Source organism: Moschus berezovskii, chromosome 18, assembly GCF_049115385.1.
Source record: "Moschus berezovskii isolate FMDL1 chromosome 18, NW_MosBer_1.0, whole genome shotgun sequence".
NCBI lineage: Eukaryota > Metazoa > Chordata > Mammalia > Artiodactyla > Moschidae > Moschus > Moschus berezovskii.
Window position 1 is genome coordinate 10,910,693 of NC_142477.1, and position 144,179 is coordinate 11,054,871.

At 46.5% G+C, this 144,179-nt stretch overlaps 1 long non-coding RNA gene across 1 annotated transcript; it reads left to right on the forward strand.

Moving 5' to 3' along the window:
- The first annotated feature begins 7,448 nt into the window (after positions 1-7,448).
- LOC129553379 (uncharacterized) lies at positions 7,449-93,120 on the forward strand. Its single transcript, XR_008685440.2, has 3 exons — positions 7,449-7,708; positions 45,393-45,518; positions 91,599-93,120. It is a non-coding gene; the product is annotated as an uncharacterized LOC129553379 (long non-coding RNA).
- Positions 93,121-144,179: the final 51,059 nt, after the last annotated feature.

The following is a 144,179-nucleotide window of genomic DNA, read 5'->3' on the forward strand; positions in this document are numbered from 1 at the left end:
ACCGCGTGGCCATCACCTGTGTCTTCCCCGTGCCTCGGCCAGAGGCGGCAGCCACGTCTGGCCAGCGCTGGGGTCTCTGCTCGCTGGAGAGGATGCTGCGGTCTGCTCTGTGAGCTTGCAGACCAGGGCCTCTCTCTGCCTCACCACCTGCCCTCCTGCTTCTCCGTGGCCACATTTATGGGATTTGGTGCCTTGGGACTTCTCTGGCCACTTTGGACTGTCCCTCCTGCTAGCATGACACTGACTCCCCCACTGAGGCAGGCTCTTTGGGACCAACTCTGGCCCTCCCTGCACGGGCATCTGCCCAGGAGCCTCATGTATCTGGGAGCTTGAGGGGCTCCTTGAGGCACAGGGAGCTGGCCGAGGGGCAGGGCTGTGTCTGCCCAGAGGAAGGGGACCTCCTGGTCATCACAGAGGTGCCTGCTGTGTGAACCAGCAGACATGGGGTGCCAGGCACAGCCGCGTGGCATTGGATGGTGAACTGTGACCCGGATTCCAGGCTGCCTCCCCAGCTCTGGTGGAGCTACAGCTTTGCGGGTACAGGAGGTGGGGGGCTTGGGGCAGCTGGGGGCTCTTAGAGCTTTTCCTCAGGGTTTACCAGTCCCAGGAGACATGCCTGCAGTTGCTGTGTTGCCGAGGTTGTGACTGGAGGGACCCATGAAGAGAGAAGAAGGTCCAGCCCGTGCCAGTGGCCAAGGTCATGAAGACTGCTGGTGAGATGGGCCAGTGCACCCGTGGGCCCAGGGGACCCGGGGAGCACATATCGGCTTCATGGCGAGGCCCAAGGTCTTTCCCTTTGCTGAGAACTCACTGCCTTGTCCACCTGCAAACTACTGAATCTTGAAGACCCACTGGATATCAGCTCCTCGATGAGAGGACAGTCCCCTTCATGACTCACAGAGTGAATGACTTTGAGAAGAAATACACACTCTTTCCACCTTCCTGGGCCAGCATGGTGCAGTGATGAAAAGGCGAGGTTGATAAAACTGAGGGAACCGTGTGTGTGTGTCTGCATGTGTGTGTGTCTGTGTGTCTGTGTCTCTGTGTGTGTGTGTCTGTGTGTGTGTGTGTATCTGTGTGCATGCATATGTGTGTTTACTTGCACATACACAGGAAAATACATCCTTAGACGTAATGTGGAGGTGGCCAAGCAATCCCCTGGGGGTTGAGCATGGGGACGGTTGATTTTATCCTCTCATAATTACATTTTTTCACCTGAAACAATTTCCAGTTAAATTTCCATTAGTCGAGGTACTGAGTGAAACCCACCTGACCTGGAAAATGATGGGAACGCGTTTATAATCATTCCCACATAACCTTTTCATCCTGAGTTAACCTTTTCCTCTTGACATAAATGTGGAAATTCGGGCTCTTGACCTACTGATTTAAGGAGATTACAGAAGGGCCGCCTGGGAGAGCAAGTGGATCATTTAGCTCCCCTCAGCCACGGAGACGATGGTCCGTATCTGGGGTCTCAGACCTCTGAGAAGAGGCAACTTGGCCCACCCACAGCCCTGCTTGTGGCCCAGAGGACATGGGGTCAGTCTTCCCGGGGACTCCTAATGCACCAGGCACAGCTCTGAGCGCTGGGCATGTCGGGTTATTCAGTGCCCGGCAGGATCCTAGGACGTGGGTGCTGGGGTTGCATAGGCAGGGGAGGAGTGGACCCCCAGACCTCTGGCTGGCGGTGTGCCGGGCCAGATGCCAGCTCCATGGCCCCCTGGAATGCCCACCCCTCTGGCAGCATAGCAGTGGCCCCGGGGCAGGAGAGGGAGCCCGCCAGCCCAAGCTGGGGCTCCATCAGCCTTGAAGGTGGCGAAGGCTGGTGGCCCAGATGAATAAGGCCACGTGCCTGGTAATTCACCAGAGGCCGTGCTGGGGTCCCAGGGCCGTCCTGACAGAATGCCGCAGGCTGGGAGGGCTAAGACAGCAGATATGGATCTTTTCACATTCCGGAGCCAGAAGCCTGAAATCAAGGTGGCAGCAGGCCCTCCCTTTCCCTGGAGGCTCTAGGGGAGGGATCTGTCCTGCCTCTACCCGCTTCTCACGGTGGCTGGCGATTCTTGGCTCTTCTTGCCTTGTGGAAACATCACCTTGTCTTAACATGGCCTTCGTTCCTTGGTTTGTGTCCACATCTCCCTCCTCTTGTTAGGACACTAGCTTTCAGTTCAGTTCAGTCGTGTCCGACTCCTTGCGACTCCATGAATCACAAGCATATCAGGCCTCCCTGTCCATCACCAACTCCCGGACTTCACTCAAATCCACCTCCATTGAGTCGGTGATGCCATCCAGCCATCTCATTCTCTGTCATCCCCTTCTCCTCCTGCCCCAAATCCCTCCCAGGATCAGAGTCTTTTCCAGTGAGTCAACTTTTTGCATGAGGTGCCTTCAGTTCAGTTCAGTTCAGTTCAGTCGCTCAGTCATGTCCAACTCTCTGCGACCCCATGAATCACAGCACGCCAGGCCTCCCTGTCCATCACCAACTCCTGGAGGTCACTCAAACTCATGTCCATCGAGTCGGTGATGCCATCCAGCCATCTCATTCTCCGCCGTCCCCTTCTCCTCCTGCCCCTCACCTTTCCTAGCATCAGAGTCTTTTCCAGTGAGTCAACTTGTCACGTGAGGTGGCCAAAGTATTGAAGTTTCAGCTTTAGCATCAGTCCTTCCAATGGACACCCTTCAGTTCAGTTCAGTTCAGTCGCTCAGTCGTGTCTGACTCTCTGCGACCCCATGAATCACAGCACGCCAGGCCTCCCTGTCCATCACCAACTCCCGGAGTACACTCAAACTCATGTCCACAGAGTCAGTGATGCCATCCAGCCATCTCATTCTCCGTAGTCCCCTTCTCCTCCCGCCCCCAACCTTTCCCAGCATCAGAGTCTTTTCCAGTGAGTCAACTTGTCTCATGAGGTGGCCAAAGTATTGCAGTTTCAGCTTTAGCATCAGTCCTTCCAATGAACACCCAGGACCGATCTCCTTTAGGATGGACTGGTTGGATCCCCTTGCAGTATAAGGGACTCTCAAGAGTCTTCTCCAACACCACAGTTCAAAAGCATCGATTCTTCGGCGATCAGCCTTCTTCACAGTCCAACTCTCACATCCATACATGACCACGGGAAAAACCATTGCCTTGACTAGACGGACCTTGGTTGGCAAAGTAATGTCTCTGCTTTTTAATATACTATCAAGGTTGGTCATAACTTTCCTTCCAAGGAGCAAGCGTCTTTTAATTTCATGGCTGCAATCAGCATCTGCAGTGATTTTGGAGCCCAAAAAAACAAAGTCTGACACTGTTTCCACTGTTTTTCCATCTATTTCCCATGAACTTATGGGATCAGATGCCATGATCTTTGTTTTCTGAATGTTGAGCTTCAAACCAACCTTTTCACTCTCCTCTTTTACTTTCATCAAGAGGCTTTTGAGTTCCTCTTCACTTTCTGCCATAAGGGTAGTGTCATCTGCATATCTGAGGTTATTGATATTTCTCCCAGCAATCTTGATTCCAGCTTGTGCTTCTTCCAGCCCAGCGTTCCTCATGATGTACTCTGCATATAAGTTAAATAAGCAAGGTGACAATATACAACCTTGACGTACACCTTTTCCTATTTGGAACCAGTCTGTTGTTCCAAGTCCAGTTCTAACTGTTGCTTCCTGACCTGCATACAGGTTTCTCAAGAGGCAGGTCAGGTGGTCTGGGATTCCCAACTCTTTCAGAATGTTCCACAGTTTATTGTGATCCACACAGTCAAAGGCTTTGGCATAGTCAATGAAGCAGAAATAGATGTTTTTCTGAAACTCTCTTGCTTTCTCCATGATCCAGCGGATGTTGGCAATTTGATCTCTGGTGCCTCTGCCTTTTCTAAAACCTGCTTGAACATCTGGGAGTTCACGGTTCACATATTGCTGAAGCCTGGCTTGGAGAATTTTGAGCATCACTTTACTAGCGTGTGAGATGAGGGCAATTGTCCGGTAGTTTGAGCATTCTTTGGCATTGCCTTTCTTTGGGATTGGAATGAAGACTGACCTCTTCCAGTCCTGTGGCCACTGCTGAGTTTTCCAAATCTGCTGGCATATTGAGTGCAGCACTTTCACAGCATCATCTTTCCAGATTTGAAATAGCTCAACTGGAATTCCATCACCTCCACTAGCCTTGTTAGTAGTGATGCTTTCTAAGGCCCACTTGACTTCACAATTCAAGATGTATGGCTCTAGGTCAGTGATCATGTTATCGTGACTATCTTGGTCGTGAAGATCTTTTTTGTACAGTTCTTCTGTGTATTCTTGCCACCTCTTCTTAATATCTTCTGCTTCTGTTAGGTCCATACCATTTCTGTCCTTTATCGAGCCCATCTTTGCATGAAATGTTCCCTTGGAATCTCTAATTTTCTTGAAGAGGTCTCTTGTTTTTCCTATTCTGTTGTTTTCCTCTATTTCTTTGCATTGATCACTGAGGAAGTCTTTCTTATCTCTCCTTGCTATTCTTTGGAACTCTGCATTCAGATGCTTATATCTTTCCTTTTCTCCTTTGCTTTTCGCCTCTCTTCTTTTCACAGCTATTTGTAAGGCCTCCTCAGACAGCCATTTCGCTCTTTTGCATTTCTTTTCCATGGGGATGGTCTTGGTCCCTGTCTCCTGTACAATGTCATGAACCTCCATCCAGAGTTCATCAGGCACTCTATCAATCAGATCTAGTCCCTTAAATCTATTTCTCACTTCCACTGTATAATCATAAGGGATTTGATTGAGGTCATATCTGAATGGTCTAGTGGTTTTCCCTACTTTCTTCAATTTAAGTCTGAACTTTGCAATAAGGAGTTCATGATCTGAGCCACAGTCAGCTCCTGGTCTTGTTTTCGCTAACTGTATACAGCTTCTCCATCTTTGGTTGCAAAGAATATAATCAATCTGATTTTGGTGTTGACCATCTGGTGATGTCCATGTGTAGAGTCTTCTCTTGTGTTGTTGGAAGAGGGTGTTTGCTATGACCAGTGTGCTCTCTTGGCAAAACTCTATTAGCCTTTGCCCTGCTTCATTCCGTGCTCCAAGGCCAAATTTGCCAGTTACTCCACGTGTTTCTTGACTTCCTACTTTTGCATTCCAGTCCCCTATAATGAAAAGGACATCTTTTTTGAGTGTTAGTTCTAAAAGGTCTTGTAGGTCTTCATAGAACCTTCTTCAGCATTACTGGTTGGGGCATAGGCCTGGATTACTGTAATATTGAATGGTTTGCCTTGGAAACGAACAGAAATCATCCTGTCATTTTTAAGATTGCATCCAAGTACTGCATTTCGGACTCTTTTGTTGACCATGATGGCTACTCCATTTCTTCTAAGGGATTCCTGCCCACAGTAGTAGATATAATGGTCATCCGAGTTAAATTCACCCATTCCAGTCCATTTTAATTCGCTGACTCCTAGAATGTCTATGTTCACTCTTGTCATCTCCTGTTTGACCACTTCCAATTTGCCTTGATTCATGGACCTAACATTCCAGGTTCCTATGCAATATTGCTCTTTACAGCACCAGACCTTGCTTCTATCACTGGTCACATCCACAACTGGGTATTGGTTTTGCTTTTGCTCCATCCCTTCATTCCTTCTAGAGTTACTTCTCCACTGAGCTCCAGTAGCATACTGGGCACCTACCGACCTGGGGAAATCCTCATTCATTATCCTATCATTTTGCCCTTTGTTACTGTTCATGGGGTTCTCAAGGCAAGCATACTGAAGTGGTTTGCCATTCCCTTCTCCAGTGGACCACATTCGGCTGTGGTCCATGTGATCAGATCGGCTAGTTTCCTGTGATTATGATTTCAGTCTGTCCGCCCTCTGGTGCCCCCTAGCAATACCTACTGTCTTATTTGGGTTTCTCTTACCTTGGTCGTGGAAAAATCTTCACAGCCGCTCCAGCAAAGTGCAGCCGCTGTACCTTACCTTGGGTGAGGGGTATCTCCTCAAGGCCGCCCCTGCTGACCTTGAACGCGGAGTAGCTCCTCTCGGCCCTCCTGCGCCCGCACAGCCACCGCCTGTTGGATGTGGGGTAGCGCCTCACGGCCGCGCCTCTTTGCGTGGTTCGTTGTGCCGGGGCCGGCGTCTTTCGCGTCACGTCTGCGACACCCTTAGGATCTGTTTAATTTGCCTAATGACATCTGCAAAAATGCTGTTTCCAGTGATCGTCCTGTCCTGATGTTCCTGGCAGACGTGGGTTTCTGGAGAACCCTGTGCCACCCCCCATCCTTGCCAGACTGGCCGCCCGGCCGGAGCAGCACGGCTTACTCTGAGCCTTAGATGCAGGCGTTTGTTCCTCACAGCGTGGAGCCCAGGCGTCCAAGATTGGGCTCCTGCTGAAGGCTGCATTCCCGGAGGGCACACGGCTGTCCTCTCGCTGTGCCCTCATGGGGCCCATGGAGGGAGACCTTTGTCTTCCTCTTTCTGGGGCAGGGGGGAGTTCATCATGAGGGCTCCACGCTCATTGGACCCTGAAGCCCCGTCTCCACCCCTGGAGGAGGAAATGGCAACCCACTCCAGTGTTCTTGCCTGGAGAATCCTGGGGACAGGGGAGCCAGGAGAGCTACAGTCTATGGGGTCACAAACAGTTGGACACGACTGGGCACACACACCTACATACCACACGCCATCACTCTGGGGATTGGGTTCCTCCTGTGGGTCGTGGGGGTGCAGACCTGCAAACTCTGCCCCTCAGAGGAGGTGAGGAGGGCTTCTTAGTGGGTGTAGTCGTGGTGCCGGTTTCTGAGATGTGGCCTCCTTGATCGCAGAGAGAGGACCGTTCAGTGGTGGGCTGATGGAAAGGAGGGCTTGGAGGGTGGTGGTGTCGCAAGGGGTAACAGGGATCACCTGTTCAGTCCCCCAGGCCACTGTGATGCCAAGGCTCTGATGTGTGGTCCACCTCATCGGGCACTGGACCACGGGTCAGCTCAGGCACTGCTCTCCTGCTCCTGTGGATTTCCAGGGTTCCCAGCTTCTGAGAAGGGATCATGGTGGGGGTAGAGTCAAGCCCCTTAATTGGCCTGCGTGGAAGCTGGGGTGTGAGTGCGGACATTTGGGGCTCTCGTGCGTGGCCCTTTTCCACCTTCCCCCGTGGCACTGGGATCAGGATAGGAGCTGCCTCGTCCTCCTCACCATCCCATCCTCTCCTGGCGGTGGGGTCCTGGCCTGGGGCCTTACCCTTCCCATCTGAGAAATGGGGATAAAATAGCATCCACCCGACAGTGTCGAGGTGAGGACGGCAAGGTGATTCCGTCCAGACAGTGTCCACTGCAGCTGTTCCTGTTGTTATTCCTCCCCTACTATGTCCACATGCTGTCCATCTGCGAACGTCCTGTTTCTATAAATGGAACCATGCAACATGTCCCCTTCTGTGCCTGGCTTATTTCCCTGAGTGTCATGTAACACTGCTTCATTCTTTGCTATGGCCAGATAATACTGGATTGTGTGGGAATGCCACCCGCTGTTTACCCCATCACTGGTGGGTAAATCTGGGCTTTGTCCCTACTTTTAGTCACTCTCAGTAATGCTGCTGTGAACATTTGTGTGCTGGGTTTTGTGTTAGCACACGGTTCATTTCTCTCTGGTGTATAGCCAGGGCTGGCGTTTCTGGATCATGCGGCGATTCCATGGACAATTTATGGAGGAGCTGCCAAGCTGTTTCCCGAAGTGGCCTCACCATTTCACACACCCACCAGCCATAAGTGAGTGTTCCGCTTCTTCCACATCCTCACCAACAATTGTTATTATCTGAATTTTTTAAATTGAAGTATAGCTGGCTTACAATGTTGTGTTAGTTAGGACAGGAAAGTGACTCAGTTATACACAGACATGTCCACATGGATTCTTTTCCATCATGGTTTATTACGGGATATTCAACATAGATCTCTGTGCTCTGCAGTAGGACCTTGCCATTTATCCTTCCTATATATACCAGCTTGTATCTGCTCATCCCAAACTCCCAGTCCAACCGTCCTCCCCACCTGCCATCTGCCCTGCAACCACAAGTCTGTTCTCTAAGTTTCTGTTTTGTAGATGAGTTCATTTGTGTCGTATTTTAGAGTCTATGTATAAATGATATCACACGGTATTTGTCTTTCTCTTTCTGACTTGCTTTGGCTGATTATGATAATTTCTAGGCCAGTCCATATTGCTGCAGTTGGTATTATCCCATTCTCTTTCATGGCCAAGTAGTGTTCCCCTGTGTTTATATAACATATATTCTTTATCTGTGCATCTCTGGATGGACACTTAGGTTGTTTCCACACATTGGCAATTGTAAATAGTGCTGCTTGAACATTGAGGTGCATGTATCTTTTCAGATAAGAGTTTCGGCAGATACATGCCCAGGAGTGGGGTTGCTGGACCACACTGTAACTATATTTTCATTTTTAAAAATAACTTCCATACTGTTCTCCATAGTGAGTGGCTGCACCAGTTTCCATTCGCACCAACAGTGTTCGCTTTTCCCCTCACCCTCTCCACCATTTATTATCTGTAGACAGTTTGATGATGGCTGCTTGCTGCTCCTGTGCCGCCCAACTGCCTCTAGCTGATATTGACTATGCGAAAGCCTTTGACTGTGTGGATCACAATAAACTGTGGAACATTCTGAAAGAGATGGGAATACCAGACCATCTGACCTGCCTCTTGAGAAACCTGTATGCAGGTCAGGAAGCAACAGTTAGAACTGGACATGGAACAACGGACTGGTTCCAAATAGGAAAAGAGTATGTCAAGGTTGTATATTGTCACCCTGCTTATTTAACTTATATGCAGAGTACATCATGAGAAACACTGGGCTGGAAGAAGCACAAGCTGGAGTCAAGATTGCTGGGAGAAATATCAATAACCTCAGATATGCAGATGATACTGCCCTTATGGCAGAAAGTGAAGAGGAACTAAAAATCCTCTTGATGAAAGTGAAAGAGGAGAGTGAAAAGGTTGGCTTAAAGCTCAACATTCAGAAAACTAAGATCATGGCATCCAGTCCTATCACTTCATGGCAAATAGATGGGGAAACAGTGGAAACAGTGGCTGACTTTATTTTGGGGGGCTCCAAAATCACTGCAGATGGTGATTGCATGAAATTAAAAGACATTTACTCCTTGGAAGGAAAGTTATGACCAACCTAGACAACATATTAAAAAGCAGAGACATTACTTTGTCAACAAAGGTCTGTCTAGTCAAGGCTATAGTTTTTCCAGTAGTTATGTATGGATGTGAAATTTGGACTGTAAAGAAAGCTGAGCACCGAAGAACTGATGCTTTTGAACTGTGGTGCTGGAGAAGACTCTTGAGAGTCCCTTGTACTGCAAGGAGATCCAACCAGTCCATTCTAAAGGAGATCAATCCTGGGTGTTCATTGGAAGGACTGATGCTAAAGCTGAAACTGCAATACTTTGGCCACCTCATGAGACGAGTTGACTCACTGGAAAAGACTCTGATGCTGGGAAAGGTTGGGGGCGGGAGGAGAAGGGGACGATGGAGAATGAGATGGCTGGATGGCATCACTGACTCTGTGGACATGAGTTTGAGTGTACTCCGCGAGTTGGTGCTGGACAGGGAGGCCTGGCGTGCTGTGGTTCATGGGGTCGCGGAGAGTCGGACACGACTGAGTGACTGAACTGAATTGAAGTCTGGAGCTTTATGCAACGTTTCCTGACTCTTCTGCGTGAGAGACTTTGTTTTATTGTGTTTCACTTTATTGCGTTTCACAGACACTGTGTCTTTTTGTTCCCTTTTGTTTTGCTTTTTACAAATTGAAGGTTTGTGGCAACCCTGCACTGAACAAGTCCATTGATCCCAGTTTCCAGTAGCACTGTTATTTTTTTAAACCTGTTATCCGTGGGGTCATAAAGAGTCAAACATGACTTAGTGACTAGACAACAACAGAGCCAATTAACAATGTTGTGATAATTTCAGGTGGACAGCAAACTGTCTCAGCCATTGGAATGGAGAATGTGTCCATTCTCCCCCAAACTTCCCTCCCATCCAGGCTGCTACATAACATTGAGCTGAGTTCCCTGTGCTATACTGGATGTGGTTGTTTATCATTTTAAATATAGCGGTGTGGACATGTCCATCTCAAACTCACCAACTGTCCCTTACCCCATTCTACCTTCTAAGACCAGTGGCATTATCTTTAATTAAGGTACGTGCATTGCCTTTTTAGACTTGATGCTGTTTCCCACTTAAGAGAGGACAGGGGAGCCTGGCTTCATAATAGACCACAGTACAGTGTGAACGAAACTTTTATACGCGCTGGGAAACCAGCTCATTTTTGTGCTTCATTTTCTGGTCATATTCACTTTATTGCCGTGATTTGGGACTGACCCTCTCATGTGTCTGGGGTCTGCCTGCAATTAGAACATTCGCAGACTCTTGGCAAGCCAAGTGAAGCAGGTTGGCTTATCACCCACCATGCTTGTTCTTGGGTTTTCATGAGAAATCTTATTGATTTGAGCCATCAGTTCACAGGGTTGCAGGTGAAAGAAGATGGTTAAGATAATCTCTCACCACCCCTGGCAAAGTGAGTTCAGTCCACAAGGGATCAATGGCAGAATGCATTGTCTCATGGGGGGAGGACGATCCATCGTCACCATACGACGTGCAATCATTTACCATGAGAAGATTTTCCAAGGAAGCCCACCAGTCAGGTTCCTGGGGCCTTGCCCAGCTAGGACTCCTGCTGGTGGTGGAACAGGTATTATATAAAGAGGTGATTCCCTAGACAAAAGTCGGGGGTGCGTGTGTGCTAAGTCGCTTCAATCATATCTGACTTTGCAACCCTATGGACTGAAGTCCTCCAGGCTCCTCTGTCCATGGGGCTCTCCAGGCAAGAATAGTGAAGTGGGTTCCCATTTCCTTCTCCTGGGAATCTTTCCAACCCATGAGCTGAACTGCGTCTCTTGTGTCTCCTGCATTGGTAGGTGGGTTCTTCACCACTAGCGCCACCTGGGAAGCCCAAACGTAAGATGTGTGTGTGCACGAAGCCACTTCAGCCATGTGCCTCTCTATGTGATGCCATGGACTGCAGCCCGCCAGGCTCCTCTGTCCATGGGATTCTCCAGGCAAGAGTACTGGAGTGAGTTGCCATGTCCTTCTCCACTGAACATAAGACATCCCTCACTATGTACCAGCGCGTTCCTGCCCTCAGAGTAGGTTCGATCAACACACACCAGTTGTTTTCAACAGGGATGATTGTCCCTCCCAGGGGCAATTGGCCATGTTGGGAGGTATTTTTGGTTGTTACAGTTGGGGGGCTGCTCCTGGCATCTCATTCATGGAGGCCAGGAATGCTGCTAAACACCCTACAACATACAGGATAGGCCTTCACCACAGAATAATCAGCCCCCCACCCCCAGATTGCAGCCACACCCAAGTTCAAAAGCCCCAGTGTAGAGTGACTACCTGGATCTCCACAGTCATAGGCCAGGTGTGAACGTGACACATCAGTCAGAGTGCAGTTCAGCAAGTGCAGTGGCCCTGAGCGTGGCTGGTGGGCTCTAGAGAGTCAGTCCAGTTCGTTCATCCCTAACTTCCTTTGAGGAGCAATGTTGTCTGTGATGTGTTCACCATCTGTCAGGAGAGCTGGTACCACTGATACATCCTGTACCCAGGGCTCGCACGCCTGTGTGGAGGGAGGCGGCCCCACAGAGGAGGGAGCACCCCATGGCTGGGGTGGGGGAACTGGCCTCTTGAGCAGTGTTTGGAATTTTATTCATTCATTTAATGCAAATGTTGGTCTTCCCTGGTAGCGCAGCTGATAAAGAATCCGCCTGCAATACGGGAGACCCTGGTTCCATCCCTGGGTTGGGAAGAGCCCCTGCAGGAGGAAATGGCAACCCACTCCAGTGTTCTGGCCTGGAGAATTCCATGGACAGAGGAGCCTGGCGGGCTACAGTCCACGGGGTCACAGAGTCAGACAGACTGAGCGACTTTCACTTATTCTTATTCACACACTTAGAAAATACAGAACAATATAAAGGTTATTGAAACCTCCTAGAATTCTGGCATGTGTTGATAACCCCTGGTAACCATGGGTGTATCTTAGGGAATGGCTCAGGGAACTAGGGCCCATTGGCCACATCCAGCCTGATGCTTGTTTGTATGAATAAAGCTTTATTGGGATGCAGCCGCACTTTTTCACTTACATACTGTCCAGGGCTGTTTTCACACTGCAGTGGTGGCGCTGAGTGGATGTGACAGGCACTCCACACCCGACAAAGCTTAAGTTATTTACTATGTTACTCTTTATTGGAAAAAAAGAGTGTGGTGACCCCTGCTTAGGGCAGCCTTTATCCTGGGGGTGTGTGTGGGTTCACGTGTGACAGACACATTGAGTTGGAGACTCAGCGCGGGTCTGAGTAAGGAGACTCGAGGAACTCGTTCTGAGATTTCTTGGGACATCTGAGCTGAGTTTTGGCCATGCCACGGATGTGAGGGAGGCACCCGGGAGAGAGCTGGGGTGGGGTATTCCCAGGGGGAGTGAGGAGAGTGGTCCGGGGGGACGGAGGGTCTTGGTAATGGAGGAAGCTGGGGGCGTGAATGAGGATGGAGTTTCAGGGTGAAAGGGAAAGGCCAGCGGTGGGCTCGGGGTCTGCAGGTAGTGAGCTTCTCTTGTTCAGGGGAGAGGATGAGAGGAAGGAGACAGAAGCCCCGGCCCCCAGGAAGAGAGGCTCCGCAGCAGTGACAAATGCTGCAGAGAAGGGCACGGAGCTGGGGTGCAGGGGCGGCGGCAGTGGAAACCAGCAGGTGCTTAGTGAGCTGTGTGCTCACAGGTGCCACCCAGAAACGCCTGCAGGGTGGGGCTGCAGAGCCGGGCGCAGAGACGGGAGACGGTGGGGAGGAGCCAGCAGGTACCGGAAGACCATAGGTGTTCTGTGGAATCAAAGTGTGTGCTCAGTGGACAAAAACCCGCCCGGAAAAGATTCTGTCCATTAGCCTAAATTCATTTTGATGATACAAGCCCCTGATATGGTTGCATTCATTATGGGAAGGTTCCTTTTCCATTATCTTAATATCCATCTGAGTGTAGTCTTATCAGTAATTTATAGGCCTGTTTTTGGATCAAGATGCTGCTTCAAATATGTAAAAAAATTCAACGGTGAAATTTTTTCAAGGGTGAAAGGGAAAGACCAGCGGTGGGCTAGGGGTCTCCAGGTAGTGAGCTGTTCTTGTTTGGGGAAGAGTAACAGAGAATACCGAGGGGTATTCTTCAGTGATTTACATATAAATTCTATTACATCAATGTGCATATAGACAAACTCTGTATTTTTAATTGCATAATCACTTCATGGGAAATAGATGGAAAAACAGTGGAAACAGTGTCAGACTTGATTTTTTTGGACTCCAAAATCACTGCAGATGCTGATTGCAGCCATGAAATTAAAAGACGCTTACTCCTTGGAAGGAAAGTTATGACCAACCTTGATAGTATATTAAAAAGCAGAGACATTACTTTGCCAACCAAGGTCCATCTAGTCAAGGCAATGGTTTTTCCCGTGGTCATGTATGGATGTGAGAGTTGGACTGTGAAGAAAGCTGATCACCGAAGAATCGATGCTTTTGAACTGTGGTGTTGGAGAAGACTCTTGAGAGTCCCTTATACTGCAAGGAGATCCAACCAGTCCATTCTAAAGGAGATCAATCCTGGATGTTCATTGGAGGGACTGATGCTAAAGCTGAAACTGCAATACTTTGGCCACCTCATGCGACGAGTTGACTCACTGGAAAAGACTCTGATGCTGGGAAAGGATGGGGGCGGGAGGAGAAGGGGACGATGGAGAATGAGATGGCTGGATGGCATCACCGACTCTCTGGACATGAGTTTGAGTGTACTCCGGGAGTTGGTGATGGACAGGGAGGCCTGACGTGCTGTGATTCATGGGGTCGCGGAGAGACAGACACGACTGAGCGACTGAACTGAACTGAACTGAACTGAAGAAATCACACACCCTAGGGAGAGAAAATCATTTTACAGAGTCAGTAGTTGCAGCCCAGTTTTGTGTGAATCTGTATTTTAGCATGAAGTTTGACAAAAGAAATGCATATCTTAAGAATTTTAGGTAGTAAATGCTTAATTTTAAAAAGGCGTCAGAAATAACTTAGTTTAGAATTTAATGAAAATTTCCCTCCATTTAAATAAACTGTAACTGAAGGCCAGTATTTTGGATGCCTTATAATTTAGGATCAGCTAATAAGGCAGCGGTGGTGGGGGACTTCCCAGGTGGCTCAGTGATAAAGAAGCCACCTGCAAAGCAAGAGACCCGGATTCAATCCCTGGGTCAGGAAGATCCCCTGGAGGAGGAAATGGCAACCCACTTCAGTATTCTCACCTGGAAAATCCCATGGACAGAAGGGTCTGGTGGGCTACAGACCACGGGGTTGCAAATGAGTTGGACACAACTTAGTGACTAAACAATAGCAGTGAGGTATCTGTGTGACTTTTAACTGTTGCATTTTATTTTTTTTAGCTCAAGGGTTAAAGGGATGGCTGCGTGCATACTGAATCCCTTCACCTGTGTCTGACTCTCTACGGGCCCATGGAATGTAGCCCTCCAGGCTCCTCTGTCCGTGGGATTCTCTGGGCAAGAGTACTGGAGTGGGCCGCCATGCCCTCCTCCAGGGGACCTTCCCCACCCAGGAACTGAACCTGTGTCTCCTGTGGCTCCTGCATTGCAGGTGGTTTCTTTATCACTGAGCCATCAAGGAAGCCGTTAAAGGGACCATGGTTGTTTATTTTTAACCCTCAGGGCCACCAGGCCAAGTGGAGTGGTTTTGGGGTGACTCTGAGAGGAGGGCGGTGTGAGGGGTCACTGTCTCGACCTGTGGGAAGGACACAGTGGGGGTGGGAGGCGGGAAGCTTTAGAGAAGATCCTCAAGCAGGTGAACGCCCATGATTTCACCAGCAAGAGCCCGTGTTTCCATTCATCATGCAGCCAAGAGGCTTTGGTTTTTCTAATGACCACCCCCAGTATGGGGTTTGCTGTGGCTGGACTGGGAGAATCACGGGAGCCCTTACTCCCTGAGGTCATCAAGATGGGGTCTGCAAAGAGATGGCCGAGAGGCAAAGATACACTGTCTCATGCACCTCTTGTTTTCCAGGGAGTGAGGATGAGCCGGAAGGTGCTGGGTAGCTCCTCCAGGCCCTGTTGCTCCTGGCTCCACGAAAGGGCTGGTGAGGATGCTGGGGCCCCTCCTAGGGGTGGTGTCGCTGGAGGAATTGGGGTGCTTGCAGGACCCAAGGAGCAAGGAGGCTCTGCGGGGACTCCCAACCCAGAGCCCAGATTCACAGCGGTCTCACAGGAGAGCCCCCAAAACCCTCCAGGGTGAGGACCCTGAGCCAGTCCAGGGATGACCTTGTGCAGCTACCCCTGGCCCCAGAATCTCTCCAGGTTGGGTGTGATGGGAAATCTCGGAGACGTGCCCTGCGGGGGCAACACCTGTCCTTCCATCCTGGGAGCAGTGAAAACGGCCCAGAGGCTGCCTGACAGCTTATTTTTGGCTGGCGTCGGATATCCGGGTGCGAATCTCCAGTCTGGGAATGCCGGGTGTCGGCTTCCACAGCACAGCTGACTTGGCGCCTCGCCTCTGCCATCTCCACGAAATTTATCCGGAATTTCCTGCTGGGCCAGATCCACTCCGACTTTGAACTTTTAAGAAAACAGCTCCTGGGGTTATGTAATCGGTGTGCTCTGGACGTGAGACGGGGTCGGGGGGGGACGCGGCAGGAAACCGTGGGAGCAGAGCAGAGGGGTTTGCTCCTTCTCCAGGCCCAGTGGGACTGGCATGGGGTTCCCCACCCCACCCTCCCTACTTGGGGAGTCTGGAGGCAGGGCCTTCAAATGGGTGGGGCTCTTCCACTTCCAACTACAATCACCCCAACAAAACACCTGCCCTGGGCCCATTGCTCCTGGGCCCTGCAAGGGGCCAGCAGGTGGATCGGAAACGAACCTAAGTTAAGGCTGTAAGAATGTGACCCATCCATGTTCAACCCTGACTCATCACACTCACCGGGGGACCCTGTGAAGCGACTGCTGCAGGGCCCCATTGCCGGAGATCAGGACTGAATTGGGTGGGGCTGAGCCTGGGGGTCAATGCATCAAAGCTCTCTTGGCGATTCTGCGGTCCAGCCAGGGTGGAGCCCCACGGATCCAAGGCCTTTCTTTCCCAGATGCCCTTCACTGATCCACGCCTCGGAGCCTCTGCTTCAATCTGCAAACCAAGAATCTTGGCTCCTGTGATCTGCTGGATCTGCTGGATCTGCTGTGAGTGACTGGAAGTCTCTCAGTTGTGTCTAACTCTGACCCCAAGGACTGTAGCCCGCCAGGCTCCTTTGTCCATGAGATTCTCCAGGCAAGAACACTGGAGTGGGTTGCCATGCCCTCCTCCAGGGGATCTTCCTGACCCAGGAATCGAACCCAGGTCTCTTGCGTTGCATGCGGATTGTTTACCATCTGAGCCACTAGGGCAGCCCCTGGGCTCTGCCAGCCCGTGTTTTATAACCCTGATGTTCAAGTGCTGTGGGAATCCTAGCAGTGCTCGAGGCCACAAGGCTTCCCCGAATGGCACCGTGATCTTGGCCATGCTGTCTCTGCCTCCACCCTCCTCTGCCTGCAGGGGAGTGCCTAAACTCCCAGGGAGCTCCTTTACGCACTGACTCTTATTTCCCTTGTCATCCAGCATTCAGCCCGTGAATCTTCTCACACCTACCAGGTCCATGTCCCTGTCCACTGGCCAGAACAAAACACGAGCTCTGCCAGCCCCTGGAATTCCTTCCCAGGCTTCCCTTCATTCACTACCCCCTCTGTCTGTCCTGATCTCTGTCACCTTAGATGAGCTTTGCCTGCTCTTAAACGTGACCTGGATGGCACCCTACAGTAGGTTTTAACCATATGGCTTCTTTCGCTTAACTGTGTCTTTGAAGTTCATCCACGTTGTTGTAGCTGTCAGTCATTAATCTTTATCATCACTATGTGCTGCGGACTGAGCGTATGTGTCTATTGCACAACCTAAAAGTTGAGAGTTATGTTTTATTCAGTGGACATTCTTAGAACTTCAAGCCCAGGAGGCAGCCTCTCAACTAACCCTGAGAATACTGCTCTGAAGAGGTGAAGGGGGAGCCAGGATATATAAGAGTTTTTGCAACAAAGAGCAGGTCCTTGGAATGGCAAGCGAATATTGTTAATTAAAGAAAATCAACATCTCAAGGGATTTAGGACTCTTCTTTGGACGGAAAGATGCAAGAGTCTGGGCTCACCGAAGTCATTTTTCTGATATGTTACCTGAGGCCAGGATCCTGTGCTTTCTCTTCCAGTCTCCAAGGGGGCAGAGGTGGCTGCAATCTGACGGCTGTTAGTGGGCCGGCATTCCTTGTTTCTATCCTGAATCCCCACAGGGCTCACCGTGGGGGAGGCTGCAATCGCTGATGGCTGAGACAGCCTTTGTCTACTGAAATGGCAGGTCATATTTGTGTCCTTCCAAAATTCATATGTTGGAGCCTAAATTCCCCGCAGGGTGGTGTGAAGAGGTAGGGCCTCTGGGGATGATTAGGTGGTAAGGGTGGAGCCCTCACGAATGGGGTTAGTGCCCTCGTAAGGAGATGAGGGGCCAGAGCTATCACTCTCTCCACCATGTGAGGACACAGGGACAGTCAGCCATCTGCCAACCAGGACGTGGGCTCTCACCAGACATCGGACCTGTTGGCATCTAGATCTTGGACGTCTAGCCCCCAGAACTATGAGAAGCCTCCCAGTGTGTAAGCCCCCTAGTCTACAGAGTTCTGTTATTAGCCTGAACTGACAAACACATTAAATGGCCACCCACTCCAGTGATCTTGCCTGGAGAATCCCAGGGAAAGGGGAGCCTGGTGGGCTACCGTCTATGGGGTCACACAGAGTTGGACACGACTGAAGTGACTTAGCGGCAGCAGACAAACACATTATGCCATATTGCATTGTCTGACTCTCTTCCCAGGAGGCAGTAGTGGTAAAGAATCTGCCTGCCAATACAGGACTTTCAAGAGACGAGAGTTTGATCTCTGGGTGGGGAAGATCCCCTGGAGGAGGGCATGGCAACCCACTCCAGTCTTCTTGCCTGGAGAATCCCATGGACAGAGGAGCTGTCAGCTACAGCTACAGTCCTCAGGATTGCGAAGAGTTGGGCATGACTGAACACACACACATTGTCAGCCTAGCCTTTGTCTTGATGTGCATTTGGGTTGTTTTCAGTTTGCGGCTATTTTAAAGCTGTTGGAACATTCTTGTATTCGTCTCTACCTTTTAGCAGATAGTATCACCTTGGATTTGTTTCATTTAAACTTGAAAAGCTGGTCTGGACATTTAGGAAGGTTCTATAGGAAATGAACACACAAGAAACCTGTTTGATTTTGATGCAAATTGCAGAATGAAGAATAATCATCACATTCAGATTTGACACAGCTGCTTGGCTTTAAAGATGTGCTTGGCCACAGTTTTATTACCTAAAAAGTCGACGAATGGAGTTTGTATTGATCAAGGAGTAACTATACCATTGCTACGACTCCTTCCTACCCCTCCTGACCTGGGGATGAATGGGCTGGAGCCTGAAGTGACGGGTGAGATGGGGCGAAAGTGGAAGATAAATCGCACCACTGGAATGCACATGGACGCGGACGTGTGTCCCTCAGTGTCAGAGGCAACCGCACCGCTCCGACTGTGCCTCCTGCCCAAGCTAAATCTTGCCTTTTGGAAAATAACATGAGGGTTTGAAGACGAATTTTGAAGACCTTAGAGTTAAAGCTAATGACTCTATTTTTTAGAAATCTTCCCAGCTTATGGCTGCATTGGGTAAAGTGGAGAGACTTTTGCTGTATAATCCTCAGTCACTTGTTGAAAACAGGAAGAGTGAGGAAACCCGGTTAGACGCAAGAGTGGAGCTTTCTTTGCTTTGGCCCCATTGCCAACTGCTGTGGGTAACACTGGGCGTAGTGTTCCTTTTTTTGTTTATTTCAATTGAAGTATGGTTGATCTACAATATTTTAGGTGTTGAGCAAAGTTATTCAGTTACATTTGTGTGTACATGATGTACAGATATATAATGTACGTGTGTGTGTGCATGCTCTTTGCAACTCCCATGGACTGTAGCCCGCCAGGCTCCTCTGTCCATGGGACTCTCCAGGCAAGAACACTGGAGTGGGCTGCCATGTCCTCCTCCAGGGGATCCTCCCGACCCAGGGATTGAACCCACGTCTCCTGCAGTTCCTGCATTGCAGGCGGGGTCTTTACTGCTGAGCTACCAGGGAAGCCCATGTATAATGTACATAATATATAATATATATATATATATATATGCATTCTTTTTCAAGTTCTTTTCCATTAGAAGCTATTACAAGATATTGGGTGGGTTCCCTGTGCTATAAAGTATAGGTCCTCGTTGGTTATTTGTTTTACAAATTGGAGTATGTATAGTTTAATTCCAAACCCCTAATTTACCTTGTTTCCCCTTTGGTAACTAAAGGTTTGTTTTTTACATTTGTGAGTCTATTTCTGTTTTATAAGTAAGTTCATTTGTATCCTTGTTTAAGATTCCACACATAAGTGATATCATACAGTATTTGTCTCTGCCTGACTTACTTTGCTTGGTATAATCATCTCTAGGGCCATCCATGTTGCTGCAAATGGTATTATTTCATTCTTTTTATGGCTGAGTAATATTTCATCATATACAGAGCATGCCTTTGTTACCCATTCCTCTGTGGATGGACATTTAGGTTGCTTCCATGTCTTGGCTATTGATGACCTCAATAATACTTCAATCAGGATTCAGTAATCAATAATCTTTCCCTTTTCATTGAAATTTAAATCATCCAGTTGCCCACATGTTGATCTGAGTGGTGACTTTTCCAGTCCAGAGGGTGTTAAGCTGTATTCCCTCAGGGTCAAGTTCATTGATACGCACCCAGGGACCAGTATCCGGTCATCCCACATGGCCTCCCATGGGGCTTGGCCCTGCTGCTGCCCGAGCTGCTGCATTTATAACGAGGTTCCCTGCGTTTTGTTTTCTCTGTAGAATCCCCTTTATCGGGTTTTGGTGTCACGTTGGCCTCTTAAAATGAATTGAGGACACTCCCACTGTTGCCTGTGTCTGGAACAGCTGTAGCATTGGGATCCTTCTTGTTTTCAGATAATAATGTAGAGGCTCCTTCCCTCAGACACCCGCACAGCTCCCTCTGTCCCCTCATCTAGTGAGTGGATGGGTGTCCGTGTGCAAACAGTCCTGGAAGGCTGAGACTCTGGAGCCTCCAGCGTCCATGCCCCTCCCTCCATGATGTCTGCTTTCCTTCTAAGCTTTACAGCCACCTGCCGTGGGGTGCATCCATCCCTTTCTACCTTGTCTCCCATGAGTGTACTATAAATGATACAAGACTAGGGATTTTATTTTGTTTATTGCTCTGTCTCTAGTGTCTAGAATAGAAGTGGCCTATGGCAGGAGCTGGAGAAGGAAATGGCAACCCACTCCAGTATTCTTGCCTGGAGAATCCCATGGATGGAGGAACTGGTGGGCTACCATCCATGGGATTGCAAAGAGTCGGACATGACTGAGTAAGTGTCTTTTCTTTTCTTTTTTATGGCAGGAGTTAATAAATACTCGTTTGAGTGAATGAACTTAGCTGCAAAACCATCAAGCTCTAGTCACTTGTTTTTTAGTGATAGAACTTTCATGGATTATTTAAGTATTTTAATTCTTTCTGAGTAATTTTTTTTTTTTTTGACCAGCTCTGCTAAAACAAAGTAATAAAAAATTATTTCTGCTTACTGCTGCAGAGTATATGAAAACTAAAGCAATTTTAGCCTCACTCACCTAAAGTACATATTCCTTTTCAGATTTAGACAATTGTCTACTTCTTTGGGTAACAATCACTCTAAATAGATTATTAAAGAAAAATATGACAAGATATAATCAACAAGGAAAGCATAGTATGTAACCACCTTCAAGTACTGGATTATTACTTATATTATTTATTGGTATTTTGTCCAGTTCTATTATGAAGCTTCCCCAGCTATAGCATTTCCATAGGGAATTTATTCCATGAGCTAATAATTTACACCATCAGGGACTTTTTCTTGAAATTCAGCTTAAATTTTCCCATTCTTAATTTAATCTCTTTACTCCTAGTTATACCCTGCTGTATCCAGATAAATAATTACGCTCTTTCCCCAGAGACTCCTATTATGTACCCTTCTAGTTGTCACTTCGGAGAAGGCAATGGCAAGCCACTCCAGTACTCTGGCCTGAAAATCCCATGGACGGAGGAGCCTGGGGGGCTGCAGTCCGTGGGGTCGCTAAGGGTCAGACACGACTGAGCGACTTCACTTTCACTTTTCACTTTCGCACATTGGAGAAGGAAATGGCAACCCACTCCAGTGTTCTTGCCTGGAGAATCCCAGGGATGGGGGAGCCTGGTGGGCTTCTGTCTATGGGGTCGCACAGAGTCGGACACGACTGAAATGACTCAGCAGCAGCAGCAGCAGCAGTGTCACTTAACCAGGCTGTTCATATTTAGCTCCTTTAATCTGTCCTCATAAGTCAATTCTCCAATGTTTTTCACCCTCTTTGTCTTCAGTGGCCCAGGCAACCCTGGGTGGACAGCCAGTCAGTTCACCTGATAGACCTTATGATCCCATAGGACAAGGGATGAAATCCAACCTACGAGCCCTCGCTTCCAATTAGGTTCTTGTGCCAAAGATTTGACCTAAGGTGCACAGAGACCATTCATTGGCCCAGTAATCCCAAATGCTGGCAGGACACTCAGGCAGCGTGGACGAGAAGCAGGCTCGATGAACTGAAAGAGAATAAAGAAACACGCTTGCCGTTTGTGACCGGATCCCGCTGGATGGAGACCACGGCCCTGTTGCCCGTTGGCAGTCCCAGAGCCTGGGCAGGAAACCACGGCGGAGGAGCTACTCAGACCCTATTCCTGCACACGCTGTGTGGGTTGCTCCTGCCACTGAGGGAGATTTTCAGCTGTTGGACACCGCTGACCTGCGTGAGTGCCTCTTCTAGTCCCCATTTCCTTGCTCATCCGACAGAGTTGATAATACCTCCTGGAGAAACGAGACCGTGAATGTAACTGATGAAGTGCAGAGGACTGTGCGAAGGCGCGTTAGTGTCGAGTAAGAAATATCTAGAATACCGTCAAAGCAGGTGGGAGAGGACGTCAGTTACCAAAATCTAGTCAGGTTTCGAGCTGTGCCAGGGTTTCCCAGGTGGCAAAGTGGTAAAGAATCCGCCTGCTAATGCAAAGACATGCGAGTTGGATTCCTGGGCTGGGAGGTTCTCTTGGAGTAGGAAATGGCAACCTGCTTCAGCGTTCTTGCCTGGAAAGTTCCAGGGACAGAGGAGCCTGGAGGGCTATAGTCCAGGGGGCCGCCAAAGTCAGACACAGCTGAGCGACTGAGCACGCACAGGGCTGAGAGTGAGGGAGTCAGAGCGCGGAGGGCTGAACTCAAGCTTCTCAAAGGCAAGGCACCCACCGTCCGCCAGAACCGAGGAATCAGAGGTGCTCCACCCTCCCCCAGGGGTAGGTGAGTTTGATCCGTCGTGATTTGACAGATGTCTTGATGGAGAGGATGGTTATGTGTGTGGTGCCTTCCAGGCTCTAATTTTGTCCCTCTTGAATGTCAGAACTCTTGCTGATTTTTCTGTTTCCCAGCAGTAGATTTTTGCCAGCGGCGGAACCTGGATTCTCAGCCTCTAGCGATAACTCAGATTGGACAGGTAGCTATAGTTCCTGCTGTCAATTCGCCATAAGCTTTCATCTTCTGTGTGTTTTCTTTTTAAGTGCTTTCCCATAGAAGATCTTTGATCCTAAACCCCTCGAGACTGTGTTGGAAATTTTACTCTTTCTTTCAAAATCTTTCCACCTAGCTCTTTAAGTTCTACTCCCCTGACCACTTGGAGAAGGCAATGGCAACCCACTCCAGTGATCTTACCTGGAAAATCTCATGGATGGGGGAGCCTGGTAGGCTATAGTCCATGGGGTTGCTAAGAGTCAGACATAACTGAGCGACTTCACTTTCACTTTTCACTTTCCTGCTTTGGAGAAGGAAATGGCAACCCACTCTAGTTGCCATTCTTGCCTGGAGAATTCCAGGGATGGGGGAGCGTGGTGGGCTGCCGTCTATGGGGTCGCACAGAGTTGGACACGACTGAAGCGACTTAGCAGCAGCAGCAGCCCCTGACCACTTAGCCCAAAAGGTGAGCAAATGTCTCATGGATGAAATCATCCATGAATTTCCAGTCCCTTGCCCTCCACCACCTTTAAGAGCTTTTCTGTTTCTCTCTCCCCAGCCATATCCTCTATGTGGCCAAAGTCTGATCATCAGGCTTTTATCAAGAACTGGAAGATGCCTCTAGGGAAAAATGGGTATCAATCACCTACTTTTCTCTCGGGAATTTTAGTTCATTTAGTCCTCATTAATTCCACAGCTCTCTAATGCTTTAAGTGGATCTTCCCTGGTGGCTCAGTTTGTTGTGATCCATAGTCAGAGGCTTTGGTGTAGTCAATAATGCAGAAGTAGATGTTTTTCTGGAACTCTCTTGCTTTTTCGATGATCCAACAGATGTTGGCCATTTGATCTCTGGTTCCTCTGCCGTACTCACGGTATTAAGCCTTTCAACCCATGAACAGGATATGTTTTGCATATACTTAGATCTTTAATTTCTGTCCACAGTGTTTTGTAGTTCTCAATGTTCAGTCCTTCTGCTCCTGTTTTTAAGTTTATTCCTAAATATCTTCTTTTTGATGCTATTAAATTAGCTAGAAGAATTGACTAGAAGAATTGTTTTCTTAATTTCACTTTTTATTGTTTGTGACCAGTATATAGAAATACAGTTGATTTTGTATGTATTGGTCTTGTGTCCATGACCTTGTTAAACTCACTTATGAGATCTAATAGTTTTCTGTTTTGTTAGATTTCTTGGAATTGCCTGAACAAAAGATCAACTTGTCTTGAGAATAAAGACAGTTTTCCTTTTTTCCCAATATGACTGCATTTAATTTTTTTTCCCTTGCCTTTCAGGACTAGCGAGAATATCCAGAGCAATATTGAAGGCAAATGGTGAAAGCAGACCTTGTTGCCTCATTCTTGAGCTTATGGGAGAAGCATTCAATCTTTCACAATCAAGCATCTGTATCTACCATGTTAACTGTAGGCTTCTGTAGGCTCTCCTTACCAAGTTGAGGAAGTTTCTTTATGTTCCTAGTTTTTAGAGTTTGTACCATGGATGGTGTTGAATGTTTTCTAATATTCTTTTTTCTCAGCATGAATTGAGATGACCATGTTTTTGTCCTTTGTTCTCTTAATAAGGTTTGTTATTAACACATGAAGTGATTTTGAAATGGTAGACTATTCTTGCATTCATGAAATAAGCCCCACTTGGTCATAGGATATGATTCCTTTTCTGTGCTGCTGTATTTCGTTTGTAACTTTTTTGTTAAGGAGTTTTATATCTATCATTTTCTTTCAGTTTAAGATATTTTCATTTTCCTCCATGATTGTTTTTCTTTGGCCTACTGGAGACCTAGTATTTGTCATTTAATTTATAAAAATTTGGGGACTTCCCACATTTTTTTCTGTGTTAATTTATAATTTCATTGTGTTTAGAGAAAAAGTTTTGTATATTTTCAATCTTTTAAAATTACTGAAATTAATTCATTGCCTAGATTGTGGTCTATCCTTGAAGTGAAATCATATGTTTTTCAGAAGGATATGCATTCTGCTTTCTATTTATTCTATTCTATCCTATATTATTAATGGTAAGTCAGGTTGGTTGATGGTGCTATTCAGTTCTATGATTTGCTGAATTTTTGTTAAAAATTTTTTTTTCTTATCAATTGCTGAAAGAAGAGTTGAAGTCTCCAATTATACCTGTAGAATTGTCTGTTTTTCCTTTCAGCTGTGACAGTTCTTGCTCCAGCGCTTTTGGGGCTTTGTTGTTAGTTGCTGCATCTTTCTAATGAACTGACCTCTTTTTGAAGCATCCTTCTTTGGTTCCTCTAATATATCTCATCTTAAAGTCCATTTTGCCTCATATTACCATAACCTCTCAAGCTCTTTTATGGTTATTGTTTTCATGGCACATATATGATCCTCTTTTTCCTTTTGATCTGCATCTTTAAGTCTAACTGGTGCCTCTTGTGGACAGTACAGAGTTGGACCCAGCTCGTCATTCTGATCATCTCTGCCTTTTGAGTGGAGGGTTTGGTCCACTGATGTGACTGCAATTATGTTTAATATTTGGATCCTTTTTTTCTTTTCATTTCTTTTCTTTGCCCTTGCTGCCTTCTTGGCTCCAGAAGTGCCAGGGGCTAGCCCTCTTTGCTGGGAATCTAGGTGGTCCCTCACAGCTGTCTGGCTTGAATGGGCCCGAGGGGATACAGCCACTTCCCCAGCAGGAGGCAGCCTCTGATGAAAGGACTCTCCCCTAGTTTTCCTGCCTCTGGAGGTGCTGGGAACCTGACTCATTTTTCCATCTCTCTGTGTTCTTCCCACGACATTGGGCCAAAGTTAACCTCGTTCATATTTACATCCCCCCTTACTTCCGCCTCTCCTCTAGCCCTTGCCAACGTTCCCCTGCCCGGGCTGGATACATTGGTAGATCCCACACTCAGGAATCACCAGGCAGGAAGTGGAATTCAGTTTTTATTTCCAAATACATACCCACTCTCCCGAGTAGTGTGTGTGTTTGTGCGCGCGCGTGTGTGCGTGTGTGCACGCGCGTGTGTGCATGACTACAGAAGCTGCAAGAAAGAAGGAAATGAGAACTCATTTCACGTCTCACGTAAACCCCCGGAGACAAAACTTCATGCTCCTCCATTATACTTCCATTTGCTCACTGTTTGGGAGGCTTCCCTGGTGGCTCAGACGGTAAAGAATCCACCTGCAATGCAGGAGACCTGGGTTCTGTCCCTGGGTCAAGAAGGTCCCCTGGAGAAGGGAATGGCTACCCACTCCAGTATTCTTGCCTGGAGAATTCCGTGGACAGAGGCTGGAGTCCACAGGGCCTCACAGAATCGAACACGACCGAGCGACTGACTTTCACTTGACACCAGCCAGCTCTGGACATGAGCAGTTTTCTTCTGAGCCACCCTCCCAGACTGTGCTTTCCGCATTCACCCATCACCTTCCTTCCATCCTCTGCCCTGCTTTGCTGGCTCCCCACTGGAATATCTCGACAGCACGGATTCTCACGTGGTTTCACGGCAGCTTTTGTTTAGTGGCACCGATTAGCTCCAAAAGTTACATGGAAAAGCATCTCTGATGGACAGTTACATAAGATCACGGGTCACCGGTTCTGGAAGCGATTCAAAATCCCCAGAAATGTATTAGAGTTCAACCACTGCAGTGAAGCCGAGATCGGAGCCCCCGTGTTTATGAGGGAACAGCAGATTTTCTGAGGAAGTGTCACTGGGAGGCACTGTTCCTCCACTGAGCCTGGAAGTGGCTGAGCCACCCGACTCGGCTTTCGCTCCTCTGTTCGTGGTCTGTTAGACTGTTTGCGGATCATGAAGCACTGTTGCATTTCCCATCGGCTGGATTGTCACTGCCTGTTACTTTTCCTCCTGGTTGCCCCTGGCTTCACATGTCCAGAATGATGTCTTTATCTGAGAAGTGGTACCAAGCATCAGTTTTCTAGGACTCGGTTTCGAAGGAAGCTGCATTTCCTTCTCCATTTCTGTATTTATTCGAATAACACAGAAGTTTGCAAGTGATTAAGTTTGCATTTTCTCATGGGTCGGGGTACAAGTGGGTTGAAATTCTGGGTTAGATCCACTTGTCCCTCAAAAATATCAAGCTCGAAAAATTTTGAAATATGTAGCAGAGATATTTACTGTTCTGCGATTATCCTTATGATATCCACATTTTCCAGCCCCTTGGGGCTAGTGGGTCCATGAGACAAGGTCTGGGCAATGGACCAGATTTATAAAGGATCACTTCTAGACCTTTAGGCCACTTGAGGGAGGGGGTATGAGCCTACACTTCTCTTCACTGATGCATTGAACTGGAAACCATGGTACCCAGATGGTGTAGCTCTAAGAAGCAATTTGCCTGGATCTCAGAGTTACTGTTCAGAAGTAAGAGTCCATAGAAAGTGGCCAAAATCACAGAAGGTTTTGTGAGGGAGGCAAACGAATCTTTGCATATAAAGTCCATGAGATTTCCAGGGTAGCTTATTATGGCAGGATAACCTACTCAATTCTGGCTAACATATGAAACATTTGAATGTTAGAAAATAAGACACTTTCTGCAATAACTAATAAATAAAATAGTGCATAAACAAAAGGGGTGATCAGTGACTTAATAACTGTTTACAAAGTTGAATCCTGGTGCTTAGGGAATGTAATTTATGAAGTTCCTGGGAAGGAGTTTCCTAGGGGAGAATCGAGGGCTAGCAGTTATTGATGCTGTTTGATTTCATTTCAAATGTCTAACCTATTTGAAAATTTCTAACATGTTAGAAAAGTGTCTAACGATTTTCTAATTTTTTTACCTCAGTGCAGATTCCAAGCACAATTAGAGTCATTTTCATATTTTCATTCATCAGTAGAGATGAAAGGGAAAATTATTCTCCCTAGAGTATGAAAGTGTGATAAAATGATTGCCTTAGGTGGAAACACCTTGGGTTTAAGCAGTAACAGAAGAGGAAACAAAATCCCTGTCTAATTTTCTGTTCCAGTCACAATTCTTGATGCTTCTAAAGATCCCGTTTCTGTTCCGTCACTCAGTCGTGTCCGACTCTTTGCGACCCAGTGGACTGTAGCCTACCAGGCTTCTCCATCCATGGGATTCTCCAGGAAAGAATACTGGAGTGGGTTACCGTTTCCTTCTCCAGGGGATCTTCCCGACCCAGGGATCAAACCCGGGTCTCCCGCATTGGAGGCAGACGCTTTAACCTCTGAGCCACCAGGGAAGCCCTCTAAAGATCCCAGAGATGTTGAATTGACTTAAAGTTAGACAGTTCTCCTTAATTAACAGCCTCGAGAGGGCGCCATCACCCTAGTACAGCTTAGTTGTTGAGCATCTCAGGATAGGTGAGGGTGACTACAGAACTGGTCTGTTTGAATAGAAAGAACGTGAATATCTTAGGTTGTTGTCATTTTTATAGTCTGGAAATAGTTTTTTTACATAGAAGTTTTAAGCATTAAAGTTAGAGAATACAGTTTAAATTCTTCTCTAATGCTGGTGATGGACAGGGAGGCCTGGCGTGCTGTGATTCATGGGGTCGCGGAGAGTCTGGCACGACTGAGCGACTGAACTGAACTGAACTGAACTGAATGTAAGATATTTCCTGTCCCAATGAAACCCCAAAGTATTTGCAAAAGTACATATCAAAACACAAATCAGGGAATGACTGTATGATTTAGAACATAATTTGCATCAGAATTTCTTTGAGTGGTAACCTTCATACTGCATTTGATAAATTTATAATAACTTTTTTGTATCAACATTTTAGAAGTAGATTTATTTAAGGTGAAGCGTATGCTCATAGCACAAACCTGATTCACTGTAAGTTTTCTGAACTCAGCAGACTCTCCAAAGTCATAATATAATAGGAACTAATTGCTGGGTGACTTCCCAGAGGCAGTTTTTGTTAATGCAACTTTGGAAAATTTTCTTGCTCATTATGCAAGTATTGTATTAGTCACTCAGTCATGTCTGACTCTTTGCGACCCCATGGACCATAGCCCACCAGGCTCCTTTGTCCATGGAATTTTCCAGGCAAGAATACTGGAATAGGTAGCCAGTCCCTTCTCCAGTGGATCTTCTTGACTCAGGGATGGAACCCAGGTCTTCTGCATTACAGGCAGATTCGTTACCATTTGAGCCACCAGGGAATCCCTTATGCAAACATTGTAGGTGCTCTAGGTAAAGGTTGCCAAATATTCATGTACTATAAAAGTATTTTGAAAAGTTCCTTCAAAACATCTTTAGATTAACTAGGATACATGCACCTGTATGATGTACATGTGTGCTTATTTCAAAACAAGTTTGCTTCTTTCAAACTGTCCTGTGCTGTGCTTAGTTGCTCAGTCGTGTCCTACTCTTTGCGACCCCATGGACTGCAGCTCGCCGGACTCCTCTGTCCATGGAGTTCTCCAGGCAAGAATACTGGAGTGGGTTGCCATGCCCTCCTCCAGGGGATCTTCACAGTCCAGGGATCGAACCCAGGTCTCCCTCACTGCAGGCGGATTCTTTACTGTCTGAGCCATCAGTGGGGAACATTAAAACTGTGTTCCTGGGGTAAGAGCTCTCCTTTAGAAAGTTTTTAAGAGGCTGAGAACTACAGAGGTGAAGCGTTATCTATTCACCTGGGTTCTAGAGGTGCAGGATTATTACTTCGAGTTATCGTTTTCATCTCCTTGGGGCATCTCGTTAGGATTCAGACTGTTCTGTGCCCTGAGGGAAACATGAAGCAGGATGTGCTGGAAAGGTTCAAATCATATCAAGCCTGAGGGTGTTTGGAAATGGAACACAGCCTCGGGCTTCCCCCAGCTTCTGCTTCAACCCTGTTATCAGCCAGGGAGCTGACCGCCCAGCTGCGCCTGCTCTGCCCTGTGAGACGGAGACGTGCAGGTGCCGTGCTCAGTGCGCGGGTGCCCCGAGACCAGCTTTAGGAGGGATGTCTCGGGGTTTGCTGTTGTGGTACACAGATAGTGCCCCAAAGGAGGGTGTGGATATAGTGACCAGGTCTGTTAGGCGGGATTTGAGTGAAGCGGTTGGGCGACGGAGACAGCGTGGCACCTTGAGAGGTAAGGGGTCTGAAGAAATGGCTGCTGGGCAGAGAAGACGAGCCTACGCTCTCTCAAACGTGTGTGGCTTAGCCTCCTGACGGTGGGAAACACAGGGTCTGGACCTCAGCAGCTGCCTAAGCCAGAGACACAGGGCGAGGACCAAGTGCATTGTGCCGCGATGAGAGCATCTTGGAGAAGGTGATGGGAACCCTCCAGTGCTCTCGCCTGGAAAACCCCATGGACGGAGGAGCCTGGTAGGCTGCAGTCCGTGGGCTCGCAAAGAGTCAGACATGACTGAGTGATTTCACTTTCACTTTTCACTTTCATGCATTGGAGAAGGAAATGGCAACCCACTCTAGTGTTCTTGCCTGGAGAATCCCAGGGACGGCGGAGTCTGGTGGGCTGCCGTCTATGGGGCCGCACAGAGTCGGACATGACTGGAGTGACTTAGCAGGAGCAGCAGCAGCAGGAGAGCATCTTGACGTTTGCAGGTAGGGTGCTGAAAAGATGCCGAGGTTTCAAAGGTCCTGTGACTAGAAAACGTTTGAAAAGTAACTGAGGTTGGATGATCTACCCTGATTTTAGGACTTACTACTCCCCTGGTGGCTCAGACAGTAAAGTGTCTGCCTACAATGCGGGAGACCCGGGTTCAATCCTTGGGTGGGGAAGATCTCCTGGAGAAGGAAATGGCACCCACTCCAGTACTCTTGCCTGGAGAAACCATAGCTGGAGGAGCCTAGTAGGCTACAGTCCATGGAGTTGCAAAGAGTCGGACACGACTCAGCGACTTCATTTTCACTTTCACCCTAGTTTGGTGTCCAGGAAATAATGAGCTGTTAGTATTTAGCAAGAAAGATGAAAGCACAGTTACAGAATTTCAGCCACTTTTTCCTTTGTAGTTGAACAACAATAATAAAGGTTTTCCCAGGTGGTGCTAGTGGTAAAGAACCCATCTGCCAATGCAGGGCACGTAAGAGTCACTGGTTTGATCCCTACGGCTCAGAGGGTAAAGCATCTGCCTGCAATGCGGGAAACCTGGGTTCAATCTCTGGGTGGGGAAGATCCCCTGGAGAAGGAAATGGCAACCCACCCCAGTATTCTCGCCTGGAAAACCCTATGGATGGAGAAGCCTGGTGGGCTACAGTCCATGGAGTTGCAAAGAGTCGGACACGGCTCAGAGACTTCACTTTCGCTTTTCTTTTCACGAAGATCCCCTGAAGGAGGAAATGGCAACTCACTCTAGTATTCTTGTCTGGAGAATATCAAGGGCAGCGGAGCCTGGCGACTACAGTCCATGGGGTGGCGAAGAGTCAGACATAGCAGGGCGGCTTTCACTTAACTTCTTCACGGCATGGACAACACAAGAGTGAACTTTGATTCAAACCTGGGACTTTGGGTGATTATGAGATGTGAGGTGGGTCCATCAGTTGGAACAAATGTGCCTTCTGGTGGGGATGTTGAGCATGCGGAAGCTCAACATCCCCACATCAATGTGTGGGGATGAGGGGAGGCAATAGAAACTCACTGCCCTCCCTACCTGGTTTGGTGTTCTAAAACAAAAAGTTTACTAAAGTATAAATGCATGTAAAAATTCTCTGTATAATTAAAAAAAACTATACAGAGGCTTTATAATAAAGCATAGACATTCATTTGCACCCTTAGATGAGGCCTCGCCCCAAGCATGTGGAATCTTCCTAAGTATGGGATTGAACCCGTGTCCCCCTGCATTGGCAGGCAGATTCCTATTCACTGCACCACCAGGGATGTCCTGCTTTTGCATATTTCTCATTAGAGGCATATCTAGGGTTTTTTTTTTCCCTATTGTTACTGTGACTAGGATCTTTTCTCCCCTATTAGACTTTCTAATTGCTTGTGACAGTACATAGAAAATTGTCCTGGGGGTAATTCATGCTAGTTGCTGTAATAAATACCCCAACATTTCAGTGATTTAGCACCAGAAAGTTCTACTTTTTGCTGATGAGCAATCTGATACGAATCGGGTCACCTTCATCCAAGCAGTGTTCAGCGTGCCAAGGCCTTTCCATTCCAGTCATGCAAGGCTGGGGATTTCTGGACTCTGTTTCCTACGATTGCTGTGAGGACACCAGCCCCTCCTCTTCTGAACTCATCTCTTTCTTGTAATTGCTTTCCAAGTGAAGCTATTGCGAGGATTCTCCATTAACACTCTCCGTTCATCTTCATCTTCAGAACGACAAAATCCTCTGGCTTGTGACCTGACTTCCAAAAAATAAAAGCAAGAATTTACCAAGTGTCTTGCCGCGAGATAGCGCTGACTCATCATCTAGTCTTGAATATCAGCTTTCTTACCACTCGCCATCCAGTTACTAAAACAGTGCTGTGTATTTTAGATTTTACTGCGTTTTTGAATTTCAAGAATCCTCTTTCAAGGTACTTGTTTTCCATCAGGATAATTAGAGTGAGCTGACGTAACGAACAATCTAAAAAGCGGAGTGGCTTCCTCCCTGCATCTGTTTCTTTCTCATGTCATAGGTGTAATGAATTTGGTCTGTTTTGAAACATGTTTTTGGGGCAAGGGCAAAGGGAGAGAATCCTATCTTGTTCAGTCTGCCACCTTGATCTGCTACTTTCCTGTGAATTGGTTTTTTATCACATTTGAAATGTGATGCCCAGCGAAAAGCTCCATGCCTCTGGCCCCTCCAGCTTTTGAGTCCTTGGACATTGTTTATCAGGTAGGAAGTACATCAGCTGTTCCAACCTTACTTACCTGCTGTGAGCTGGAACAACTCTACCCGCATGCTGGTGCCCTCAGCTTTGTGTTCCCGGCTTGAATGGGAAACCCAGGAAGACCTGAAATGATAGTTTAGGTTCCCTATTCCTATTCCAGTCCCTCACCAGCCGCACTGCCCCAGTTGGAAGGACTGGCAGTGGTTTAGTTGCTCAGTCTTGTCCGAGTTTTGTTACCCCATGGACTGTAGCCCGCCAGGCTCCTCTGCCCATGGGATTCTCCAGGCAAGAATACTGGAGTGGGTAGCCATTTGCTTCTCCAGGGGATCTTCCTGACCCAGGGATTGAACCTGGGTCTCCTGCATTGCAGGCAGATTCTTTACCAATGGAGCGATGAGGGAAGGACTAGATTCTTATTTCCTTTGCCTCCCAATTGTGTTCTGCTATGTGATAGGCTGACCCCGGCCCACTTGCTTTTTAAAAAATGTATTTATTTTTAACTGGAGGATAACTGGTTTACAGTGTTGTTTGGGTTTCTGCCATACACCAACATGAATCAGCTGCAGGTACACACACGTTCCGTCCTTCTTGAACCTCCCTCCCCACCACCCCAATCCAGCCCATGAAATCTGCCAGCTTTTCCCACTGGGGCTGGGTGATGGCCTTGCCTCCCTGATGAATGCGGGCCTGACCCCTGGTACCTGTCACCCCCTGGGCGTCCCGTGCTCCTGGAGCTCCTCCAAACTCTCCCCATTTGTCCCCTCGCCCTTCAGGCTGCTGACTCCCGTCCATCAGAGACAAATAGTTGTCCAGTGCATATTGGCTGTGGTTCTTTCTTTCCCTCATGGGATGGCATCTCTTTAGAGGGGCTGGCTGCTCCCTCGGGTCAATTCTTCGTGCTTGACTTTCCTTGATCATGAATGCCCCACCCCCAGCCTTGAATGACGTGAGGGGTCCTGGCCTCTGTGTCCCCTCTGAACCGATAATCATTCAGGATGCCAGTGCGTGCATGCGTGAGAAGTCACTTCAGTCATGTTCAACTCTTTGTGACCCCATGGACTGCAGCTCGCCAGACTCCTCTGTCCATGGGATTCTCCAGGTAAGAATACTGGAGTGGGTTGCCATGCCCTCCTCCAGGGGACCTTCCCAACCCAGCGATTGAACCTGCGTCTGTTACATCTCCTGCAATGGCAGGTGGGTTCTTGACCACTAGTGCCACTTGGGAAGCCAGGACATCAGAGCTCTTGGGAAGAATTCACAGAGGAGGAAGGAGACAGGTGAAGTCACTCCTTTCCATGAACACTTCAGCTCAAATTAGTTTTGTCACGTGAGTGATGCGAAGTCATAAACCGGTGCTGATGAAATCTGGGCACACAGCGAAGCCTCTTTCATGCAGGATTCACCTTTGCATACGGCTGAAGGTTACTCCTGCTGACACACTGGGAGGGGGTTCGGTGATGGGCTCTGAAACTAACCAGAAACAAAGTAACCAGTGGGGAGGCCACGGGGAAGGGGTGGAGCCCAAAGAGAACAGGTGGGGGAGGACCCCAGAGCCCACCAGAGGGAAGTCGGCTGCTCCTGAATTTCAATTCCAAAGTTCCTTAGAGGAGGAGGAGGACGAAGTGCTGTCTGTAAACACACCCCCTTTGTAGGGACTTTTGGTGAGAGACGTGCCCACAGTTGGGCCACTGTCATGTCAAGGCCTCAAACATAGTCAAACACAACTGCATTTGATAGAGTCTCTATGGGGCTCCCTGGACTCTTTATCATAAGCAGACACACCACGACATTAGCGCCCCCTAAATGATGACTCCATCTGATTTTCCTGGGCTGAACTGGAAACCTGAGACTGGATCTGCTGGTAACTGCTCCTGTGTATGTGGGTGTTCTTATCTACCTATCACTCACGAGAGCCTCCGGCCACTACATCCTTGTCCATGAGATGAATTGTGCGAATGTGGACTCTTGGAGGTTATGGTAGGAATTGTTCCCGTCTCGTGCAATTCAGAGCCCTAGGAGTTTGCAGTGACACAAACAACACACTCTATGGAAAACAGTGTATAAAAACACATGTGGGACTTCCCTGGTGCTCTGGGGGTTAAGAATCCACCTACCAATGCAGGAGACGTGGGTTCAATCCCTGGATTGGGAAGATCTCACAGGCTGCAACTAATCCTGAGTGCGGCCACTACTGTGGCGGAGCGCCCTGGAGCCCCTGCTTGGCAGCAGGAGAAGCCACCATCATAGCTAGAGCAAGCCCACGCACAGAGCAAGCCCACTCACAGCAACAAAGAGCCAGCACAGCCAAAACAAGTAAAGTCATTAATTTTTAAAAAATCACAGGCACACTATATTTTTATGTAAATCAGCGTGAAGATAAAGATCTTGTCTTGTCATATGTGGTTCCTCCAGAGGATGTTTTGAAATAAGGAAAGCAGAAGATCATATTCTTTTAGAAGAGTGATGTCAATAATTCAAATTGAAAGAAAAATCAAAACAACCCTCTAGATACTGGGCTTGAAAAATATATAACAAGTCCAAGGAACATTTTTGTGTTTTTTAAAAATTTTGCATTTGACCATGGCTCTTCCTGAGGTTTCGTGAATATATACCTGGATGGAAGAGATTAAACATCTGAAATACTCCTAGAACAGGTGAGGATATAGGAAGGAAGTCCCGTTTAGCCCATGTTTTTTTCTTTCTCAGAAAAATTTATAGTTTAATATTTCCCTTTCTGGCTTCCACTGGAAATCAGTGTTCCTGAGAAGTTAAGTTAGTGTGGTTCATGAGTTTGCTTGAATGTCTTTTTTGGAAATTAGTACTGTGCAGTGTTCCCAACTCAAACCTGCGTCTCTTGAGTCTACCCTTCAGTTCTTCAGCGTATGGAATTGTTGGCAAAGATGGATAAAGGAAAATTCAGAATCAGGTTAAGAAGGAACAAATCAGGGGTCAGAAGACTTTTGCATAAGGGGCCAGAAAGTCAGTATTTTTCATTTTTTGAAGCTGATGATCTTTTTTCTTCTCAACTTGGCTGCTGTTACTCTAGACAGTGGGAAGAATCCTTTTATAATGTATTCATACATGAAATCATCACATTCTGTACTTTAAATATTTTATAGTTTTATTTGTCAATTAAAAAGAACTTTAAAGCCCCTACAGACAAGAAGTAAAAGATTGGATATGGCTGTGTGCTAATGAAACCTTATTTTTAGGTTTCAATTTCATGTAATTTTCACATGCCCTGAAATATTAATTGTTGTTTGACTCTTAAAATCCTTTTAAAATGTAAGAACTATTCTCAGCTCATGAAGTGAAAGCGTTAGTTGCTCAGTCATGTCTGACTCTTTGCGGCCCCATGGACTGTCATCAGGTTCCTCTGTTCATGAGATTTTCCAGGCAAGAATACTGGAATGGGTTGTCATTCCTTTCTCCGGGGGATCTTAAAACAGATGATGGACTGGATTATTTGCTGACTTCTGTAAAAAATCACACCCTGAACCTGGCTTACCTTTAACATTCCCACAAACACATTTATTATTATGTTTCAATTCTTAAAATAATCTTTGTTGAAGTGTAGTTTGCATACAGTAAAATCACCAATTGTATACTTTGATAAGTTTTTTTTTTTTTAATTGCTTTACAGTGTTGTTACTTGAGCAGCATCTAACTGGGTTTAATGTTCTAGGCTCATATTTTCTTTCCCTCATTACTTTACAAACATTCCCTCCATTCTCCTTTGATATCAAATATTGCTATGGAGAATAAAGTTAGCCACATTAAAAAGATATCCTTAGTGCAGATCCACTTTTCCCAGAGATTCCGCTGCTTGTTCTTGACGTGGCAGTAGCTTAGCTCATGTCTCAGTTATCTCTCGCTGTGTAACAAGTCACCCCAAACTTAGCACAGGGTGCTCTCGTCTCACAGTTCGTGTGGTCAGGCGCGTGGGCAGGGTGCAGGTGGCTACGTGTTTCGTGTGGTCCCAGAGGCTGAGGTCCTGGCACGGACCCAGGGTCTGTGGTCATCCGAAGGCTCCGCTGGGGACGGACCAGCTGCCACGCTCACTTGGAGGCTGTTGGCAGCATCTGGACCCTTGTTGGGTTGAGGGTCTCGGACCCTCGCATGCGGACGGTTGGCTGGAGTCTGCTCCCTGTTCTGTGCCCCGTGGTCCTCTTCCGCACGGCAGCTTGCTTCATTAAGGCTTGCAGGCTGCAGTGAAACAGAGGAGGCTACGGAGAAAGCAATCTGTGTCTTTTATAAGCTGATCACAGAGGGGTAGTAAGTCACACCCTGTGTGCCTTGAGAGTTCTAAATGTGCATCGTCACAAATGAAAGCAAATTCCTCTTTTTAGGGACACTTTTACTTTGGATTAGCGACCCGCGTCTCCGTCTTTAAGCTTTGAGGACTTAATCGGAACAACCTGGGCTGTTTACTCGGATCATGCAACCCAGGCAAGCAAAGAACGTATACCTGATGGTCAGACGGCATGTTTTGGCAGCAGCCACGATTAGCGCAGCTAATAACGGAGTAGATCTCACTGTGGTTCTGGGACTATCTGGGGTGCTTTCCAGCATCAGTTCAGTGAACCATTACGACCAAAGCGTGAGGAAGGCCCTGACTCTGTTGCTGTGGGGCTGGGAGGTTCACTGACCTGCTCAAGGTCACACGGTCCGAGTGGTGGTCCCTCTCCCTGCTCAGGTGGGCAGGTGCCAAGCTGTGCTGACCCACAGCTTTACAGAGGAGGACACGCTCCTGCAACAGATCAACCTGGAAAAGGAGACCAGGAAGATGACAACCTGAGGAGGGCGCCTGTTGCTGCAGCAAAGAGTAACCCGTGACTGATTCAGAGCGGAATTTTGCTTTTTGTAAAATGATCGATCAGCACTCCAAAGGGGACACGACTCAGCAACAACAAAAGCAACAACTCCAAATGGGACTGCACAGCGTTTTTCTTCTCATCTAAGCAGACAACTAGTCCGTCTGGTCAAAGCTATGGTTTTCCATTAGTTGTGTATGGATGTGAGAGTTGGACTATAAAGCTGAGTGCTGAAGAATTGATGCTTTTGAACTGTGGTGCTGGAGAAGACTCTTGAGAGTCCCTTGGACAACAAGGAGATGCAACCAGTCCATCCTAAAGGAGATCAGTCCTGGGTGTTCATTGGAAGGACTGATGCTAAAGCTGAAACTCAAATACTTTGGCCACCTCATGTGAAGAGCTGACTCATTTGAAAAGACCCTGATGCTGGACAAGATTGAGGGCAGGAGGAGAAGGGGACGACAGAGCATGAGATAGTTGGATGGCATCACAAACTCGATGGACATGGATTTGGGTGGACCCCGAGAGTTGGTGATGGACAGGGAGGCCTGGCGTGCTGTGGTCCATGGGGTCGCAAAGAGTCAGACATGACTGAGCGACTGAACTGAGCTGAAGCAGATAGCACACAAACCTGGGAGGAGCAGCTGGCCCACAATGTTTAAGAAATTCTACTCATGGGTCTTTCTTTGAGTTATATTTTTATGTCACCCAGACATGAATGTCATTGTTTGATGACCCCTTTTTTTCTTTTTCTTTCTGTACCTTTTTTTTTTTTCTTTTTCTGACCAGTGTTTCTGCAGTACAAACTTTGGAAGTAAATGCAGGTTTGCAGAGTTAATCTTAGTCAGAATCTTTATTTTGAGCTGGTGGCCAGGGTAGCTCCCTCTCCCCACTGGGAGAGAACCAGAGTGAATCTTCTTCGTTGAGGCATGATAGTGGAAACACTTGTGGTTTGTAGAGTCTTTTATGACACAAGCCAGTGAATCTCTCGGTTACCTGAGATAGAGAGGGAATGGTAAAATCACCATCCTGGGAACAAACGAAGTGGATCATAATACTTGAAAGTTATTTAACTTTTACTGCATGAACAGGGATGTACGTGTCTACACGTTTATATTTTGTGGAGGCTCTGTCCTCTCGTTTCTACTAGAATAGAACTTTATTTCTAATTGCCGTATAATTTGACATGTAACACTGTGTTAGCTTCAGGTGTGGAACACAGTGATTTGATACCTGTTTACTGTGAAATGATCACCCCAATAAGCCTAGTTAACATCTGTCTTCACACATCTGTGTGTTAGTCACTTAGTCATGTCAGACTCTTTGCAACCCTGTAGACTGTAGCCCTCCAGGCTCCCCTGTCTATGGGATTCTCCAGGCAAGCATACAGGAGTGGGTAGCCATTCCCTTCTCCAGGGGACCTTCCTGACCCAGGGAGTGAACCCGGGTCTCCTGCATTGTAGGTGGATCCTTTATTGCCTGAGCCACAAAGTTTTACAGTGAGAACTTGTAGGATCTACTCTGTCAGCAGTGTTCCGACATGCCACAGTCACCAGGGTGCACATCCCACCCACATCCCACCCCCGGGACTTATTTCTCTTATAACAGGAAATTTGGATCTTCTGACCACTATCATCCATGTTGCACACCCCCTAAGCCCCACTCTGGCAACCACCAGTCTCTCTGTGTATCTATGAAGCTGAGATCTTTGTTTAGATGCCACTATGCTGCTGCTGCTGCTAAGTCACTTCAGTCGTGTCCAACTCTGTACGACCCCATAGACGGCAGCCCAGCAGGCTCCCCCGTCCCTGGGATTCTCCAGGCAAAACACTGGAGTGGGTTGCCATTTCCTTCTCCAATGCATGAAAGTAAAGTCGTTCAGTCGTGTCTGACTCTTCGCGATCCCATGGACTGCAGCCTACCTGGCTCCTCTGTCCATGGGATTTTCCAGGCAAGAGTACTGGAGTGGGTTGCCATTGCCTTCTCCAGATTCCATTATAAATGAGGTCATGTGCTACTTGTCTTTAGCTGTCTGACTTATTGGGTTGGCCAAAAAGTTTGCTCAGGTTTTGGCCAACCCAATATTTCCCTTATCACAGTGCCCTCAGTTTCATCCACGTTTCAAATGGTAAGATGCACTTCCTTTTTTATGGCTGAATAAGACTCTGTTGTACGTACTGCATCTTCTGCACCCACTCGTCCACTGATGGACATTCAGATTGCTTCTGTACCTCAGCTGTTGTAATTAATGCTGCAGTGAGCATGACATGATGGATGGGGTGTAGTGGATTAGAATAGATTCATAAGGCTCGTGTAGATCAAGCATTATTATGGATCCGTGATAGTCACGATTATTTTAATTTGTATCCTAATGACTGTATTAGTTAAACACTTACATAGGACTGACTTTTTGTTGTTCAGTCACTAAGTCATGTATGACTCTTTGCAACCCCATGGCCTGCAACATGCTAAGCTTCCCTGTCCTTCACCATCTCCCGGAGTTTGTTCAAACTCATGTCTATCAAGTCAGTGATGTCATCCAACAATCCCATCCTCTGTCGTCCCCGTTTCTTCCTGCCTTCAATCTTTCCCAGCATCAGTGACCCCACAAGAGACTGAGGCAGACTTGCCTGTGAGCACTGGGAGTCTCCTGTGGAGGCGTGGATTGACAGTGGCCCTCCGAGGGCTCAGGGGTACTAGCAGCAGCAGTCCCGGGAGGCATGGTGTGTTGGCCTAAGTCCTCTTGGTGGAGCTCGCCATTAGGCCTACCATGGAGTGTACTATATGGTAGCCCTGCCATGGAGGTGCAGACTCCAGGACAGGGCTGCCTCAGGCCAAACTACAGGGAGGGAGCACAGCCCCACCTGTCAGCAGAAAACTGGATTAAAGATTTACTCACTGGAACAAGACCTGGTTTTCCCCACAGCCAGTCCTTCCGATCAGGAAGCTTCCACAAGCCCTCTCATTTTCAGATAGAAGGTGCAAGAACTGCAATCCCATGGCTTCCAGAACAAAAACCAGAATCAACAAGGTATCAGGATCTATTCTGGCACCTTACATAACTTAGTCCCCACAAAGCCCCTTCTGGTCGGTATGATTCCTTCCCTCCCCATTTTACAGATGAGGAAGTGGAGGCTCAGAAGGAGTGAAGAACCAGCTTCGGCTCCCATAGCCGCACCTGGCAGAGCAGCTGCTGCGAGACCAGCAGTTCCTGGCCCCTCAGGGCGTCAGGCATTGGTGACCCAGCAGGAAACAGGGGGCATGGATGGCGCTCTGTGCAACTGCTGGCTGGCTGGTTGGCTGGCGTGACTGAGCCCAATCCCATCGGAGGATGGAGCCACTGGGGCTGGGTTCATGGCGGGGCAGGGGGGGTTGAAGGTTTCACAACAGTGAGCAGAAGGGTGTCCTCGGGCCTGACTCCCCTGCCTGCCTGAGGTGGGCATATTTCCCGCAGCACATGGGGTAACCAGGCAGCCCCGAGGGCCCTGGCAGGACTCACCCAGACCTTGGCATCCCACGCGGGTATAGGTGCCCATCCTCCCTGGGCCTGGACAGACGAGGTAGGAAGCCAGCCCTCTGCCTGGGGGGCTGGGGTAGAGCAGGAGACCCCTCCCCGACTCTCAGGAGCTGGGCCCGCTCACCCCGTCTCAGACCCCCGTCTGCCAACCGACTCTGGAGCTGAGGCATCTGGCTGGTGCCCGTCAGGCATGTTCTCTCCACCGGCTACAGTTACCTTAAAAATACGTGTACATTAAGTCTCCACTCGATTACTGGAAATCCACACATGCTTTAAAGGGTTGGAAACACTCTGGGAAGTCTCCAAAGGCAGCTTCGGGACCATCAACCCAGAAGGAGAAACAGCTAAAGTCACTTGGGGGTGCTTCCACGCCTCCCCCCACCCCCAGGCTCCCTGTGGTTGCAGCCAGGCTTCCCATCAGAAGGGAGTTGTTGCTGTCTTTCAGTCACTCAGTCGTGCCCGACTCTGCGACCCCGTGGACCGCAGCACACCAGGCCTCCCTGTCCATCACCAACTCCCAGAGTCCACCCAAGTTCGTGTCCATCGAGTCGGTGATGCCATCCAAGCATCTCATCCTCTGCCACCCTCTTCTCCTTCTGCCCTGGATCTTCCCCGGCAGGAAGGGACGACCCACTGCTCATCTGTGGGACGGGGCTGTGAGCCTTGCAGGCGATTCTCTGATCCTGGTGAGCAGAGTGTGTTTGCATGAAAATGCAGTAATTAAACATAACAGGAAAGCCTTTCTATTTATAGATGGTTTTATAGGCGCTCCTCTAAAAAAAATCCCGAATTTGGCTCTAGTGATTTGGCAGTGGTTCTTCTGGGTCCTACGAGGGTTTTATTTTTAGTGGTGCAGAAGGGTTTCTGAAGGCATTCAGCTGTAATAACAGAAGAGGGCCATAGGCAGGCTTTGCAAAACACCAGGCTCCTCGGTTGGAAGAGGACGGCTGACAGTAAAAAGCAGGTTAGCATTAGTGAAGGTGCTCATTCTCTGGGACGACTTTGCTTATCGATTTCACGTTATGTGATATAAGACACTTTTCATATACTGAGTGCTTTGTCGCTGCTTACACCCATCCCTGTGAGAGACTGGAGGAAAATTTTGTCTGATGTTTATGTAAAGATGGGGAACCTGATCCTTGATGGGCCAGGGTAGAAGTCAAAGCTCTCTTTTTTCCCTTTTTCTTAAGTTGGAGGATAATTGCTTTACAATGCTGTGGTGATTCTTGCCATACAACAACATGAATCCACCATAAATATACATATATCCCGTCCATCTTGAACCTCCCAGTCCCCTCACCCCACCCCATCCCAGCCCTTTAGGTTGTCACAGAGCGGGGGTTGAGCTCCCTGTGTTATGCAGCAGGCTCCCGCTGTCTGTCCATTTCACACACGGTAAGGACTGTTTCAAAGCTACTCTTTCAGTTTGTCCCTCCGCCCCCTCGCCCCTGTGTCCACAAGTCTGTTTTCTGTCTGCATCTCGATTCCTGCCCTGCAAATAGGTTCATTAGTACCATTTCTCTAGATTCCGTACACGTGCTAATATATGTTTGTCTTTCTCTTTCTGACTTACTTCACTCTGTATGATAGCTTCTAGGTTCATCCACCTCACCAGAACGGACTCGGATCCATCCCTCTTTAGGACTGAGTGCTGCTCCCTTGTATATATGCGCCACATCTGTTTATCCATTCATCCGTCTGTGGACAGCTAGGGTGCTTCCGTGTCCTGGCTACTGTAAATAGTGCTGCAGGGAACACTGGGCTACCTGTGTCTTTTTGAATTATGGTTTCCTCAGAGTATGTTGGGTTTGATCCCTGAGTTAGGAAGATCCCCTGGAGAAGGGAAGGGCTACCCACTCCAGTATTCTGGCCTGGAGTATTCCATGGACCGTACAGTCCATGGGTTGCAAAGAGTTGGACACAATTGCACGGCTTTCACTTTCGGGGTATATACCTAATAGTGGGATTGCTGGGTCATGTGGTAGTTTTATTCCTAGTTTTTTTAAGAAATGGAATCAAAGCTGTCTGGAGGCTTGGTGTTACAATCTGCTCACCATAGGATGCCGCAGGGTCATTACAACTGGCTGAATAAGAAACTCTGGGTCCTGGCAGCTATTGCTCCTCATTGCCTAGAATCTCCTGAATTTCAGAGGATTCTTGGCCATTTCATGTACCAGATAAGACCAGGGTTAGTTTTGGTTTGATGTTTGTTGGTGATGATCCCTGCAATTAAATCAGAGTAGCAACCTTTCCTTCCTTAGAGCTGTGTTGGTGTATATGCTGAATAAATTAATGTCCCCATTTAAGGAAATTCACTTGGCATCAACGATTTCTTTTTATGCAACTAGACAAATAGAGTGTGGGAAGAGGGCTAAAAAGAGAAGAATTTTGTATCAAAGATTTTTTTTTCTTTGAAAAAGCACAAGATAAGACACTGGTCACTGTTGTTTAGTATGGAGTGGTGAAAAACAAAAAAAATGACCCAAAGATGGTGCCTGAAGTGTAGACTAGAGTCATGTGCTGGACTCTCTCAAGTGGCCCAGGGCTCATTTAACTTGTGACGACGAGATGGATACAGGAGAGGAGAAGAAAGGCTGCTCATTGTCAGGCGCTTGGTTTTGAGAAAGATGCTGCCCACAGCTCGAGGGAGAGCTTTGGAAACATTTGCTCTTACCTTCTCTCCTCTTATGAGAATACTTCAGCAAAGATGCTTCCCCAAATTGCCTTTTTGTCCTTTGTCTGAGTATCAGTCAGTTGTACTCCAGAGACACAGAATCAATGGTGTGACTTTTATTAAGAAATTTGGCCGCACGAGTGTGGATTTCCCGGAGAATCAGGAGAGTGTGGCGGTTCATCTGTTCACGTCCACAGGTCATCTGCTGGCGAAATTCCCTCCTTGCTGGGGTGAGGTCAGTCTTTGTTCTAGTCAGGCCTTCAATCAGATGAGATCCTCCTACATTATGGATGGCAATCTGCTTTTACTCAATGTCCCCTGATTTAAATGTGAATTTCATCCAAAAAACACTCTCAGAGAAATATCCAGAATCATGTTTGACCAACTATCTGGGCACCTTGGGTCAGAAAAGTTGACGGGTAAAATGAATCATCATATCCTTGCTTGGAAGCACAGAGCAACTTCAGGAACTCCACAGTAGGGAGCCTGCTCTCCGGGTGTCTATGGGCCCCTGTGTTTCCTAGACCCTCGCAGTTCAGCAAGCATCTCTTCCATGCAAAGCAGTCAGCATCAGGGCTCCTCCCCAGTCACTGTTTCCTTGCCTTGGCGATCGGGAGGTTATGTGCGAAGAAAGCAGAATTACGTGACTGAAGCTCCTGGAGTCTTCTGCCTACATGCTGCTGCTGCTAAATCACTGCAGTCATGTCCGACTCTGTGCGACCCCACAGACGGCAGCGTGCCCGATCCCTGGGTTTCTCCAGGCAAGAACACTGGAGTGGGTTGCCATTTCCTTCTCCAATGCATGAAAGGAAAAGTGATAGTGAAGTCGCTCAGTCGTGCCCGACTCTTTGCGACCCCATGGACTGCAGCCTACCAGGCTGCACCATCCATGGGATTTTTCAGGCGAGAGTACTGGAGTGGGTTGCCATTGCCTCCTCCTTCTGCCTACGTGAGTGAGAAATAAATTCTTGTTGTGCTAAGCCACTGAGATTTCAAGGCACAGCTATTCCATTCTGACCTCGGCTGTGGGTCTGTGTCTAAGGGTGCCTCTGTGTGTCTCTGCGTGTGTTTGTGGCAAGTTGATTAGAAGACCTGTGTGCTAGAGCTCAGCCAGCACCACCCCATACATTGATGCTCACACTGGTGAAAGCCTGTTTTTCACATCTTCCTTCGCTGATTCTGACCAGTTTCTAGAGCTCGTCTCTCCAGGTCAGTTCTTTCCCAGGCTGAATGCAACGAGTATTGTTCCTGGCTCATCTGGGACTGTTCTCACTGTCTCTGGAGGCCAGCAACACCCACCCTGAAGGTCTTTCTTGCTTTCAGTTCAGTTCAGTGACTCAGTCGTGTCAGACTCTTTGTGATCTAATGGACTGCAGCACGCCAAGCCTCCCTGTCCATTGCCAACTCCCAGAGCTTACTCAAACTCATGTCCATCGAGTTGGTGATACCATCCAAACATCTCATCCTCTGTCGTCCCCTTCTCCTCCCACCTTCAATCTTGCCCAGCATCAGGGTCTTTTCAATGAGTCAGTTCTTTCCATCAGGTGGCCAAAGTTTTGGAGTCTCAGCTTCTGCATCAGTCCTTCCAATGAATATTCAGGACTGATTTCCTTTAGGATGACTAGTTGGATCTCCTTGCAGCCCAAGGGATGCTCAAGAGTCTTCTCCAATACCACAGTTCAAAAGCATCAATTCTTCAGCACTCAGCTGAAGTCCAACTCTCACATCCATACATGAAAAACCCATAGGTTTGACTAGACAGACCTTGGTTGGCAAAGTAATGTCTCTGTTTTTTAATACGCTGTCTAAGCTGGTCATAACTTTTCTTTCAAGGAGCAAACGTCTTTTAATTTCATGGCTGCTATTAATTTAGTGGTCTTTTAATTTCTTGCTTTAGCTTGCCTGGAATTCCTTCCTTGGAGAATCCTCATCCTAACCCTCATGACCTGTGGGACTGGAAGTCACCCCACCTCCATGATAACCTGGAAAAATAAAATGACAGCATCCACAGCGTTCACTCTGGGTAGGTGTTCTATCAAAACCAGACTCATTGAAGCCTCTCTCTAACTCCCTGGAATTGGATGGGCGGGGGTAGCCCTTAATCTACCCGGGCATGTAGGCTGGGCTGTCAGAGTAATCTTCCCACCTGCTTGGATGTTGTTTCATTGCAAACAAAGAGACCAACATGCCGAATGGAAGGGAGATAGCAGAGTGTGAGGCGGAAGGGATGGGAAATATGTCCTGACAACATGGTTTTACTCTCTGGATTCATTGGAAATTCACCATAGTTTTCCCACTTAGCTGAGCAGATGTGGCCCTTCTGTGGCTTTGGCTAGTTGATCTTGGGTTTCTGTCACTTGCCAGAAGTCCTGATATTTATGTCCACATTCCAGGACCATCAGCATATAACTTTTCCTACCAATAGTTGCTGTCAAGGTCAGCTGCCAAGAGTCAGGAAAAGATGAAGCCAATTCTGAACAGAAGCTTTAAGCATTGAGAAGAGGAAAATTGACTTTTTACTTTTTTTTTCCTAATTGGCTGTTCCTCCCTTTTAATGAGTCGTTTGTTTGTCAATGTTACTTCATTTCCTTTATTCTATTTGTGTTAGTCGCTCAGTCATGTGAATCTTTGCCACCCCAAGGACTGTACCCCGCCAGGCTCCTCTGTCCAAGGGATTCTCCAGGCAAGAGTGCTGGAGTGGGTTGACCATTCCCTTCTCCAGGGGATCTTCCCAACCCAGGGATTGAACCTGGGTCTCCTGCATTGCAGGTGGATTCTTTACCATCTGAGCTACCAAGCAGAGGGTATTTAATCTGCACCTCTTGGCCTCTGCACTGATCATAACTGCCAGGTATTGAGTACAGGTGATGTGTGCGTGCCTATGAGTCTTTGTTAAGCAAAGACCTGACAGAAGACACTTCAGCATGTTATTTCAGTTTGAACCTGATTTCCCACATTTGTACAAAAGATAGTCTTCAGAGACTGTCTTTCAGGATCCCTTGAGGTAGACGGAGCTGCTTCCACGTCATCAAGTGATGAAGATGCTATGGGGTGCAGCCTGCTAGAAGATTTTCTTCAAAGGTCTGTTGTGAAATCTCCTTTACGAATTGCTGGAGCCCCAGAGGCACTGTTTCCCCTAAGCATCCTCCTCTGTAGCTAACATTTTACATGTGATAGCACACTAGACCGAAACATCCATTTCCTGGGACTCAGACGTAAAAGCATGATGACACTGGTGCCGATAAGTGAGACCAAAGACACTCTGGCCACGAGCAAGTCTCTGCATGATGGGCTGAGAAGAACCAAGCAAAACGTCATGTAAAGAAATCTAAAGGATCGAGTTATTCCTTCCTTCTGAAAAGGGTACTGTTGAATGCACTTTTATTGCAAAATTCTGAAACACCGAGGTTAGCTGTTTCTTAGATTTCTAAATGCTTTGTGTGATTTCATCCGTTTGTGATTTGAAGAGAAATTTGACCACTTGACATTGGTGTTGGTACCCCTGTCTGTCTTGACTGTACCCTATGTCTTGTCTCTAAATTACTGAAAACCTTCTTGGCATCTGGAATGTCTCATATTGTTCCCTGGGTGGCTCTTTGCCTCAGTTGCAGAACAAGGGAAGCTTCTAGACACATGAAACATGAACTCCTTAGCTCCACATGGAATCACACCATTCTCAGAGTTGAAAGTGACTTTCAAGAATAGTTTTACAACCATTCCCTTATTCACAGGTGACACAGGGACACTCAGAGAATGGAAGCCATTTGCTGAAGGTCTCCATGCTTCTGGGGGCAGAGGATGCAAAGGGGAAGGGACACTGGGGAGAAGGGGGCAGATGTGCAGAGCAGTGTTTACAACGTGTCTGGGACAGTGTGGTCCACAGCCAGGCTGTCTGTGCTGGGGCTCAGCTGAGGACTGCAAGGCGGCAGGCTGTCCTCCTCCAGCGAACGCTTTGCCATCTTATCAGGATGGCTGAACTGCTCAGGATGCAGAGCTCAGTGTCATTCACATGTCACTGCAACCTCATTGAAAGGACTGATGCTAAAGCTGAAACTCCAAAACTTTGGCCACCTCATGCGACGAGTTGACTCACTGGAAAAGAGTCTGATGCTGGGAGGGATTGGGGGTGGGAGGAGACGGGGACAACAGAGAATGAGGTGGCTGTGACAAACTCTGTGGACATGAGTTTGAGTGAACTCTGGGAGTGGGTGATGGACAGGGAGGCCTGGCGTGCTGTGATTCATGGGGTCGCAAAGAGTGGGACACAACTGAGCGACTGAACTGAACTGAACTGAAATGTCCATTGACAGAAGAATGGACGAGAAGATGTGGTATATGTGCACAGCGGAATACTACTCAGTCATGAAAAATAACGAAGTAGTGCCGTTTGCTGTGACATGGATGGATCTAGGGACTGTCACACCGCGGGAAGTATGAAAAAGACAAATATCATATAACACCACTTACGTGGGGAATTGAGAGAAGCAGAAGTAGAGTCAAGATGGAGAGAACAAAAGAGTGGGCGCCAGGGCGGGAGTGGGCAGCAGCATGAACTCGGACACTGGGACTGACATATACACACTGCCATGCATAAAATAGGTGACTAATGAGAGCCTACTCAGCGCTCTGTGGCAAACTGAAGGGGAAGGAGTCTTAGAAAAAGAGGGGAGATATGTGTATACATAACTGATTCACTTGGCTGTACTGCAGAAGCTAACGCAACACTGTAGATCAGCTATATTCCAATAACAATTTTTAAAAACTCCTAAGAATGTCACTGCAAATTGCTTTTCCAGGCCGAATACAAGCAACCTTTAGCATCTACAATTTTGAATTATCTGTGCTTCTCTTCACCAGCATTAGCAGAGATAATTGAAAATTGGCAACACTTAAATTCACATTTAAAAAAAGACAGCTCAGAAAGCTTGTTAATGTCTTAAGACCACAAGGGTGCCATTTATTCCTTCCCAGAGGAGTCCTCCAGGCTGCTGCAATCCAAGGAGGATCTCTGGTCTCCCAGATGACCCAAGCGATGTCACTCATCTTGTTTTGGATGTCTGCTCATGACCCAGGCCCCTTCTGTGGTAAGGAGATGAGGGCCTCTGGGACTCATTGGAGTGACCAGCAGCATCGACTCAGTCCTAGAAGCTCCAGTGGCCACCAGCGCTGGTGGCCAGGGGTAAAAGGGGCCCTCGCCAAAGTCTGTAAAGTCTGTCTATGATTTCAGTACAGTTCAGCTTGGTAGGTGGTGCTAGTGGTAAAGAACCCGCCTGCCAATTCAGGAGACAGGAGACATCAGTTCAATCCCTGGGTCAGGAAGATCCCCAGGAGTAGGAAATGGCAACCCACTCCAGTATTCTTGCCTGGAGAATCCCATGAACAGAGAAGCCTGGTGGGCTACAGTCCCTGGGGCCGCAAAGAGTTTGGCATGACTGAAGCGACTTTGCATGCATGCAGCTTGGTAGAGTCAGGCTGGCTCAGGGTGGATTGAGAGAAAAGTGTTTTGACTTTCCTGCCTAATGAAGATTCGTCATGTGTTAAGACTCTTAATCACTGAAGCTAAGAACCACTATTAATTAGAGCTGATAAAAGCATAAGAAATATTTAATCCTCTTGTTCTGGGAGCTGGGGATTTTCACAGCCTGACATCTGCGCTCCTAAAGCTACTAGTCTTACTAGGTTTAGCGTGGCTGCAGTTGGCAATGATTAAATGCACTGCCTGTGGTCCCACTGAGCTATGTCCTACCCTGAAAGATCCTCAGGGTGGGGGGTAGTTTTATGACTGTCACTGGCTTAAAATGAACACAGACACTCCAGCAAAATGACTGTTCAGAAAGACTTTACTGAAAATTGGTCCCCGAGTGTTCATTTCTCTTAGGAATAAGGGGTTAGGATTAGCAGCAAACACAAGAGCTCAGCTTTTAGATACTTTATTAAATCTGTTCTCTGCTGGTCGATTTTAGTTTTCCTCCCTTTTAAATAATTGCCTTTAAAAAATATCATACCATACTATCAACTTTTGAAAAATAATTTTCATTATGAAATCACTTGGTTTTTGAAGGTAGATTTTCTTTTTTTTTTTTCATAAAGAAGGCTTAATAAACATGCTTGTGAACCTCAACTATGTTTCTTGGGTGAATGTGTAGCTAAACCTGCATCTTTAATCCTCAAGTAAGCATTTGTATGACTTGCATTCAGTGTGTATTCTTAAAGCTGGGGAAAGTCAGTTGAGCTGGTTGCTGGTGAAGGGATTCAGAGCATGTTCATACTCACAGGGGCTTGGGTGAAGGCAGTGAGTGAGGGCGGGTGATGAGGGATTTCACTAAACGTGTCTGGAAGCACATTCTTCAGTGACATTGGCTGTGACCTTGGGCTGTCGATCGTTGATGCAGCAAAAGTTGATGTGAACAGTCCCCGAGGCTGAATCCTCCAAGCACGTTTGGGCCAAGACTTGGGGTCTCTCACTTCAACCCCTTTCCATTGTTATAATGCCCCGTCAGCCAGGCTTCAGAAAAAGAAAGCTGTTTCCCTCATTCTCTTTCCAAGCTGCCTGTAGCCTTGGTGACCAAGATTGTCATATAAAAGTCTACGAAAAGCTTTTTCACTGAAACCCAGGTACTACGATTTTTCGTGGAACCCTTATAAATGGTGGCTCTTTTATTTTATGCCTTTCACCAAGAGGCTTGAGCGGAGTGGGAGAGCCCTACCATGCCCAGTGAGTGCCCTGGGGGCCTTTCTGCAGATTCACTTTTCTTTCACTCTGGCTCTTTGGGGTCCCGAGTCAGTCATGGCAAGACAGAGGCATGTTTATTAACAACGAAGACATCCCGTTAGGATGGGCTCACGTTTTAGTCAGCTGGGTGAGGTTCCCGCGTGACGTCATTAACTGAATTTTGCTCTTGCTGTTGTTCAGTCACTCGTCATGTCCAGCTCTTTGTGACTCCTGGACTGCAGCTCACCAGGCTCCCCCTGTCCTTCACCATCTCCCGGAGATGCTCAAACTCAGGTCCATCGAGTCAGTGATGCCATCCACCCATCTCATCCTCTGTCATCCCCTTCTCCTCCTGCCTTCAGTCTTTCCCAGCATCAGGGTTTTTTTCCAGTGAGTCAGTTCTTTGCATCAAGTGGACAAAGTATTGGAGCTTCAGCTTCAGCATCAGTCCTTCTAATGAATATTCAGGGCTGACTTCCTTTAGGATGGACTGGTTGGATCTCCTTGCAGTCCAAGGGACTCTCAAGAGTCTTCTCCAGCACCACAATACGAAAGCATAAATTCTTTGGCACCCAGCCATCCTTACGGTCCAACTCTCACATCCATACATGACTACTGGAAAAACCATAGCTTTGATTTTATGGACCTTTGTCAGCAAAGTAATGTCTCAGCTTTTTAATATGCTGTCCAGGTTTGTCATAGCCTTCCTTCTTAAACTATATTTAAGGGAATGTCTTTCCACAGTGCCCTGGATGGGGTGGTAGCTAAGGAGGAGAATATGGTTCTAACTTATCAAGGTAATTCAGAAGCTCCCAGGTTTTTTTTTTTCCTAAAGTTTATCTTCCTCCAGGATTTGTTGTTGAGTTTTGTTTTTATTTTTTTTAAGTTTATTGAGAAAATTTGTGTCTAAACCTGTATCTTTAACCCTCAAGTAAGCACTTGCGTGTGTCAGGTATACAGATTTTGCCTATCAAAAGCCATTTCTCCCTGCTGTCTCTTACTCCTCCTCTGCTAATAAAACCCCAGTCTGATACGGGTGAAGACCCTCGCTCCACGGGAGGGCTGGTCCCAGGAGAAGGACCATGAATGGCCTGAGCTAGCATTGTCACCCCACTCCTCTTTGGCAGTGACTGTGGGCGTGAGGCCCGGTCCTGGCCCGTGGACTTGCATCAGTCATCATCCCTGCTCGATAGCTCACCCCACACCGTGGTGGCATGAGTGACCATGGACGTTATTCTTACAGTTTCCGTGGAGAGGGAATTTGAGAGTGGCTTGCTTGTGGGGTGGGGAGGTGAGCATGGTGGGGGATCTGACTGGGGACCTCTTGAGAGCTTTCTGTCGCGATGTTGACCGGGGCTGAGGTTCCCTGAGGACTTGCCTGGGGCTGTAGGATCTCAAGTTGGTGCTGGCTGCTGGCTGGAGGCTTCCGTTCCCTGCCCCTGGGCTTCTTCTACAGGGTCTTTAGGACATGGCGCCTGGCTTCCCCCAGGGCAGGCAGGCTGAGTCAGGGAGGGGAGAGGTGGGGAGGGGGGAGACAGAGGGAGGGGAGAGAGAGCGACGTGGCCCGTTTTGCGGCCTCGCTTTGTAGGCCCATAGCCACACTGTACTGCTCTGTGTCGCTTTGTAACAAATTCCCCTAATTTAGCAGCTTAAGAAAACACACTTTGTCATCTCGCAGCTTCTCTGGGTCAGGACTCAGCCGGACTCGGTTTCAGCTGAGGCTTGATGGGGAAGGATGTTCCAAGTTCAGTCAACAAGCCCGAGCTCCTCATCGGTGGTCGGCTCTGGGCGGCCCCTCTCCCTTACCCTGTGGGCCCCCATAGTAAGGTCACTTTATCAAAGTCTTGGGAGAGGGTCCAGTGAGGTCTCCTCGCCAGACAGAAGCCCAAATCCTATGTAACAAAAGCACAGAGGTGACCTTCTTCACCTTTGTCGTGTTCTGTTGGTTAGAAGCAAGGCGGGGAGGGGACTACAGAGGGGCATGAAAGTCAGGAGGTGGGATTGTGGGCACCTTGGGGGCCCGTGGGGAGGCTGCCTCCACAGCCCTCCTGCTGTGCCTTCTACTCTACGCACGTAGTGCGTGCTGAGTTGCTCAGTTGTGTCCAACACTCTGCACTCCTATAGACTGTAGCCCGCCAGGGTCCAATGTCCGTGGAATTCTCCAGGCAAGAACACTGGAGTGGGTTGCCATTCCCTTCTCCAGGAGATCTTCCCCCCCCAGGGACCAAACCCGGGTCTCTTAAATCAGCTGCACAGGCAGGTGGATTCTTTACCACCAGCACCACACGGGAAGTCCCACGGTTTTCATGCAGCGTGAGCCACTAAGTCTGGCCTGCTTTCAAGGGAGGGGATGAGGCTTCACATTTCAAGGGGAGACAGTCAGATAATTGATGGGCACATTTTCAAGCCCTTGCTTGCTTGACAGATGCAGCATATGTGCTTGGCTCTTCTCCTTCAGCCTTTTTCTTAGCTGTGGAACTGATTGCAGCCGGAGCTGCAGCCGCTATGCAGTATCCACAGGACTGCAAGCAGGGGAGGAAGGGCCAAGAACTGCGGGTGGGGAAATAAGGTAGGAAGGGCCACAGTAATATTGACAGCGTCGGGAACATCAGAACCCACAGAGCAAACCGGTGGCCTCTGGATTTCTTATCGTGAGGATAATGAAAGTTTTTGAAAAATTATCTTTTATTCTGAAATGGTCTAGGACTCACAAGGGACTTCCCTGATGGCTCAGATGGTAAAGAATCTGCCTGCAATGCAGGAGACCTGAGTTCAATCCCTGGAGAAGGGCATGGCAACCCACTCCAGTATTCTTGCCTGGAGAATTCCATGGACAGAGGAGCCTGGTGGGCTACAGTCCTTAGGCTCACAAAGAATTGGACACAACTGAGTGACTAACACACACGGGACTCAAAGAGATTGCAAAGATAGTGCAGAAATCTCCAGCTATCCTTTGTTTGATCTTACATAACCACGGGCCCTCACAGGAAACCGACCCTGGCACAACGCCATCACCTCAACTACAACCTAACTCAGCTTTCACCGTAAATTTCTATTTTTGAACAGCACGGTTGATTGAACTCGTCTCTAGTTTGCAGCCTAAAGCATTCATAGCTGATGCATGATGAAACTGTAAGTATATAAACACACGGATGGACTGTTTTTGATCTTTTGATTGACTGGTCGGCGGACAGACACTGGGGAATGCTGTTTCAAGGATTTGATGGGAGTTTCTGCCTGACCAGCAGAGCACAGAAAGGAGTTGTTTTGAAGGTTATCACAGATCATAGGATATGTAATATGTACATCCTGGAAGAGGATGTTTCTAAGCTACTACTCTTAGAAATCTCTCCTGTGAGTTAATTAGGGTTCACCTTCACTCCTGCCTTCTTTGGTGCAATGTAAACAATTGTCTCCAAATAACCCTGTTTGAGCCTCTGCCCTGGAGGGAGTTCAGGCTCTCTCGATTCTGCATGCATGCAGGTGTGGGTCCTGCTAAATTCAGCTTCCGTTTCCCACATGCAGCAGGGCCTGGCATAGGGTAGGCACTCAGTAAGAGTGCATTAAGCGAACCAGTGAATCAGTGATGGGATTTCAATGCAAAGTGGCCTCACCTTCGGGTGATGGGGGTACGTGGGCGGGTGAGAAGACAGGTCTCACCCTGATGTCACCAGTGTGATATCATCTAATAAAACTCACTCCTAAGACTCTAGACTTTCCCTGTGGCTGATTAATTGCCTATTTTACTTCCCAAGGTGGAGCGGCCGTGCTGGGGTGGGGGGTTGTGTACCTGTCTGTGTTGGCCATGGGCTGCCTACTAATTGTCTTTGTGGGGGTTCTGAGAGGCACTGGGGGGATACCCCCTAACCCATGTCTCCCACCCAAGTATGACTGATGCTTCACCTTCCACTACTAAGGGTCATGCCACAAACCATGAAAGTGGGTTCGAGACTGGTTTAGTTTTAGGCCCTTTCAGAGCAGCAATGAGAAACTGGGAGCCACTCTTCTGGAAAGTGACGCTGAAATAGATCTCATGGGAATGAGGCTGCCTCTGTGGAGGAGGACCTGGAGCTGGAGCAGAGTGGGGAGAACCCTGTACTGGGAGGCCTGGGGTCACGGGGCCCTCGGGGTGGAGGCGTGAAGGCGGGTGAGCACGGGAGAGAGATGGCGCCGGTGCCAGGGCTGGGGCTCTTGAAACTGCACGTCTCTCCATTTGGCCTGAGTCAGCCCGAATGGCATCTGTAGTTCGAGCCATGGTTTGGGTCTTTTCCTTGGAGCATCCACTTTTGGCTGCATCAGTTAGTGATGAGTCAGCGGAACTCACCCACATCACCTGAAGGTGAGGCCACTTCGCATTGAAATCCCACCAAAGTGATGGTGGCTTTGTAATAGGGAACAACAAATATGACTCCATATTGCATCTGTTTCTTTTACTTTAACCTTTGTATTCTGCTTTTGCTAGAAGTTAAGAATGTTGCCTATCACTCAAAATATACAGAACAGCCCATTCTTAAGGCTTCAACCTTTAAAGATATAACACTTTCCCATTTGTATAGAGATAAAAAATTTCAGAACAGAGAGTGACATTTGTCTTGTTGGAGGTTTATAGGAGCAATGTGACTCCATCTCGGTGGACAGTTATGAGAGCAAAGGATTCCAGCACCAAACGTTTGCAACCACCAGCCACAGCCCTCTCCTTCTAGTCTGAAAGAAGTCTGAATTCTAACTCAGGTAGGACGGTTCTTTAGTCTATCATCTCAAACTGCTGGCTTTCCAAATAAACTCGCTGCTCCTCGCCCCAGCAGTATGGACTTGGACTCAGTAACAGCTTGAGCAAAATTCATGTCCACTTCATAAGTAAATGATGCTTTAAGATATTGGGGATCTGGACCCCTGAACATGGTCTTCATTATCAGGAGCCAGGATGTGGCATCAGCTGTGACATCCATAGTCAGACCTGAATGCTGGAGGAAGTGGTTGGAAAAGGTGCCCAGTGGAGCACCAACTCTGCTAAGGAATGCTACTGGGAGCATCTCAACATTTCACCTACATCCCATTGGACAAATTGTAGTCACATGATCACACATATCTTCAGGGGGCTGGAAAATGCAGCTTTTTTTCTGCATAGCCCATGCCTGACTCTATTTCTGCAGAAAAGAGGAGAAAACAGATTTGAAGGAGGGCCACCAGTGGCCTCTGCCTGAAGCATCACTTACACACCCGAGAGCATATTCTCCCAAACTGTCAACCACAGTCATTCAAATTCAGGGGTAAGAATACATTTTGCTAAAGTGCAAGCGCACACTCCTGTGGCCCAAGATTTTTCTCTCAGTCAGTTCAGTTCAGTTGCTCAGTCGTGTCCGACTCTTTGTGACCCCATGGACTGCAGCACACAGGCTTCGCTGACCATCACCAACTCCTGGAGCTTGCTCAAACTCATGTCCATTGAGTCGGTGATGCCATCCAACTGTCTCATCCTCTGTCGTCCACTTCTCCGCCCGCCTTCAATCTTTCCCAGCATCAGGGTCTTCTCCAGTGAGTCAGTTCTTTGCATCAGATGGCCAGATTATTGGAGTTTTATTCCGCAGACAGGAGGGACTGGGAGGACGGCAGTGATCTTTACCTCCCAGGCAAGTGGAGAGGTTTCATGAAGCTGGAAGGAGGAAACCAGGCATTTGTCTGGTGCCATAAGCTGCGTATTGACGTGCTTTCTGGGACAACTGCTGACATGGGGGTTTCCTCTGGGGACCAATGGCTGCCATTATTTTCAGCACTAGCAATGTCCTCTATTTGTGTTTTTAAAACAATGTCAGATCATTATTTTAAAGCCTTTTGAAGGTCTAGTTTCTCATTGCATAGGGCTCATTGTCACTTTTTTCGCAGGAAGTCTGGTCTCCTGGCCCTTCCCTTTCTCCCCTGCAGGGTCCCTTCTGTGGATGCTCTGGCTATCTCCACACAGTGTCCCCTCAAATATGTATTCCCCTTTCCAGGTCACCTGGGGACCAAGGTGGGTGGGTGGGGACCCTTCAATAGCACTGCCGCCTCAACTGGTGATCTCGTGGAAAGGGGACAAGTGACCACGGCTCTGTGACTCAGAACTGGCCGTCTCTGAGTGTGTTACAGTCACCGATGCGGGCCAAGCTGGAAAGAAACTCCCATCTGCATTTCCCTTCATTCACAGAGCCAGCTCCAGGCCCCCAGACTGAGCAGTCATCCAAAATTAGATGCCGCAGCAGCTCTCATTTGTTAGTTAAAAATAGCTGTTCTGCATCCTTCGCGCAATCACCCAGGGGCTGTTTTCAGCTAATGTTTATGATCGAGAAAGACGTTTGCTAATTCACTGCTTATTCAGGAGAATAGCGCTTCTTTCTTGTCCTCCCGCAAATAGACAACCCAGGACTCTGGTCGCAATTCACTTGCATTTTCTTTGGATTGGCAGGGCTGTTTTGTTACAGGAGAATGGCTAGTGAGGAGAGAGGCGAGCAGGGCATCCATCTAAGATGATTCTATAAAAGAGGCAATTAGAGTGGGCTCCACTGGAAGACGGCATATGGTGCCGGGAAATTTTGATGCAGAGGAAATGCCCACATCTTTCATTTACATGGCGGTGAGCCCAAAGCAGTGGCCACCCTGAGGATTTTCAGTCCCCGCCTGAGTGTACGTGTTTGCCCGTCCTCTCTGAGGTAGAGCTTAGTGGGGTAGCCCTTGCCTTTCAGATACAAGGCCCCCTTTATTCTTGTTCTGAGTCAGCCCTGCTGGGGAACCACCTCCTGCTTCGGATGGCTCCTGTCTCAACTCTGTCCTGTGCTTCCTCTCCCTTTTCTTATCCTTGTAAGGTCGGGCCTCAGTGGCCATTGTTGGACTTCTCCTCCCCCTCTTAATAGACTCTGACTATTGTGCTCTATTCTCTCATTCCCTCCCCCACTGCTGGAGTGTCCTGGAGGTATCGGTTCCTGGCAGAGATCAACCCTCTCCTAACCTCCCCGTCCTAACCTCCTGTCCAGAAACAGCATTCTGCCCAGAAACAGCAAGAACTATTCCACTGTGTCAGCACAACCTTGAACAGAACGGGCAACCAACCCAGTCTTGCCCCCGACTAACTGACCTGTGAGGGACCACCACTCCAAATCTTGCCTAAAGTTATGTAAGTTGCCTCTGGCCTTTGTTTGGCGCAGACTTCCCCAACCTCGCTCTGCAAGGTCCGGGAATCCGGCCCAGGGGCACCTGGCCATTAAAGCTGTTACATTATCTATTTGGCGTGTGGGTTCTTTTATTTAACATCATTGGGCTGTTTCGACCTTACAATCCTTCCCTAAGTCCTGCTCCCCCTGAGTCCGGTTGATGGGGGAGAGTCCAGATGGTGGGTAAGGGGGGGCCTTACCTGGGCATTGGGGTCTTTCTCCCTCTGCCAATAAAGCAACATGAAGCTCTTCTAGGGGAAATACCAGTCTTAGGAATTTTAAAAGTTCAATTTGCTAAGAACAGAGTCTGAAGACATTTATCTTGAAGGTAGTGTTAGACCTGAGCTTTAAAAGCCCCCCACCCCACCCCTGCACAGGGAATGTCGTCTTTAAAACCCAGCTCTGGATCTGAGGATCAGCTGGGAAGTGGAGCTGTTCAGCGAGGCAAGCTGCTACCTGTCCTGAAACAGTGGGACCAACAGAGGAGCATGAGGGCCATGACTCCAAGCGCAGGTTTCCACAAAATATCTAGACTCATGGGACCTACCTCTCACTTTCCATTCAGCGACCGGATGTTTTTACTGATTTAAGATAGAATCAGAGGTCGAAAAGCGACTCATGTGTGCTCAGTCGCTTCAGTTGCAGCCCCACGGACTGTCGCCCGCCAGGCTCCTCTGTCCATGGGACTTCCTAAGCCGAGGACTGCAGTGGGTTGCCATTCCCTTCTCCAGTGCATCTTCTCGACCCAGAGATCGAACCAGCCTCTCTGGCATTGCAAGTGGATTCTTTACCCACCAAACCACCTGCTGAATCACGGAAAAGCTAACATACGTTTAAAAGGACAGAGTTTAAAAGGACAAACTCAGTAATGTGAATTTTTTTTGGACCTTAAGAAGGTGTTAGGGGAGAAATGTGTTCTCCTCTGGGGAGCAAATATATGGATTCTGAGCCCTTGAGGGCCTGGTTGGGAGGGAGTCATACCCTGCTGATCAGTGATACTGCCTTTTGGACTCTTGCCAGGACTTGGGTAGCAGCAGGGAGTCTGGGTGAAGGAGCAGAAGTCTAGCAATGGAGAGCACGGATGTTAGAATAGGAGCTACAGCCTGGCGGGGCTTGGGGCCTGTGACCTGTGACCTGTGACCTGTGCTGTCTCGAAGGCTCCACGCAGAGCCCACCCTCAGATTATTCTCTGCCGACATGGTTTGAAATTCTTCTTTTTTTTTTTTTTTAATTCTGCACTGCTTTTATTTTATGAGAAAGCTCATTTCAAGTCTCCATGAAAACTCAGCTGAATACAAAGGCTTAGTGAAGCCTGGTGTCCCGTTTATAAAAGCACGGCCACCGTCCTGCAGCCTTAAAACTGCAGGAAGGGACAGACTCTGGCGTCCACTGGCAGATGTCCATCAGCCACTAGAGCGTCAGTCTCTGCAGCAGGTCATTTTTGGTAAGGAAATTACTTCCGCAAACTCTCCGTCTCCAGGTTTTGGCTCAGGCCTCACATTTCCAGTATCGTCTCCACGGACAGTCTGGGCCACGATGCGGGCAGTACAGTTGACACACCTGGATTCATAGAGACAGCTGCGGGACGTTCACAAGGTCGTATGTGTAGCTGGCTTCTTCCTTGAGCTCCCGAAGAGCTCCCGAACTGCCTCTGGGCTTTCTCTGCCACTGATGAGATCGGGGGGTGGGGGATTCTAGGCAGTAGCCCCTGCTGGTGGTCAGCACTGCTCCACCAGAACCAGGCACTCAGGGTGAAGGGTTCTTGCGGCAAGGGGAGACAGTTTCTCAACTTCTTGTTTTAATTGGTGGATCTCTGTAATTTGTTATGTCTTTTTTAAAGCTTGACCCATTTTCCTTCTAAATTAACTCCTCTGAAATAAGGGCACTTTGAGAAGGGGCGTCCTTAGTGGCTCAGTGGTAAAGAATCTGCCTGCCAATGCAGGGGACATGAGTTCAATCCCTGGGTTGGGAAGATCCCCTGGAAAAGGGAATGGCAACCCACTCCAGTATTCTTGACTGGGAAATCCCATGGATGGAGGAGCCTGGTGGGTTACCCTCCACGGGGTCCCAAAGAGTCAGAAACGACTTAACAACTAAACAACAAACAACCACAAACATCTGGAGAAGAATTTGTTGCTTTGTGTTCCGTTTACACTTTGCAGTCCTCAGGCAAGAAGTTCACATCGCAGGTCGGGGGGATGGGACGTGCACGCCTTCAGGAAAGGGGAGGAAAGGGGAAAGTCCGGGTCCCAGGCAGCGGGGTCATGGGCAGCTGGGTCTGGGTTGCTGCCTGGCCTGAAGCACTTCACACATTTTGAATGAGGAGCCGGCTGGTCCTGGCTGGAGGGATGGTCAGAAGGGAAGCAGAGAGGAAGGGGGAGCAGAGGCAAACGTTAGTGGAGGTGAGGGAAACAATGTACAAGACAGAAAATCGTATGTTTTCTAGAACTTGGGAGAGAGGAAGGGGCAGAGAGAGTGAACACCGGACTCGGTGTTTTTGGATCATACAGAAAAAAAAAACACCTCCTGTTACGTGGCTTCCAAGATACTTGCACAAGAGATGCTTGTGCTCACCTGTGCCCAACTGTTTGTGACCCCGTGGACCATAGCCCGCCAGGCTCCTCTGTCCATGGGATTCTCCAGGCCAGAATCCTGGAGTGGGTCAATATTCCCTTCTCCAGGGGATCTTCTGACCCAGGGATTGAACCCTGGTCTCTTGAGTCTCCTGCACTGGCAAGAGGATTCTTTACGACTAGCACCACCTGGGAAACCCCAAGAGATGCTTGAGTGAGTGAGTCAAAGTCTCTCGGTCGTGTCCGACTCTTTGAGACGCCATGGTCTATACAGTCCATGCAGTTCTCCAGGCCAGAATACTGGAGTGGGTGGCCTTTTCCTCCTCCAGGGGATCTTCCCAACCCAGGGATCGAACCCAGGTCTCCCGCATTGCAAAAATCTTCCATCCAGGTGTATCATGGCTGCCTTCAGTTGCAATGTCTTGAAGTAAAACAAACATGAGTGCAGAGTGGTCTCTCTTTATTTTTGGTCAAAGCCAATTAGGAAATACCCTTCTTTAAATCAAACCCGCTTTTTATTTTTGGAAAGATTTGGTTCCCCAGTGAAAGGGGGAGGAAGGGCCACATGGTTCCTGCGTTACGTTTAATTCAGGAGCTTTCCAGTTTTCAGCTGTTCCTGCAAAGGCGTTTCAATCGCTTTTCCCTTTTCTTCTCTGAAGGGAGGTTTATGGTTCTCTGATGTACCTGAAGGTCAAGGGAAGGTTTGCGAGCTGCGGCACAGCATGGATTACAGAGTCCCTGAAGTAACGGTGGGGTCAGAAGGGGGCCGTGGAGCACACGCTCGGAGGCTGCATCCGCAGGCCCGTAACTGCCGACTCACCTCTCCCGTGGGCAGCGGGAAGTCTCCCCCTCTGCCTGCTCGTTAGTCCCGAGGCCAAGTCTTTTCCATATTCATCACGGAGCTGCACCCATCAGGCTGTGAAACTCGGAGCCTCCCTGAGCTGTGACTCACCGCCGGTGAGAATTACTCCGCAGACAGGAGGGGCTGGGAGGATGGGAGTGATCTTTATCTCCCCTGCAGGCGGAAGCAATGATCCAGGAACCTGGGCACGGGCAGGAAGCTGGCTCACCCCGTGGTTAGCAGCCCTGCTGGTTGTGCGGCCTGGTGAGGTCTCCGGGGTTTACGGTCCTGGGGGAGAGGAGACACGGACATCAGCCGGCAGGCCATCAATCAACGGATGGGAGGCAGCCGGGGCGCTGTGGGGCTTAAGGGTGGAGGTGGTGTGTGCGTGTGTGAGGTTGTTGCTCAGTTGTGTCCAATTCTTTGCAGTCCCATGGACTGCAGCACACCAGACCTCGCTGTGCATCACCACCTCCTGGGGCTTGCTCAAACTCATGGCCATTGAGTTGGTGATGCCATCCAACCATCTCATCCTCTGTCGTCCCCTTCTCCTCCTGCCTTCATTCTTTCCCAGCATCAGGGTCTTTTCTGATGAGTCATCTCTTTGCATCAGGTGGCCAAAGTATTGGAATTTCAGCTTCAGCATCAGTACTTCCAATGAATATTCGGTACTGATTTCCTTCAGGATGGACCAGTTTGATCTTCTTGAAGTCCCAGGGACTCTCAAGAGTCTTCTCCAACACCATAGTTCAAAAACATCAATTCTTTAGTGCTCAGCTTTCTTTATGGTCCAACTCTCACATCCATACATGACTACTGGAAAAACCACAGCTTTGACTAGACGGACCTTTGTCAGCAAAGTAATGTCTCTGCTTTTTAATATGCTATCTAGGTTGGTCATAACTTTTCTTCCAAGGAGCAAGTTTCTTTTAATTTCAAGACTTCAGTCACCTGCTGCAGTGATTTTGGATCCCCCCCAAAATAAAGTCTGTCACTGTTTCCATTGTTTCCCCATCTATTTGCCATGAAGTGATGGGACAGGATGCCATGATCTTAGTTTTCTGAATGTTAAGTCTTAAGAAAACTTTTTCACTCTCCTCTTTTACTTTCATCAAGAGGCTCTTTAGTTCTTCTTCACTTTCTGCCATAAGGATGTGTCATCTGTGTATCTGAGGTTATTGGTATTTCTCCCGGCAAACTTGATTCCAGCTTGTGCTTCATCCAGCCCAGCATTTCTCATGATGCACTCTGTATATAAGTTAAATAAGCAGGTGACAATATACAGCCTTGATGTATTCCGATTTGGAACCAGTCTGTTGTTCCATGTCCAGTTCTAACTGTTGCTTCTTGGCCTGAATACAGATTCAGGAGTCAGGTAAGGTGGTCTGTTATTCCCATCTCTTTGAAGACCAGGAAACTGATCTTTTTTTTAAGTTATTGACACACGCACATGGCTAAACTGCTTTGAGCTATTTTAGATTAAAAAATACGTAAGTTCGGAGGTAACAAGTTATTCTCTTACCTCAAATCATCTATTGAAAACACAGAATCAAGGATCATAACCAAGTGATTTTTCAGCAGTTCCCCAAATTGTGAGCCACGTGAAACTCCCATGCCCAGCTTTAAGCCAGGTGAAAAAGAATATTACTCAGCCATTGAAAAGAGTGAAATAATGCCATTTGCAGCACGATGGGTGGATCTGGCATACTGAGGGAAGCATGCCAGACAGAGAAGGAGTAATATGGTATGATGTCCCCGTATGTGGGTCTGAAAGAAAGGATATGAATGGACTTTCTTACAAAACAGAGAGAGAGACAGACAGAGAACGAGCTATAGTCAGCAGAGGAGTGGACAGGGAAACAGTTTGGGATGGACACGCACACCAGCTGTATTTAAAATGGATAACCAATAAGGGTCTACTGACAGCACAGGGAACTCTGTTCAATGCTATGGGGCAGCCTGGATGACAGGAGAGTTTGGGGGAGAATGGATCCGTGTATACGTATGGCTGAATCCCTTCTCTGTTCACTTAAAACTATCACAGTATCGTTTATCAACTATACCCTGACAGAAAATAAAAAGTTTATAATAAAAAAAAGAGAAAATGAGTGTCAGAAGGGGCTATGTCTGGTCTGTGTCCATCTTAATTTAGACTCCGAAATCCTGCAGGAGGGGCCCTGATGGGCTTTTCCTAGTGCGGGCTTGCCTTGAATTCAGAGCTGCCCCCAAAGGAGAGGAGCCTTTTCTTCTGCAGTGCTGCCCACCCACATCCTCTTGGGTGGAGCGCCTCATCCCTGGTTGCAGATAGCCTTCTTCTCTTGTGCCTTCCAATGGCAGAGGGTGAGAGAGAGAGCTCACCTCTGTTGCGTCTGTTTTTATAAGGGCACTAATTCCATTCATGGGGGCCCCACCCTCATGATCCAATCACTTCCCAAAGGTCCCACCTCCAGTTATGATCACACTGGGGATTAGGCTTCAACACTTGAATGCAGGGGACACAAACACTCAGCCCATAGCAATTACAAAACCAGAAGTTTTCCTGACCTGCAAACACATACAGTAACCTCCCCACCCCCACCCTGCACCCAGTGAATGGCCCAGTATTTCTTCCAAAGATAAATCCTGCGGCTTCTTTAAAATGATAGGAAAAGATTCAAGCAACTTTGAAGAAGAGCACTTTCTTCACTTTATTCTCTCACACTAATGTTCTTCAAGGTCTCACTGAGTAAGACCTCAGTTCAGTTCAGTTCAGTTCAGTCGCTCAGTCGTGTCCGACTCTCCGCGACCCCATGAATCACAGCACGCCAGGCCTCCCTGTCCATCACCAACTCCTGGAGTTCACTCAAACTCATGTCCACAGAGTCGGTGATGCCATCCAGCCATCTCATTCTCTGCCGTTCCCATCTCCTCCCGCCCCCAACCTTTCCCAGCATCAGAGTCTTTTCCAGTGAGTCAACTCTTCGCATGAGGTGGCCAAAGTATTGCAGTTTCAGCTTTAACATCAGTCCTTCCAATGAACACCCAGGATTGATCTCCTTTAGAATGGACTGGTTGGATCTCCTTGCAGTACAAGGGACTCTCAAGAGTCTTCTCCAACACCACAGTTCAAAAGCATCAGTTCTTCAGTGATCAGCTTTCTTCACAGTCCAACTCTCACATCCATACATGACCATGGGAAAAACCATAGCCTTGACTAGATGGACCTTTGTTGGCAAAGTAATATCTCTGCTTTTTAATATACTATCAAGGTTGGTCATAACTTTCCTTCCAAGGAGAAGGCATCTTTTAATTTTATGGCTGCATGTCCTCTTTTCTGACCCTCACCCCAGCCCAGAGGACTACCCCTTTTTCTAACTCTTACAGACCCTGCCAAACTCCCCTCTCTCCATCTTTTTTTCTATGCTCCCAAGTGTTTTGCCTGAAGTTCCCTTGCAACAACAATCAGATGAATGCCCCTTACTCTTGCTAATGTTTGGGAAAAAGCAATTTCCAGGAGACCCTCAAATGCCTTAAAATCTGGGATGTTTTGCTTAGCCCAGAGGGAATATAAGCCATTAAACCCTTCATCTTTTCTCACCAGTTCCATTTTTAACAGCAAACATTTAATTTGTGCTTTCCCTCTTTTCTGAGCAGAGTCTGTGCATGGCTCAATCACACGATGTCAGCCTGAATACCCTGAAGGGGGTGCCAGCTCTTTCCACTTATGTGACGTGTTTTTATTAGTTTGTTGATATGCCATCTGGTAGAAATTGCTGCTGACGATAGGATAAGGCATCCGAGGTGAGCAGCAACTGCGAGCAGGACAGCAGCAGCAGGGAGAGGGTTGCCAGGCTGTGCCAGCCCCAGCGTTTGGTCTTTTGGGGCTTGTGTTCCGTTTGTGTCAAGAAGCTGATAAGAACTCCCTTCCCCTACCTGGTCAAGACTCAGAGAACTTCAGGAGGGGTGGTCACCTATAGAGACAGAACCACTTAGGAAAGATGAATCCATCACATTACGGGGCTCCCCAAGAAAGAAACGGGGAGCCTGCAGTTGGCATCCTGGTCACAGAGCTGGTGGTGCCTGAATATGTCAATGGGGAGATAAGTACCCTCCCCTCTTTGGACTTCCTTCTCTGCCTGTCCTCCAGCTGGCACTGGCCATCGAGATTGGAAATCTGGACTAGCAGAACCCAGGTTCTTGTTGGGGGTGAGCTGTGGCTGCGGGGCTCGATCCATCGTGTTGGTACACAGAGGCAAGGTGCAGTGGGCAGGAGGAGGAGTCATGGGTGACCTCAGGTGCCGGGGTTGTGATGACAGTGCCCAGCTGACCACCAGAGCCTGTCCAGAGCTACTGAGCTAGAGCGGGACTCCTATAATGATGCTGTGATGGCATCAAATGCTTCTCTAAGGGCCAACTACATATCTTCTGAGCATTTTATATATTCTCACCCGCTTTTATATATTCTTTATATATTTTAGGATCATTCTCAGTGATCCTAAGAGGCAAGTGTGCTTCTAATCCCTTTTGCAGATGAGGGAGCCAAGGAGCTTAGCCAAGGGCAGGTTACATGCCTTGTCCAGGGTGCAGGTTGGCAGGTGGCAGAGCCGACAGTGACCAGGGGTTCCGCGGTCTCTCCTGTGACACTCCTGACAGAGGCCTGCTCTGGATCCCTTCAAGGCATGTTTGTGACGTTTCTTCGGGTTTGGCCTGATGACTGGCTGGGACTCTGAATTCACAGATGATGCCAGGAAGCCTGCCGTTTGGCTGATTATTCCTGTGCTCTTAAAGGTCTGAGGGTGAACAGGCTCTCTGCTCCTGGTTGAGTGCCTGGTGAAAGAGACAGGAGAGATGTTGGAGCGGATGGCCTCTGTCTCAGGTGGGACGTGAGGCTCACCATGCCATGTGTGTTTTAACCTCACTTCCGCGGAACGCTCCTAATATAAAAACACCCCATAAGCAGAGAGCTCACGGTAATGGAAGAGTGACACATGAGCCTCGCAGTCAGGGTGCATGGAGCCCTGCAGGCCTGGCACGCAACCGCTCTGTGCCCCAGTTTTCTCCTCTGTGAAATGGGTACAACAGTAATTTCGACCCCAAAACTTTGCTATGTGGATTAAAAGAGTTAACATTTATAGCGCCCATAGGGGAGAGTCAGGCCCAAAGTTAATGTTTCATGTGTGCTGAATCACTTCAGTCGTGTCGGACTCTTTGTGACCCCATGGACTGTAGCCCACCACGTTTCTCTGTCCATGGGATTCTCCAGGTAAGAATACTGGAGTGGATTGCCATGCCCTCCTCCAGGGGATCTTCCTGACCCAGGGATTGAACCCACGTCTCTGATGATTCCTGCATTGGCAGGCGGGTTCTTTGCCACTAGTGCCACCTGGGAAGCCCTGAATACTCTATAATGTTTGCTAAATAAATAAAAATTGCTGCACAATTCCACCGCTAGATTTGAGACAATTCTGGCTTTTTTAAATCCAGTGATTAAATTTGTTTATGTTAGAAGTCTATTGTTCAGACAAGTTAATTATCAAGTTACCCCTGGAGCCTCAAAGATATAAAAATTGTACAGGTGAGTGGGACACACAAGCATCATGTTTTCCTGTATCAGTCCCTGTACCACTTCGCTTCCGCTGGCGCCCTCCAGATCTGTGTTCCTGGAGTGCCCAGGCTGCCTCCAACCCCATGGCTGCCACCACAGATCTCAGCTCTTTTGTGCTGCTTATTTAACTTATATGCAGACTACATCATGAGGAACGCTGGGCTGGAAGAAGCATAAGTTGGAATCAAGATTGCTGTGAGAAATATCAATAACCTCAGATATGCAGATGACACCACCCTTATGGCAGAAAGTGAAGAGGAACTCAAAGGCCTCTTGATCAAAGTGAAAGAGGAGAGTGAAAAGGTTGGCTTGAAGCTCAACATTCAGAAAACTAAGATCATGGCATCTGGTCCCATCACTTCATGGGAAATAGATGGAAAAACAGTGGAAACAGTGTCAGACTTTACTTTTTGTGGCTCCAAAATCATTGTGGATGCTGACTGCAGCCATGAAATTAAAAGACGCTTACTCCTTGGAAGGAAAGTTTTGACCAACCTAGATAGCATATTAAAAAGCAGAGACATTACTTTGCCAACCAAGGTCCGTCTAGTCAAGGCTATGGTTTTTCCCGTGGTCATGTATGGATGTGAGAGTTGGACTGTGAAGAAAGCTGATCACCGAAGAATTGATGCTTTTGAACTGTGGTGTTGGAGAAGACTCTTGAGAGTCCCTTGGACTGCAAGGAGATCCAACCAGTCCATTCTAAAAGAGATCAATCCTGGGTGTTCATTGGAAGGACTGATGCTAAAGCTGAAACTCCAATACTTTGGCCACCTCATGTGATGAGTGACTCACTAGAAAAGACTCTGATGCTGGGAGGGATTGCGGGCAGGAGGAGAAGGGGACGACAGAGAATGAGATGGCTGGATGGCATCACCAACTCGATGGACATGAGTCTGAGTGAACTCTGGGAGTGGGTGATGGACAGGGAGGCCTGGCGTGCTGTTATTCATGGGGTCGGAAAAAGTCGGATACGACTGAGCGACTGAACTGAACTGAACTGAACCCTCGCCTCAGCCCCACCCCTCACGTCCTAACTTTGGAGTGACCCTGAACCCTGGAAGCATCCTGGAGGAGGGACCTGGTGTCACCACAGCTGGCTGGAGGGGACCAGGGACACATCGTGGAACACAGGGGCCTGTGTTCCCAGGGATGCGCCTGATCAAGACAGATAGGGGAGGGGAGGAGCCTGGGGAAACCTCCTCTGTTTCCGACCACCGCTCTGCCCAGCCCGTCCACGGAGGCCCCAGGTGGCTGCTCCTCTGCAGAGTGGCAGGCCCAGCCCCATCCTGCCCTATCCTGCGTGGGCTTCCCCCCTCTCCTGGCCTCTCTCCCCTTTCCCTCACTCTCATCACCTGTGCCTGGGCCTGCAACTCCCCCAGTCCAGGAATCTTTCAGCCTGGACTTGCTGTGTCCTAAAACCCTCCACAGTCAGAATATTCTTTTCGCTTCTCTATTCTTGGGGTTAGAAGTTAGGCATGTCAGCTGTGCTGCTTCATCAGACTCGCTCCCTTGCTGGAAGAGTATTTATTTTCTCATCATTCATCCTTCAAGGCACAGGTCAGATACTGCCACCTCCACAAAGCCTTGCCTCCTGGGTTCTTTTCCTTTTGTGTCCTGCATCCACAGAGCTTGCACGGGAATTGCCCACCCAGGAGTTTGCTCCTAAGACCTGCTTAAAGACAGGGGGTGTCCATGGTACAGTGTCTTTTAGGTGCTGTGTGCTTAGAGAATGCTGAATGGAATGGGACTCCATCTCTGAAGATGACACTTTTGCAAATTTTTCAGTGTAGATTTTATTTTTCATTTTGACTAAAAATGCAGTTTAGATGTTGATTAAAACCAGTTGGATGAATGATCCTCATTAACTGTGTTATCCCTGGAAAGGTTTCTGAGGAAGAGAAAGACAAATAATAGTTTGTTACTAAATAACATATTATGTTTATTTTTTAAAGCTAATATATCTTTTGCTCCTTGGAAGAAAAGCTATGACCAACCTAGACAGCTTATTAAAACGCAGAGACATTACTTTGCCAACAAAGGTATGTCTAGTAAAAGCTATGGTTTTTCCAGTGGTCATGTATGGATGTGAGAGTTGGACCATAAAGAAGGCTGAGCTTCGAAGAATTAATGCTTTTGAACTGTGGTGTTGGAGAAGAACTTTGAGAGTTCCTTGGACTACAAGGAGATCCAACCAGTCCATCCTAAAGGACAATCCTGAATATTCATTGGAAGGACTGATGCTGAAGCTGAAACTCCAATCCTTTGGCTACCTGATGTGAAGAGTTTTTCATTAGAAAAGACCCTGATGCTGGGAAAGATTGAAGGCAGGAGGAGAAGGGGACAACAGAAGATGAGATGGTTGGATGGCGACACAATGGACATGAGTTTGGGCAAGCTCTCGGAGATGGCGATGGACAGGGAAGCCTTGCATGCTGCAGTCCATGGGGTCGCAATGAGTCAGACACGACTGAGTGACTGAACAGTAACAATCTTTGCTCTTCGATACAGTTATGCCACTTTGTTAAAAAAGTCTTGAATGTAATGTTCTTGAAATGAATCTTTATTCAGCATAACAGTGTTGATGAAGAAAAGTCCCAAAGGGAATATCCATGAATATATATTCTGGTTCAGCCTTCTTCGTCACCATTTATATGTATTTAAAGTACCCATTGTAAGTGTGATGACCCACAAATCACCATGGTGTGCAAAGATAAATAGCAGTTTATCCTGTAATTTCTTTATGTTGAGAAAGTTTCCTTCAGTCTTATCAGCTACATCTGTGGCTACAAGTTTTACTGGAGCATTTATGGCTTATTTCCTGTTTGACTACATCCTGGCACTGGCTGGGAGGGCTGTGAGTGTTTTTTAACAGGACGTCAGGTGCTTTTCTCTGGAGCAAAGGCCGAAGTTCTCCCTGCCTCTCGTTTGTCCACAAGATGTGTCGCCTGTCTGCCCCTGAAACAAGCAGAGGGCAAGCAAGTGGTTGCTCTTTGCAGAAAAGATAGGAGAGGAAGTATTTCAAGCTGTTTAAAAAAACTGGAGTTCAACCGGTTGCAATTTTGTGCTAGTTTTAGGTGTACAGCAAACTGTTTCAGATCTCTCTCTCTGTGTATATATATACACACACGTGTGTGTGTGTTCTCAAGCTTTCTGATTCTCCAGCTTGTTATCTTTGTTTTAAAAATACATTCATTTTTTTCAGCTGATAGTAAATGCAAGTTGCATGACAGGCCTGTTTTTCAATTTTCTATCCTTTGGGCAATATTCAGCCTATTATAACTAAATTGGTTACTTACTACACACACTGTTCTGAAGTTGCTTTAATATATATCTCACAATATATCTAGGAGCTTCTTCTACCTAAGTTCTGTCTAAGTATGGAGCTGCCACATTCTCTTTTAGATCTGCCTAAGTCTCTTAGCAGGAATGTACCCACATTTATTTAATAGTTGCACCCTGAAGAACATTTGGGTTTTGAACCGTCTGTTCATACAAACAAGTGTTCCCATTAAAGTCCATGTGGATAAAGCATCTCATGTGAGTGTGAGCATTTCTGTAGGTTGTATTCTAAAAACAGCCTGCGGAGTCAAAGTTGATGTGTACCTCAAGTGCTGCCAAGTCATCCTTGGAAAAGATTATACCAGTTTGTTCTTCACCAACAAAGTACAACAGTGCCTGCTTCCCCATGAGCTCACCAGCACAGTGTACTACCAAACGGTTAGGTTTCTGTGAATCAAGCATGTATAAAATTGTATGTCTGCCAAGTTTTTAATTTGTGGCCCTCTTTTTTTTTGTATTAAATTTTCTTTATTTTTTAACATTAAAATTAGTTGATTTATGGTATTATATGACTTCAGGTGTACAGCATAGTGATGCTATATTTTTATAGATTAAATTCCATTTACAGTTATTATAAAATGTTGGTTATACCTCCTGTGCTGTATGTTATATGCTTGTATCTTATTTTTAAAAAAATTTATTAATTTTTTGATGGAAGGATATTTGCTTTACAGAACTGTGTTGTTTTCTGTCAAACCCCAACGTGAGTCAGCCATAGGTGTGCATACACCCCTCCCTCTGGACCCTCCCTCCCATTCGTGGGCCTCTTGAAGCAAGGTTTGTTCACTTGTTTGTTCATTCTGTCAGTATTAATTGAGTGCTTACTGTGTGCAGGTACCTTGCTATTCACTAGTTATGTAGCCTGGAACAGAATGAACCCCAAATGCCACCTGATTCTCAGGGAGTGGATGTTTTAGTTAGAGCAGACAGGCAGAGGAAAATGTCAGGTGGGAATAAGTTCTATGAAGTCAAAGAAACCAAGGAAGGGATCTGAAGCATGTGGGGTTCAGGGTTGCGGTGTTAAATGGGGACAGTGGTGGGCATTAGTGCAAAGCCCTGATGGGGGTGAAGAAGAGAGCCACGTGGGCTTCCAGGGAGGAGTCCCAGGAAGATGGCATGGCAGGCGTAAAAGTTTGGAGCCATGCTTGGCACCCACGCTGCTTATCAGTTGCTGCATAACCAACCCTAACCAAGCAGAGTGTCACTTGGTTATGCTGGGGACTCTGTGGGTCGGGAACTTGACGGCCACGGTGGGGATGCCCCCCTTGCTCCTTGGTGCTAGGGCCTCACCTGGAAGGCGAGCTAGGTCTAACCTGGGGTCAGAAGCTGTGATCACACGGAGGCCTCTTTGTTCACATGTTGGCCCCGGGGCTGGGATGGTTTGAAGGGCGGGGTCAGCTGGGACTGTCACACAGAGGCTCCATTTCGCTCCTCCTGGACAGTAGGGCTTCTTCCAGCTTGGTGAGCAGTTTCTGAATGAGGGCATTCTGAGAACAAATGTTCCAAGAGCACGAAGTGGAAGCTGAAGGGCTTTTTATAACCTAAACTCAGAATTCACAGTCTTTTGATCAAAACAGACACACTCCCAGGGGAGGTGCATGAACGCAACCTCTTCAGGGTAGAAATGAAGTCACATTACTGGGAAATGTGTCAGCAATGGTTCTTCAGAGAAACAGAAGCAATGGGATCTCTCTCTCATCATCTATCTCCCTAGCTGTCTGTCTATCTATTTCTGGATCTATTTACCTACCTATATCTTTTATTTATCTCCCTATACATGCCTTTATAGATATATAGAGTAAGAGGAGGGGAAAGAGATATGTTTTTTTAAAGAATTGGCTCATACATTTGTGGGGGCTAAGTCCAAAATCTTGCAGGGTAGGCTGGTAGCCCAAACACTCAGGAAGGAGTTGGTGTCCCAGCTCAAGTCTGAAAGCATCAATTCTCTCTTCCTCTGGGGATCCCAATCTTTATTTTACGGTATTAAACTGATTGGATGAGCCCCTGCACCCCCACCATGGGCATTCCCTGGTGGCTCAGACAGTATAAGTGTCTGCCTACAATGCGGGAGACCTGGGTTCGATCCCTGGGTTGGGAAGAGGCCGTGGAGAAGGAAATGGCAACCCACACGAGTACTCTTGCCTGGAGAATCCCATGGACGGAGGAGACTGGGGGGCTACAGTCCATGGGGTCGCAAAGAGTCGGACACGACTGAGCGACTTCACTTCTGTGTAACATGGCTTGGCCAAGTTGACAGAAAAAATTAATCATCACAGGCAACACCGATGCTGCCATCTTTGGGAAGCTCTTCCACATCAGGCTGGAGAAGAAGGAGGCCATGGTGCTGGAGTGGGAGGGGGGGGCAGTGAGTCAGGAAAGGAGGGTAGAGAGGTTGCAGGGGACCAGATGCCTGGGCTCCGGGCCATGGGCTGCAGGCTGTGACCTGAGGTGGGAAACCGACATAGGGTTACATTCCAAAGGGGCCACTCTGCCTGCCCTGTGGAGAATGGCGTAGAGAACAAGTATGAAAGCAGAGCGCTCAGTGAGGAACCACGAGGCTCCAAGCAAAGGCGATGGTGCTGAGGAGTGGGTAAGATGCTGGGTCTTCTCAGGAGGCAGAGCCAGTGGGAGGCATTGGTGTTGTTCAGTCGATCAGTCGTGTCCAGCTCTTTACGACCCCGTGGATTGCAGCACACCAGGCTTCCCTGTCTTTCAAGGGTTTGCTTGGATAGCTACCCTGACCCTACGTGAGGTCAGAGTTCGCTCAAGCTCATGTCCATTGATGATGCCATCTCATTGTCTGTCGCCCCTTCTGACAGATTCTTTATTGTCTGAACCACCAGGGAAGCCCTAATAGGAAGCATCAACATGTCAGATATGGGGGCGTGGGAGAGAAAGACTCAGGATGACTCCACGTTTTGGAAAGTACAGGTTGGAGAATTTTTTCATGCATTAGAGCCATTTACATTTCTTATTCCTTAATCTCTCTTACTGCAGACTGTGCCCGTTTTTTCCTATTGCACTGTTGGCCTCTTTCTTAAAGATTTATTGGAACTTATTATGTGTTAAGAAAATAAACTCTTATATATAAAGTTAGTTGCAAATATTTCTTTTAGCTCTCCATTTGTTGTATAACTTTTTTTTTTTTTTTTTTACTGCTGGAATGATTATTTTTTGCTTTTAGTAGTGTGTTAATCTGTTTTTTATGTCTCCTGGGTTGAAGACCTCTTATTTTTATATGGGATTCAACAAGATATGAGGTCATTTTCTTTGCATAAAAAACATTTTCCTTTTCCAGTGGAACTGGAAAAACATTGTGTAAGCCAGGGTTTAGGAGTAATAAAGATTTGTAATTTATAACTTTATAAACACAGTTTAAATCACTATGTTTACCATTTCATCTGAAGCACCATAAACAGAACTACTCTATGTTAAAGTAGCCTGAATTGAATTCTGATTCCTAGCTTCACTCTTTACTATTGCTTTTGACAGTGATTTTGGCAAATAATCGAAGTAGGCTGAAGAGAGTCTGAATGATAGAGAAAATAATGTAGAAAAGTTTGGTTAGTTCTTGAATAATTAGGTTGAAACAGATTTAATCCATTCATGTTGTGATTCTTAACATTCTAATCTCTTGCTTCCATAATAATTTGATTAAACTGTAGTGGATTATACTTGACTTAAAACAGTCAATGGTGAGTATTGATGAATTCAGCTTTATAGACAAATAAAGCATCAGTTTGGGAAAGTGTACTTTTCAAGAACACATATTGTACAGTTTTTCACCTTTGCAGAACTAAGCATTATTTCCTTATTAATTGCTGATTTCTCTCTGGTCTTGAATTGCAGAAAAACATGTCTTCACTTTTTCTGTTTGATAAGAATTAAGGTCATGAGTTTGAGTGAACTCCAGGAGTTGGTGATGGACAGGGAAGCCTGGCATACTGTGATTCATGGGGTCACAAAGAGTCGGACACGACTGAGCGACTGAACTGAACTGAAGGTCAACTTTTATTCTCCATATGTTAAGTTCAGGACATTTATGAATAGCATTTAAGGCACATGGTAAGGAATCTTAGAGGCTGGGAAATGGCTACCGCATCTCATTAGTGGTGTTTAAATTCAACAATATGACTTAGCGTGTGATGAATAACAAGCATGTCCTTATCTGTCCACATTCTTCGTAATAACAGTACTCATCACTTGATTCACTCTCTATCTTAGTGGTTTGCAGAGTGAGTGGACTGTTTCTGCTTCTTCAGCCTGAGGGCCAGCCGTGCAGCTGCTCACAAATCAGTCCTCTTTCCACCTGGACGACCATGCGTGGGAAGACTGGCTTCCCAAGAGCATGACTTCCATCTTGCTCTCTCTGGCTCGTCTTGTCTCTTTCTTTGAGGAAAACAGCTGCCACGTTGGAAGAGCCTGGGTGGCAGGGACCTGAGTGTAGCTTGTGATCCACAGCCCAGGAGGAAACGAATCCTTCCAGCAATCACGTGAGTGGGGGAAATCCTTCCCCAGCTGAGCCTTGAGAGGTCCATAGCCTGTGAGAGACCTTGATGGAGGAGACTCAGCTTACCTGCACCTGGATTCCCAACTCATGAAAACTGAAAGGCAATACATGTTTGTGATGTTGCTAAGTTTGGGGGAAATTTGTTATGCAGTGATAGCTAACTGACACACCTCCACCACCCAATAAACAGCTCATGCATCCTTCCGCTGAGTTACTTTGTGTGCTCTCTGGAGCACAGGCTGGTTCTGGCCTCCTTTGGGGAGCCTCCTGTCTGACTCTTGCTTAGGTATATCTCTCTGTGCTCTCCGGGTGTCTGGCTGAGAGCTTTGGTGCCCTCATCACAGAGGTGTTGCCCTTGTCTGTTCCCAGGGCCAAGGGCTTGAAGAATGGAGTCTTGTCCCTATTGTTATTTATTCTTCCTCCTTCCAAACTGATGAGGATGATGTGTCACCAAGGTTTTTAGGAGACAGGAGAACATGGAAAAGTTGTGAAGGCTGTGACTCAAGGACCTATGGGAAGTAATGGGAAAGACCCTGCAGAAATACCAGTGGTTGGTTGTCAGAAGGGCTTCCCCGATGTCTCAGTGGTAAAGAACACACCTGCCAATGTAGGAGATGTAGGTTCCATCCCTGGTCTGGGAAGATCCCCTGGAGAAAGAAATGGCAACCCACTCCAGTATTCTTACCTGGAGAGTCCCTGGAACTGGTGGGCTATATAGTCTGTGAGGTCAGACATGACTTAGTGACTGAACAACAACAGGAAAAGTTGTAAGGTGTCTAAATTTCTGTGTTTGTCTCCCAAACCCCCAACAATGCCAGTTCTGTGTCCATCATCCCACATGCCACCTTCCAGCCACAATGGCCACCCTGCGCCTGTGACGTGTGCTCCTGGCCCACAGCTGCTGCTGATTTATTAGGGCCAGACAGTGGTGCCAGTGAGGTTCTCCCAAGAGGGAATTTGCAATTTTGGACGGAAAGGCTCAGGGAATTGGAAGCCCTGGGGCTGAGTCAGGGCATGATGTTGATGCGGGGCACGTCTTCCTCTGTATTCTGTCTGGAATATGGAGCGGCTCTAATGAAGTCTACGGAGAGCAGTTTCTCAGGACTTGGATACGAGAATATGCCAGAGACATTCTTGATGGACAAGGCCAGCCAAGAATATGCACGGGATCTAAGCTTTGTGGGAAATTCTGCTCTTGAGCACAGCGATGCTAGAATGCAGTTATTCCATTTGACACTGTCATCCATCTACAGCCTGGTTCCTGCTCTCGGAGATCTTCTCAACCTCTTGGATACTGTCTGGCTGTTTCTCTAGGGTGCATGGAGGTGAACACCCACTTGTATATGTGTGAGCATGTCTGTTGCACATGCAGAGGTGAGTCAGAATGTGTGTTCATGCCTGGGTCTATGTATGTATGAGTGGTGTGCACACGTATGAGTGTGTGTGCGTGAGTGTGTGTGTCTGCTCTCTGCTCCACTGGAACTGGGAAGGACTAAGTTCATCACCCTTTCAAAGCTTTTGGCGTTTATACAGGCTCTAGCACAAGGGGCTTGATTTTTTTAAGGCTTAATTTTGTCCTGTGGAAAAAGGAAAAAGTAGAACCAGGCTGACAGAGGATGAGATGGTTGGATGGCATCACAGACTTGATGGACACGAATTTGAGCAAACTCTGGGAGATGGTGAAGGACAGGGAAGCCTGGCGTGCTGCAGTCCATGGGGTCACAGAGAGTCAGACATGGAATGAGTGACGGAACAGCAAAGAACCAAGCTGCAGGTGCGTTACTGGTGCGGACGTGCGGCTGGGCCCAAGACAGCAGCAGACCTCCCTGGCTGGCCTTGTTCCCTGTTGCCGGGAGCACTGACCTTCACAGCAGGGCTGACAGGATGCCTGGGGCTGCTCCAACGCAGGCGTTGCTGTTTTCAGGCTGGAGGCCACGCCGAGCTCTCGCCTGTGCGGGGCTGACCCACTTCTGCGGAGGGATCACCAGGTGGGCCTGCGCTGGCTGTTTCCTCTCCTGCGGCTTCTTACTCTTGCCCGGCACAGGGGAGGGCTGTGCTGTTTTCGATCCCCGTGGTCATTGAAGTTAGCCTGTGTGTGTGCGTGCGTGCGCGTGCAGACGTACTACTGCTCTTTTGTTTTCGTGTTGGAGCTTTGCCAGGTACCCCTGTGTAGCCCGTGGGGTCTGGGGGGCAGGGGAGGGCGGCCTTCTGTTCCGCCACAGGGTCATGACCGCTGCCCCTCGCCTCCCATCCTGGAGGTGAAGCCGCAGTCGGCCAGGCACCCGGGAGGGGGACTGTCCCCTTGGGCAGGCTGTGCGTGGGGTAGAGCCTGGAACGGCCCTACAGTGGAAGGCTGGCCGGGACCAGAGGGGTCACGCCCCCAGCCCTCCCATCCCCCACCGCCCATTCCCGCGTCCTCCCCAGCAACCCCCCAGCACTAGGCTGTGCTGGAAGATGGAGATGGGTTTGGTGGCTTTGGAGAAGGTCACCAGCATCTCCTTGGCTGATGAGACGGATCGGATGAAGATCAGGCTGGGAGAGACGTGGTCTACGTGTGGCTGTCGGATTGATCAGCCGAGTGTCGCCACAGCTTTACCGCGATGGCCTATCTGAAAGACCACCCGATGTCATTCAGCAGGAGAAGGCCAGCACACTGTGCATCCACGGCATTCTACTCGGAAACTGGCCGGCACAGACTGCAGCCCATCCAGTTTCAGTTCCTGCCCGTGAGCTTATTTTGCGTCTTATTTACATCATAATTTGAAATAAAAAAAATTTTTTTTCGTTACCAGTTTTGAGGAAGAAGTAAAGGAAGTTAGAAAGCTCCCTTTTGGTCTTTTCAAGTCACCTGTTGGGATTCCCTGGTGGCTCAGCTGGTAAAGAAGCCACCTGCAATGCAGGAGACTTGGGTTCAATCCCTGGGTTGGGAAGATCCCCTGGAGAAGGGACAGGCTACCCACTCCAGTATTCTGGCCTGGAGAATCCCATGGACTGTATTGTCCACGGGGTGGCAAAGAGTCCCACACAACTGAGCGACTTTCACTTTCAAGTCACCCGTCGGTCACAGCGATTTGGGCAAACGTAGGTGAAGTCGGACAGAACAGGTTCTGCTTCTTTGTCCCTGTTCCCTGATGCCTAATATAGAGTGCCTGCAGTATGTTCCTTGGATGGACCACAGAATGTCATCTTTAAAATCACCTAGTTTGTCTACGTCAACGGGGCCTCTAGACAGGGTTGTATGGAATAGTCTGATTTGATGGTTAAAATGCTGGATTAATGGCTTCTCAGGTGGCACTAGTGGTAACGAATCTGCCTACCAGTGCATGCGACTGAAGAGGAGTGGTCTCCATCCCTGGGCGGGGAAGACCCCTGTAGAAGGGAACAGCTACCCACTCCAGTACCCTTGCCTGGAGACTCCCATGGGCAGAGGGGCCTGGTGGTCTACAGTCCACGGGGTCGCAGAGAGCTGGACATGACTGAGGTGACTGAACATGCTAGATTAGGATGTGATTTGTATGACTAGGATTTTTTTTGATGTGGACCATTTTTAAAGTCTTTATTGAATTTGTTGCAATATTGTTTCTTTATATATATATATATATGTAGTTTTTAGTTGCAAGGAATGTGGGATCTTGGCTTCCTGACTAGTTATCCACCCTATGCCACCTACATTGGAAAGTGAAGTGTTAACCACTGGACCACCGGGGAAGTCCCAGGTGTGACTGGATTCACCCAGAGAGGCAGGAACTGAAACTCCTGGGCCACAAAGGAGACCCTTATGCAGTGGTCCCAACCCCTCAAGTGCCCCTTTGGTGGGTCCTCAGAGGACCAGGATGGGGGGCGGTGTCTGGGCGGGGACGTTGAGGAAATCCAGCCCCAGAGGCACGGAGACCAGCCCTGAGGCAGAGCGGGGCTTGGAGCCTGGGGAACTCAGCCTGGGTTTTCTCACAGAAGCCGCTGTGCACAAAGGACGCACGCAGGGACCCGCCAGCCTGTGCAGGCCGCGCTCTGCTCTGAGACGGCTTCTTGTGCTGAAAATGTGAGCCGTCTGGGGCCATGTCTCTCCTGTCACACACCCAGATCCTCTCTGCAGCTCCCTGGGTCCATCTGGGTGCAAGAGAGGTTCCCCTGCCCCGACCCGTGTCTCCCTCCCCCCTCCCTCCCTGCCCCGCTTTCTTCCTATTGTTGGAATCATGCTGCTGATTTTTAGAAATCTATCCTCCTTCCTAAACTCTTCTACTATTTTTTTTACGTTTTTTATTTTTATTTTTTGGATGTGGACCATTTTTAAAGTCTTTATTGAATCTGTTGCAATACTGTTTCCGTTTAATGTTTTGGTTTTTTGACCGCAAGGCTTGTGGGATGGAACCTGCAACCCCTGCTAGAGAAAGTGTTAACCACTGGACGGCCAGGGAAGTCGCCCCATACCCCTCTTTGATTAAACTTTCTAACTCCCCGATAATCACACCACTCTACAAGGTCCTCCTCAGGCATTCTGCCCACCTACCCTTTCTTGGAAGCAGGGAAGCCCAGCTGTTTTTTCTCTCGTTATGTGTTTTTTTGTCCAAGACCGTCTCCTCCCGCTGTCTCTCTGCAGGTCCCTCTCTGATTCCCCCAGAGCCTCTCTCTGCAGCTGAGATTCACCCATCATGTGTTAGGGAGACCGCCATCTCTGTTGACCCGGGGACTGTTTAATTTCCCTTGGTTCAATCATTCAAATTTTTTAAAAAAAGTTAAAATGGATGTTCTGACTCTTGGGCTGATGGAGGGCTGGACGGTCATTGCCAGGAAGCCTTTGGTTCTTGAGCCTTTGATTCCTGTGAGCTGGGCTCATGGGTGTAATGATAGCACCTCTCCGTCAGGGAGTAAGGAGGTACTGGGGTTTCCATCACAGATGAGGTGGCTCCGGTGACATTTGTCACCAAAACTGCTTGTCTCTTTCACTGGGGACCTGGGGACAGCCAGGAGGTGGTGAGGGTCAGAGAAACGGGTCAGACATGAGGCAGGATGAGAGGAGAATAAAGTTTATTAGCATGGGAGATGCTGTTAGAACAGCAGGCCGGCTAAAAGGAGAGCTGACCCCCTTCTCCGGCTAGTAGCTGATTTTTATAGCCTGGAGACAGAGGAAGTTCCCGCTGGAATGGTGGTGTTAGTTGACTGGTTAAGATGCTATAGGGTGGGTAATAGGGTTGTTGAAGGAAGGGGGATCCCTTCCAGGCCCCAAGAGTGGGCTCTGGTCAAACACTCGGGAATGAATTGTCCGAGGAGACACACGAGCTGACGAAGCAGGAGACTCTGTTGGGAAGGGGCTCCCGGGGGTGAGTAGCAGGGTAAAGGAACCCAGAAGGCTAGTTCTGCCACGGGGCTCGCAGTCTCGGGTTTTATGATGATGAGGTTAGTTTCTGGGTTGTCTCTGGCCAGTCACTTTGACAGAGTCCTTCCTGGCGGCACACACATTGCTCAGCCAAGATGGATTTCAATGAGAAGGTTTCTGGGAGGTGATCAGACACGCGGTGTTTCCTTTTGACCTTTCCCAAACTCTTCTGGTTGGTGATGGCTTATTAGTTCTGTGCTCCTTGCCAGGACTTCCTGTTGTAAAATAACTCACACAAATCGTTACTATGGTGCCTGGCCAGGGTGGGCAGTTTCGGTCAGTGTGTTTCCCTGAACAGGGTGGGTATTTGACCTAACATGGGGGTCAGGGAACCGGCCAGTTTAGATCTGGAGGCTCATGGTGACAGTTGCTATGGGGCTTGGACAGTTCCAGATTTTTTGTCCTGTGACCTAGGCTCCACAGCTGTGACCTTAGAATAGGGCTCCACAGCGGATGTATAACATTATATAAATTACAGGTGTGTAATACAGGGCTTCACAATTTTTAAAGATTACATTTCATTTATAGTTCTAAAATATTTGCTGCATTTCCTACATTGTACAATATATCCTTGCAGCTTATTTTATACCCAATATTTGTATTTAATCCCCTAGCCCAATATTGCCCCTTTCCCCTTCCCTCTCCTTATTGGTAACTCTAAATCTGTTCTCCATATCTGTGAGTCTGAGCTTTTGTTGTTATATTTACCAGTTTGCTGTATCTTTTTAGGTCAGTTTTCAGTCGCTCAGTCATGTCCGACTCTTTGTGACCCCATGGACTACAGCACATCAGGCTTCTCTGTCCTTCACCATCTCCTGGAGCTTGCTCAAACTCATGTCCACTGAATTGGTGGTGCCATCCAACCATCTTGTCCTCTTTTGTCCCCTTCTCCTCTTGCCTTCAATCTTTCCCAGCATCAGTCTTTTCCAAGCAGTCAGCTCTTCTTATCAGGTGGCCAAAATATTGTCCGAAGTAAGGTAATGGTCAAAATTCTCCAACCAAGGTTCAACAGTATGTGAACCGAGAACTTCCAGATGTTCAAGCTGGATTTAGAAAAGGCAGAGGAACCAGATATCAAATTGCCAACATCCGTGGGATAATAGAGAAAGCAAGGGAATTTCAGAAAAACATGTACTTCTCCTTCATTGACTATGCCAAAGACTTTGATTGTGTGGATCACAGCAAACTGTGGAAAAGTCTTAAAGAGATGGGAATACCAGACCATTTTACATACCTCTTGAAAAACCTATATGTAAGTCAAGAAGTAACAGTTAGAACCAGACATGGAGCAATTGACTGATTCAAAGTTGTGAAAGGAGTATATAAAGGCTCTATATTGTCACCCAACTTATTTAACTTATATGCAGAGTACATTATGTGAAATACTGGGCTGGATGAAGCACAAACTGGAATCAAGTTTGAGGGGAGAAATATCAATAGTCTCAGATATGCAGATAGCATCACCCTATGGCTGAAAGTGAAGAGGAACTAAAGAGCTTCTTGATGAAGGTGAAGGAGGAGAGTGAAAAAGTTGGCTTAAAAGTCAGCATTCAAAAAGCAAAGATCATGGTATCTGGTCCCATCACTTCATGGCAAATAGATGGGGAAACAATGGAAACAGTGACAGACTTTATTTCCTTGGGCTCCAAAATCACTGTTGGATGGTGATTGTAACCATGAAATTAAAAGACACTTGCTCCTTGAAAGAAAAACTATGGCAAACCTAAACAGCACATTAAACAGCAGGGACATTACTTTGCCAACAAAGGTCCATCTAGTCAAAGCTGTGGTTTTTCCAGCAGTCACGTATGGATGTGAGAGTTGGACCATAAAGAAGGCTGAGTGCCGGAGAATTGATACTTAGAACTGTGTATCTAGAGAAGACTCTCAAGAGTCCCTTGGACTGCAAGGACATCAAACCACTGAAGGAAATCAACCCTGAATATTCAGTGGAAGGACTGCTGCTGAAGTTGAAGCACCAATACTTTGTTGTATCTCTTAGATTCCACATATAGGGGATGTCATACAGTATGTCTCCATCTGATTTATTTCATTTAGCCTAACGTCCTGTAAGAACATATATGTTACTGCAGATGAGTACTATTCCCCCATATATATGCATTTATAATCCAGGGGGCCGACAGGATCCGCTCACGTGCACACACACACATATGCACAGCACATCTTCAATCATCCCTCTGTTGATGGACACAGGTTGTTTCCATGTCTTGGCGAGTGTGAATAGTGCTGCTATGAACTATGTGTTAGGGTGCACGTATCTTTTCAAATTAGCGTTTTTGTTTTTGGATATATATCCAGGAGTGGAATTGCTGAAATTGACTTTCTAAATGTACAAACTGCACAGAGGTTTTCAGAACAAGGAGCAAAAATGGTGCCTACAATGCAGTCCTGGACTTCCCTCTGCTGCTTTTCCTGAGAGGTGAGTCTATGCAGGTGGTAGTGGCACTTTTCGTCCTGGAGCCCAGCCCCCAGCCATCGGCCCGGTGAGTCCTGCCCTTGAATGGTACCCTGGGGTCCATGCTGTTGTCTGTTATCCTGTCTCTGCCCTGTTCTCAGCTGCTAAGCACTCAAGGTCAAAGACTTCCTTTCTAAGCTGCTTGGGAGGTCCAGTTAGCTTAGATTCTGTTACATTTCCCAGTCATCTTCAACTCTTCTGTCAGGCAGCTGCCTCACGTTAGTTGAAACCTGTTAAGCTCTCAGTGTGATGCTGGAACTTTCCATGCCATCATTATTTAATCCCCAGAACCTTCATGTATCCCCAGCAGTTTTGTTTTTTTAAGGTAAGCAGGAGGCTGAGACTGCCTGGTGGGAGGCAGAAGTGGATGCGGTGACACGGGTTCCTCAGCAGATTGGGGCAGGGTCTCACTGTCCCCTTGGCCAGCCTGCCTGCCTCATTCAATGACCACCCCCGCCAGGCCCCCTCCCCGCTCCTTCTGATGGAGGTTCAGTTCCCTGTACATGCAACTGTCACCTGCTTTAATTTGGCCTGAACGGTGATGTTGGAGGAGACTCTTGAGAGTCCCTTGGATTGCAAGGAGATCCAACCAGTCCATCCTGAAGGAGATCAGTCCTGAATATGCATTGGAAGGACTGATGCGGAAGCTGAAACTCCAATCCTTTGGCCACCTGATGCGAAGAACTGACTCATTAGAGAAGACCCTGATGCTGGGAAAGATTGAAGGTGGGAGGAGAAGGGGACGACAGAGGATGAGATGGTTGGATGGCATCACCAGCTCAATGAACATGAGTTTGAGTAAACTCCGGGAGTTGGTGATGGACAGGGAGGCCTGGTGTGCTGCAGTCCATGGGGTCGCACTACTGAGCGACTAAACTGAACTGAATTATCTCCTGGTTCCCATTGTCAAAGAAGGGAGAAAAAAAAGGACTGAATTTTAAAACTTGTCTGGAGGAAGCTGGTCTATTTTGTAATAGAGTGAAATTCTTGTGAAATATTTACATTATAAAATAGTACCGATGTGAGTTAGGAAAATTCTGTTTCTTCACGGGAAATTTAGCTATCTGGATGGATATTTGCTTTGCTATTGCTGTTAAGTTGTTAAGTCATGTCCAACTCTTTGCAACTCCATGGACTGCAGCACACCAGGCTTCCCTGTTCTCCACTATCTCCTGGAGTTTGCTCAAATTCAAGTCAATTGAGTCCATGATGCCATCCACCATCTCATTCTGTCACCCTCCTCTCCCCTGCCCTCAATCTTTCCCAGCATCTGAGTGGTTTCCAGTGATTTGGCTCTTCCTATCAGGTGGCCAAAGGACTGGACCTTCTGTTTCAGCATCAGTCCTTCCAATGAATATTCAGGACTGATTTCCTTTAGGATGGACTGGGTGGATCTCCTTGCAGTCCAAGGGACTCTCAAGAGTCTTTTCTAACACCACAGTTCAAAAGCATCAATTCTTCAGTGCTCAGCCTTCTTTATGGTCCAACTCTTACGTCCATACATGACAACTGGGAAAACCATAGCTTTGACCATACGGAATTTTGTTGGCAAAGTGATGTCTCTTCTTTTTAATACGATGTCTTGGTTTGCTTTCCTTCCAAGGAGCAAACATTTTCAATTTATTGGCTGCAGTAACCATTCATAATGATTTTGGAACCCCCCAAAATAAAGTCTGTCACTGTTTCCCTATCTGTTTGCCATGAAGTGATGGGACCAGATGCCATGATCTTAGTTTTTTGAATGTTGAGTTTTAAGCCAGCTTTTTCACTCTCCTCTTTCACTTTCATCAGGAGGCTCTTTACTTTCTGCAGTAAGGGTGGTATCATCTGTTTATCTGTATTTCTCCAGGCAACCTTGATTCCAGCTTGTGCTTCATCCAGCCCGGCATTTTGCAGATGTCCTCTGCACATCAGTTAAGTAAGAGGGTGACAATATACAGCCTTGACATACTCCTTTCCTGATTTGGAGCTAGTCCATTGTTCTGTGTCCAGTTCTAACTATTGCTTCTTGATCTGCATACAGATTTCTCAGGAGGCAGGTCAGGTGAGTCTGGTATTCCCAACTCTTGAAGAATTTTCCAGATTGTTGTGATCCACACAGTCAAAAGCTTTTGCATAGTCGATGAAGGAGGAGCAAGGTGTTTTTTCCGGAATTCCCTTGCTTTTTCTATGATCCAGTGAATGTTGGCAATTTGATCTCTGGTTCCTCTGCATTTTCTAAATCCACAAGAGTTGGGTTGGGGAGCTGCCATTTCTGCTTGGTGCAAATGTCCATATTCCTGAACAAGGCAGTCAGTAATCTCTTTTCAATGATCTGCCTTGTTCTGGTACCGAGGGTGAAACATGTGGCGTGTTCTTTGAGAGTCTGCTTTCAAATCCATTTCCATGTTTGCTGCGGGGAGAGGAGTTTTTCCCAGATGTCACTGTGTGGTTTCTGATGCAGTTGGCAGTTTTGGCCTCTGGTTTCCTCACATCGTCCACATCATACGATTCGGGAGGCAGGTCAGTGGTTTTCAATACTTTCTTGTCTGTGCCTGTGTGCTCAGTCATGTCCTACTCTTTGTGACCCTGTGGACTGTAGCTCACCAGGCTCCTCTGTCCACGGGATTTCCCAGGCAAGAACACTGGAGTGGGTGGCCATTTCCTCCTCCAGGGCATCTTCCTGGTCCAGGGATCAAACACGGGTCTATAGCATTGCCTGGCAGATTCTTTACCCCTAAGCCACCTGGGAAGCCCCTATTGGTTTCCTACAGCTGCTCTAACAAATGACTAGACACCTCATGTCTTAACACACATTTTTAAAAATATCTAGTTCTGTAGGTTAGAGGTCTGATACCGTTCTCACTGGGCTAGGATCCAGGTGTTGGCAGGACTTCATTTGTTTCTGTAAAATCCTTGCCTTTTCTAGCTTCTAGAGTCTGCTCATATGCCTAGGGTCATGACCATTTATCCATAAAGTGAGCAACTTGGAGCTGAGTCTTTCTAGTCTTGCCATCTCTGTGGTTCTCTCTTCTGATCTCCTGTACTTTTGATCCTTGTGATTACATTGGACCCACCTGCATAACCCCTCATGGTTGTGTCCATCTCAAAGTCAACTGATTAGCAGCCTTAATTCCATCTGCAACCTAATTCACTTTGCCGGGTACCCTAACGTATTCACACGTTCCGGGATTAGGGTGTGGACGTCTTGGGGGTGCCATTATCGTTTTGACATGTGCTGTGCTTCCTGCAGTTGTGAAACATGGCAGCCCTGCTGAAGTTGGGAGGCAGTATCTTGATTATGGGTCCCATGATATCCTGTAGAGGATTTCCCATTTGACTTTTGAAGTGGAACAATTATTTGGTGCTGTCGAGTGCCACCAACTCTAGTGCTCCAAGCAGCTGCACAGAGATCCCTGGCTGCATTGTGACTTGCTTGCGAGTGGAATGTGTGTAAGAGGCTTCATCATGGACCCAAGCATGATAGTTTGCAGTCCTAGGCAGTGGGCAGGGATGCAGAATTCAAACACAGAGAGGACAGGAAGAGCTGCCAGCAGCGATGTCACACATGACCCTGGAAGGCTCTGCCCCACACTCAGATCCATCTCTCTCTGGCCTCAGTATTCTTTCTCCCCGCTAGAGCCTTCTTCACTGAATGACTGTCTGCACGCTGGACAAGGTGTCTCCTCTCTTCCCTCTGGACTTGCTTCTGCATGAAAAGTCTTTCCCTCCGCTCCACCTGGCGTGCTCCATTTGACTCCCGGGACTCCTCACTGGCTTCCCTACCTCCAAAAGCCTCCTAACTTTCCAGGCTAGATTAGGGCCTCGTAACCTGCCTTTCCCAGTTTCACTACTCTCTGCACACTTTCGGGGGAAAATATTTTATTCTTATTTTGCCACTTCCAGCAGATTGTAAGCCCTGTGAATTCAGAAGGTTTATTCTCAGCTACTTGGATGGGATCAAGCCTGTTCTATATGCTCAGCGAATATTTGTTGAGTAAATGAATGGATATATGTTTGGGTGACTTGTTTCTGAGTGTCTCTTCATTATTGAGTTCATGTCACGAAATCTTGCAACATTATGCTCTCATATTTTGAAACAGGCTTAGAAAAATCACACACACTCAAAACACATTTATAGAATGAGTTTTTTCTATCCATCTTTTGAAATCACCCTTGCTTCCTTGAATAGCTAAGTGAATAGACTATTGTTTTCCTTGCATTTTGGATCAACTTGATTTATTTTCTTTCAACAACATCAATATTGGATGGTGATTACACAGCAGCTTTGGTCTTTTCTTTTTTTTTTTGGTTTGTGCTTCAGGCACAAAGCAATATATTTTACCTGTAAACAATGAGCTCAAAACAGATTCTTTATTGCAATCCCCAGGCTAATTCAAATATCACCCAATTCTGATTTAGTGTACTTGGGGACCTGAGTGTGGGTTATTTTATTATACTGAAAAGGGAAGTGAGTAAACTTCCTTAATCTAATCCCAGACAGTTATGAGTCACATCAGCTTTGATGGACCAAACTCTGAAATTTGTTCATGTCCAAAGAAGGACTTAAGGAATGTAAAATAAAAATGCCATAACAAATACATGGACTTTGAACAAAAAATCTGAGCGACATTAGCAATTTATTAGTTTACATAAAGCAAAAAATTTAAATTTGTATTTGCCAGATATAAAAGAGCTACATTATATCCCAGATTTTTTTTTTTACACTTTATTCATTCAACCACATTTTTGTAGCGCTGGCTTTCTGTGAGGCGCAAACACCAAATGGTGTGCTGTCCTGTCTCCTGTGCTCTTACCGTAACGCCCTGTGAATTCCCCACTGCGAACTCCCTCTTACGGCAATGAACAATAAACGCAATTTGCTTAGCTACAGATGTATCCCTGATGGCTGCTGGCTGGAAGATACTGACAGCACTTAACAGAAACCCCCAAATAATAGTGCTTCAAACCAAAAAGGTTTGTTTTATAGTACAAGTTGGGTGGAGGGTAGTCCGGTCTGACGTGACAGTGTCTGCAAGTCCTCAGGTCCAGTCTCCTCCTGCTTGATCACTCTTGGCATGTGGCTTCTATCACTGTGTACAACTCCTGATCTAAGAGGCTGCTGGAACTCCAGCCATCACATCTGCATCCTATAGTGCAGGAATGGAAATTGGGAGAAGAGGAAAAAGGGTGCCATTCCTACTCATTTGAATCCCTTTTAAGAAGACTTCTAAGAAGTCTTCCACACAATTTCAGATATTTCAAGGATTGTGGTATAGTCACATGACCACACATTGTTGCAAGGGTGGATGGGAAGTTTTTTTTTTTTTTTTAGCACACTGCTATACTAAATAGAGTCAGGATCCTGTTACCAAGAAACAAGGGAGAAAGAGACGTTAGGGGGACAATAGCCTCTCTACCACAAAGTGTTTCTGCTTTTTTATTGTCAAATCACTTTGTCTGATTTAAAGTGTTTCCAATTGCTCCTCCGGACTGAATGTCCCCAGTTCATAAACAGCTCCTCCAGGAGCTGTGTGGTTTGGAGTAGAGAATATAAGACGTCCTTTTCCCCTCAAATGACCCAGCCCCATCCAGGCTTAGCTCCAGCAGCCCTGAGACCAGTTCCTGAGCCCAGCAGACCTTTTCAGGGTCCTGCAAGTGAGAGTCTGTTGCTGAAAACTGGAGGTTTTGTGGCTCCCATCCTTCTGGACCGAGGGGATTGGGGGTGCCCTGTGATGCAGGCTGCCCCGGGCCAGGGTGTCTCCCCTGTGCGGAGGGGCAGCTGGGTTTGTACACAGAGGAGAACCCCAGTCTCTGGCCCCATGCGTATGCAGAGCCCGTTAGCAATCGCTCAGTGTGGTCCCCGGGCCATTAAGGTTGAGAAACGACAATTAGTGTGGAAGCAAATTAGAACAGCAGCCACGATGTTGATTGGGAAGCAAATGAAAAAGCTCAAAAGGAAAACATTTTTTCTGAGTGTCTCAAAGAATGCCACGCTTTAATTCTTTGTCCTCCTGGCACCAGGGGCAGTGACAGCTTATTGGCAGACACCCGAGGGCCATGTGCGGTGAAACAGAAACCTCCAGTGTCACGGGGAGCAGATGTATGCCCCGGGAGGCGGTTCTGATGCAAGGGAGGCGGTGGATATTCAGACCCAAATTCTTGAGGCAGGTGCCTCAGATGTTGCCTGATCCAGGGGTGTTGGACCTTCAGGCCTTTCTGGAGAGAGCATCTGTGGAGAGGGAGCAGGTTTGAGTCTGGAGCTGGTTTGATGGGAGACACGGGGCTGCACGCATCATACTCCACCCAGTCCCAGCTCCTGGCTCAGGTGTGTGATGCACAGGCATTAAATTTTAATTGACTTTTAGAAATTTATATCCATACCATAACCTTCTTTCAAACTGTGGTGCTGCAGGAGTCTTGAGAATCCCTTGGATTGCAAGGAGATCAAACCAGTCCATCCTAAAGGAAATCAACCCCGGATATTCATTGGAAGGATTGATGCTGAAGCTCCAATTCTTTAGCCACCTGATGAGAAGACCCGACTTACTGGAAAAGACCCTGATGCTGGGAAGGACTAAGGGCAGGAGGAGAAGGGGACGACAGAGGATGAGAAGGCTGGATGGCATCACCGACTCGATGGACATGAGTTTGGGTGGACTCTGAGAGATGGTGATGGACAGGGAGGCCTGGCGTGCTGCCATCCATGGGGTCGCAAAGAGTCGGACACGACCGAGTACTGAACGACAAACCTTCTGGTTAAGGTTATAAACAACTATTTGTCAAATGGGCTGTGTTTTCAGAAGGGCATGATTTTGGATGCAGTGTGAGAAAGGGCCATCCCGCCGAAGGGGCCTGTCCTGCAGCAGGCGTTCCAGCTCATCAGTGTCCTCCTGTTGTATGTCCGGTTGCTGCTCACAGACGAGAGTGTCGGCCTTGCTGGGCACGTTAGGTTTGCTTCTCTGTGCTCATGCTCACAGGGCCAGAGGGGAGAAGGGTGCTGTGGGCACACTTCCAGCTGGCATGGGAACCTGAGCATTGAAGAGGGAGCAGCTCACGCCTCGTCAGGGAACCCCAGATGGATACATCCTGGGGTTGTTGTCCCTGAGGCTCTAACACCTTTAATGAGCCACTTGGAGATGCTCAGAGCTTTGGTGACTGTTTTTGTAGTCTTGAAAGCGAAGTCGCTTAGTCATGTCTGACTTTTTGCGACCCCATGGATGGTAGCCTACAAGGCTCCGCCGTCCATGGGATTTTCCAGGCAAGAATACTGGAGTGGGCTGCCATTTCCTTCTCCAGGGGATCTTCCCAACCCAGGGATCGAACTCGGGTCTCCTGCATTGCAGACAGACGCTTTACCGTCTGAGCCACCAGGGAAGCCTTGAGTTCTGTTAAAAACTGGAAGGAAAATGCTTCCCGTGTCCTGAAAATGTAAACAAGATGGTATGCTTTAGGACTGGAGGAAAGATAGCAAATTGAAACTGTTTGGGCTTTTAAAGGCAGTCCACGCAGAATGTGTGAATGTGCATTGCGTGGTATCTTTATGTGCATTGTATCAGCTCTCTATGCCGTATGACAGAGCACAGGGCTTCAGCTCACAAGTCTGGGCAGACTTCACTGGGGTCTATGCTTAGCATCTCACAAGTTGAAATATGGAATGACCCCACAAGACTCTTGTCTGGGGGACTGGGGGAAAGAAGACCTTTCCAGGCTCTCTCAGGTGTTGGCTGAATTCAGTTCCTTTTGGTTGTAGGACTAAAATCCCCGTTTCCTTGTTTGATAGTTTCCAGGTTACAACATCTACACTCCTGGGCTCCCCTCACTTTCTCTCTGGTCTTTGCACGCAGCTCTGGTTTTAAAACAACTTTAATAAATTTAAAATATTCATAGAAAATCTGACATGCAATAAGACCAGCAGATCAGGAGGTACTTGCCATTGAAAAGAAAGTTTGCTTCTCACGGTTCCCGTGGGGAGGGGGCACGCCACAGGACAAGCGTGATCAGGCGCCTTTATTGTGGCTTCCAAGGGGAGAGAGAGGATAGGCAGACTTAGGACTGGCTGGTTTGAATAACTTCGGGGCTCTGGGGTGTGGGGCTGTCTCTAGCTCCCTGGTAGCTGACTTTGGGGTGATTTGGGTAGGCGGTGGGGACAGAGAGTGGGATAACCTGGTGGAAAGGGTGACTGAGGTATGCTGAAGCTGAGATGTATAGCTTGTGATGGAAAGTTTGGGGCAAGCCTTAACAACCAGCAATTTAAAAAGGTCCTTTCCTCTTTCATTACCAACTATCTTCACATGCCTTTTACAGAAGCTTCCCTGCTCCATCACTGCTGTTGGTCCTTTTGGCGAGAGGCTGTGTTTGGAAAGCACCAAGTATGTCTGAATGGCAGACTTTAAGTTTTTAATCTTTAGCAGGAGTTTTGTCTCATTAGCATTTAAGCAGCATTTACAGGTCACTTCAAGCTTCAAACCGTTACTTATGCTACAATCTATCTAACACAGAAGGACAGACCACCACAACTTTAATTGATTAGTTTAGCCTGTTTCACAATTTAATATGGAAACTCTTCCTCACCAAAGGCTCTTTGAGACAGATATACCATGTTTGGGCTTCCCTGGTGGCTCAGATGGTAAAGAATCTGAGTGCAATGCAGGAGACCCCAGTTTGATCCTGAGTCGGAAGGATCCCCTGGAGAAGGGAGTGGCAACTCACTCCAGTATTCTTGTCTGGATAATTCCATGGACACAGGAGCCTGGCCAGCTACAGTCCATGGGGTTGCAAAGAGTTGAACACACACACACACACCATGCTCACTGGAGGTAGGCAGTGTATAACTTACAGAAGGTACCTCTTGCTTACCCCTCCATGGATCTCAGATGTAAATTTAGCAATTTCTTCCCTACCATATACAATTTTTATGTTACTCTAAATTATTTTAGTTTGAGTCTTAAGAGATTAACATCCTTTCCTTTCCTGCTTGAACTAGGAACCAGATGAGAATATAGCCAAGCCCCTTGGGGATAAAACATTATTATCAATAACTTTTTTTTTAAAATTAAAATGTAACTATGTCTATGATAAAGTGGACTTTCTCCCACACTCCTCTTTCTACTTACCCACTCATCTGCTAAGTCCTTCCTAGCAGAAAGCCCCTTACAAGGTGGTGGAGAACAGTCCAGATTGCGTGGTTGTGTGGACAAAGGAGAGAAAAGAGGCTTCTTGGCTATGTCCTGTCCCTTCTCTCAAGTTCCCCACTGACAGAAGCCATTCGGTCCCCACCCTGGGGTGGAGTGAGTGAGGAGCTGCCCTCTCACTGAGTGCCCTCTCTATGCAGACACACGCTCAAGGGTTGAAGGGTCCTTGTGACAGTCTTCAGGAGGGGATGTATGGGCCAGCCAGTTATTGGTGTGTTTTTCAGAATACAGATTCAGAAGCCTCCGTCTGTAAGCACAACTTTCACTAAAAGCTGGCTTCATCTTGTCTGTGGGTCGTCTAAAGTCTTAGCATTTTCTCTTTCTCATTTTTCTATAGGCTCTGTGGATATATGTCATTCCCTACTGGGAACATCAACACCCTTTGTCAACAAAGATCTGTCTAGTCAAGGCTATGGTTTTTCCTGTGGTCATGTATGGATGTGAGAGTCGGACTATAAAGAAAGCTGAGCACCGAAGAATTGATGCTTTTGAACTGTGGTGCTGGAGAAGACTCTTGAGAGTCTCTTGGACTGCAAGGAGATCCAACCAGTCCATCCTAAGTGAGATCAGTCCTGAATGTTCATTGGAGGGACTGATATTGAAGCTGAAACTCCAATACTTTGGCCACCTGATGTGAAAAGCTGACTCATTGGAAAAGACCCTGATGCTGGGAAAGATTGAGGGCAGGAGGAGAAGGGGACGACAGAGGATGAGATGGCTGGATGGCATCACCGACTCAACAGACATGAGTTTGGGTGGACTCTGGGAGTTGGTGATGGACAGGGAGACCTGGTGTGCTGCAGTCCGTGGGGTTGCAGAGTCAGACACGACTGAGAGACTGAACTGAGCATCAACACACGGGAGAGTGTAATAGTCAGCTTTTGCTGTGATAATGCTGTGTATCAAACAAGCCTAAACATCAGTGGCTTCTAAGCGCAAAGACTTCTCCTGCTTGAGGACGCCTGGGTTGGGTGGTGTCGGGAGGGCTGGAGCGCACTCGCCTGCTCTAGTCTGTTGGGCCCGGGTCTTCTCCATATGTCTTCTCATCCTGGACTAGAGGCCTCTGGGGACAGGGGACCGATGGCAGGAGCTGAGCCAAGGACGAGGTGGCGTCTGAAGCAGCCACTTGCATCAGTCTGTTCATATTCCATCAACCAAAGTGACTCGTGTGTACAGATCCGAAGCCACGGAGAGGGGAAGGGGATGAGTATTGACTGAAGGACAATACAGTCTGCCAGACTGAAGACAGAGCTGTGGCAGGTGAAAAGGGAGGTCAGTGAGGACCGTGTTTAGACAGAGCTGTGGCAGGCGAAAAGGGAGGTCAGCGGGGACCGTGTTTAGTGACCACTTCCGTGTTTGGGTGTCTCCTCTCTTGCTTTGAAGTCAGAGGGAACTGGATTTGAATCCTGCAGAACTGTGAGTTGTCTACAGGTGATCCTTGAGCTGTGATGGAGAGAAAGAACCAGGACAAAAGGCCACGTCAGGGAGCAGGGGAGGAAGACGCCCCGTGAGGGGAGCAGGACATGGGCATGTGTTTGGGATGGTGAAGGTCCAACGACTCAAGAAGAAAAGCCTAAAGGAGTTGGCAGGGAAGAGGGGGCGTTTGCATATGCATTTATTTATTCAGAGAGAAGGGGACGACAGAGGATGAGATGGTTGGATGGCATCACCGACTCGATGGACATGGGTTTGAGCAAACTCCAGGGGTTGGTGATGGACAGGGAAGCCTCGCGTGCTGCAGTCCACGGGGTTGCAAAGAGCTGGACATGACTGAGTGACTGAACTGAACTGAGCTTTTTTAATGGCTTATGCAAAGATCCCAGAAGAGAGGAAGAAACTGCGTGCAGAGGAAAGAGAGTCTGCGAACAGGTCTGTGGTCACGTGAAGATGCCATGGTGAGTGCACACAGGGCTGTCCGCACGCCCTGGGGTCCTCTTTCTCCTGACCAGGGACGAGGATGTGGTTGGGGAGGGAAGAAGCAGAAGGTCCATCCGAATGAAGCTGGCAGGGAACTAGTCTGGGCGAGGAGCTGCATGGGGAATAGAGTGATGGTGGGTGTGTTGTGGCAGGTAATGGAGAGGGGAGCGTGTGGGACACATGAAAGGAATGGTGTGCCTGAGATGGGAAGCAAGCTTTCCGTGCGACCCTGGTCTCCATCTGCATGCATCTTTCCCATCAGTGCTCCTGCTGTGCTAGATGCGGCGAGGACGCGCCGGGCCCAGCAGGGTCCGTGAGCAGAGGGTTAATGTGTTGGTTTCGAGCAGTCTTGGCAATGAAACCTCTGGTCCAGGTGGGTGGGGAGGGAACTGAGCCCGGATGTGATTCATCCCAGGGAACAGGAGGCTGGCAGGAGTGGCTGTGAAGGGGAGGCTTTTGAAGGCCCCCACTGACTCTATTATCAAAGCCCCCAGTGTGGAAAGCCATCCATGTATCCGCCTCTTACCCTCTCTCAGCTTCTCCTGATTTACTTCTCTTCAGGACCAGCTATATAACTTGCAATGCCTGATGCAAAATTAAGAAGCAGGGCAACTTATTAAAAATGAAAAACGTAAAGGCAACGACAGCAGAACAAACCAGGTATGCAGTCCTTCTAAGCAGCAGACCTGGTGTGCAGCACAGGTCACGTGCCCGGGGAGCCCATCCTGGTCCCCGCTGTGTCCCTCTCGGTCTGATCGCAGCCCACAAACCGCCCACAAGTGAGTTCTTGCTCCCCTCCCTCTGCACATGCTGCGTCCTACTTCCGAGGTCCTTCCTGGCCAGCTTCTATTCTAGAGTCAAAAGCCATTTCTAAGCTGGTTCTTTAGGCTTCCTGAGGACTCTGTTTTAGTTTTTCGTGCACTGGAATTTTCCTGTTTTCATTATACTTTCCATAAAGTTGTTGATGGAATAAATGAACAAATAAACGAATAACGAGCTCTGAAGACTTTGTTCAAACTCATGTCCATCGAGTCAGTGGTGCCGTCCAACCATCTCACCCTCTGTCAGCCCCTTCTCCTCCTGCCTTCAATCTTTCCCAGCATTAGGGTCTTTTAACGACTACCCTCTCCAGTATTCTGGCCTGGAGAATCCCATGGACTGTATAGTCCATGGGGCCACAAACAGTTGGACAGGACTGAGTGACTTTTACTTTCTTTCTTTCACTAATGAGTCAGTTCTTTGCATCAGGTGGCCAAAGTACTGGAGCTTCAGTTTCAGCATCAGTCCTTCTAATGAATATTCAGGATTGATTTCTGTTAGGATTGACTGGTTTGATCTCCTTGCAGTCCAAGGGACTTTCAAGAGTCTTCTCTAACACCACAGTTTGAAAGCATCAATTCTTTGGCACTCAGACTTCTTTATGGTCCAACTCTCACATCCATACATGACTACTGGAAAAACCATAGCTTTGACTAGACGGACTAGTTGGCAAAGTAATGTCTCTGCTTTTTAACATACTGTCTAGGTTTGTCATAACTTTTCTTCCAAGGAGCAAGCAAGAGTCTTTTAATTTCATGGCTGCAGTCACCATCTGCAGTGATCTTGGAGCCTAAGAAAATAAAGTCCATCATTGTTTCTTAGGAGTTGGATGGTGGCTAATTTAGTAACTCAACTTTTGAGTTGTTAATTGAAAGGCATCCAAGGGCTTGCATTTCAGAAGCCTAGATGGCTCAGGGTAAAGAATCTGCCTGCAATGCAGGAGACACAGAAGACACAGGTTTGATCCTTGGGTCAGGAAGATCACCTGGAGAAGCAAATGACAACCCACTCCAGTATTCTTGCCCGGAGAATACTATGGACAGAGGAGCTTGGTCGGCTACAGACCAGAGCGTTGCAAAGAGTCTGACACATCTGAGCACTGAGCAGGAGCCTAAGTCATGGTGCTTTCATTATGATGTAAATCAAATGGATTCATTTTCCTCCAGTGGAGGGTCAACCCGTCGGACAGCCGTGATTATACGCAAAAGGGGGTGGGCAGCTTCTCAGGGGACCCCCCGGGCAAAGGCACCAGGGAAGGCCCCCAAAGAACACAGATGAAGCTGTGTCATGTTGTGTACACCGAGGACAGCTAAGTGTTTTCCCCTCAAATACAGAGAATGACCTGGAACACAGTTGAGCAAAGTCATAATTCCACACTTTGAAGGAGGTATGAGATGAGTAATCCAATCATTTATGACTGAAGCAAAGCAAAAATCAAATACCTCAGCAGGCATTTTTGTTTTTTTTTTATTTTATTTTATTTTTTTTTCCCTCTTTTTTTTTATTTTTTTGAGTGATAAAAACTTGTTTTATTGGGCAAATATAAATATACACAGTATAACACAAGATGCATTTTTGATGTTGGAGGTAAAGGGGTCATCCAGAGCTGTGGAAGGGCAAGCAAGAAACGAAGCAACAGCGTGGGGGTGGGGGGAAGTTTCCAGATCCCTTCATGGAGTTTTGCTCAGCTGTGAAAGTGTGATGGATGAACATGAGAGAATTAGGTAAAATGAAAGATGGGAAAGGACGTAGTTCTGCCCTGACTTTTGTCATATGCTCATATCCATCTTTGGTTTCCTCATAAGATGGAAATTTGGTGAACTATTTTTTTTTTTTTTTCTGAATCTTTATTTTATTTTATTTTTTTTAAATGAGGCTTTTAATTAATGTTTGACAGAGCTGATTCAAGTTGAACAGACTAAATTTCTTTAAACAAACTTACTTATACTCCAGAGTCCTTTAAAAACTTAATAGCATTTATACGTTGAAGGTATTTGATTTTCTTGGGCTTCCGTCTATGGGGTCACACAAAGTCGGACACGACTGAAGTGACTTAGCAGCAGCAGCAGCAGCAGCAGCAGCACTTCAAATGCAACAAGCAATTGAAGCAACAAGCATTTGACCCAACAAGTAAAACTTTCTACAGTTCATAACTTTTATAAATAAAATAAATTAAATGTACAGTGAATAAGTTCTCTGAAATATTTCAATATTTCTGCAGGTTTAGTGACATCGTAAAATACATTTCAACTAAAATTCACAAATCTAAAAACCTGTTAGGCATTTTTAGGCGTTTTAAGTTGGAAATGAAGACCAATGTTACATCATAATATGCCAATTACAAATAGTACTTCAAGTAGCAAATACTACAGTTTGTCCCAAACTTTAAAAACTATTCATGAACTCAACACTGAACTATTGATGGCTATGAGAATTGTTTCCTAGCCTTTTTGAAAATTTCAACCCATAATCCAATCATTTATGACTGAAGCAAAGCAATAATCAAATACCTCAGCAGGCATTTTTGAAATAGTAAGTGCGTGAGAAGTTTGTGTTGAAATACAACTGAAAATAAATATATTTATATATAATATAATGAAACAAATAGCAATATCATATAGTTAATAATGTGTAATATATTGTTGCTATTGTTTAGTTGCCAAGTTATGTCCGACTCTTTTGAGACCCCATGGACTGTAGCCCACTAGGCTCCTCTGGCCACTGAATTCTCCAGGCGAGAATACTGAAGTGGGCAGCCATTTCCTTCTCCAGGGGATCTTCCTGATCCAGGGATCAAACTGAGGTCGCCTGCACTGCAGGCAGATTCTTTACCATCTGAGCCACCAGGGAGGCCCTGGAGGATGATACGTGCATATGTCTGGGTCCGTTTCTGGAGGATCAAGGTAAAAAAGTCAGGAAGCAAAATATTGAGCATTGACACGACTGCTTTCAAAACTGAGGATTCGCCATTGAGCCTTAGGTGCCAGTAAGCCCACTTACTGATGATGTTCCTTTCCGATGCTGAGTTGTGTGATTATATTGGGGTTATAGAATAAATTATCAACTGAACTGGAAATAGAATTCAATGCAATTTAATACGCTCTAGGCTTGCTGCTGTTGATTATCTTCCCTTTATTTGTTTTTTTTTTAAAAAAAACACACTAAATGCAGCTGACTTTATAGCCATCTGTTTGGGGCAGTTTGCAGAGATGCTAATTAAGGGAAAAATGATTTGTCATCTTAAGGAACGCTGACGTCCCCTATGGTTCTCAGGAGAACAAAACCTTGTTAGAAAACTATCTTTTTTTTAATTGCTGTTAATTTAATGTCTCATTTATTCTCTGTTTGATGTGTGAGTAGAATGCTTGACTATTCTCTAAAATGGCGCATACATTTCTCAGAAGGGAGCAATTCATTCCTGGGAGTTTTAATTTTTTAACTCTTGTAACTTTTCTCATTTTGCTCAACAGTCTGTTGTATTGCTCTGGCCTACTTAAAAAACTTTTAAATTATGTTTATATATATTATTTATAATGTACAGTATATGACAAATATTATATGTAATTATACAATGTACATGTAATTTATATATTATAATTTTGTTGTTTATTTAATTTATATTACGTTATGGTGGCAAAGTGGTAAAGAATCTGTCTGCCAAAGCAAGAGGTAAAAAAAGATGCAAGTTCAATCCCTGGTCGGGGGGAAGGTCCTCTGGAGAAGGAAATGGCAATGCATTCCAGTATTCTTGCCTAGAAAACCCCATGGACAGAGGAGCCTGGTGGGCTGCAGGTCATGGGGTTGCACAGAGCACATACACATATATGATTTGGCTCTATAATATATACATCGTATGTAATTTTATTGTCTAGTTTCATGATAATGTATATCTTATGTATGTCACATACATACTTATTGTATGTGTGATATTAATATACACACTGTGTATGTAACACCTATGGGATTACCACTTTAACCATTTGCAGTTGCGTGCATCAGGGACACACGTGCCACTCCCAGCGCTGAGCAACCATCACCTCTCTCTTTCTGGGGCCTTCCCGCACTCCAGCAGTGGCTCACTTTTGTCCTGGGGGGGATTCTCTGTGATCTGGTTCCCCAGGGCACCTCTGAGTGTTTCCTGTGGAGGGGCACCCCTCAAGAAGCAGAAGAGGAGGCCCGTGTCCCCAGGTAGGAGGCAGCACGGAGGACAGCGATGGGTGGACGGGTGGACGGGACCAGGCCCCGACCGGGGACCACGAACCCTGGCCTTTCAGCAGGGCTCCCAACCCTCCTGGAAAGCAGTGCTTCCACTGTTAGCTTTTCAGGAAATTGAGTCAGCTTTCTAACCTACAAGAACCTTTCCTCAATTACCCATGCCTGCTCTTCCCCGAATGATCAAGCAAAGCAAAGCACAGCCTTTCGTGATGGGTTTGGCAGGACCATGGCGGGGCTGAGTGGCTGGGAGCTTCACCCCAGTGCTGCCCTGCCACGTCTCCACGTCCTTTTAGGCAGCCGTGGGTGGGGGTGGGGTGGAGGGGGTACGGGTGGGGGCGGGGCTCCAGTCTCTGCATCCTGTCCTTTCCAGGGGACACAGTGGAGGCTAAACTAGGACCTTGCTCTTTAAGCCTCTCTGTCTGCTTTTCATCTGAAGGTGGTTAAATTATAACTCACCTCCTCCTCCTGAGCTCCGCGAAGTTTCTAACAGAAATTGCAGGAGACCATCTGCCTTCTATTTTATCAGTAAACAAACCTATTAAAAGAGCACTTCCCCCTCAGGCCCACGGAGTTGGAAATGAACGCTGAATAATTTAAAGCCGAAATTAGTCTAAAGTAAATTAACCTTCTCCAGCCGATTGGGATTCATGAAAAAGTAAAAACAAGGCTCCAGTGACCGTCTGGACATAACTGATACTCCACTTCGCTCAGTTCCTTCGATGCTAGTGAGAGCAGACCCTACACTGACTCTCGCAGGGAATCTCTTCTTCTCAGAAATCATCTGCCGCTTTGAAATTTTACTAAAATTTATTGATTGCTATTAGTTTAACCCAATCTTTAAAAGCGTATTAAGACAGATTTTCTAAGAGAGAGACATTTCTAAGAGAGAGGGAACAGATTCTCTGGGCTATATACATCAGCGTGGATAAACACTGGCAGCGTCGCCGCCGGAAGAAAGTCATCAAGCACCAGCGTGAGTCTGAGGAGGTGATATTCACGAGCTGTTATCGCTATGAAACCAAATTTGAAATATTTAGATAAACATTAGATTTGCAAACACTAATGAGAGGAAGATAAGTGAAGTTACTCTTGCTGTAGTTTGTCTTCTGCTGTTTCTTTGTGTTTTCTCCTACGTCACGAAGAGGGGCTGAAGTGGACAGAGGCTCAGGGATTCAGAGAAGACATTGATAACCCAGAGACGAAGGGGAGGAGCGGAAGGGGACAGGGAGTGTGGGGCCTGGGAGGGCTGCGATGGGAAAGGAGGGTGGCACAGAGGTGGCACCATCATCCAGAGAGGGCCCCCGGGGAGGTGCCAGTCCTTGCATGATCCCTGAGACAACCACACCACGCTGTGACTCGGACTACCTTGTTGGACCTTCCAGGCCTTCTCTGGCTGATTCTTGGTCTTGGAAGAGGCATGCACTCAGGGGAGCTTATGCCGGGGGCACCAGTACTGCAGAGACACTGAAGTTTCCTTCAAACAGTGAACTACTTGGAATTTTTTTTAAAAGTCATTTTTTTTTAATCACAGAAAGAAGCAGTGTGGGTTTTCTTTAGCACATCGTTTAACGTAATTTTTATCACTGCTTGTCAAAGTAAAAACAATTCGGTGGCTCAGACTGTAAAGAATGTGCCTGCAATGCGGGAGACCCAGGTTTGATACCTGGGTGGGGAAGATCCTCTGGAGAAGGGAATGGCAGCCCACTCCAGTATTCCTGCCTGGAGAATCCCATGGACAGAGGAGCCTAACAGGCTGCAGTCCATGGGGTCACAAAGAGTCGGACACGACTGAGTGACTAATGCTTTCTCACTTTCCACTTTTTGATTTTTGCCCCTGCTTGTGTTTGTCAAAATAAGAATACTAACCCACAAGTAAGGGTCGGACATGGCTGAGCGACTGAACAGCAGCAGCAAAAAAAATGACTATGAAACAGGCTGCCCGCGTCAGTGGGCGTGGGAGCCTGCCACCTTCACTGTTGGTATGACAGCACAGCCAGCATCAGGGGCCAGCGCAGGGCAGATGGCTGAGGACGTGGTCTCCGGATGGTGCCATTGCTCGAGGTCTTTGTAAGCAAACCTTGTGCCAACACGGGAAGCCAGAGACACAGGGGAATGAAGGTCTTGCCGTGTTGGTTGGTGGGACTGACAGGGCTTCTGTGAGAGACAAGAAGTCTCCCAGTTTCCACAGAGGACGGGAAACCAGAGTTACAAAAATTTCCAGGGTGGTCGCTTTGTGATTGCCTCTGTTTTTCCTTGATCACATCCCGGCTGGCATGGCCCTGGAGCCTCTGTGGTAAACAAGGGTGCATTCCAAGCCTGGGCCCACCTCATCTTGTGGTGTCTTACAGTATTGTGTGTTTCATCAATGTGAAGTCATGTAGAGAAACACACTTAATCTTTCAAAACACCAAAATAGGAAACTCTAGTGTCGCTATGGATCCCGCTGGGGGTCTCAGATTGTCTTTGCTGTTGTTTAGTCCCTCAGTCGTGTCTGACTCTCTGCAACCCCACAGACTGTAGCCCGTCAAGCTCCTCTCTCCATGGAATTTCCCAGGCAAGACCACTGGAGTGGGTTGCCATGTCCTTCTCTAGGGGGTCTTCCCGACCCAGGGATCGAACCTGCGTCTCCAGTACTGGCAAGTGGATTCTTTACCACTGAGCCACCTGGGAAGCCTCAGATTCACTTAGCTACTGCACTTCAGGCTTTCCCAGGTGGTGGTAAAGAACCTGCCTGCAATGCAGGAGCCGCAGGAGACGAGGGTTCCATCTGTGGGTCGGGAAGATCCTCGGGAGGAGGAGGATATGGCAACCCACTCCAGCCTTCATGCCTAGAGAATCCCATGGACAGAGGAGCCTGGTGGGCTACAGTCCAGAGGGTTGCGAAGAGCTGGTGCGGCTGACGTGACTTAGCATGCGTGCCTGCAAATTGCATTACAGACATTTATCTCCATGTCTGCCTCTGCTTACTTGGGTTGGGTTGTATTCCTTTGGCTGCATCTCCCATGGGTGGCACAGGGCCTGATCCAAGCTGCATATTCTTAAATACCTGTTGAGCCATTGTCTGCTTTGGTCCCCATTCAGCGATACCATGGCGATGTGAGGATGCTGCCGACAGTCAGTCTGAGGCTGATTTTAGCCTGAATCCACCTGGAGCGCTCAGGTCTGGCCCCCAGTTCAGCTGGCTCCTGCTCAAGGCAGTTTCATCTCAGGGACTTGCTGTTTTTCCTGTTTGGAACTTGTCGCATTCACTCCGCTTGTTAATGTCAAATTTGGGGGCGGGGCGCAGAACTTGGGTGTCAGTGCCCTCCTCACCAATAAACCCTAGAATTTTGTATGCAAAGTAGTCCACCGATTCCTGAATGAATAGCTTTGCTTCTCCCAGAGTGGGAGGCAATACATACTGAACCTATAAAAAAAGCCGGTAGTTCATCCATAACCTTTTGTATGTAAAATCAATTCTTCCTTACCAGATAGTCACACAACCAAGGCCGCTCAAAGAGGCCTGAGAGGAAACAGGACGAAGATCTACTTCCTTCTCCAACAATAAAAATGACCTTGCTTCCCCAGAAGTGATGGATGGCCTTCGTATGTTCAAATCACCACTGTTCAGCGTGACGCCCTCGCTTGAGAGTTATTAAAATCTTCCAGTAAAGCCGTCTCCATGTAGTACAACTTAGAGGACTCATGAGGCTGTGTCATGCTCTGTTTTGTACACCCCTTCAACTCTGCATTGCAGTCACCTTCCTTTCCAATTACAGTGAAAGAAAGATAACTGTGTTCTGGGGGAAGGTTACCTCTTTGACCCTGGCTTGTGACATTCTTAGTCGGCTGTTTTGATGCAGTCATTCTTGCCAGTTTGGATTTCTGCAATTGTTTGGACCCAGGGACTTTGTGACTCAGCTTAGAAAGGACCTCACTGAACTCCTAGCATCTTTAAGCCATAAAGTACTGTGTCAACCCCAGCTCATCTTCTCGCTGGAGAACTCGATTACTAACCTGACGGACGCTGGGAATGACACGGCCCTTGAGATGAGGAATGCGCTTGGTGTTCTCTGGGAGACTAACTGCATAAAATCTGAAGTGAACTTTCCACATTCGCTCATCTCAGACAGCACCATCAATCATTCTAGACAGTCTGAGAATTTGGAGCACGCCGGGCCAGCAGCGTCTCATGTACTTGGATTTTGCTTCCGAAGTTACAGTGGTCTGCCTCATCTTTTTTTCCTCTCTGTAACAAGCAAAGATTATCTGTAAAAATCCGAAGATGTCTTTGCTATGGTCTCTCCACCCCGCTTCTTCTTGGAATCATTTTGAAATTAAACAGCTTGTTAATTGTGTAAAACCCCTGACTCAGTTGGAGTGCATTGCACTGGACCACACTGGACCACCTCTCTTCCAGAAACCACTTTCTTCCATCCAAATGTCAGTTACCCTCAGAACAACAGACACTTCCCAGAGCTTAGGGAGGTTTCTGTTCTTAGAGATTTTGTGTTGGAAAGTAAAGAACATCAATGTAATCAAATATGTGGTGTATTTAAGGACATTAGGAAAAAAAAAGCCAAATTCATGTTTGCTGTTGTTTCAAATAAGAGGTGCTTGATTTAATTCATTTGTCAAGTATTCATTGCCTTCAACCTGCCACAAAGTGACCCTCTGCTCTTAGAGTTAAATAAAACACAGACCATGGTTTTGGAAACTTACACAGATGTGAATGAGTTGATTGGTTCAGAGACAATAAATAAAAGAAGTAAAAGAAGGAAGAGTATAGAGATTCCATGAGAGGAGAGGACTTCTGGGGACAGCCAGGGCAGGGAACTTGTTTGAATGAAGGTATGTGGCCATCTCCTCATAAAGGGACGTTTAGAGACGGACAGTACCTCCAGGCCTTCCCTGGTGGCTCGGACAGTAATGAATCTGCCTGTAAAGTGGGAGACTGGTTTCGATCCCTGGGTTGGGAAGATCGCCGGGAGGAGGGCATGGCAACCCACTGCAGGATTCTTGCCTGGAGAATCCCCATGGATAGAGGAGCCTGGCGGGCTACAGCCCATGGGATTGCAAAGAGTTGGACGCAACAGAGCAACACAGCATAGCAATGGGTACTAGGTAGAATTACAAAACAATGATAATTTATTACTTACAGTTGTGCTGGGTCTTTGTTGCTGTGCATGGGCTGTCTCTCGCTGTGCAAGCAGGGGCCACTCTTCGCTGTGGCGCATGGGCTTCCCACAGTGGTTGCTTCTCTGCAGTGGAGCACAGGCTCTAGGCACACGGGCTTTAGCAGATTCAGCATGTGGACTCAGTAGATGTGGCCCGTGGGCTTCGTTGCTCCACTGCATGTGGAGTCCTCCCGGGCCAGGGATCGAACCCATGTCCCTTGCATTGGCGGGCAGATGTCTACCCACTGTACCACCAGGGAAACCCCCTGGGTAGAAGTTTGATAGGCTTTGCAGAGCGACATCCCAAACAGAGAGAAAGTTCTGAAGCCATCTCCTGGGAAACGCAGTGGGGGATGTTCAGGAGGTGATGGGTGCTTCACCTTCTGGTGAAGGTCTGTCCTGGGAGGGAACCTGGGAGAAAGATCAGCTTGCAGCTCCGGGGCCATCATTAGCCATCATCACTCACGCTTCCTTTCGCTCAGAAATACCCTGGTTCAGACAGACAATGAGTTATATGGAGAGGCTGGCATTTCGTGGCTGCTACTGTTAACATGGCAATTTCTTTCCATCCTAGAAGGAATTATTTTCTTAATAACTCTTGATTAACTATGACACGTAATTTTCTTGCCACTTCGTGTTAATGGAGCAGAGTAGGAAATCTTGTGTACTACGCTTTGAAATTTCTAAAGATGGCCCAAGACCTGAAAATCTCTCGTGCAGAAATGCCAGAAATTCAGTAACAGTAATGATAATAGACAGTGTGCATAGACAGTGAGACAAACTGGACACCATAGTGTTTACTAGTTTGCTTACATGATTTAACTTTGGAAACAGCCCAAGAGGCAGGGATTTTATTCTCTCCATCTTACAGATTGGAGGCAGAAGAAGAAAAGGCCAGCAGAGGATGAGATGCTTAGACAGCCTCACTGACTCCGTGGGCATGTGTTTGGGTAAACTCTGGCTGATGGTGAAAGACAGGGAAGCCTGGTGTGCTGCAGTCTCTAGGGTCGCAAAGAGTTGGACACAACTTAGCAACTGAACAACAACAGCTAGTCCAAAGTGGAAGGTGTTTTTTTTTTTAATTCAATTTTTTGTATTCATTTATCTTTAATTGGAGGATGGTTGCTTTCCAGTGTCATTTGGTTTCTGCCATACAGCAGCGTAAATCAGCCAGGGGTGTGCATATGTCCCCTACCTCGTGAGGCTCCCTCCCACCTCCCACCCCATCCCCTCCCCTTCGAGGCTGTCATAGCAAAAGTGGAAGGTGTTTTTTTTATCAGGTATAAAGTTTCTGTTATGGAAGATGAATAGATTCTAGAGATCTGCTGTACATGTGGCACCAATAATCAACAGCTTATCAAACTTTAAAATATATGAAGAGAATAGATCTCAAGTGTTCTTACCAATAAAGACCCAAAGAAGAAAAGGAAACTTTTGGAGGTGGTAAGCAGTATATTTAGTACGATGGGTTGTGGTGATGGTATCACAGGTGTGTATGCATCAGTCCAAATTTATTAAGATGTAGACTTTAAATGGGTACAGTTAGGAGGGTATATAAACTATACCAAAGTCACTGTGAATATCCACGTACCAAAAAAGTGGAAGGTGACAGGTCTGGGGGTCGGGTCGGGCAGGGGCCAAGGAAAGGGTGAGTGAGAGTGCCGTCTCACCGAGCACATTTCCCGAGGCTGAGACTGGTGACGTGGAAATCGGTCCAGCCGCAGGCTCTCGGTCCATGTAAAATGGCGATGGGCGGGCGACAAGCACGAAGATCTCACTGCTGGGGAGGAAAGCAAGGTGGTTCTTATGTCCACATTTCTATGATTTTAAAATGCAATGAAGCGAAGTGCAACAGTGCTAGCTTTTACATCTGTGTATCCTTAAAGTTTTGGGAATGAGTTGAGTTTCGCGGTCCTGTGTTTTCCGTTTGAAAGTGACATGATATTAGAATGACACCATCGGTCACCTTTATAATGCATGCCGTCACCCTCTCTGTAGCCCTTCTGCCTTCTGGATGCAGCTCTGGGCCCAGGTATTCAAGGAGGTGACCTTTCTTTCCAGATGGTAGCCTCATGGTCATGTCCCTGTTGAACACATTTTGATTTTAAATCATCTCCCTTTTTGAAATTGTAAAGGATACAACACTCAGGAGAGTTCAGATGTTTTAAAGGAGTTCAATTTTACCATAGCAAGAGAAACGCGCTCCCTGGAGCCGAAGGGCTTTGGAAAGGAACTGGAAATCCATTCAGAGCTGACATTTACAAAGGCTAGGTTACACAGGATTTTAAAAGTTTCTTGGAAAATGTTTCTGCTTCCAGTTCTAACTTAGGTCAAGAAGGCAGTCAGACATCTGATCCGAATCTGTTTTGTCAGAACAAGGTCCAGTGATGTGACCTATTGGGTTGACTTTCTCAGAAGCAGTTACAGAAACTCGAGCAGAGAAAATTCTGCTGCAGCGTCTCTTTCTGTTTCTGATGTAGACTGGAGTCAATATTTCCACATCTTAGAAGTGGTTCCCAGACCATTTTGCCCCCATTAATTTGTCAAAAATTATAAATAAGTAATGACTAGTGAAATGCCAGTGAACGTATACCTTCTTCATTGCACTGGCAGTATATTGGTAAACTCTTTATGGAAGGAAACTGTGTGGTTTAACCAACACCAGCCTGTAGATGTATTTGGCTCTGCTGGATCTTTGTTGCTGTGCGGGCTTTTCTCTAGTTACGGGGAGTAAGGGGTGCTCTCTAGCTGCGGTATGCGTGGGCTTCTCATTGCGGTGGCTTCCCTTACTGCAGAGCACGGGCTCTAGGACATGCGGGCTTCTGTGCTTGGCTCCCTGGCTTGGTTGCTCCAAGACATGTGGGATCTTCCCAGATCGAACCCATGACCCCTGCATTGGCAGGTGGATTCCTTACCACCGAGCCACCAGTGAAGCCCCCAACCTGTATATTCATCCAAGAAAAAGAGAAAAGTATAGTAAAGGGTGATCTTTGAAATACTATTAAAGTCGTGCAAACAAAATATAAACAAAAATAGGGGAATGGAAAATAAAATATATTGCGTTAATTTGATAGACTGTTAAACAAAAATTGCTAAGTCTGAGTAGTACTATATGGGAAAATATTTTTTGGTGTAATAGAAAGTAAGAAAAAGTACAGAATTTTAACTATGTTGGACATGTAGCTACAGAGAATTGCAAAGAAGCTACTTCATTAATGTCACTACTATAATGTTTGGGCTTCCCTAGTGACTCAGCAGCAAAGAATCTAGCTGCCAATGCAGGAGACGTGATCTTCCCTGGGATGGGAAGATCCCCTGGAGGAAGAAATGGCAACCCACTCCAGTATTCTTGCCTGGAAAATCTCATAGACAGAGGAGCTGGGAGGGCTACAGTCCACGGGTTCACCAAAGAGTCAGACATGACTTACTCACTAAACAACAACTATAATGTTTATGTCACGATTAATTATAACAATAGAGCAAGAAGTGATTAATGCTTGCCCAAGATTAAGGAACCCCGAAAAGCCCACCCAGGAATCAGACACAGTTCTCAAAGAGCGTGCAGGGTAGAAAACCTCAGAGCATGGCGTGCCCTTGGCAAGCTTTTGCTGTTTCAGCACTTTGATCCCTTAGATTCCTTCCTGTATTTTTAAAACAAGATTTGAAGAGAGAAGTAAAACCATTGTTGGTAGAAACGTGGCACTTGTGTATTTAGAAGCTTGATAGGTGGGGGCCCATGCTCTCACACCTAGCAGACCGAAACGTCTGTGTTCTCACTTTGAGCAACAGAGCTCCACCCACACAGATGCCCTGGGAACAAGCATAGGGGCAGTCACCCACAGAGATACCACCGTGGGGTGCCCACTGAGCTAGGTCCTCAAGTGTATATGATTGGCGACTTAGGGGGTGGGTGTGTCCATGCCTAAAGAATGCCCAGTAGTTCTACAGATTAGATTTATGGTTATTAAGTCATCAGGGAAAACTGGATTTGTTGTTGTTCAGTCACTAAGTCGTGTCCCACTCTTTGTGACCCCCAAAGACTGCAGCACGCCAGGCCTCCATACCTCTTAAGATCTCCCAGAGTTTCCCCAAGTTCATGTTCACTGAGTCGGTGATGCCAGCCAACCGTCTCATCCTCTGTTGTCCCCTTCTCCTCCTGCCTTCAGTCTTCCCAGCATCAGGGTCTTCTCCAACGAGTCAGATTTTCGCATCGCCGATGCTGAAGCACCAATGAATATTCAGCGTTGATTTCCTTTAGGACTAACTGGGAAAACTGTATATCCAATTGCAAAAGAATGAAATTGAACCTTTACCTTACATCATTCACAAACATTAACTCAAAATGGACGAAAGACTTAAATGCAAGACCTATAACTGTGAAAATCCTAGAAGAAAATGCAGAGGAAAATCTTCATTTGGTCTGGGTGGTGATTTCGTGAATATGGCACCAAAAGGCAACAAAAGCAAAAATAAACAAGTAGGACCATATCAGACTAAAAAGCTTCTGCACAGCAAAGGAAACTGTTGACAGAGTGACAGACAGCCTACTGAAGAGGAGGAAGTATTTGCCAACCACGTCTCTGATGAGGAATTGATACCCAAAGTGTACGAGAAACTGTTACAGCTCAATAGTGAAGTGAGAGTCACTCAGTCATGTCCGACTCTTGTGACCCCATGGACTGCAGCCCACAAGGTTCCTCTGTCCATGGGATTCTCCAGGCAAGAACACAACTCAATAGCAAAATAGAACCAAAAAACCCAGTTAAAAATGGGCGAAACACCCTAACAGATATTTCTTTAAGAATACATATAAATGACTGACACACATATGAAAATATGCTCAACATCACTAATAATCAGTGAAATGTAAACCTATAAGACATACTGAGAAATAAATAGGAAAGTAGCTCTTGTTGAACCAAAAATAAATAAATAGATGTGAGCCAAAGACAGTGGGTCTGGGAGGAGTACTGTGGGGCAGGCATGCCTTAATCAGGTCAGATCGTGAGTGGCTCTCTGTCCTCAGGAGTGTTCCTCCTATCCCTCAAGCTGGCCTAAGGACCAAGACACCTGGCCCTTTTCCCAAGTCAAAAAACTAGCTAAGGCCGGGGACCATTCCAAGGAATAAAGATGAGTTCACTGAAAAACTCAAATTTCAAAACTGACAGTGGAACAGCTGCTAGGAGGTAAAACAAAGCTATTTCAACACTAAGAACAGAAATTTAAAGTAAGCACGGTATCTTTCCTCAGAGAGATAAGAGAGAGTATTTGCAACCTTAATGATCTATGGCCAGACTCTACATAATACCAACCTGTTAATAGCGAGTAGCTGGGGCAGGCCATCTGGAGGGAGATGAGTGTGTCTTCGGGCTCTTTTCTTGTGAGAGAAGAGGCAGACACTTTGCTCAACTTTAGACTTGTGTATGGGGAATAAACGAAAAGTATGCTTTTAACTACTTAAGGGTAACCACCAGAATAATACAAACAGAACACATAATTTTTAAACCAGCGGGAAACACCTTTACATGTAACAATGAAGGTATGAGAGGAAGATTATTAAACGCGGTGGGTCGAGAACATGAATAATGGTGGCTAGATTCTCTCCTGCTCAGTCGCTCAGTCATGTCTGATTCTTTTTGGCTCCATGGACTGTAGCCCGCCAGGCTCCTCTGTCCTAAAAATTCTCCAGGCAAGAATACTGGAGTGAGTTGCCACTCCCTTCTCCAGTGGATCTTCCCCACCAGGGATTGAACCCATGTCTCCTGCACTGCAGGTGGATTCTGTACCACTGCACCACCTGGCAAGCCCCATGCCCGATCCCCACCTCTACCCCAATCAGAGTGTTTATTATGTGATTATTAGCACAATGGGATAGTCGTGTAGAAATACGTTAGGCCTATTGCCATTTAGGTTTAACCCTGACAGGGAAGGCCATCTTTCTGATTTGCTCTCCCTATGGATTGATAAAATGCCAATGCTAAGAGCTAACATTTGTACAGTACTTCTCATTTTAAAAAAGTCTATAGATGATGTCATTTGATCTTTGCTATAACTCTGCGAGGTGGGTGAACTGGAATTATGTTTTTGCTGTTTTGATAGAGGGTATTGATCCTTAGAGGTGAAGGGATGTATCCAAACACGCACAGCTGACTTTAATCTGAAGCCCCTTTGCTTCTTCCACATTAGCTCCCTGTGTCCTAGCATGTTGGGGTAACTGGCAGCCTTTATACTTTGAGCTGATCCAAGATTCCGGACTTCAGTCTTTTGCTGCAGTTGAACACATCCTTATTTATGTGCTACATCCTCATGTATCTTCTATGTGTTTATTTTCAGGTTGTTGTTGTTTAATTGTTGAATCCAACTCTTTGCAACCCCCTGGACCATAACCCGCCAGGCTCCTCTGTCCCTGGGATTTCCCAGGTGAGAATACTAGACTGAGTTGCCATTTCCTCCTCCAGAGAGCATTCCTGACTCAGGGATGGAGCCAGCATTTCCTATATTGCAGGTGGATTCTTTAACACTGAGCCACCTGGGAAGCCCATTTATTTGTATATTTACCTCTAAATAGTATTGTTTGAGTATGTCAGTTATATCCAAATGGGAATTGTCCAAGAATTCACATTGTTTGATATTTTGCAAGGAAGTGGGCCTCCCTGAATCTAACTTGCTCCATCTGCCAGATCAGGGATTGGGCTGTGAAAATCCTTCTTCTATCTGTTTGTCTATGCGCCTAGGAAGGTGATCTTAAAGGTGCACTAAACTCAGCATCCTTCTTTTTTCCATTTTCTAGCAAACTTTTTCCGAATTCTTCAGTTACCCATTGCTTTTGTACTGCTATTGTTTAATGTAAAACAACATGTTTCAGTAAGAACTAAAGACTCAACACCTTCAGAAGAATCCTCGAATGGTGTTATTTTCTTGCTTAAGCAAGCACTCTTGCCCCTGCCTTCTGGGGACTGACATGCACAGCTGTAGAAGTGGAGGGAAGGCTCTTTGTCGAGTTTGTCTGGAGGTGGCCCTTCCATCCCTCTCTCAGCCTCGAGGAGCCGGGTCAGGGGCCCATGGGCAAAGCACCTCAGTCTGGGCCCCACTGCAAGCCCCGTGGGATGGTGCTCACTTGCTGCTTTGGGACATGTGCCATTTCTTTTTCTGTTTCATTGAAAATTCTCTTTGAAAATGAGAATGAAGCAAATTTATAGGCCAATTCCCATCTCCATCCCAATCAAAGTGTAAATGTATTAGGTGATTTTCAGCACAGTGGAATATTCATATGGAGATATATAAGCTATGCTTTAAGGGAAGCTAGCATTCTTGAAGTAAACAATTTATAAAAATGATATGTAATAAAATAAACTTTAAAAATTTCAGACTCAGAAGCAACTCACATCAGATTATCATACGTTTCTCTGTTTGAAAATCTGGAGGATGTGACATCTGTGTATTAAACATGACTTCGCATCTCAGAGCAGCGTTTTTCTGGAATGAATTCTGGTGCTGCCAAGGAGAACTTCTTGGGGAGTTTAGGAACAGCCAAGCTTTTGTGAGAGAAGGTAGTTTTAGACTCTGGAGAGTCAAGACGATGCTTATACAGATGGGATTGAACCCTGGCTGTGCCACTAATTGGCTGTGTGACCCCAGGTAAGTCACCAATTTTGCTGTAATTGGATTTTCTCATCTGAAAATGGGGCTAATCATAGGACCCACTTCATAGAGATTGAGGGATAAATGACTGAGTACATGTTAAGTGTTTGGAACAAGGTTCAGCATACAGTAAGCACTTAATTAATTTGAGACATGATCCTTTTTCATTATTACTTTTATTATTATTCACCAGGAGATATTAGTCCATGTTCTGGCAGGGATGGGAGAACAACAAAATAGGTTATATGAAAAGTACTATGTTCCCATTTAGATGCGTGTATCGGTTTATTTTTATTGCTGAGTTGCGTTTCATTGTACAAAGGTACCACAATGTGTTTATCCATTGATCAGTGTTGAGATGTTTGTTGTTTTCATTTCTGGCAATTATGAATCATGCCACTTATTCCAGGGTTCATACAGTGACTAACCAGAAGAGTTAGTTTCTCTGTGGAAAAGTCACCAAGAGCTGTTGAACTCGGCTTTAATGTCAATATTCCCTTGGTCTGTGTTTTCCATTCTGGTCAACTCTTCACAACTTTCAGCTTTGCTCTGACATGTGGACTGTTCTCATTTGCATATATTTGATATTTTATGAATAATTTTCAGACGTGACCCAGTTAGATTCTCTTCTATGGTTGCTTCGTGTTCATCTAAATGGAAATAAGGACAAAAAGGAAAGGGGCAAAGGAGATGATCATAATTTTACAAGTTTCCAGTTAATAATAAATATTTACTGTTAAGGTTTCTGTTCTCCTGTTTAATTTTCTCACTTTGCTAAAATTCAGTACCCGTGTGGGTTAGACCCGTTTTCATTTGTAATGTAGATTTCAAAATTCTTTAATATTCTCTACTTTTATGTAAGCATACTGCTTTGTGAATATTTTAGTAAGAGGTTCTTTTTCAAACTTGTTTTTACCAAGAAATGCTTTAACTTTCTCATGACTTTGGGTGGCAAAAGCCATTAATTGTGTACAGCACTGCCAGTTTCATTATAGACTTAGAGATCTTAGCCTTATTGAAAAGTTCAGTTTTAAATGTTACATGTTTTTCTTTACTTTTTTTTTATCCCTGATGGTTTTACTGATTCGTACAGATGATTCTATTTCCATGGTCCAATTCTTGAGCCTTCAATGAAATAGTTTGTAAATGCTTTGGGATCAATTAAATTAACTTCCTTCCCTCAATTCACTGAGAAACCTTTTCCCCTACATGTCACTCCAGATTCTCTAACAGTGCTTTCAAAAGAAATGGTCCCAAAGATCTCATTGTCTTTAGTACCTTCCTCTGGTGACTCAGATGATAAAGAATCTGCCTGCAATGCAGAAGACCCAGGTTCAGTCCCTGGATCAGGAAGAGTCCCTGGAGAAGGGAATGGTTACCCACTCCGGTATCCTTGCCTGGAGAATTCCATGGACACAGGAGTCCATGGAGTCCCAAAGAGTTGTACAGGACTGAGTGACTAACACTTAACACTCTGACTGTGCTGTAGGAGAAGTACTTTTCTCTAGTCTTTACAAACTATTTCTTTAGAGTCATAGCCTTTCCATGGAAACTAGCCCTTTCACTTGAAATTTCCTACCTTAAAATATTGAATTCTGTCTCTAGCCAGATGAAATAACTGCATTTTTCAGAAGCTTCTTTGCTCATTGACAGTCAGATGTGAGAAAACTCACAAGTACCTTTCAAAATTACAGCATTTATTGACGCATGATTTTCATGCAGTAAAACCATGCTCTTTCATGTTTAGTTCTATTAGTTTTTACAGACACAGTCATGGAACCAACACCCCAATTTGGTTATCTGTTTACCAGCTAAAGGCCATCCGGGTCATCTCCAGTTTTGGTGATTATGAACTAAGTCACTGGAAGCATTCATATGCAGCTTTGCTGTGAACTTCAGTTTTTGTTTTCTTTGGTGAAATACCTAGATATGGGATTATTGGGTCATATGGTAAGTGCAACTTTATGAGAAGCTGCCAAACGCTTTTCCAAAGTGGTCGTAACTTTCTGCATTGCCACCAGCCATGTATGAGAGTTCCAGCTGCTCCAAATCTCCAGCACTTGGTGTTATTAATTAAAAGTTTTTTTGTTTAAATTTTAGTTTTTCTGAGTAGTGTGTGCTAAATTGCTTCAGTTGTGTCCAGCTCTTTGTGACTTTATGGACTATAGCCAGCAAGGCTCCTCTGTCCATGGGATTCTCCAGGCAAGACTACTGGATTGGGTTGCCATGCCCTCCTCCAGGGGATCTTCCTGACCGAGGAATCAAACCTACATCTCTTGAGTCTCCTGCATATAATGATATCTAACTTGTTCTAATTTGAATTTCTCCAATGACTAATTATATTGAACAATTTTTCATGTATTTACTTTCCATTCATGTCTTTTTGGTAAAGTGTCTATACAAATCTTTTTGCCATGTTCAATGTTTATTAAATTAAAAATTATTTATTGGGTTTTTGAATTATTTATATCTTATTTATGCAAGTTGTTTATTACAAGTATGTTCTTTGCAAGTATTTTCTTCCAGTCAGCAGCTGACTTTTTAGGTTTAATTAATATAGTCCTTCAAGGAAAAGAATTTTTTACTTCTGATGAGGTTCAATTTATGGATTTTTAAATTTTATTGTTCTTGCTTATAGTGCTGAAGAAATTTTTGCCTAAATTGAGCTCATAAATAGCTTCGCCTACATTTCCTAGTAGACAGTTTGGGGTTTAAATTGTGAGTCAGTGTTTGTAAATGGTGCAAACCTTAGATCAGCTTTATTTATTTATTTGCACATTAGCATCCAATTGTTCCAACACTATTTGTTAAGGCTGTTCTTTCCCTCAGTAATGTACCTTTGCCACTTTGTTGGAAATCATTTGATCATGGATTTGTGAGTCTACCTTTGGACCCTATGTTCTGTTCCATTGATCTGTGTCTACTCTAATCAATACAACATTATCTTGATTATTTTAGCTTTATGATGAACCTTGAAATCAGGCCAGAGAAGGTCCTTAAACTTGATTTTTTCCTTCTTCAAAATGTTTTTGACTATCCTAGTTCCTTTGCCTTTCCATAGAAATTTGGCAATCAGTTCATCAACAAGAATTTCTGCTGTGATTTTGATTGGAATTACATTGCATCACTAGACCATTTTGGGGGAAAATGACAATATAGAACCTTCCAATCAATGAGTATGGTGTGTATTCCCATTTATTATTTTCTATGATTTTTTTCTGGCATTTTGTGATTTTCAACATAGAAATCTTGTACATCTTCCAGTTAAATCTCAGTGTTTCATTTTTTTTTTTTCTGCTATGGCATAGGGTAGAATTTTAGATTAACCAGCTTATTTTTTCTATTTCTGTTATCACCATTGTTTCTTGAATTCTTTTTTCTTCACTCGAAGTTGAGTTCTCTGCTTTGCTTTTCTGTTTACTTCGCTCCTTCACTCTCTCTCTCTCTCTAAACTCAATAGGACTCATGTTGTACACATCTCATTCATAAACTTTCCCCTTACAACTTTCATTTTAATGCCTAATTTTTTTGAGAGTATGTGACCATTTACTCATGCATAACATTTAAGTTTTTAGTTGTTAGTAAAACCAGTGAACATCTTTGTGCATATGACATTAAAAAAGAGACAATATCTTTGTTTAAAATTCTGCTTCTTCTTGAGAAACTTTAGATGGCTAATCAGTTAAAGGGAAAGTTTATAATTAATAGAACCAGTCATAAATCTGTGGCAGTGTTGAGTTCACACATATTGAACTATATTAGAAAGTAAGTTGAAATTAGTGAAATGTACTGAACTACAGGTTTATCTGTATACGTGTGCAGTTGCAGAGTTTAGATGATGCGGTGGTTAAGAATTTGCCTGCCAATGCAGGAAATGCAGGAGACGTGAGTTCGATCCCTGGGTCAGGAAGGTCCCCTGGAGGAGGTAATGACAACCCACTCCAGTATTCTTGCCTGGAGAATCCCAGGGACAGAGGAGTCTGGTGGGATACAGCCCATGAGGTCACAGAGAGTCGGACATGACTAAGCACGCATGTGCGCACGCGCGTGCGCACGCACACACGCACACGCACACACGCACACGCACACACACACCCAGAGCATCGCATTACAAATACTGTTCTCTTAGTTCCTGTTTATCTTGCTTTTCATGCTCTTCCTCTGTTTCTGTCTTCTGCTGTATTGACCTAGTTTTCTTTGGTTCCTGTTTTTCTTCTAGTTTGGGAACTATAGATTGCATTTCTATTCCTTCAGTTTAACTTTTTAATATATATATATGTCAACATAAAGCTTTCCAATAAAGTTAAATTTATTATTTCTTTTATGCTCCTCAAAGAGAAAAGGACTTTGGTATGTTTTAAACTTCCCTCCTCCCGCTTTCTTAACTATTTCTCCCTTCAATTTCCATGTTATTGTTATCAATACTTTATCATTCTGCTTTTTAACTGTTTGATAGTTAAGAACATCATTTTATAATATATTTATGAAATATATAATGCTTGACAGTTTTTTTAAAATTTATTTTATCGAAGGCAAATTACCTTACATTAATATATTGGTTGGTTTTGCCATACATTGACATGAATCTGCCCCGGGTGTACATGTGTTCTCTTTCTTGAACCCCCCTCCCACCTCCCTCTTCCCCATATCCTCCCTCCATGTCATCCCCGTGCACCAGCCCCAAGCATCCTGCAATGTATTTCATGAATTTCTATGCTCATCATTGTTTCTTGGACACCATTAATTCACCCTAGGTTATTTTCTGCTTAATAGTTTTATTAGACTATTATGTGGAAATGGTCAAGGGTTGTAAACAGAGAAAAGTGTCTTTCCTTTCACTATATAAAGATAGCTTCTCACCTGATATTACTTTCCCCCACATTTAGGGGAAGATATTATTGTCTGCTGGCATTGTAGTTCATTGTCACTGAAGGAATACTAGCTTTCAAACTAGTTGCTGGTTGCTTTGTAGGTAATCAGTAATTTCAGTCTGGTAACTTTTAAGATTATCTTAATATCAATAATATTTTGCATGTTCACAAGGATGTGTATAGAGATTCTCCACTTTTTTTTTGTTTTTTGTATTTTAACTTCATCTCTGTCTTCTGAAGTGAAATGAAGTGAAAGTTGCTCAGTCGTGTCCGACTCTTTGTGACCCCAAGGACTATACACTCCATGGAATTCTCCAGGCCAGAATACTGGAATGAGTAGCCTTTCCCTTCTCCAGGGGATCTTCCCAACCCAGGGATTGAACCCAGGTCTCCCACATTGCAGGAGGATTCTTTACCAGCTGAGCCACAAGGGAAGCCCAAGAATACTGGAGTGGGTAGCCTTCTACATAATGTATAAATTTCAAAAATATTTTCAAATTCTTTAGTTTTAAAAAATTTGTTGTTTGAGTGTTTATTCTTTTTATTGGGTATTTTCTAACTCATAAACTATTTTGCTTTAATTTCCAGATACTGTTTTTCATTGCTGTTATTCTGCTTTTGTTTCAGAAAGTCTATCTTTTTCATGGATGCTGTTTCTCACTTTAATGTCTGAGTAGTAAAAAAAAAAATACTTATTTTAACACCACTTTTCATATTGTTAAAAACCGTTGGATCATGGAAAAATCAAGAGAATTCCAAAAAAACATCTACTTCTGTTTTATTGACTATGCCAAAGCCTTTGACTGCATGGATCACAACAAACAGTGGAAAATTCTGAAAGAGATGGGAATACCCGACCACCTGACCTGCCTCCTGAGAAACCTGTATGCAGGTCAAGAAGCAACAATTAGAACTGGACATGGAACAATTGATTGGTTCCAAATAGGAAAAAGAGTATGTCAAGGCTGTATATTGTCACCCTCTTACTTAATTTATATGCCGAGTACATCATGAGAAACGCTGGGCTGGAAGAAGCACAAGCTGGAACCAAGATTGCCTGGAGAAATATCAATAACCTCAGATATGCAGATGATACTGCTCTTATGTCAGAAAGCAAAGAGGAACTGAAGAGCATCGTGATGAAAATGAAAGAGGAGAGTGAAAAAGCTGACTTAAAGCTCAGCATCCAAAAAATGAAGATCATGGCATCTGGTCCCATCACTTCTTGGCAAATGGATGGGGAAACAATGGAAGCCATGACAATTTATTTTCTGGGCTCCAAAATCACTGCAGATGGTGACTGCAACCATGAAATTAAAAGAAGCTTGCTTCTTGGAAGAAAAGTTATGATCAACCTAGACTGCATATTAAAAAGCAGAGACATTAGTTTGCCAACAAAGTGCATATAGTCAAAGCTATGGTTTTTCCAGTAGTCATGTATGGATGTGAGAGTTCTATAAAGAAAGCTGAGCACTGAAGAACTGATGCTTTTGAACTGTGCTGTTGGAGAAGACTCTTGAGAGTCCCTTGGACTGCAAGGATATATCAAACCAGTCAATTCTAAAGGAAATCAGTCCTGGGTGTTCATTGGAAGGACTGATAATGAAGCTGAAGGCCCAATACTTTGGCCACCTGATGCAAAGAATTGACTCATTTGAAAAGACCCTGATGCTGGGCAAGATTAAAGGCAGGAGGAGAAGGGGACGACAGAGGATGAGATGGTTGGATGGCGTCACCAACTCGATGGCCATGAGTTTGGGGGAAGTTCTGGGAGCTGGTGATGGACAGAGAGGCCTGGCGTGCTGCAGTCCGTGGGGTCACAGAGTCAGACATGACTGAGAAACTGAACTGAACTTCACAGTGTTAAAGTCCCTTTATTTCATCTGAGCTCACTTCATTCCGTGGTGCTGGACTTTGTCGGGTACCATTCTTGGCAGTCGTGCTACCCAGTCTTGATTTATATCCACGCTCCTCCTGTCACCTCCCTCCCCTGTCTTCACCTGCCCTGGTTGTCATTTGTGTATCCTCCACCTACCTGAAGCTCACGGTGCAGAACAAGTGTTGTCCTTCTGCTTCGGGTATTTAGGATGTCGTCATGAACAGCCCTGTGGTGCAAAGACTGAAGTTCTACTTGCCAGACAGGGCCAGCTTCCTCCTGCCTGAACAAGCAGCTCGCATCCGCCCGAGCACAGTATTGTGGTACAGGTGTCCTCTCTTCACGGCAAGGACATCTGATCCAAGTCAGTTCAAACTGAGAGCTTGGCTTCGACCCCAGTTACCCACCGGACTCAGAATTCACCCACCCAGGCACCTCGTCCTGTCCCCAGAGTCAGGGAACAGCTGGGGAAGATCAGCCTCAGTCTCTCCTTTGTGTGTCCTTTCTTTTCCGGTGACAAAGATGTTTGTGCCACTTCTGTGCTCAGTTGCATCCTCTGAATCTTCTCAGTGGGCTGTTCTCTGTTCCTCCAGGTTTGGTGATGGTGGTAATAGAATGAGGGAACATGTGACGTACAGACTTTCCACACCAGATGAACCAAGCGTTCACTTTCCCCTCTTCACAGAGAAGTCAGGTGTAACTGAGGCTGTATTCTGATGGTCACACATTTCAAGAGGGATGAATACAAATAAAGAAGGCTGAGTTCTGAAGAAGTGATGTTTTCAAACTGTGGTGCTGGAGAAGACTCTTGAGAATCCCTTGGACAGTAAGGAGATCAAACTAGTCAACCCTAAAGGAAATCAACCCTGAATTTTCATTGGAAGGACGGATGCTGAAGCTCCAATACTTTGGCCACCTGATGGGAAAAGCCAACTCATTGGAACAGACTGATGCTTGGAAAGATTGAGGAAATGAGGAGAAGTGGGCAGCAGAGGATGAGATGGTTAGATAACATCGCCGACTCAATGGACATGAATTTGAGCGAACTCTGGGAGATACTGAAGGACAGGGAAGCCTGGTGTGCTACAGTCCATGGGATCACAAAAAGTCAGACAAGACTTAGTGACTGAACAACAACAAAAATTAAAAATTACCCCCAAAATGTGACATCAAGATATAGTCCTAATTCCCAGCTTTAGACTGGCATTTTCAAGATGGCTGATTTTTCACCATCACTAGTAGGATGAGGGGAAGTCTATAGGGACTAATGCGGGTGCAATATTCTTAGAAATTCATGGGTCTGGCTTATTTGCCAAGACACCAAGTGGCTTCAGGGGAAGTTACACCCTGATTAGTGTAAGACTTTAAAAGATAAATCTGTAACAGCTGCAGAGAAGCAGCAAAATTAATGGCTGGCCATCTGGCTTGGTTCTATTAACCTATTTGTTGCAACTGTGCTTGTTGGCTTCTGTAGCTGGGCAGATGAAGATGAACTAGCTACAACAAACTTTTAAGGGACTACTGAGATTTCTCTCCCTTACTTAAAAGAATTTGTGTAAGACAATAGCACCGTGTAAGGTATCCGTTTGTCTACCAGACATTGGCTGCATTTATCACGTACCAGGCGCTATGACCACCAGGCAGAAATGCTTGAGAAAGGCGGGTTTCTCTTCCTGGGTGCTGGTCACGCTTCACGGTTGGTTACTTTTTTGTTTTCAGTTTTGTAACCACGTATTGGAAATGTTGTAAGAGTTAAAGGAAACTCTTTCCCAGGCCAGGAGTAGGGTTTCCTTTTTATTTTCTCCCTCCTTACTTCCCTTCCTCCCTTCTTCCTTCTCTTTCTTCCTCCCAGATACAAGATGTATTCCTATTTGGGGTTCCTTCTGTGATGGAATCATTCAGGAAAGGGGGCTGCCCATCCGAGTGCAGGGTCCCTTGAGCCAAGGCACCAAAAGGAGAGCACTGTGGCACAGTTCCGCGTTTCCCATCCTGCCCCTGAGGTCTAGGGATAAGGGAAGTGAGTTCTAGTGAAATAAGGGGAGGAAGGAGAGAACTTGCCACTGTTCTCATGTAATTTTAAAATTCTTCCCTGCTTCCTTCTTTTTCAGATCTGATATTTGACTTCAAGGATGCCCGTTAGCACCTTCATCCACCCTTAGCTTGAACTGCAGGCTTGGTGACCATCAGGTGAAGAGCTGGATGACTGGAAAGAGGTGGTCAGCAAGGTCTGATGAGCATGGAGCAATGGGAGGGGGCAGACACTGAAAGCTGTGAGAACAGCCTGTACTTACTAGCTGGGGCCGTGGGGCTCGGGATCCCCAGGGCTGGGGTGATGGGGGAGACCTGGACTTATGTTTGGAAGAACCTGAAATGAGTCTTTCCTCTTTCACTTACCAGGTAGCTGGTGGGGCAAGTCACAGTGGATTGGAGTCTGTTTCTTGGCCTGTACAATGGAGAGAGCTGTGTAATTTACAGCATTGCATGTAGACTAAACCCTTCCAGTTGAGCAAAAGGTGCCTGCAGGAAACAGACACTCAGGCACGTGGGTGGGTTTGGCGTCACAACACTGAGATTGACATCCAGGCCACCCGACTTGGGAAGTCCATTCTGAAGCGTAGTTGATTTCTTTAGGAAAGGAGCAGGTTGGGGTCTTCCTTTTAGCTGTTCTCTCTGCTTTTACTGCTGAGCTCACACACTGATGTGATTTAGAGGAAATATGGAGACACTTACATATTTTATCTTTAGGAGACAGTGAGCCAACTTTGGATTTTTTGGTTGGATTTTTTTCAATTCTTTTTTTTCTCTGTTTCTAAAACTTCTCTTGAGAAAATGGAGACCGTTGGAAGAAAGGTCAGAGAAGGACAGAGAAAAATCGTTAATCCAACAAGTATTTAACTTGGCTTCTACTATCTGTTAGGGATGTAATGGTGGAGAAGACAGCTTTCTAGGAAGGCAGGATGGTGGATAAATAAGGAAACCAGTAAGTGATAATGAAATTAAAAGACACTTGCTCCTTGGAAGAAAAGCTATGACAAACCTAGACAGAGTATTAAAAAGCAGAGGCATCACTTTGCCAACAAAGGTTTGTATAGTCAAAGTCATGGCTTTTCCAGTAGTCATGTATGAAAGTGAGAGCTGGACAATAAAAGAGGCTGAGCTCTGAAGAACTGATGCTTTCAAAGTGTGGTGCTGGAGAAGACTCTTGAGATCCCCTTGGACTGCAAGAAGATCAAACCAGTCAATCATGAAGGAAATCAACCCTGATTATTCACTGGAAGGACTGATGCTGGAATTCCAATACTTTGGCCACCTGATGTGAAGAACTGATTAATTGGAAAAGACCCTGATGCTGGGAAAGATGACGGCAGGAGGAGAAGGGGCAACAGAGGATGAGATGGTGGGATGGCATCACCGACTCAACAGACATGAATTTGAGCAAACTCCGGGAGTTGGTGATGGACAGGGAGACCTGGTGTCCTGCAGTCCACAGGGTCACAAAGAGTCAGACACGACAACAGTGACAGCAAGTAAGCAGAGGTTGCAGATGGAGACACACAGGATGCAGGATGTGGTAGCTGAGTTCCCTTTCCTCTGCCATCTAGTGGTGCACTTTATTTCCAAGGAGACATGAGTTTGTGCAATAACAGTAGTGCCCTCCATTTCTGTCACTCGTCTCGTGTGCCCAGTGGAACATGCATTTACTCCTCTGCCACTCACCGTAATCTCATTATTCCCATCAGGAAACGGAATCACTTGCTCTTTTACTCAAGGTCCTGCAGCTAGGAGGAACGGAGCCAGAATCCACATGCAAGCTTGTCCCCATACCTGGGTTCATAAAGAACTGACTTGCAGAAATGTGAGTTTTGTGCCCTGGGTGCGTGGTGGGTCTTCCGGGATGCTGCGATCCTAGCCAAGACAGCACCTGAAGATGCTGATGGCCACGCTCAGAGAGACTTGGCTGCGGATGGCATCAAGCCCCCTCCCTGGTCCCCACACTTCATGCTCCCTGTGGGCGTGTGCTTCATACAGTTGGTGCCGATCATGCTGGGCTAAGCTTGGCAAGGCACGCTCCTGCTTCTTCACCGTGACCAGTCCTGGGGGGGGGGGTTCCGCTGGGCCGTGCTGCAGCGTGGGGGCCCCCTCTGAGACACAGACAGGTGGAGGAGGAGGTCTGGGTTTCTGTCTCTGGCACAGATCTCCGGTTTGTGAGTCAGCGCGTGGTGTGTGTTCACTGAGAGCGCTTCAGTCAGCTGGTGGCCTCAGACAACCCCGCTCTTGACGGTGATGAGGCCGCACTGCGTTTTCTCCGTGAATCGCTGAGATCCCAAACCACCCAACACCTGCAGAGCTTGAGCTGACAAGGCGCTGCCTCCCCCTCCCTCATCTTTTCCAGAACAAAACCCAATTTGCCATCGACTCTGTTCATCAGCGTTTGGAGATATCCATAGGGATGCTTGCTCCTAGAGAGCACGTTTCCTGCTTTGCGGTCTTTCTCTCACGCTCTTTAACGGTGTTGATAACAGGGATTGAGTTCAAGCCTATGTAACAAGCGCTTATCGGGGCTCCGTCGGGTGCCAGGCCCTGAGGATGGAGCACAGAGGGGCAGGTGCAGTCTGGGCTCCTCTGAGCAGCGGATGCCCAGGCCCGACCTCTATGCTGGGCTCCCTGTAGCCCCCCCAACTCTAGTCACATCGTTTACAAATCCCATAACCTCATTGGCTTCCAGCCTTGCCCTCTGAAAAATTAGAGGGTGGGCCATAGTGTGCATGCATGCTCAGTTCCTTCGGTTGTATCCGACTCTGTGTGACCCCATGGACTGTAGCCCGCCAGGGTCCTTTGTCCATGTGATTCTCCAGGCAAGAATATTGGAATGGGTTGCCATGCCCTCCTTCAAGGGATCTTCCTGATCCAGGGATCGAACTCGTGTCTCTTACATCTCCTGCATTGGTAGGTGGGTGGGTTCTTTATCACTAGCATTACCTGGGAAGCCTGGGCCATCCCATCTATAAAGTGAACCATCTATAAAGGCCCAGGATTCTCAATTTTAAAATCTCGTGTCAAATGTTTATGAAATAGATAAAATCCCCTCCCCCCACTGCCCTTTAGTCCAATAGGTCTATATTGCTTTTGAATGTGTATAATGATTAAACAACTGCTTAGGACATGTTAAGGCAGATTGAAATTTTGTCAAAAATGTGAACCCAGGCCTCCCACATTGTAGATGGATTCTTTACCAGCTGAACCACCAGGGAAGCCCGAGAATACTGGAGTGGGTAGCCTTCTCCAGGGGATCTTCCCGACCCAGGAATTAAACTGGGGTCTCCTGCATTGCAATGGATTCTTTACCAACTGAGCTACCAGGGAAGCCCCTGCATGTGACAGAACTTGGGAGTAAATAGTCACTTGAGCTAATCAATTTTCTTTTATAAATACTTCAGCTATTGATTCTGTATGATACAAATGCTCTATCAGCCAGTTTCTATGAATTTACAGTTAATGTCATTAATAACATGGGTATATTTAGAAGATGATTATATTTAGGAGTTGACTGTCTTATGATTATATCGAGCTAAGGTGTCACATTGCTCTCATTATCTTATGAAAGAAAGCTTCCTTAACAGAAACAGACTCATAGACAGAGAATGAACTTACGGTTACCAGAGGAAAGGGTATGGAGGGAAGGATAGACTGGGAGTTTGGGATTGATGTGTACACTCTGCTGTATTTAAGATGGATAATCAACAAGGACTTACTGAATAGCACAGGGGACTCTGCTCATATTCTGTAATAACCATTCTGCTTCCCAGGTGGTACTAGTAGTAAACAACCTCCCTGCCAAAGCAGGAGATGGAAGACATGTGGGTTTGATCCCTGGGTCCAGAACATTCCCTGGAGGAGGGTATGGCAACCCACTCTAGCATTCTTGCCTAGAGAATCTCATGGACAGAGGAGCCTGGCTACAGTCCGTGGGGTCACAAGGAGTCGGACACGACTAAAGTGACTTAGCACACACACATGTTCTTCACAGCACGTGGAACAGGGCTGGACAGGTCCTCATTTTTCTCAGTGAATAGATGGTCAACAGTTCAATTATGCCTAAATAGCATCCCAACTGTCATGCTGGGAACGACTCCCAGATTCCCTTGGTCTTTGGAGCTGCTGGAGCCCCAGGTCTGCCAGATTATGCTTTCAGCAGACCCAATATTTATGCTAATGGGATGGGAAATATAATTTCTATGGGGGCCATGAAATTTGAAACATTAAAAAGGTTGGGTAGTGTAGTGATGGCCAGGTGATCAAATGTATCCCTGGCCTTTACTCAAATAGACCATCAATATACAGAGAAACTCAGAGGGAACTTAGAGAGGTGATAAATATATTTTAAAGAACTGTGTCTCTTGTAAAGTGCAAACTCATACATGGTTGAATTTAAGAGGTGGCTATGAAGATCATGGCATCTGATCCCATCACTTCATGGGAAATAGATGGAAAAACAGTGGAAACAGTGTCAGACTTTGTTTTTTTGGGCTCCAAAATCACTGCAGATGCTGATTGCAGCCATGAAATTAAAAGACGCTTGCTCCTTGGAAGGAAAGTTATGACCAACCTTGATAGTATATTAAAAAGCAGAGACATTACTTTGCCAACCAAGGTCCGTCTAGTCAAGGCAATGGTTTTTCCCGTGGTCATGTATGGATGTGAGAGTTGGACTGTGAAGAAGGCTGACCGCCGAAGAATCGATGCTTTTGAACTGTGGTGTTGGAGAAGACTCTTGAGAGTCCCTTATACTGCAAGGAGATCCAACCAGTCCATTCTAGAGGAGATCAATCCTGGATGTTCATTGGAAGGACTGATGCTAAAGCTGAAACTGCAATACTTTGGCCATCTCATGCGACGAGTTGACTCACTGGAAAAGACTCTGATGCTGGGAAAGGTTGGGGGCGGGAGGAGAAGGGGACGACGGAGAATGAGATGGCTGGATGGCATCACCGACTCTGTGGACATGAGTTTGAGTGAACTCTGGGAGTTGGTGATGGACAGGGAGGCCTGGCGTGCTGTGATTCATGGGGTCGCGGAGAGTCGGACACGACTGAGCGACTGAACTGAACTGAACTGATGAATGGCAAAACTGGAACATTCTAGAATATGTCAGATGAGCCCTAGAAATGCCTGATGGCTACATTTTCTATTAACATACAATGATTTCTAAGATAACTTCGTAAAGATACTGCTGTCTAAGCATAATGTCAATATTGCCCTGGAACTTACAAGGACTGTCTCATTTATGATAATGTTATTCAAATATTTAGAAAGGAAAACACAGTGTCCATACAAAAGACATATTCAATGGTGGATGATGCTGGAATTAGCAGTTTTCATATTATATTTGTGGTAAGTCTCAAACTTACATGTGTCAAATGGGTTTTGAGTGTGTGGGTTGTGGACCTGAGCCTTAGATCAGTGGCCACTTGACAGAGTGGGGATGTACAGAATGGGGCAGCTTTTCCCAGAGCAGTGCCTGAAAGACCCCAGTCTAAGTGGACCTGAGGGCTGTATGCCAGGACCAGAGAAAGGCGTCTGCTGGTCCCAGGGCACTGCCACTAAGGTCTGGGCCAGGCCAATGGCCATGAGAACATGCTGGAAGTCCAGTTCAGGCTCACCCAACATGTGTGCTTGGCACTAGGTTAAGTTTAAATCTTTATAACAACCCTGGGAAGTGTGTTAGCCCAGTCCCAATTTTCTTAGGAGTAGAGTCAGGATTGAGCAGATTCTAGGAATGAAGCTTGGTAATCTCACTGCAGAATAAGTTGAATCCGAATAGCCTGCTCAGTCAAACCATTCCTATATGTACAAACACTTGATCATGGGCACCCATAAATCCTGAAACCTGAGATGGGATGAAGAGCTAACACTCGTGCCTTCATCTTTGTCAGTGGATGGTGTCTTTCCAAATGTCCCTTTCTCATATCTGGACCATGTGTGGGTTCACTCAAAGTCCAATATTTAAAGAGTGAAAGTGGGAAAGTCACTTAGTCGTGTCCGACTCTTTGCGACCACGTGGACTATACAGTCTGTGGAATTCTCCAGGCCAGAATCCTGGAGTGGGCAGTCATTCCCTTCTCCAGGGAATCTTCCCAAAACAGGGATTGAATCCAGGTCTCCCGCATGCAGGCAGATTCTTTACCAGCTGAGCCACAAGGGAGGCCATTTAAAGTGTAGGCATCAAAAATTTGGGGGATAAATTCCCAGAACTGGTTTCAGTCCAGTTCAGTTCAGTCACTCAGTCATGTCTGACTCTTTGCGACCCCATGAATCACAGCATGCCAGGCCTCCCTGTCCATCACCAACTCCTGGAGTTCACTCAAACTCATGTCCATCGAGTCGGTGATGCCATCCAGCCATCTCATTCTCTGTTGTCCCCTTCTCCTCCTGCCCCCAATCCCTCCCAGTATCAGGGTCTTTTCCAGTGAGTCAACTCTTCGCATGAGATGATCTTTAACATTTAATAATTGATGCAGTTCCAATTTCTCACTGTCCTTTCACCAAGGACAATGGGGATACCAGGGGAGGTGGAAGGATGGATGATGCCTTTTGAAGCTCCTCTCAGAAACCACCCCTTGAAGGCTGAGTATATGAATCTAATAAGCTGCCTCATATCAGAAATGGAAAGTATTTGTGAAATCCACTGTGGATCACAACAAACTGTGGAAAATTCTTCAAGAGATGGGAACCCCAGGCTACCTTTCCTGCCTCCTGAGAAACCTGTATGTAGGTCAAGAAGCAATAGTTAGAACCAGACAAGGAACAACAGACTGACTCAAAATTGGGAAAGGGTTATGTCAAGGCTGTATACTGCTATCCTGCTTATTTAACTTCTATGTAGAGTACATCATGAGAAATGCTGCGCTGGGTGAATCACAAGCTGGAATCAAGATTGGAAGGAGAAACATCAACAATCTCAGATATGCAGATGATACCACTCTAATGGCAGAAAGTGAAGAGGAACAAAACATCCTCTTGAAGAAGGTGAAAGAGAGGAGTGAAAAAACTGGCTCAAAACTCAATATTCAAAAAACAAAGATCATGGCATCTGGTCCCATCACTTCATGGCAAATCAAGGGAAAAAAGTGGAAACAGTGACAATTTTTTTTCTTGGGCTCCAAAATAACAGCGGATATTTACTGCAGCCATGAAATTAAAAGATGCTTGCTCCTTGGAAGGAAAGCTGTGACAAACCTAGACAGCATATTAAAAAGCAGAAAAAAGAGCAGAGACATCACTTTGCTGACACAGGTCCACATAGTTAAAGCTATAGTTTTTCCAGTAGTCATGTACAGATGTGAGAGTTGGACCATAAAGAAAGTTGAACATGGAAGAATTGATGCTTTCAAATTGTGGTGCTGGACAAGACTCTGGAGAGTCTCTCAGGAGATCAAACCAGTCAGTCCTAAAGGAAATCAACCCTGAATATTTATTGAAAGGGTTGATCCTGAAGCCGGAACTCCAATACTTTGGCCACCTTATGTGAAGAGCTGACTCATTTGAAAAGACCCTGATGGTGGGAAAGATTGAGGGCAAGAGGAGAAGATGGCAACAAAAGATGAAACAGTTGGATGGCATCACTGACTCAATGCACATGGGCTTGGGCAAACTCCAGGAGACAGTGGGGGCCAGAGGAGCCTGCCACACTGCTGCCAATGGGGTCACATGACTTAGCGACTGAACAATGGCAATCCTTCCAGAGACTGTAGTCCTGCCCTTTCTCCCAGAGGAGGAGAGTCGCTGACTGTGGATGCTCAGAGCTGATGGTCTGCAGTCTCCGTGTCTAAGTTTTCCCCACCACACCCCTGAGTACTGTGCTGTGCTGGCCACTGCCCCTTATTAGAAAGTCCCTCTCAGCTCATAGCTTGCTTAGATTCTGACCTGCCTTTGCCATGCACTGTGGACACTGTGCTTGGTTGACTGGGCAGGACCCTCTCCGCCCTGCCTTCACTCACTCACCCACCCACCCACCTGGCTCCACCTAGCTGAACTGAATGGCACCTCCTGCGTCTCTTCTCCATTGGGAGAGTGGTCAGCCCTGGTCCCAGTTGCTCTTGCTGAGCCTCTGTCTTGTTTTTAGGGATTTGACTGCAGTCCCGGCCAGGTTCTGGCCACAGGTCCAAGCAACATTTAGCATTTGATGACCCACATTACCTCCATGACTCTTGCTGTGGTTCAAAAAGGATGAGCCTTGCTAGATCACTATCCTTTGTTTTTAAGGCTGCGTTGCTAGGGGCCCATTGCTTGAATCCAACCCAGACAACTGAATGGCAAAATTCTGAGAACACAGCAAGAATGCCATCTGTACCCTGCTGCTCTGTGGTCTCAGGATGTCCTGCTGCTCAGTGTCACCCCCCCACTGGACACAGACAGATACCTTATAGAGACAAGTTTTCACAGTATTAGCATTAACCCTTTTGCTTTCTTGGGCCCTTTCAGTAACCCAATGGATGATTTCCTCCACCAAAAAAGCAATGGTTCTCTCATAGGGTCATTCTGGAAGATAATTAAATACTACACATAGAAAATGAATGTGAAAACTATTTTGCAAAATGTAACTTTTAATTTAAAAATTTTCATATTTCAGTCAATAGAGAAACTACTCAGTTCTCTGCATGAACAGTGACCGAGAAGGGCATTATATATACAGTCTGAACTGAAAAAGCCCAGAAACGAGAACTTCTGAAATTTGGTTCCTATGTTCCTCCTGACAGATGTCTCATGGCATTACTGCCCATGGTGGCTAAGAAGATAGCTCTAAGCCAAAAGCTTTCTCTCTCTTCCCATCGGAAGCAGGGATCATGGCTGCTTGATTCTGGCTGTTGGTCTAGAAGTAGAGGTTGTTTCCCACGAGCAGCTGGCACTTTGGTTTTCAATTGTGGCTCTTGCAGCCTCCTCTTGAGGAGGGTAGAGAAGAGGTTGGTTGGGTGGGTTTTCAGCAGATGAGGTGCTGGACAGAGCGTGACCATGTGAGCCTGCCCGCCTTGAGCCACAGGAGCCAAGAGGACTCTGGCTTTCCACCACCCTGTCTGCAGCCATCCTTTCTAGGGGAGCAGCCTCTCCCTTCATAGGTGAATAAAGAGGCAGCTCTCCAAGAAGGTGCTGTTGACTTGCATTATTGAACTGAGCTATGATTTCCCAAACTGGTTCATTAAATTGGCTTGTTTTTTTTTTTAAAAAATATGTATTTATCTGGCTGCCTAGGGTCTTAGTTGTGGGACTCAGGATCGTTGCATCATGATTGTTGCATCATGAAAGATCTTTCCTTGTGGTACATGGATTCTCTGGTCGTGGCACGCAGTCTCCAGAACGCAGGGGCTTCAGTAGTTGTGGCTTAGTTGTTCTGCGGCATGTGTGATCTTAGTTGTCCAACCAGGAATCGAACCCTCATCCCCTGCATTGCAAGGAGGATTCGTAGCCACTGAAGTCAGAGAAGTCCCTATTCACCAGTTTTCTGATGGATATATCATGAGGAAATAGGAGTCTACAGCCTACCTACAAAATTGCTCTCCCATTGTGCCTGGCTGCTGCTATCTCAAGGAAGCTGATTTGGCTGCTAGTTTCGAGTGGGCAAAGTTAATTCATTTCATGGAAGATTTCAGACAAGAAAGAGCTTTCTGAACTGCAGTCCCTAAGATTTTGGAGAAGGCTTTTTTTCAGATTATAGGTTGCTTCACTGAATTCAATGCAATGTGTACAAATGATGTTCACAGATAACTAGACGGTGCCACAAGAAATCTGCATACTGTTCTTGTCTCTAGGGAGATCACTGGTTGTAGAGACAGAACATCTGAAGATCGATATGTAAGAATGGTAGGTAATGTTGTGAGGCAGTAAGCTGGTTCATCTTGATATATTTGCCATTTTTCTTCTCCCTCACTCATCCTCTGAACTGTATTTCTCCTCTACATGCCCTGATGTAAAGCAACTAAGATTCACAGAACCCATGGGTCCAGGTGAAGATGTCCCTCTGGGTGGAAGAAACACAGGAACTTTCTGACGCAGAGCCCCGGAGAGCAAACAGCAGGGGACCCAGAAGGTGAGCTGGCTTCACTGATGAACCCTTCTCCACCGGCACACACAGGCTCTCTCTTTTTCCCTCGCCTCTGCTATTTCTACCCTCAAGGAGTTTATACTCATGTCATATCTTGTCCTTGTTTTGATAAAAAAAAAAAAAAACACTTTTCCCAAAAATGCATCTTGTTTGAAGTTAAGAATTTTAAATTCCAGAAATAAGCTGCTTTGCACTTTTCAAAGAGAGAGAGCAAATTATTAATAGATTATGAAATGTCTTTCCAGAGCAGATGCTTTTTGGTGCGATCAGTAGGTCGTATAACCAGGGTTATGCTCTTTTTAACACTAAACTACTTTTTTCCAGGTAAATTGTGTCTTCAGGGGTGGCAAGTGAACCCCTCAACTCTGATTCTCAGAGCCCGGCTCTATACTGCCAGGAATATGTGCTTCTTGGGTGCCGCTTGTTGTTGCCCTTTAGGAAAACCATTCAAACGTGTTATTTCTTTGTTCCAGAATACATGTATGCACCACATGGCTGAATTTCCAGGGAGTCCCGTGAAATCCTAAAATTTTTACATAGACGTTTGAGCTTAGAGAAAAATCAGAATGAAAACTCCAAGTACTTGGGAACACTAGGAGAAAAGTAATCTTAAAGTCTCCCTAGCCTTGAGCAAGCAGTTTAAGCATTATAGGAGACAAGCTGTCTGTTATCAGCCCTTTAGCACATAGCAGATTAGAACAAGGTTGATAACCTTGGAAGTTCTTTGTAACAAAATTGCAGTGTTTAGAGACAAAAATAACAGTCTACCATGGGAAGCAATTTTTGGACACCTACTGTGATTGAGATGAAAGTCAACAAAACTCTCTCCATATTTGATCTTGAGTACTGAAGTCTCAGCAAAATTGGGCTCTAGAGTTAGCAAAGGAGGGCAGCTTACAGCCGGAGGTCACCGTCCCTGGAGAGATACTTAATAGGAAAATTCGCCATTGATAGAAAAAAGTGCTGTTTTAGGTGATCTAACAGTATCTCCACCTCCACTGAGCTCATGCTTCTGGAGTCCAGGGGAACAGGGCAGGGGCTGGTGCTTGAATGGGCTTCGTCAGGTCTCCTATCAGGAGCTTGTGCCAAGGACTGCCCCAGCCACATGCTCTCTGACACTGTCTGTCCCCACGTGGTAATCGTTATAAATGGCAGATTGTGCCCTGATCACGGGGGTGTGAGAAACACCAGCAACGTCCCGAATTGCTCACTCCATCACCCTGCATCTTAGAAATCCTTTAGGGAAAGTCGGAATTTCATCTCAATTAGTTTGGATTTTTTAAAGCATATTCCTACCTATGGAGCCGCATGAAAATTATGCCGTGTTATATATATCAGAACTGCCACTCATAGAAAATGGTAAGTGGATCTTTTGAGGTTAAAAAAGAAAACAAAACAAAAGCAATCCCTTTCGCACTTCTCTGGTGGTACAGCTAGGAAGAATCTGCCTGCCAAATGCAGGGGACACAGGTTCGACCCCTGGTTTGGGAAAACCTCATGCCGCAGGGCAACTAAGCCCGTGAGCCACAACTACTGAAGCCCAGGCACCTGGAGCCCGCGCTCCACGATGAGAGAAGTCACCGCAGTGGGAAACCCGAGCACTGCAACTGGGGAGTAGCCCCTGCTCGCTGAAACCAGAGAAAAGCCTGTGATAGAGCGAAGGGCCAGTGCAGCCACAAATAAATGTGCAAATTCACTTCAGTTATGTCCAACTCGTTGCGACCCCATGGACTACAGCCCGCCAGGCTCCTCTGTCCATGGGATTCTCCAGGCAAGAACACTGGAGTGGGTTGCCATTCCCTTCTCCAGGGGATCTGTCTGACCCTGGGATCAAACCCATGTCTCTTCCTTCTACTGCATTGGCAGATGGGTTCTTTACCACTAGCACCACCTGGAAAGCCACACTCCCACCCCCCCAAAAAAAACCTTTCAAAAAAATTCCTTTCTATTTAGGACTTTAAGATATAATGTAGCTATTCTTCAAAAAGTTTATTGTATAGAAAGAGTAAATTTAGAGATCTGATGTTTTATAGCGTTATGTTTGAATTAATGGTATGTTAGAAGGAAATGGCGACCCACTCCAGTACTCTTGCCTGGAGAATCCCATGGATGGAGGAGCCTGGTAGGCTACAGTCCATGGGGTTGCAAAGAGTTGGACACAACTGAGTGACTTCATTTACTTACTTACTTAAAAGGCATTAATGTATATACATATATCATTTAATTATTACTATATATAAATATTATTATATAATATTCCCTATATATTTATTATGCATATTATTTTGAAAGATCTAGCTACCTATTTAGCTTTGCTTTTGAACCCAGGGGCTTCCCTGATAGCTCAGTTGGTAAAGAATCTGCCTGTAATGCAGGAGACCCTGGTTCGATTCCTAGGTCAGGAAGATCTCCTGGAGAAGGGACAGGCTACCCACTCCAGTATTCTTGGGTTTCCCTGTGGCTCAGCTGGTGAATAATCTGCCTGCAATGTGGGAGACCTGGGTTCGATCCCTGGGTTGGGAAGATCTCCTGAAGAAGGGAAAGGCTACCCACTCCAGTATTCTGGCCTGGAGAACTCCATGGACTGTATATATAGTCCATGGAGTTGCAAAGAGTCAGACAGGACTGACCGGCTTTCACTTTCACTTGAGCTCAGGACAAATCATTCGTAGCTGACACTGACAATGGCAAAGGTCATGTTCAGAGTGCAGTCAGGCCTGAGGAGGTGGGCGGCTGGGAGCTTCGAGGCCCCGTCAGCAAACCGGTCTGTGTCCGATGATCTCGTTCTCCAGCTCACAGTTGGCAGTTGTCCTTCTGGGCATTCCCTGTGCAGCCAAGCTTGTGACCACTCCTGCGATCCGCGCCCTGTGTGTTCTCGGCCCCCTGTGGTCATTTGTCTTCCAAGGAGCTCCATCTTGGCCCAGGATTGCTGGAGGCCCTGGCTTGTTCGGCCCTGTGCCAGTTGCTGAGTTTCTGACTCTGTTTCCAGTACACCCTTCTGTGCTTCTGCCCTGGAAGCCAGCTGTGTCATTTGTCAGCTAATCCCTGAGAGCTTTGCCCACTGGGGTAGAGACTGGAGACCGGAGGAGGAAGTCAAGACTGGCTGCTTCCTGTTGGTTTCCTTCCCGTGACCTTTAACCCACCAAATACTGGCTGTGACATCTACTTCCTGTAGAGACAGTGGGATCCTGTTTGTGCTCTTCTTTCAACATTTGATCACGTGCCTTACTGTACCCTAAACAGAGATACGGCACCACCCAGCAGGTGACCCTTCTCAAGATGTCCAGATTCCAGGCCCATGGAGCCCCTTCTCTGAGCCCAGAGGTACCCTCCTCTGAGACCGAGTTTCAGCTCCACAGGGCTCTTCCTCCAAGCTTGCGAGCTCTAACAAGTCCAGTTTTCCCTGCAGCCTTCGTGGTGCGGGCTACTTCCTTCAGTTTGTACCTATAAGAAATACCTTAGTGCTTATCTCTTTCACCTTTTCAGCTATCTAGTTAACAGTCTTAGTCCCTTAGTATTGACTGAACTTATCGTTCAGTTGCTCAGTTGTCTGTGACTCTTTGCCTCCCTGTGGACGGCAGCACATTCGGCTTCCCTGTCCTTCACCGTCTCCCACAGTTTGCTCAAACTCATGTCCATTGAGTCGGTGATGCCATCCAACCATCTCAGCCTCTGTCATCCCCTTTTCCCCTGCCTTCATTCTTTCCCAGCATCAGGGTGTTTTCCAATGAGTTGTCTCTTCATATCAGGTGACCAAAACATTGCAGTTTTAGCTTCAGCATCAATCTTTCCAATGAATATTCAGGGTTGATTTCCTATGTAGTGAAAAACAAAAGCCCTTGATGGTTTCAGTGGCTCTGGACACTGTGTCCATCCCCTCATCAACTCCTTGTAGTGGGGCCAGACCACGTTCTGGTTGATGAGGGTCAAACGACCACAACAGAAGGCAGGCGGGAGATATCAGCTTCACCTGACAGTCAGTTTCACCCGATCCAAATAGACCTGGGCATCGTGTGGTTCCTTCCCTGTCCTCCACCCCCTAAATCTAGGTATTGTGACCTGAAGGTGGGGAAAGGGATGCCGGCTGCAAAAACAACAGATGCCTCTCGCAGCAGAGTCTCGGGAGGAAGGAGAGAGAAGTGAGCAGAGCCCTTGTGAGGCCCCCCTGAGATCTCCCCTCAAGAGAGGCTGGCCGTGGAAACGTGACGATGGGCAGCCTCCAGCAGCCGCGTCTGTGGACACAGGTCCTGCCCGCCTCACTCCGCTGGGGCTGCTTGCAGCTGGTGACTGAGCGCAGGGGAAGCCCTGGCCCTGGGCTCAGTGCAGGGTTTCTCCATCAGGTAACATTGGTTCAGTCCATGGGGTCACAAAGGGTCAGACATGACTGAGCGACTAATGCTACTACTGCCAGCACACTATGCACCTCCATGAACGTTTGTAATAAACAATGCATTTGCTACCGGTGGCGTTTTTCTTCTTAAGCATGAATTAATCAAGATTTTAAGCCGAAAGCTAGAATCTAATCTTGGAAACTGACCTAAATAGTAAACGAATCGAATTGAACTTATCTCCAAGGAAGACACACAGATGGCCAACAGACCTGTGAAAAGACACTTATAACAAGTAATACTCAGGAAAAAGGCAAATCAAACACACAATGATATATCATCACACGCTGGCTAGGATGGCTATTATCAGAAAACCAGAATATAATGATCGTTGGTGAGAACTGGAGAAATCAGAATCTTTGTGCACGGTGGGTGGAAATGTGAAATGGTGCAGTCACGAGGAACAACAATATGGAGGGTCCTCGAGAAATGAAAATAGAGAATGGAGCTGCCATCCCATGCTGCAGCCCCCCTTCAGGGGTTTATATGAAAGAATTGACATCAGGGTCTCAAAGAAATATCCTCATTCCACGTTCATTGCAGCCCTATTGTCAATAACTAAGCTATGGACACAACCCCAGTGGCCCTCCGTGGATAAGCAGATAATGATAATGTGGAATATACATGTCATGGAATATTTGCTGTTCTGCAGTCGCTCAGTTGAGTCTGACTTTTTGCGACCCCGTGGACTGCAGCACGCCAGGCTTCCCTGTCCTTCACCATCTCCTGGAGCTTGCTCAGACTCATGTCCATTGAGTCGGTGATGCCATCCAGCCATCTTGTCCTCTGTTGCCCCCTTCTCCTCCTGCCTTCAATCTTTCCCAGCATCTGGGTCTTTTCAAATGAGTTGGCTCTTCCCATCAGGTGGCCAAACGATTGAAGTTTCAGCTTTAGCATCAGTCCTTCCAATGAGTATTGAGGGTTGATTTCCTTTAGGATGGACTGGTTTGATCTCCTTGCTGTCCAAGGGACTCTCAAGTGTCTTCTCCAACACCACAGTTTGAAAGCATCAATTCTTCAATGCTCAGCCTTCTTTATGCTCTAACTCTTAACATCCGTACATGACTACTGGAAAAACCATAGCTTTGACTCTACAAACCGTTGTTGGCAATATTATTCAGCCATAAAAATAATGAAATCCTGTCATATGCAACATGAATGAAACTTGTGGACATTTTGTTACATAAAATAAGCCAGTAACAGAAAGGCAAGTGCTACATGATTCAGCTTATCTGAGGAATCTAAAACAGTCAAATGTGTACAAGCAGAGGACAGAACTAGGATTGCCGGTGTCTGGTGAGGAGGGAAATGTGTTCAGTGGATATAAAGCTTCCCTGTTGGCTCAGATGGTGAAGAATCCGCCTGCAGTGCAGGAGACCTGGGTTCGATCCCTGGGTTGGGAAGATGCCTTGGAGGAGGACATGGCAACCCACTCCAGTATTCTTGCCTGGGGAATCCCCATGGACAGAGGAGCCTGGTGGACTACGGTACATGGGGTCGCAAAGGGTTGGACATGACTAAGTGACAAGCACACACAGAAGAGAAGTTCTAGAACTCTGCAGTATAGCACTATTCCTGCAGTTAACAACACTGTGTATGTAAACATTTGTTAAGAGGGTAAACCTCATGTGTTGTTACCATAACAATAATAATAATAAACGAAATAAAGCAAACCCTCGAGAGCTGTTTTGTGAGTCGTGATCCCCATTTTCTCTTAATGGATAAAACTTTAGCTTTCTGTTTGGGATGGTTTTTGTCTCGTTCTATTTAATGAGGCTCTGTCCATTAGGAAGATCATTGGGAGGGGTTAAAGACACAAATGCCAACCCGTTCTAATGGAAGAACTCTGTCCCTAGGCTTTCCTAATTAGTAAGAAGAATATTTCTCCTCTGTGACCATAAGGCTGTATCTACTTGAAATAGCCAGGGCAATTACAAGTGAAAAATAGAGCGTCAGTAATTTGGTAAGAACTCAGAAAACAAAATTTTCCTTCTGCCCAAGCCAGCAAAAGTATTTCTGTTTGTTTTTGTCAGTCCCAAGACCAATAACTCCTGAGGATCATAGAAAGCTGTATCCATTTTCATCGGTGGAGTAGATGGTGGTCAAGAATATTTTGTAACAAGTCAAAGAAGTCTGTGGTATTACTTGTCATTTGTCTTCACAAAATGGATAAAATCATAAAAGAATGGCCCAAATGCTGTGTGTGTATATTTGTATGTGTGTGTGTTTGTCTGCCAAGTTCTGGCTCAGTTGAACATAAAAGGTGAAATGATTGCTAATGTGTATGTTTTAACTTTAAACAGCTTAAATTTCATTATGGTTTAAAATTCTTTCTTCATATATTAAAAATAAAGTCTTAGAAATTATATTTCTAATGAAAACGAAGACCTCTCTCATTGCTAAATTATAGTTGTCTTAAAAAATTCATCTTCTCAATGTATGAATAATAACTTGACACAGTATTTAATGCTGGATTGCTTTATCTTTGTTCTTTTGTCACCAGGATAATTTCCAGCTTTCTGGTTAATGAGAGTTTTATGATGTCAATATGCTGAGTACAAATAATCTGGAATTAACTTCTTGTCCAAAAATACTTGATTAATTTGGTATTCTTGAATTTCTTCTATTATTGTCTATAGAGAACCTGATCATTTTCTATTATTTATTTTTAATGTTATCCTTATAAATGCACTGAGACAGTGGCTTGTAATTTTAGTGTTTGAAAAATTATGGTCAATGTGACAATGGAACATCCTTAGCACTGAGTAAAGTTATTGATTGGTCTGGAAAGCACACATCAATCTTTTCTCTTAAATTGTATTGACCTTTTTTTGTTGTTTGGTGTGACTTTTCTTCTATGTACAGTTTAGTTCATTTGGAAGCATAGAATGATTTTTTTCTATTATTGAAATGGAGAAACACAGTTTAATTAGCTTGATTGAGTTTGCTTCCACACTGGTGTTTTTAGTTCACAAGGGCGTGCTAAATAAAACAGGCAAACCATCTTCACTTTATTTATAATCACCAGTCAAGACCCCTTTTGCATTTCTGTAGGTCTTTACTGCGGAGAAGGCAATGGCAAGCCACTCCAGTACTCTTGCCTAGAAAATCTCATGTACAGAGTAGCCTGGTGGGCTACAGTCCATGGAGTCGCTACTAGTTGGACACGACAGAGCGACTTCACTTTCACTTTTCACTTTCACACATTGGAGAAGGAAATGGCAACCCACTCCAGTGTTCTTGCCTGGAGAATCCCAGGGATGGCGGAGCCTGGTGGGCTGCCGTCTATGAGGTCACACAGAGTCGGACACGACTGAAGTGACTAGCCAGCCAGCCAGCCAGGTCTTTATTGTCAGTTTCACAAGAGCGTATTTTCATTACTTGAACTTTATAAGCTGTGACACAATTGCTTGATGACTCAAAACTGAGCCCATTGGTTGAAGGATGGTTGAATGAAAGAGCGGACACCTTAATAGAGACTAAGTGAGATGTATTTGAGTTAGGAATGTAAATTGTCAGCTTCCTTCAATTTTTATCAAAGTGGTACATATGCATGTCGAAAAGGTTTGCTGTTAGAAAAAAGTGCTAAGCAAAACTGTGTCCTCTGTTTTACTGTTCCCCATCTTGGAGTCTTCTCCCCTAGAGAGCACCACTTTTTCCTTTAGGCCATTTCTTCTGACATTTGGTCTTTATTTCTGTCGCTTTAGTTCAGTGGTAGAGAATCTGCCTGCAATGCAGGAGACATGGGTTGGGAAGATCCTGGGTCGGGAAGATCCCCTGGAGAAGAAAACAGCAATCCCTTCTAGTATTCGTGCCTAGAAAATTCCATGGACAGAGAAGGCTGGCAGGCTACAGTCCATTGGGTCATAAAAGAGTCAGATACAACTTATCTACTAAACAACAAACCTATTGCTTGAACTTGTAGTTACAAGAATTTCTTTTAACTTCATGCTACCAAAGATGAAGATTTAACACTCTCTTACCCACCCCCAAAATATACCTACTTTCCCAATCCTCTGGACATAGGTATATTTTTAACCAATATTTTTTTTCGTTAAAGAAGTATTCAGAGATCGCATTATCATGTCTGCATGAGTGCTGTCTATGACTCAGCTACAGAATATGTTAGGATTGGATCTTCTGCTGGACAACTTTTTGCTTCGGTGTTAATCATGCCATATTTTTTATTTGTTTAGCTCTCTATATATCAGAAGCTGTGCATGTGTGCATGCTAAGTTGCTGGTCATGTCCAAATCCTTGTGACCCCATGGACTATAGCCCACAGAGCACCTCTGTTCATGGAATTCTTCAGAATACTGGAGTGGGTTGCCATTTCCTTCTCCAGGGGATCTTCCTGACCCAGGGATCGAACCTGTGTCTCTTACATATCCTACAATCACAAGCTTGTTCTTTACCAGTACCACCACCTGGGAAGCCCCATATCAGAGGTTCAGTTCAGTTCAGTTCAGTTCAGTCGCTCAGTCGTGTCTGACTCTTTGTGACCCCATGAATCACAGCACGCCAGGCCTCCCTGTCCATCACCAACTCCAGGAGTTCACTCAAACTCATGTCCATCGAGTCGGTGATGCCATCCAGCCATCTCATTCTCTGTTGTCCTCTTCTCCTCCCGCCCCCAATCCCTCCCAGAATCAGACTCTTTTCCAGTGAGTCAACTCATCGCATGAGGTGGCCAAAGTATTGGAGTTTCAGCTTTAGCATCAGTCCTTCCAATGAACACCCAGGGTTAATCTCCTTTAGGATGGACTGGTTGGATCTTCTTGCAGTCCAAGGGACTCTCAAGAGTCTTCTCCAGCACCACAGTTCAAAAGCATCAATTCTTTGACGATCAGCTTTCTTCACAGTCCAACTCTCACATCCATACATGACCACGGGAAAAACCATAGCCTTGACTAGATGGACCTTGGTTGGCAAAGTAATATCTCTGCTTTTTAATATACTATCAAGGTTGGTCATAACTTTCCTTCCAAGGAGTAAGCGTCTTTTAATTTCATGGCTGCAATCAGCATCTGCAGTGATTTTGGAGCCCAAAAAAATAAAGTCTGACACTGTCTCCACTGTTTTTCCATCTATTTCCCATGCAATGATGGGACCAGATGCCATGATCTTCATTTTCTGAATGTTGAGCTTCAAGCCAAACTTTTCACTCTCCTCTTTCGCTTTCATCAAGAGGCTTTTGAGTTCCTCCTCTCTTTCTGCCATAAGGGTGGTTTCATCTGCATATCTGAGGTTATTGATATTTCTCCTGGCAACCTTGATTCCAGCTTGTGCTTCTTCCAGCCCAGCGTTCCTCATGAGGTACTCTGCATATAAGTTAAATAATCAGGGTGACAATATACAACCTTGACGTACTCCTTTCCCTATTTGGAACCAGTCTGTTGTACAATGTCCAGTTCTAACTGTTGCTTCCTGACCTGCATACAGGTTTCTCAGGAGACAGGTCAGGTGGTCTGGTATTCCCATCTCTTTCAGAATGTTCCACAGTTCATTGTGATCCACACCCATACCAAATATCACACTGGGGACCTATCCGTCATACTTCATTTTTCCCCTAGGGTTTCCCATCTTCCTCCATCTTTCTGGAGATTCTTCCACCTTTCTGGAGATTCCTAGAGCCTGCAGAGCTGGTTTCCTGAGGACCACCTTGATGAAGCCGTGGGGCTCCCGTCTTTCTCGTGTTGGACCCGCTGTCTCTCAGGCTCCATGTTTTGCCCTTTATAGCAAACTCATTTGCTGGGGTGGATCCCGGTGTCTTCCTCGCTGAGGAGCCAGGAAGTAAATACTTAAAGCCCTTGGATATCTGACGTTTTCTTCTCTGGGTACAGAATCCTGGTTCAGTCATGACTTTCCCTTTTGCATTTGAAGGTTCTGTTCAGTGATCCAGTTTTCAGTCTCCTCACTGAGATCCTGATGCCACTAGGATCCTTCGTCCTCTTCTTTCAGTGTTTGAGACCTTTAGTGTTTTGGACTTTCACAGTTAAGTGTATTGGTGTGAGCCACTTTTAAAAATCCCTGCATTGGACATTTTGTGGGTCCTTTTTATCTGGGAAGTCACTCTTTTCAATTGTGTGGAACTATATTATATAGTTCACATGATAATTCAGTCCTTTCTTCTATTGCCTTTCAGAAATTCTATTATTTAGATTCTAAACTTATCAAATTAACCTTATTTTCTGATATTGTCCTCCTGTTTTCCACTTATCATTTTTTTTCCCTTCTTTTTTGAGCCTCAGAAGTTTTCTTGACCCTTTTCCAAACTATTCTGGTCTCCTCTGATTCCCTCTTCACTCCTGCACCCAGCACCCTTGATACGTGTGATCATCTTTAAGAAGCTCTTTGTTAGTTCTCTGATTCTTGGCAATTAATCTTTTGAAAAAATACCATCCCGTTTTTTAAAATTGATGCAATTCATGAAAATGAGATCATTTTCTAGCACTACCTGCAAGCCCCATTGGCTGTCAGGGCCAAGTGATCCAGGTGTGTGTACTTCAGGCAGCAGCTGTGAAAGCTGGGGTGCAGATGTGTGTGCAAGCTCCTTTCAGAGAGATGCTGGTAACTCAGGTCAAGCTAGAGGGAGGTGGCAAGAGAGGCATCTGCCAGCTTGCTGGTCTCTGGGGAGACGTGGCCAGCCTCCACCAGAAACCTGACCCCAGGCAGCAGCTTCTGAGTTAGGTAGAAGGACCCCTTTTGGGGAGGGACTGGGAGCTGGACGGGTCTGACTGAGCCCAGATGGGTCACTTCAGGGTCTACTCCCAGCCCAGTAACCACTGCTTCCTGGTTTGCTGAAGTCTCATGGACCATGTGGATGCAAGCCTTGCTGGCTTTCAGAGCTAAGTGTTTGGGGCCCATTCCTCAGGTGGGGAGTTGTAAAGATGGGGTGCTAAATGTGAGGTGCAAACCTTCTGCTCTTCATAGAGAAGCTGGGAGTTAGGAGTTCCTGCCTCCTTTTATGTGCTGTTCCAGGGGCAGGGGTTTATGGCAAGAGTGTGTCTCAGCCTCCCTACCTATTAGAGGTCAGTGTTTTCTCACTCACCTGATGGGTGAGTTGCTTGGGTAGTTTCTGGATTTCTCGCAGAGGGAATTACCACATGGGCTTCCCAAGTGGTGCTAGTGGTAAAGAACCTGCCTGCCTATGCAGGGGACACAGAGATGCAGGTTCGATCCCTGGGTTGGGAAGATCACCCGGAGGAAGGCATGGCAACCCATTCCAGTATTCTTTCTTGGAGTCCCATCAATAGAGGAGCCTGGTGGGCTACAGGCCATAGGGTTGCAAAGAGTCGGACAGGGCTGAAGCGACTCACACGCACATAGTTGTACATTTGGTGAGTCCCCAGGGACAGGAGGTCCTTGGAAACTTCTCTTTAAAAAGATGGTAGAGAGGGGACAGCCATTCCATTTGTTTTATGTTTTTACACATTAAGCCTTGTGGTGCTATTTGACTGTTAAACTATGCGCAGTTTGTAACTCTGATGAAAATGAAAATTAAATTTATTTATTTTAACTTAAAAAAGATTCTAAACCCTTTCTTCTGGCCACAAGTTGGACATTCTTTAAGTGAAATGTGTACAGGGTCTTAGAAAGAATGGCTTTGTTGTTGCGCTTGTCATTTACATGTTTTATCAAGCACTGAGCACAGGCTCTGAAGGTCTGCTCAGTGATGTGATTTATAGAGGTAATTTCTTCTTGGTTTATGCTTAATACCTTTGCCAACAAACTATTGTTCTCAATAGTCTCATTTCCTTGCTGACAGCCAGACCTGGAGGGGGTGACTAACCCACCTGGGACTCAGGTGGGCCTTCCCAACCGGGCCAAGAACAGGCTGCACTGTCACCCTTGTGAGTGAGTCTGCTCCCTGTCACCCAACAGGCAAAGCCATCACCGTACAGGTGATGCTTAACAGTCAGGAGCTTCCTTGTCACATATCCGCTGAGATCTCCACACAAACGAGTGAAATGAACTACAGCAGGTACAAGTGGTGGGACTATTTCTTTGACTTGCTTGGGTTCTGGGACCTTTTTTTTTTTTTTAATTAATTAACGCAGCTGCATCAGGCCTTAGCTGCATCATGCGGAATCTTTCCTTGTGGTGCGAGGGCTCTCCCTAGCGGCAGTGTGTGGGCTCGGTAGTTGCAGTACTTGGGCTTAGTTGACCTGCAGCTTGTGGAAGCTTAGTTCCGCCACCATGGGTTGAACCCCACACCCCCTACATTGCAGGGTGGATTCTTAACCACTGGACCACCAGGGAAGTCCCATGGGTTCTTGGACCTTTTAACAAATCTTTTAATTATGTGTCTGTTAACCATCAATGTGGCCTTAACTGCCCAATAGGTGCTATGAGATGAACTGGCCAACTCTGGCCTTGTCATACACAGTGTTTTTTTCCTCTGAGTTCTGCAGTTATTTCCCCATTAATGAGGCTTCTTAGGAGTTTTGAGGACTATTTCAGTGAGAGGACAAACCATGTGACTCTTCCCAGTTATGCCATCTGTGAAAAGGCCCTGAGGCTGGGAAGACTTAAGGCGGGAGGAGAAGGGACGACAGAGGATGAGATGGTTGGATGGCATCACCGACTCGATGGACATGAGTTTGAGCAAGCTCCGGGAGCTGGTGATGGACAGGGAGGCCTGGCGTGCTGCAGTCCACGGGTTCACAGAATTGAACATGATAGCAACTGAACAGCAACAACAATCCTAAATGATGGTCTGAGACTCAATCTTTGTGGTCTCATTCCTTGTCAGATGTGACATGGTTGAGAGAAGGATGGATATCAATTGAGGGACTTTTATTTCCAGTTCATTGGCCCAGATTTGCCGTTTCCTCTTAAAAAGAGCTATTAGCTGTGTTTGCTGACCCCAAACAGCTGGGCTGTCTAGTTTTGGATGGGAGCTTTGGACCTTGTGTGGATTGGATTGCTATTCCCCAAGTTAGTGTTTGTGAGTTGTTTGTAACTTCAAGATGCCAACCCAGTGACGCCAGACTCTGGGCTTACCCTCCCCCTTAGCTAATCAATCACTGGCAATGAACAGACAGACGGAGCTAGGCTTCAGTTTGTGTCTATGTGTGTATGTGCAAGCGGTCCCAAACTCCCCCTCAGGACCTTTCCTACTGTTGACAGTAGACTGTTCTGTCTCATCAGATATTTAGGATTTATTTCTAATCTCATCCAGAGCACTAAAGCGCAACTAATATCAGCTGAGACAATGTATTCAACTGCAGCTTCTGAAAAGTTACTGGCAGAGTAAAAGACAATAGCTTCTATAGCAACTAGAAAGAGAACTAAATAGAAAAATGACCGTATGCTAAAAGTGTCTGTCAGACAAAAGGTCAAAGGAGCGCTGTCACTAAAGCATAGCATGAATTCTACTTGATTGACTCATGGTTGTTAGAGTGAGTAGATAAAATTAACACTAGATTATTTATCTATCTACCTAATCTGTCTATCTATCCATATCTATGTGTTTTGTGTTCAGTTGCTAAGTGGTGTCCAAGTCTCTTGCAACCCCAAGGACTGTAGCCCGCCAAACTCCTCTGTCCATGGGATTTTCCAGGCAAGAAGACTGGAGTGGGTAGCCATTCCCATTTTCAGGGGATCTTCCTGACCCAGGCATTAAACCCATGTCTCCTGCACTGCAAGCAGATTCTTTACTACTGAACCATCAGGGAAGCCCATATCTATCTATATCATAGATATCTATTAATATATCCATATCTATTAATATATCTATTTCATCTTTATATAGCCCCTTCCAACTCAAAGTTGGGACGACTTGAAAAATACCTTTATGATAGAAATAATACATACTTAGATAATTGGCATTTTTTGCCAACTATGATGGTTAGTTTTATGTGTCAACTTGACCAGGGAAAGGGTGCCTCAGTTCAGTTCAGTTCAGTCGCTCAGTCGTGTCCAGCTCTCCACGA